Source organism: Ziziphus jujuba, chromosome 3, assembly GCF_031755915.1.
Source record: "Ziziphus jujuba cultivar Dongzao chromosome 3, ASM3175591v1".
Classification (NCBI taxonomy): Eukaryota; Viridiplantae; Streptophyta; class Magnoliopsida; order Rosales; family Rhamnaceae; genus Ziziphus; species Ziziphus jujuba.
This window is the reverse complement of record NC_083381.1, coordinates 14,926,566-15,070,744: the sequence shown is the minus strand read 5'-3', so window position 1 is coordinate 15,070,744 and position 144,179 is coordinate 14,926,566. Positions and strand designations below refer to the sequence as shown.

Here is a 144,179-nt window from a genome sequence, read left to right as displayed (position 1 = left end):
CAATAATCAAAAACCTTTGAATCTGAGAGACGCTTCATCTTGGACATTCAATGCTTTCAAGATCAAACCTAGACCCATGGCAAGCTTCTTAAATAGTGGTCCACATAGAGTTGTCGAGTGTCCTCATAGAATTTCCCTCAATGCTTTATAAGCTTTTATTCTCTCACATGATCTAGCAAAAGTGTGAGAGAAGACAATGCTCAAGTGGGGGCATTGAAATTTTTGAATGCCATTAAGAAGCAAACCAGTTAGACTAAGAAAACTGATGAGAAAGGTCTTATGTTCATGGATGTGGTGATTAATGGGAAGGCTACAAAAAGTGTAATGGTGTACATAGGTGCCATCCATATCTTTTGTTCGAAAAATGAACCAAGGAGATTAAGCTTAAGCCTACATAAAGATACAAGTCAAATGGAGGCTGTTAATTGCAAAGCTTTACCCACGGTGGGTTTACAAGATACGTGCCTATCAATTGGATCTTGGGAGGACCACGTGGATTTGATTATGGTTCTGATTTATGATTTTGATGTCATTTTGGGTAAGGATTTTCTAGTAGAGAAGAAAACAATCTCCATTCCTACTTCCAATGGCCTATTATGAGAGAGTGAACTAGAATGGTTCCAACGCAAAAAAAGAAACTGAGGACTCCAAATTCTTGTCGGCACTCCAATTTAAAAAAAGGTTGAGATGAAAAGAACTTTCTTATGTAGAACTAATAGTGGCAAAGGAATGTGAGAGCAATATACCAACCTCTCTTGTGGTAATAGAAGCTTTGAAATCTTTTGATGATGTAATACCAGCTAACTCATCAAGAAACATACCCCCTAAATGAGACATCGACTAGAAAATTAGATTGATGCCTAGAGTGAAACCTTCAGTAAAAGCACAATATTAAATGGCTCCTTTAGAGCTCGCGGCATTGTGGAAGCAACTGAAAAAACTTTTGGAAGTCAGGTTCCTTAGACCCTCAAAGTCACCATATGGCATGCCAATGCTATTTCAATTGAAGAAAGACAGAAGTCTATGCCTATGTGTGGACTACCAAGCATTAAGCAAGGTCACCCTACGAAACAAATACTTGATCCCCTTAATTACTGACTTGTTTAACCAACTTAATGGTGCTAAATACTTTACCAAACTAGACTTGGGGGCGAGATATTATCAAGTTAGAACCACTGAAGAGGATGAGGAAAACTACATGTGTTACACGATATGGGGCTTTCAAATTCTTGTGGTGCCATTTGGGTTGACACTAATGTACTAGTGACATTTCCCAGTCTCATGAGCCAAATATTTCAAATTCTTTGGGAAAATTAATTGTTTGTTACAAGGGATAAATGTGTTTTTGCCAAGAAACGAATCAAATTTATAGGGCACATTATTGAAGAGGTGAGGCTTCACATGGATATGGAAAAGGTGAGAGTCATCCTAGAATGGAAGACACCCACTAATGTCAAAGAACTTAGATCTTTTCTTAGATTAGTAAACTACTATTTTCGATTTGTCAAAAGATACTCCAAGAAGGCAATTCCCCTAAAAGAATTGCTAAAGAAGGATGTATTGTGGGACTGAAGCAATGAATGTTAGGGTGCATCTGATGATTTGAAGAAAGCTATCATTAGCAACCCCATTCGTGTGCTTTTGGATGTCACAAAACCATTCGAAGTAAAAATTGACACATCAAATTTTACTTTGAGTGGAGTCCTATTTTAAGACGGCCACCCCATTGCCTATAAAAGTAGGAAGCTATTAGGGAAAGAAAGGAATTATACTGCCTAAGGGAAAGAGATGCTTACCGTGATTGATCGTTTGAGAACATGGAGACACTACTTATTGGGGTTAATATTCATCGTAAAAACTGACAACTCGATTGTCAATCACTTCCTTACATAACCAAAACTAACTCCAAAGCATGCTTGTTGACAAGAATTTACTAAGGAATTTGACATCTACTTCAAACATAAGGCAAGGACTAATAATAAGGCTACTAATGCATTAAGTTGTAAGATGGAACTTGCATCATTAAAGGTACTAGCTAATGTGTCGGCAAGTACTATAACTACTTTGATACGAGAACTTATAAGGCAGCATTTAAAGGGAGATTTGTGAATGTAGAACATCATAACGTTGTCTAAAGAAGAGAAAACATGCCAATTCTGAGAAGATGGCCTACTTTTGGACAAGGGGGATAATTTATTTGCCCCAACATTGGGGGAGATAAGGAAGATGTTGTTGCGGTGGTGCTATGATATCCTATAGGCAGGACAACCAAGATGGCAGAGAAAATGCACATTGATTAAATAAGGGTACTATTGGCCATAAATGCACAATGATGTTATGGATTACACTTGAACTTGCCTTATGTGTCAAAAAAACAAAGTAGAGAGATAAAAGCCACCAGGATTGTTAGAGCCACTTCTTGTCCCTACCCATCAATGGAAAAGTGTGTAATTTAACATCATTACAAACCTTCCAAAGATTGGGGATCTTTTTAGTATTTTCATGTTTTTAGATAGATTCTCAAAATATGTAACTTTCATCCCAACTTAAAAGTGTTGCACAGCTGAGGAGATAGCTCGTCCATTTTTCAAGTTTGTAGTAAAGTATTGGGGAGTGCCCCAACATATTGTTAGCAATCGAGATGCCAAATTCATAAGGTCATTCTGGTCGAAAGTGCTCAAACTTCTCGGCTTCTAACTTAATATTTCCTTCAATTATCACCCACAAATAGATAGACAGATAGAAAAGTACAATGACACATTAAAGGAGTACTTGCAACACTTCGTTATTGCCAACTAGAAAAATTGGTCATAACTCCTCGATGTAGCCTAATTGTTCTTCAATGTATAAAACAACTTTTCCATGAGTAAATGCCCATTTGAAATAGTTAATAGTCAGAAGCCTTTGTTACCTCATATAGTAAGTGAATATTAGGGTAAGAACCCAAAGGCTTTCAACTTCACAAAAGAATGAAAGAGTAATATAGAGATAGCTAAAGTCTACTTGGAGAAAGAGGCCAGTCGGATTATAAAATAGGCAGATAAAGGGTAAAAGTATTTAGAATTCAATGTTGGAGATATGATGATGGTAAAGTTAGCACGAGAACAATTTTGCTGGTTGGGAAATAGAAACCCCAAATTAATGAGAAAGTATAAAGGGCCAATGTCAATCATCCCAAAGTAAGGAAAGCCTCGTATAAAGGGGTGACTCCATAATGGATAAGGTACACTCGACATTTCACGTCAGCAACCTCAAGCCATACCACCTAGATGATGAAAATTCAACGCACAACAATCCAGCCAGAGCCGACATCAACATTAAGTTATCGAAGATGGTGAAGGAATCAAAGAAGATCCTAGCCTACATAGTCATATATGTCCATTGACATGCAATACAAAAGTACTACGTCAAATGGAAAGGATTTGAGACAAAGAGATCAGGTAGGAGAAAAAAAACAACATAGTGAGTACGTCGATAGATTGAGTAGGAGGATGTGAGAGTCATATGTACCTTATATTTTGGCTATAGTCACCAAGTTAAAGCTTATCCAAGGTCATTAATCAAGCCCATAGTCATTTGCTTGGATTTATCTTTTGTGTTGTAAGAAATAGTGCCATTATTATTCATCTCATATTTTGATGTTTCTAGAGGGGGGTGGCTGGGCGACATGTTAGGCTAGACCACTAGTATAGGTGAGAACTTTTAATTCGTGCTTATAATCTCTCTGCTGTTCTCTCCATTGAGACCCAATAATCCTGTTGTTCCCTTGTGTGCTCATCCTTTCTTTTTACTATCAATTATTGTCATTTTCTTTATTACTTGCTTGGTGCTTGCATAATACTAGTATCATATGAGTTATTTGCTTACGAGAGATATCAACAGTTGGCTTACTACTTGCAAGGGACTAGTAAGCACCGTATGGTCCACTTTTGCTCATTCCAAAAACTGGGACCATGACACCTTGCATTGCATTTTTCCATTAGGGAATTGATAGAAAATAATAGAATTCCTTAAGTGCAACATATATACAAGTTGCAAGGGCTAAACATCAAGAAAAAAAAAATCAAAACCAAAATGCAATATTCGATAAAGTTCAAGGGCCATTTGCACCTATTACCCAATATTTTGAGTTGGTAATCTTTTAATATTTTATGCACTATTAACACATTTTGTTTTGTGAATAAGGATTGCTCCCAAGACTAGCAAAGCATATAGTCTTATGGAATTTGCAACAATAATAAATGGAAACAGAGCAGAGTAGACTGAGGAGCTGAACCTTGTCCTCCTTAAACTGCTAAAACAACAGTTATTTAGCAAAGAATTTTCAGCTGCAAAATATACATTGTATGTAGTTATTTTGTGACAAACAACTAAAAGTGCAGGATAGTATTCAAATATTAATGATTTAAATTCAAAGGCCAAAGTGCCACAAGAAGTATTCAAGGGACACACATGAAATTACCATAGAATGCTGTGTAAAAAAATAAATAAATAAATAAATAGCTAGCAACTAGTGTTTTGATGAATGATAGCCACAACCAACCACCAAAGCTTTTGGGAATTTGTAGTCTTTAAGTGTTTTGGCCACTTGGATTTAACATATACGAAGTGAGCTGCAAAATTAAGTCGAAAATGAAATATCATTAAGAAATAAGCCACTAGCATAAAACACTGAATAATTGTACAAATAACATTATAATAAAAAAACCAAATCAAATTAAAACTCATCAAGATGTGTCAAATTGGCACACAAAAATAATATTATAATATTATCCTTGTAACACCCCATCCCAAAGTACAATGGAAAATTTTCAACTTTGACTGAGGTTGACCGTTGAAGGTTGACTTTGATCGTTGACTGTTGACCGAATGGGTCAAAAGTTGACTTTTGACTCGGATGGAATTCTAGGTTGACTGAGGTACCGTTACGAAGTACACGTTGGCACAAATTCGTAGACTAGTAGCACGTTGAAAACGGAGCTATGGTTTGAAAGTTATGAGCAAAACAAGTTGAGGTCCAAACTGTCCAAGGGATGCCGGAGTTGACTTTTTATTCATGCAAAGTTGAGCTTTGACTCATGCATGGTTGTGAAGTACTTGTCGATACGAGTTCGTAGACTAGCGGCACGTCCGATTTGGACATGTGGTTTGAAAGTTATGAACCTGTAGAGTTTTTCAAATACTGTATTATTTTAATATTATTTTTAAACGTGTAACAGTGTGCCACGTGTGACTTAATAAATGTGACCATGTGTCACTACGATGAGATGCCACATGTCAACCATGCTTAATACCAAATTATTTTATTATTGTTATTTTATATAATAATAATATTTTTAATATTATTTAATTATTTTTTATTTATTTTCTTTTTATTTCTTTTCTTTTTTTTTTTTCCTTTTTCCCCCACGTGGAAAAAAAGGGCCACGGGCCCCTTCTTCTTCCTTCTTCTTCTTCCTCCTTCTTCTTCCTTTCCTTTCCTTCATCCTCTCGGGTTCTTGCTGTATTTTTTTTATTTCCAGCCACCACCTTGCTACACGCGCCGACCAGAGAGGAGTGAGGGACAGAGGCGAGCTCGGCTGCAAAATTTCACGGTCACCGGTCGCCGGACGCGCCCAGATCGGGCCGGAGAAGCCCGACGGCCGAAAATTTTCTCTCTCCTCTTTTCTTGTGTTTTCCGGCCAACCCAGCTTGATCCATACCTCTATCCCACCATTTTCGACCTCTCTGAGTCCATTTCTGGGGTTAGATTGCCCAAAATCCCCACCGTTTGAGAGATCGCTCAAGTTTAAACTCGGCCAAAGCTTTCCCGTCAAATTCCGGCCACCACCGGTTGAATTGAGCTCAATGGAGGTCAGTAATGTGATCCTCATCTCACAAGCTTTCCATAGACATATAATTTGTCAATTTTGGTTAACGTTTGTGTTAGACCCCCCAGGTACCGGGTATTATTTACCCAAATAAAATATTTAATTTACTTGACTGTGTGTGAATCGTTGTTCTAGGAGCACGTGTACATCGTGGAATTGATCCCATGGAGGATCTTAGGTTAATTGCGTGTTCCAGGTGAGTGACCCACCTTTAAAATTATTTTGGGGTGATTAATTATATTTATTTGGTGTTAAATTGGTATATGGAATTATGCTCATGTGATGGAATTTAAAAATAATCGGGGAAAAATATTATTTTATATATATATATATATACACCCATTGATGCTAAACGAAATTTTAGGTTATTAAGAAATTCCCGATTATTATTTTATTGTGATTTAATTGTATTTATTACACATGAGCAAAGTATTTTCATTAATTAAGTGTGTTTGGATTTTTATATTATTTTTTGGGCATAATTGGTTTAAATATTTTAAGGAAAATATTGGTTTAATTGGTGGTTTAAATTTGATAATTATTCCCGTGGAATATTATTTGTTGAACCTCGCGTTACTAGAAAAATTATTTGTATATTGTTACCGATGGTTTCGTACCAGAAATGTTAAAAGAAAAATGTGGGATGGTGAGTTTGAAAATTGGTATAATTCCCACGGTGATTTTTGGAAAATCGGTACGGTAATAATTAATTAAATAATTGATTTTAGACGCACTCATACAGTATTGGTGTTCTGGTTGTATATGTGGATTAGCGCGCAAGTTATTATGTCTCCCGTGAGTTGCCATTGGACCAAGGACAGGCAAGTCTTATATATTACGCATCAGCCACCCCCCTCCGTGGCCGGGATGACGGTTTCAGCAGCGGTGCTGTCGGGACGACGAAGCACCGTATGCAAATTTCTCTCTTTAACCTCCCCGTCGGTCGGTGCTTGGGACGCTGGGTATCGGAGGGCATTACTGGTCTATGGTGTGGTGCGTCAAGTATAAATTTTCGGATAGAAATTTCAAACCCCAAAGTGTTCAAAAATTATTTATTATAATTTATTACATTTTATTTATATTTGGGATATTTATCTATTATTTATTAAATTAATTGATCCCTTGGTTTTTGAAAAATATGAATATCGGGTTTTGTGAAAATGTTTTAAAAGGAAAACATTTCCAACGGAGTGAATAGTGAGAGTTTTGAATGAAATTATTACTTTCAATTGTTTATTATTATATATTTATTTAACTGTTTGGTATTGATTAATTAAATCCCTTTATTTGTTATATTATTAATATTAAAGGTGTTCGGTAGATAGGGCCACTCACTGAGATGATTAGCATCTCACGTTTTTAAATTTTGTTCCCCTAGGTCCAGGTTGGAAGACGTTGATCGTTCGGGGCGAGCCTGACGTCTCAGTTCATTGCCAAAAGTCCAAGAAGTATTTCTTCCCTTTTTCCTCTTCATCTTGTATTGCTTCCTTATCTGTCATTGTATTGATTCCACATATAATTATATAATGCTCTGTATACTATATTGGACATTTAGTTATTAATTACGCACTGATTTACTGTTATTCATTTTGAAGTGCTAAAAATTTGTGGAATCAAATTGTAGTAATGTAGAAGGAATAAGGGGATGTGTATAAAAGTGTGTTTTCAGTGCAGGAAATTTGTGGTAAGTCCAACCCTTAGGGAGGTTTTGCCGGATTTTCCATTGGAGGGTCCGGTAGGGTTTCCCTGGGATCAGGGCTTGTCTAGGGTTTCGGTGAGGAATTTTGGACGGATCCTAACAGTCCCTAATGCTCAAATTTAAAAGCTAACAATAGAAAGAAGAGATATTACATTTTTTTAGTTTATATTCTACAAATAGAGAGCCAATGCTAATAGAATACAAAAATTTGGGAGAAATTATTTCACTTACAGTATATGTTCTCCGGAAGAGAAGACTTCAAATTATAGCATATTAAAGAGAAGATTAAACTGCATGCAACATAAGAATAAGTGTTAATATGTTCTTGACAATAATGCATAGGAGGTTTAGATGCTACAGAAGGCTTAGTATATTGATATTTAGTTTTTGCATACTATTTAGTAAGTACATCACTCTTGTTGTTATTATTGTTATTATTATTATTATTATTATGGTAAAAAGGGGAGCTAAAGCCCTAAGGAAAAAAAAAAATTAATCAGTTCTTGTTTCTTTTTTTATTGGTTATATATATGCTGGTGGACTTTTTTATGGTTGATGTCTCTAACCTATAAAATTTGCAGACAAATTGATTTAGTTTTATGACCCAATAGAAGTGGAGCAGAATCAGCTCATTGAAGGTTCTGTAACACTATCATAAAGCAAAGAAAACGAATGATTCATGAACACTCACCTAGACTACTCGTGAATCATGACTACTTCTCAATGTGTTATAATATATAGTGCCTCGATGCCAAATTAATTAAAAGAATTATAATGTGAACAAGAGATCTTGCATTTCTTAGATATAAGTTTAAATCCAAAATGAAATTTTCAACAAATGTTTAGTTTACAAATAGAGAAGCACATTAATAGAATTCATCAATTTGTTAAAAGGGTGTTTCACTTATTATATATATGTACTGTGAAGCGAATTTCAAATTATAGGATTAATTTTGAGGATAACACACTATGACATGAAGCCAATCTGCCAACTTACTTAAGAACCCAAAGTATGCCCTTCTCCATGAAGTGTTTAATAACAAAGTCCCAACAGCACCCCAAAATGCAGAAATGAATCCAATTCCAATTCCAATATAAAACCACAACATGTCAAACCATAACTCACCATCATCATAATCATTTTGACCACCAGCTGAGAGTGAAGAAGGTTGCGATGTTTCATCTCCAGGGCATATACTTGTTAAAGGAGGCCCATATAGTCCTTTGTTTTCTTCATATGAAGAAGCATTAAAGCATTGGAGTGAAGTGCTTGAAGGTATTCTCCTTGATAACCAATTATTTGACAAGTCCAAAAAATCAAGAGAAGATATATTTGTCAAGCTTGAAGGAATTTCTTCAGAGAGCTGGTTGTGGGACAATTCCAAGAATTCTAGCCATCGTAGTTGCCTAATCTCCTTAGGGATTGTTCCATTCAAATTATTCCTTGACAAGTTCAGTTGAACCAACCCCATAAGATTTGTCAATCCTCCTGGAATGTTTCCTACCAATTCGTTGCTTGATGGATCTATCATTCTTAGATGCTCAGGAATTTTTACATATCGATACTGTTCCCTTCCACATTAGCATGGCCTTTTCTGTAGAACTTATTTCAAAATAGCTCTCATATCCAAAGCTAAAAATAATACTGACACCCATAACTTCATCTAGACCAGTTGGATGTAGTCATCCATTGGAAGCCATGGTGGTCAAATTTTGAATGCATGCGAGAATTTCTCCTGATAAATGATTCAGAAAGAGATCCAATATCTTCATATAAGGAAGAGTACATAGAACGGAAGGCATGCTCCCATTGAATTTGTTTGATTTTAGATGCAAAACATCTAGGTTTTTAAGGCTTTAAGCAATCCATGTGGGTATGTTTCCACTCAACTTGTTGTTGCCAAGATCTAAAAATTGCAAATTAGGACAATTGTACAACAATGGAAACATGCCAGAGAAGTGATTGTACCCCAAACGCAATATTTGCATGTCACCCAATGAAGACAACAAGCTAGATAGGTTTCCCACTTAGTTATTTCTTTCCAAATTTAGAAAGTAGATATCTATCCGGTGCATCCCACAATCAGGAAAACTTCCAGTTAACTTATTATAAGAGATGCCAAGAACATTTAACATTACTGTTAGCTTACAGAAGAACGCCTTGAATCTTGTAAATCTATTGTTGGAGAGATTTATATCTACTGCATTGGAAAGTGAAACTGGGATTGTACATTGTAATAGGTTGGAACTCAAATTGATTGTAGTGCTTGGATCATATGCGATTGGAAAATTTTACAGGGTGCCATTGTGAAGTCGCACATCGGTTGGAAAGGAGAACGAAGCATGGCTTATAAGCGTGTGAATAGCTTTCCCTTGTAGACGCATTTTAAACCCTTGAGGGCTGGGTTGTAAGAGGATTCTCCAAGCCCAAAGAGAACAATATCTGCATGCGGGTGGTCTGGGCTGGGCTGTTACAGATGGTATCAGAGTCAGTACCCGAATCAGTGTGCCAGCGAGGACGCTGGGTCCCAAGGGGGGAGGATTGTGAAGTCCCACATCGGTTGGAAAGGGGAATGAAGCATAGCTTATAAGCGTGTGGATACATTTCCCTTGTAGACGCGTTTTAAACCTTTGAGGGCTGGGCTGTAAGAGGATTCCCCAGGCCTAAAGAGGACAATATCTGCATGCGGGTGATCTGGGCTGAGCTGTTATAGCCATTGATATGGTTGAAAAACTTAATGTAGAAGTTATATGATAAAACCATTCAGGGATTGTATCATAAATACCGACATCGAAGATATCAAGGTAGCTCAAATTTGATTGTGTTTGAAGCCAGCTAGGAAACTGAGGGCCCACCTTGTATGAATTCAACTTTATGATCAATAATGTTCTAGGAAGAATTTGCATTGGGCTCAAAATTCAAGGTTAAAGAGTTAAAGGAGAAGTCCAATACCTACAGTTTGAAAAGTTTTTGCAGGTGGGATTTGGAGACTATCCTAGTAAAATAATTTGACGAAACATCCAAGACCTCCAAATTAGAGAGTTTACCAATACTTTTTGGTAGACTACCAATTACCTATTCTGATCCACCCTAAACTTTCTCAAGAAGGAAAGTTTGGAAAGATCAGGCAATGAACCATTAAGTTGGGGTGTAAATGCAGGACAACAAGCTTGTGGATTTGGCTTAAGCTAAATGGGAAAGGACCCATCAATTGATTTTCAGCCAAGTATAGTTCCTGCAGAGATGAGAATGTTTCTATGTGAGGAATTGAACCTCTAAGTTTATTCCCATTCAAGCCCAAAATCTTTAATGAATTTCTAGAGCAGCTAGGGGTGCCAATTCGTGTTGTCGTGTCATGTTAGTATTAACCCGTTTATTAATCGTGTCGAAATTGCTCAACCTGAACCCAACCTATTTATTAATCATGTCAGAAATCTTCAACCCGAACATGACCCGTTTAATAAATAGGTAACCTGATATGACCCGTGTAACCCGTTTATTAAATAGGTTAATTTGCATCAATACAACTTTTTTATGCGAAATTGACCCATTTACACGAAAATTGACCTATTTACATGAAATTAACCCGTTTATACGAAATTTATCTAATTAAATAAATTACCTTATTTAAATTAATTATTTCATATAAAATAAAAATAATTTAGTCATTAATTAATTCAAAATTAAAATATATATGTAAAACCATATAATTAAAGTTACAAATTTACAATAATATAATATAAGATATGATAATATAATTATCTCATATAATACTTAAATATAGATACATATATATACTTAATAAACCTAATACTACTTGTCTAAAAATAATATAAAAAAACTTTATTAATAATTATGTTTTACATTTTCTAAATCTCTAATACTCTTAGGCATACTAATTTTTATTTTTTCGTATTCATAAATCCATACATGTATTAAATATGTAATATTTAAGTAAATAAATATTATTTCAATAATTTTTATTTTTAATTAATAAAAGAAAATTAATAATATAACCTTAAATAACTTTCATATTTAGTAATAAAAAAGTATCAGTTAAAGTTTTATTAATAGTAAATTTTATATATTGAAGTTATAATTTAAACGGGTTATAATCGTGTCGGGCTTTAGGTTAAACAGGTTAATTCGAAATTGACACGTTTAATTAAATGGATCAATTTCGAGTTAAGTAGATCAATCCGAAACTGACACATTTATTAATCACGTTAAATGGGTTAACCTAAACCCATTTATAATAAACCAAAACCCATTAACTTCATGCGTTTTCGAATCGTGTCACCGTGTCATGACCTAAATTACCATCCTTAAATGCAGCCATTTAAGTTTCCAGAAAGATCATCAAGTGTTGCATTAAGCTTGTTTCTGTTCAACAACAACACTTTCAGGTTGCAAAGGATCCCCAAAGATTTTGGTAATCCACAACTACACTTTCAGGAGAGCTCATATTTGCAATTTAATTCAAACCCTCTTGTTTCATCAATGTTACTTAGGGTAAGATTAAGTAGGCCATTACCACTAATATTGAGCACACAAGGAATTGTTGTGGATGGATACCATGTCCTAACTGAAAGATCTCTTAGAGAATTTGAAGAATTTATGCAGGAAAGAACTGAAGTATCTATCCTTGGAAGTATACAATAAATCCAATCCATGGCTTTGGTGAAATCGGTATTCATAAATCTAATGACTCTAAAAGAAGAGAGATGAGGAAGCCAGTGAAGGCTATCTATCCTATAAATAGAATTCCCAAGATTGAGGAAATGCAAGTTAGTGAGATTCCCCATCTGGGAAGGAAATGAACCAACCATGAAACAATTTAATGAAAGGTTGAGATAGTTGAGGTTAGTAAAAGAACAAATGAAGTTGGGTATCCTAGTAAAGTTATTAGAACTAAGATCCAAATGCTTCAAATATTGCAATTCGAGTAATAAGGAGCCAATCTCACCTTTGATGTATTTACCTTGATAAAAGTGATCCTTATCTGAATGAAGATAGAGCATGATAATATGATCGGTTTGGTTATGACATCCAACGCCTCTCCATGAGCAGCAATCTCCGTTGAAGCTAGTCCAAGAGAATAGAACGTCACCTTTATCTTGAAGACCATGTTTAAATCTGAGAAGAGCTTGTCTCTCCCTCTCTGTACACCCTGCAGCTTCAGGACATCCAACAATGCTGCTGAATGTGATGAAAGCTAGCATGATTAGTGGAAGGTTTCCCATTCTTTCAAGGATGTCTAAGCATATTCAAGACAACCAAGAGCAGAATTGATGGTTATATTCTAAACATCTGCTTTTGTCATCAGTAGTCAAGTCTTTGTTGTATGGTCATCTGGATGCTTTTTGTTTCATATATAGATTTCGTGTCGGTCAATTTCCTTTGTGGGTAATAAAGACTCCAGGTCAATTTCTTTTCTTTGGGAACAAAGACTCCAAGTAGGAGTGGCAATTCATGTTTTTGAGTTTTGTTTGTGTCAACTTGTCTATTATTCCTATTGAATTGCTTAACCCGAACTCGATCTGTTTATTAATCGTGTCAGAAATTTTCAACTCAAACATGACCCGTTTAATAAACAAGTAACCTAAAATCACCTATATAACCCGTTTATTAAATGGGTCAATTTGGGTTGACACGACTCATTTAAACGAAATTAACCCGTTTACATGAAATTGATCCATTTATATGAAATTTATCTAATTAAATAAATTGTGTTATTTAAATTAATTATTTTATATAGAATAAAAATAATTTAATCATTAACTGATTCAAAATTAAATTATATATGTAAAACCATATAATTATAGCCACTTATAATAATATAATATATAATTTGATAATATAACAATCTTATATAATAGTTAAATTAATAAAGATACATATATATATATATAATAAATCTAATACTACTTCTCTAAAAATAACATAAAAAAACCTTTATTAATAATTGTGTTTTTAATTTTCTACATCTCTAATATTCTTAAGCATATTGATTTTTATTTTTTCGTATTCATAAATCCATACATGTATTAAGTATGTAATATTTAAGTAAATAAATATTATTTCAATAATTTTTATTTTTAATTAATGAAAGAAAATTAATGATATAACATTAAATAACTTTGACATTTAGTAATAGAAAAGTATTAGTTAAACTTTTATTTTATTTTTTATTAATAAAAGAAAATTAATAATATAACATTAAATAACTTTGATATTTAGTAATAAAAAAATATTAGTTAAAGTTTTATTAATAGTAAATTTGATATATTAAAGTTATAATTTAAACAGGTTATATCGTTTTAGGTTCAGGTTAAACGGATCAATCTAAAATTGACACATTTAATTAAACGGTCAATTTGGATCAATTGTGGGTTAAACAGGTCAACCTGAAATTGACATGTTTATTAATCGTGTTAAACGGGTTGATCCGAATTTAACCCAAACTCATTTATAATAAACTAAAACCCATTAACTTCGTGTCGTTTTCGAATCGTGTCATCATGTCATGACCTAAATTGTCATCCCTAAATGCAGCCATTCAAGTTTCCAAAAAGATCATCAAGTGTTGCATTAAGTTTGTTGTTGTTCAACAACAACACTTTTAGGTTGCAAATGTTCCCTCAATATTTTGGCAATCCACATTTGAGTGAATTCGATGACAAATCAAGATATTCAAGAGAGCTCATATTTGCAAATGAATTCAGAAAAAACCCTCCTATTTCATCAATGTTACTAAGGATAAGATTAACTAAGCCATTACCACTAATATTGAGTGGCCAAGAAATTGTTGTTGCAAGGATTCCCTGTCCTAATACAGAAAGATCTCTTAGAGAGTTTGAAGAATTTATGCGGGAAAGAACTGAAGTATCTATCTTGGGAAGTATACAATAACTCAACTGTAAGATTGATTGACAAGGAGGAGACCAATTTAATGGACTGAAGCCAATCTATGGCTTTGGTGAAATCGGTATTCATAATTCTAAGGACTCTTAAAGAAGAGAGATGAGGAAGCCAATGGTAGCTGCCTATCCTATAAATAGAATTCCCAAGATCGAGGAAATGCAAGTTTGTGAAATTCCCCATCTGGGATGGAAATGAACCAACCATGAAACAATAATACGAAAGGTTGAGATAGTTGAGGCTAGTAAAAGAACAAATGAAGTTGGGTATCCTAGTAAAGTTATTAGAACTAAGATTGAGATGCTTCAAATATCGCAATTCGAGTAATGAAGAGCCAATCTCACCTTTGATGAATTTACCTTGATAAAAGTGATCCTTATTCGAATGAAAATCGAGCAGGATAACATGACCAGTTTGGTTATGACACCCGATGCCGCTCCATGAACGGCAATCTATGTTGGAGCTAGTCCAGGAGAATTGAACGTCACCTTTATCTTAAAGACCATGTTTAAATCTGAGAAGAGCTTGTCTCTCCTTCTCTATACACTCTGTAGCTTTAGAACTTCCAACAATGTTGTTGAATATGATGAAAGCTAGCATGATTATTGGAAGGTTTCCCATTCTTTCGAGGATGTCTAAGCATATTCAAGACAGCCAAGATCGAAATTGGTGGTTGTATTCTAAACATCTACTTTTATCAACAGTAGTGGAGTCTTTACTATATGGTCATCTAGACTCTTTTTGTTTCATATATAGATTTCGGGTCGGTGAATTTCCTTTTTGGGTAATAAAGACTCTGGGTAAATTTCTTTTCTTTGGTAACAAAGTCTCCAAATAGGGGTGGCAATTCGTGTTGTTATGTCATGTTCGTGTCAACTCATCTATTAATCCTGTCGAAATTGCTCAACCTAAAGCCGACCTATTTATTAATTGTGTCAGAAATTTTTGACTCAAACACGACCCATTTAATAAACAAGTAACCTAAAAAGACCCATGTAACTTGTTTATTAATGGACCAATTTGGGTCAACACGACTCGTCTACATGAAATTGACCCATCTGCACGAAATTGACCAATTTATACGAAATTTATCTAATTAAATAAATTATTTTATTTAAATTAATTATTTTAAATAAAATAAAAATAATTTAATCATTAACTAATATATACGTAAAACCATATAATTATAGTCATGTACAATAATATAATATGTGATATGATAATATAACAATCTCATATAATAGTTAAATTAATATAGATGCATATATATATATATATATATATATGCATATAATAAATCTAATACTACTTCTCTAAAAGTAGTATAAAAAAAAAACTTTATTAATAATTATATTTTTAATTTTCTACATCTCCAATACTCTTAGGCAAAGTAATTTTTATTTTTTCAACGTCCATAAATCCATATATGTATTAAACATGTTATATTTAAGTAAATAAATATTATTTCAATAATTTTTATTTTTAATTAATAAAAAAAATTAATAAGATAACCTTAAATAAGTTTGATATTTAATAATAAAAATGTATTAATTAAAGCTTTATCAAAGGTAAATTTTATATATTAAAGTTATAATTTAAATGAGTCATAATCATATAGGATTCAAGTTAAACAGGTTAATCCGAAATTGATACGTTTAATTAGACGAGTTAATTTGAGTCAACTTCCGATTAAACAGGTCAATCCGAAACTGATACATTTATTAGTCGTGTTAAACGGTTTAACTCGAATTTGACCGGAATTCATTTATAATAAACCTACACTCGTTAACTTCATATTGTTTTCGAGTCGTATCATTGTATCATGATTTAAATTATCACCCCTAACTCCAAGGTTAATTCAACTGCCTTTTTTTGGGTACTAAAGACTCATGGTGTGGGTCAACTTCTTTTTTGGATACTAAGGGCTCCAGATCAAATTCTTTTTTTGGGTAATAAGGACTTCAAAGTTAATTCAATAGCTTTTTTGGGTAATAAAGACTCAAGGTCCGGGTCAATTTCTTTTTTGGGTAATAAAAATATTTATTAATAATGTTGTTTTTAATTTTCTACATCTCTAATACTTTAGGCATATTAATTTTTATTTTTTCGTATTCATAAATCCATACATGTATTAAATACCTAATATCTAAGTAAATAAATATTATTTCAATAATTATTTTTTTTAATTAGTAAAAGAAAATTAATAATATAACCTTAAATAACTCTGATATTTAATAATAGAAAAGTATTAGTTAAAGTTTTATTAATAGTAAATTTGATATATAAAAGTTCTAATTTAATCGGGTTATAATTATGTCGGGCTCGATCCGAAATTGACACGTTTAACAGGTCAATTTGGATTAATTTCAGGTTAATCAGGTCAACCCGAAACTGACACATTTATTAATCGTGTTAAACAGGTTGACACGAATTTGGTCCGAACCAATTTATAAAAAACCAAAACCCATTACCTTCATGTGGTTTTCGAGTTATGTCACCTTGTCATGACTTAAATTGCCACCCTTGCAGCCATTTAGGTTTCCAAAAAGATCATCAAGTGTTGCATTAAGTTTGTTGTTGCTCAACAGTAACACTTTCACATTGCAAATGTTCCCTTTTGGCAATCCACCTTCGAGTGAATTCGGTGACAAATCAAGATATTCAAGAGAGCTCATATTTGCAATTGAATTTAGAAAAAATCCTCTTGTTTCATCAATGTTACTTAGGGTAAGATTAAAAAGCCATTACCACCAATATTGAGCAGACAAGGAATTGTGGTGGGATGGATTCCCTGTTCTGATATAGAAAGATCTCTTAGAGAATTTGAAGAATTTATGTGCGAAAGAACTGAAGGATCTATCTTGGGAAGTATATAATAACTTAACTTTAAGCTTAACAAGGAGGAGACCAAAAGCAGATGAAAGGTTGAGATGGTCAAGGCTAGTAAAAGAACAAATGAAGTTGGGTATCCTAGTAAAGTTATTAGAACTAAGATCCAAATTCTTCAAATATCTCAATTCGAGTAATGAAGAGAAATATCAAAATTCAAGTAATGAAGAGTCAATCCCACCTTCGATGTATTTACCTTGATAAAAGTGATCCTTCTCCGAATGAAGATCAAGCATGATAACATGACCGTTTTGGTTATGACACCCGATGCCTCTCCATGAGTAGAAATTTGCTTTAGAGCTAGTCCAAGAGAATATAACATCACCTTTATCTTAAAGACCATGTTTAAATCTGAGAAGAGCTTGTCTCTCCCTCTCTATACACCCTACAGCTTCAAAACTTCCAACAATGCTATTGAATATGATCAAAGGCAGCATGATTAGTGGAAGGTTTCCCATTCTTTCGAGGATGTCTAAGCATATTCAGAACAACTGAGACCGAAATTGATGGTTGTATTCTGAACATCTGCTTTTATCAATAGTAGTTAAGTCTTTGTTGTATGGTCATCTGGACCCTTTTTGTTTCATATATAGACTCTAGGTCGGTCAATTCCTTTTTTGGGTAATAAAGACTCCGGTTCAATTTCTTTTCTTCGATAATAGAGACTCCAAGTAGGGATGACAATTTGTGTTACCATGTCGTGTTCGTATCAACCCATTTATTAATCCTGTTGAAATTGCTCAACCCAAACCCGACCCATTTATTAATGATGTCAGAAATCTTCAACTCGAACACGACTCATTTAACAAACAAGTAACCTTACACAACCCATGTAACCTGTTTATTAAATGGGTCAATTTGAGTCAATATGAGTCGATTATACAAAATTGATCCATTTATATGAAATTTATCTAATTAAATTAATTATTTTATATAATATAATATATGATATGATAATATAACAATCTCATATAATAGTTAAATTAATATAGATACTTATATATACATAATATATCTAATACTACTTCTCTAAAAATAATATAAAAATTTTTTATTAATAATTATGTTTTTAATTTTTTACATCTCCGATACTCGTAGGCAAAGTAATTTTTATTTTTTCAATTCCATAAATCCATAGATATATTAAACAGGTTATATTTAAGTAAATAAATATTATTTCAATAATTTTTATTTTTTATTTTTAATTAATAAATGAAAATTAATAATATAACCTTAAATAAATTTGATATTTAATAATAAAAATGTATTAGGTAAACCTTTATCAAAAGTAAATTTTATATATTAAGTTATAATTTAAATGAGTCATAATCGTATCAGACTCAAGATAAACAGTTTAATTAGAAATTGATACGTTTAATTAAACGAGTTAATTCGGATCAATTTCGGGTTAAACATGTGATGTGATTCCGCCCGAGCCCGCTCAACCGATAACCCGCTGGGGTGCTGACTCGACACGGATGAAAACTAGGCCAATCACAAGAGCTCAAATTAAGAGATTTAAGGACAACCTGGAAGTATTTATACAGGGGGTAATCAATCTCAACAGAGCTTGTCCATACTTGAAGATACAAAGCCTATTCTAAGCATCCAAGTGGTGGAAGCCGATACGGACCCGGGTGACGGTTTTGGTACATTTTTGGAGTCCAGGAAGCATGAAATGGTTCCAATGCTTTATGGGTTCAATACATATGCCTAAGAGGTCATGGAATCAAGTTAAAGCAGCCTCAAATGCAATCAAAAAGGGCTTGTACGGACAGCATCAACAATTTGGCCGAATTTGCTGTATTGCTTGCTGGCTTTACTGTATTTTACTGTATTAGCCTTTTCTTATTTTTCCAAGCATGGGCAATGTGTGGGACTTCATATTCAGCTTATTTGTCATCCTACAAAGCATCTAGAAGCTAATTTAAAGCTCAAAGAGGTCAAAGATTGATCAAAGTCAACTTGATCAAAAAGGCTAGCATTTTTAGTTTCCTAATTTGTTTTTACCTTTTGTTTTAGGAAACTACCATTACTTTTTGGCTTTTATTTATTTATTTTCTGGAAAAATAACTTTAGGAAGGTTTTTATTTTATTATTTCCATTGTAAATTAATTAATTCCTAATTTAATATAAAGGAATTAATTAATCAAACTTAGATTAGGAAAGGAAGTATAGTTTCAGCCAACTAGGTTTCTTTATGTGTGGTGGCTGGTTTTCTTTATGTTCTAGGGTTTTATTTCGTGGCTTTGTAACCTATTTAAAGGCTTAGTTATCAATAAGAAAAAAAACTTTGATTTGATTAAGAAAATACTTGTGAGATTAATTATCTCTTTGTTCTTTGAGAACACCTAAAACACCATTAGAGAATTGGTTGTTTTGGCTTGACTTATCAATAGGTTTTCCATCCCCTATTGTGGCATCTACATTATACCAAGGTTTCTAACCACAGGTTGGTTAGGGGTTGAGGTCCATTCCATTAAAACTTGAACTTAATTAAAGATCCGGGCTAATATAATACGGGTTTAGGAGCGGGTCGTCCTAGGTTCGTATCATTTGGTATCAGAGCTAAATTTTGTTCAGGTTTGATCTATCTTTATTTGCTTTATTTGTTTTTGTGTTATTCTGCAATTTTAGCATTAGGTTAAGGTTGCATCCATCCTATACACGTTCAGCATCTTAAAAAAAAAAAAAAAATTATTTCCTAGTTGATTTAGGATTTCCTAGTTTTATCGTATTTTTGTTTCCTAGTTTGTTGGTTGTCTTTTATCATTGTTGTTGTTAATTTGGCTTTTGTTGATTTTTCTTTGCTGTTTTAGTCTTAAATATTTGCATTCATATATTCAAAAAAAAAAAAAAAAAAAAAACAAGAAAAAAAAAAAGTTTGCGGCAACATTTAAAAAAAAAAAAAAAAACTGCACATTTTGTTTATTTGGAGGTCACGAGTTTGGTGTTTGTTTTGGATTTGAAATTGCAATTTTGGTACTTACTCTTGCTACTGCAGTGTTTATGTTCTGTGAGTGAAAAAAAAAAGAAAAAATAAAGAAGAGGTAAAGCTGAATATAAAAAAAAAAAAAAAAAAAAATATTTCGGTTTGTTGGAGTTTGATTTGGTTCCTGGAAATTTGTTGAAGCTGCTGGGTTTTTCTGATTATTTATTTGAGCTGCTGGGGAATTATTTTTGCTACTGGATAATTGGATTTTGGGTGCTTAAATTATTTGGATTAAAATCAGTTAAAGGATTTGATACAAAACTTGAATTACAAAGAACAACAACCAACAACTATTCTATATTTTTGTTCTCTTTGATTCTTGTTCATATTTGAATTTCTTTTTCTGGAATTTTATTCTTGGACTCATAAACTACTACCATCTGGTGCAGTTTTCAAAAATTCCAACGTTTTCCCATTATTTTGTGTTTTCTTGTCTAGAAAGCCGAAAAATTAGGATTTGTTGGATTCTTTCGGTATTGCCTACTTTTTGCTACTGTTTTGTTGATAAGTTTAATTAAAACATACTAGTGATCTAATTGCTGTTTTGTGGGTGTTTTAATTAGAACTTTGAGATAATTCATTAAGTGGAAAAAGGCAAGAGTGTGTGAGCTTAAAAGAGGGTAAAAGCCAAAACTAGTGTGCAAACACGAGTGTCGAGACCTTGTTTGAGTGAAACACGTGAGGGAGTGAATATTGTGAGGATTCATTTTATTTTTGCAGTATTTTACTAACATGGCAGATTCTAGAATAAAAAGAGGAGATCCACCCTTGAGGATCAATGAGGAGGAGTCCGTAGCATTCCATGGCGATGCCCGAGCTACCGGGAGTGGAAACCAAGTAGACATGAGAGCTGTTTTGGAGTCAATACAGTGGGTTAGTTCTCATGTTGAGCATGTGAATCAAAGGATGGGAAGGCTAGAAGTTTCCCAAGGAATTCCAAACACAAGAAATAGGCAAGAATTCCATGGAGGATGAGGAGGTCACGAGAGACCGAGAGAAGAATTTGATAAGGAGCCATTCGGTGGAGACTTTGGGAAAGGCATGGACAAAACCTTTGCTGTCCAAGAGAAAGCTCGCCGTGGAAGGTATAGGAGGGAAGGAACAGATGACAATCTTAGCAATATCAAGATCAACATCCCACCATTCATGGGAAAAAGTGACCCCGAAGCATATTTGGAGTAGGAAGAAAAGATGGAGATGATATTTGATCGCCATAACTATTCAGAAGCTAAGAAGGTGAAATTGGCAGCAATGGAGTTTGGCCATTATGCACTCCAATGGTGGACCAATGAGCAAAACACCCGAAGGAGAGTTGGTGATGACTTGATTACTACATGGCAACAAATGAAAGGAGCCATGTGGAAGCGATTCGTACCATCACACTATCATAGGTTGCTGCATCAAAGACTTCAATCTTTATCTCAAGGACATGGATCTGTGGAGGATTATTACAAGGAGATGGAGATGCTTATGATGAGATTGAACTTGAATGAAGATAGGGAAGCAACCATGGCAAGGTTTCTTGGTGGTTTGAATCGTGAAATAGCCAATCAACTAGAATTGCAACAATATGTGGAATTGGAGGAGATGTTGCATGTGGCTATTAAATTAGAGCATCAATTCAAGAGGAGGGGTGTAAGATCATGGTTTGGAGGTGTTTCCAACAGTGGAAGGTCCAATTCAAGTGGCTGGAGGAACAATCCCATCTATGAAAGCAAGCTAAAGCCGAAAGTCAAAGAAGAAAGTTCAAATTGGCCAAGGAAGGAGACTAGAACCGAATCTATCCAAGCACCAAAGAATGAGGTAAAATTAGATCCTAAACCTTCTAGAACTCATGATGTTGTGTGTTTTAAGTGCCAGGGAGGAGGACACATCGCTAGCCAATGCCCGAATAGAAGAATTATGGTGTTAAGGGGCAATGACGAGCTAGAATCGGAAAGTGAAGAAAGTGAGGATGAAGCCAAGCAAGAGGAGGAGGACTTAGAGGATGAACCCGAAACCTTGCAAGCATCCAATGCTGAATTAAACTTGCTTTCTAGGAGAGTACTTGCTGCATACAAAGATGAGGATGAAATTCAAAAAGAGAACATCTTCCACACCCGATGTGAAATTCAAGGTAAGATTTGTAGTATGATTATTGACAGTGGAAGTTGTACAAATGTAATTAGTAACATTGTGGTCGATAAATTAGGCTTAACAACTATTAAACATCCAGAACCTTATAGATTACAATGCCTTAATGATAATGGTGAGATGAAAGTAAACAAACAAGCTAAAGTAAAATTTAGTATAGGTAAATATGAGGATGTAGTTTTATGTGATATTGTACCCATGATTGCTGGACATATACTATTAGGTAGGCCATGGCAATTTGATAAAGATGCTACTCATTTTGGTCGAGAAAATAGTATTGTTTTTAGGTTTAAAGGGAAGAAGGTCAAGCTGGAACCATTATCTCCTAAAGAGGTTTACAAAGACCAATTACAAATGCAACAAAGGAGAGAAGCCGAAAAGCTCAAGGAAAAAGCAAGTATGGCACCAACGGCTTCACCATCCTTTCAAGAAGGTGAGATTGAGGTTGCTGATCAAGGTAAGCTTTCTAAAACCCAAATTGAGTTGAAGAACCAAGAAAAGCTGAGAGAGGGGTGAGAAAAGAGAGCAAACCCGAGAGCACAAAAAATCTGGAAATTTCCGCCAATGAGAGCCAAACCGAGGAAAGAAAAAGAAAAGAAAGAAAAGAGAAGAAAAACCAGAATTTTTATTTAAGTTTTAGGAATATTAATAAGGCTATTGAATGTACAAAACCCTTGTTGGTCATGATTTATAAATAAAATTATTTTAATGATCAAACTAACTTTGAAGAACTTGAATTGCCAAGTTCAATGATTTCTCTTTTGAAGGAATTTGGAGATGTCTTCCCAAATAAAATTCCAATTGGACTACCATCCAATCAAGAGGGAAAAGGTGAGCTTGCTGTCCAAGGTAAGCCTTCTAATACTCAGGTTGTGTGGAAAAATTTTATTAAAACCAAGAGTGAGAAATTTGGTGCAAAAGCCGAGAGTGAGGAAGGTGAGATGGCCGTGAGTGGGAAAGGAAAAGGAAGACAAGAAAGGAAAAATATAAATTTTTATCTTAGCTTTGGTAATGTTAATAAAGTAATTATGAATAAGAAATCATTGCTGGCCATGAATTTTAAAGATACTTATTTAAAGATGTCTTTATTGCATAGAACTTTATCTGCATTGTTGAGAGCTTTACTTAGTGGTAATTTGAAAATTTGGGAAATATTGTTTTCTAACTTTAAAAAGTGTAATTTTTACCATAATAAGCATGTATTTCTAGATTTTGTTGTAATAGTGTTTGACCCAGGAGAATTGGTTTGGTTGCACTTACGAAAGGAAGGGTTTCCTAAACAAAGAAAGTCAAAGCTCATGCTGCCTATGGATGGACTTTTTCAAGTTTTTGAGCCGAATAACAAGAATGCCTACAAACTTGATTTACCGGGTGAGTATAACATGAGTGCTGCATTTAATGTTGCTGATTTAACTCCTTTTGCTGCAGGTGATGATCTTGATTTGAGGACAAATCCTTTTCAAGAGGAGGGGAATGATGTGATTCCGCCCGAGCCCGCTCAACCGATAACCCGCTGGGGTGCTGACTCAACACGGATGAAGACTAGGCCAATCACAAGAGCTCAAATTAAGAGATTTAAGGACAACCTGGAAGTATTTATACAGGGGGTAATCAATCTCAACAGAGCTTGTCCATACTTGAAGATACAAAGCCTATTCTAAGCATCCAAGTGGTGGAAGCCGATACGGACCCGGGGACGGTTTTGGTACATTTTTGGAGTCCAGGAAGCATGAAATGGTTCCAATGCTTTATGGGTTCAATACATATGCCTAAGAGGTCATGGAATCAAGTTAAAGCAGCCTCAAATGCAATCAAAAAGGGCTTGTACGGACAGCATCAACAATTTGGCCGAATTTGCTGTATTGCTTGCTGGCTTTACTGTATTTTACTGTATTAGCCTTTTCTTATTTTTCCAAGCATGGGCAACGTGTGGGACTTCATATTCAGCTTATTTGTCATCCTACAAAGCATCTAGAAGCTTATTTAAAGCTCAAAGAGGTCAAAGATTGATCAAAGTCAACTTGATCAAAAAGGCTAGCATTTTTAGTTTCCTAATTTGTTTTTACTTTTTGTTTTAGGAAACTACCATTACTTTTTGGCTTTTATTTATTTATTTTCTGGAAAAATAACTTTAGGAAGGTTTTTATTTTATTATTTCCATTGTAAATTAATTAATTTCTAATTTAATATAAAGGAATTAATTAATCAAACTTAGATTAGGAAAGGAAGTATAGTTTCAGCCAACTAGGTTTCTTTATGTGTGGTGGCTGGTTTTCTTTATGTTCTAGGGTTTTATTTCGTGGCTTTGTAACCTATTTAAAGGCTTAGTTATCAATAAGAAAAAAACTTTGATTTGATTAAGAAAATACTTGTGAGATTAATTATCTATTTGTTCTTTGAGAACACCTAAAACACCATTAGAGAATTGGTTGTTTTGGCTTGACTTATCAATAGGTTTTCCATTCCCTATTGTGGCGTCTACATTATACCAAGGTTTCTAACCACAGGTTGGTTAGGGGTTGAGGTCCATTCCATTAAAACTTGAACTTAATTAAAGATCCGGGCTAATATAATATGGGTTTAGGAGCAGGTCATCCTAGGTTCGTATCAACATGTCAATTCGAAACTGACATGTTTATTAATCGTGTTAAACAGGTTGATCCGAAACAATTTATAATAAATCCAAACTTATTAATTTTATATCGTTTTCAAATCGTATTATTATATCATGATCTAATTTGTCATCTCTAATTATCTCTAACTTCAAGATAACTCAATTGCCTTTTTGGGTAATAAAAACCCAGGTTCTGGGTCATTCGTGGGTAAGAAAAACTCCGGTCAATTTTTTTTTTGGTAATAAAGACTCCAAACTTAATTCAATTGCTTTTGTGGATAACAAAGACTCAAGGTCGGGGTCGATTTCTTTTTTGGGTAATAAAGAGTCCCTTTCAATTGGAACACAAAGACTCAAGGTCGGGGTCAATTTCTTTTTTGGGTAATAAAGAGTCCCTTTCAATTGGAAGGTTGGTATCTAGCAAAAGAGCATTAAAGGCCCAATGCACGACATTTTCTTTCATGCTAAGTTACTCGGATAAAAAAATTAAGCCTGAAATGTATTTTAATATCTGCTACTTTCACAAATTTACATTTTATAAATGTAAAAAAAAAAAAAATTAACATTTAATACTTTTTACTAATTAATTAAATATTAATATTTTCCGTTAAAATTTTGTGAGGTGTTAAATAAATCGATTTTTTTTATAACTTTTTTGTAATTTCTGAAAATGTTTTTGAGGAATAAAATAATTGTAAAATGTAAATAACCGTTTAACAACAAACGATGCCGAGAATTCGAAGCCAAAGATTGAAATTCAAAAGTCGCTGATATCAGAAAATGGTCTGAAAAATACGCATAGCCGTACCATTAAGGATTTCTCCGGCGGCGAGGAGACCTCGAGCAGGCGATGAAGACGTGGCCGGTGGGACCCATAGCCAGAATCTGATAACCAGAGCAGTGACTATGGCAGTTGCGTCAGTGATGCCGGTAGTGGCCAGTGAAAGAGTAAGTCTCAGTGGGCCGATGATGATTTGAAGCCGGTGATTCAAGTGCCTGATTTCATGGGAGGTATTGAATTGGATCCTGAAATTCAATCTTTGAATGGTAGGCTTCTTGAAATTAGTTGAATTTTGATTCAATCTTAGAATAGTAGGCTTCTTGAAATTAGTCTAATTTTATCTTTGGGATTGCCTTTGGATGATCGCACTGAAGGGCTAGGTCACCTTCCCCTGAACCCATTTATGATAATATAGGAATTAAGATTGTTAGCCATATATATCTCATGATTCTAGGAGTTGATTATGTTCATAATATTAGGAGTTAATTGTGTTCATGATTCTAGGCATTAATTTGTAATTGACTTCTTGTATATTTTCCTAATGGGGTTAGATTTCATTTGTATATAAGCCCTTTTTGTATAATTCACATAACACAATTGAACATATACTATTATTCATATCTTTGGTCTCTTGTTACATGGTACCAAAGCAAGGATAGGCTTCAACATTTTTTTTTTTTTTTTGGGTTTCTAAATTTTCAGATATATATATATATATATATATATATACGGAAATTCTATGGTGAGGACGGTCCGCATGAGAACATCAATATTAGTGATGGTTTTTCATAGTATTAACGATGATTTTTTAGAAAATCGTCATCAATACTATAAAAAACCATCATCAATACTGTAGTCCACATAAGAACCGTCTGCACCATAAACGGACTGTATATATTTATATTTTATATTTTTTAGAATTTTTTTTTATTTTTATATTTTTTTTAAATTTTTTCTCTCACAGCGAGCAAAACTTCCCAGCAAAACTTCCCAGCATCTCCATTCTGCGTTGTCCATAGTCACTGCTGGCATCTTTCAGTTTAGATAGCGATGAGTTTTGTATATTTACATTTTATGATTATTTTTTTCCCTCAAAAAATTTCTCGAAATTACAAAAAATTATAAGACAAAAATCAATTTTTTTGGCACGTGCTACTCAATGGACGAAATTTTAACAAAAAGTGTTAACATTTAACAGCTTGGTTAGCAGGAATATTAGATGTCAAAAAAATTTTTTAAAGCCTTTAAATGCAAATTTATGAAAATAAAAAGTATTAAAATATATTTTAGCCAAAAATAAAAAATAAAAAATAAATAATAGTGCACTGAATTTAATTCAGCTAATAGTAATATTTTATTTATTTATTCTTTTTTTTTTTTTTTGGGCTAATGATTTATTTATTCATTTTTGTGATAAAAGAAAGAGAAATCTCAATCGCTCTTTTAGTTTTTTGATTTATAGCCCCTCCGTGAGAAAAAAACTTATTTACCACCATTATAGGATTATATCCACATATTTTATTGTCATGTTCATCTGTTGACGGTTGGATTTTTGTTGTATTTGATTATAATATTTTTTATGGGTGATGTAGGATAATCATTTTGTGTACTATAAGTTTTTCCACTATAATATTGATGCCAAGAGCCATGTTAACTTTATTTGCTCATTTACCAAATTCAAATGTTTTTCTATATGAGGAATTGATTTCTTTTTTCGTTATAGGCGTGAGAAAAATATTCATTCAGATTTTGATATGAAAGAAGTGGATGAAAATCAAACTAACATTAATGCATTATTTTGTGCCTAGTTTTTGACATTTCAAAACTACAAAGATTGTAATCTATTTTTCTGTATTTGTTAAAAGTAATATCTAAATGAGATAATCAACTTGATACAAAAATCATGATCCCATAAATACGGGTTTTGATTTTTGTACACATGAGGTCCATAAGATTTTATGCATATAAAAATCAAAACTGTATCTATGGGGTCAGAACTTTTGTATCAAATTGATTATTTCTTTCATAAATTACTTTTAACAAATACAGATAAACAAACTACAATCAGTGGTTAATTTTGTGCAGTGTGTGTGTCGATAACTTGATATTTGAGGGTCGGAAAAAAAAAAGCTATAATTCACCCAAAAAAAAAAAGAAAAGCTATAAAGCTACAATAAAAACATGTAATGTTGGGCCCGCAATAAAGAACGGCTAACTAATAGTGCTAAAGGGGCGTGTGATGTTGTGGCCTAAAAGCGAATGAAAATCAAATTAACATCAATGCACGTAGTTTTGACATTTCAAAGCTACAAAATTAACCATCGGTTACAGTCCATGACTCCATGGATAGGGACATTGATTTTTATACAATAAGGTCCGTAAGTCAATTTTTTTTTTTTTTTGTTTTTTTTCCACATGTGATAAATTGGAAAGGGAAACTTTTCAGCTTCATAAGTTTCCAAAGTGACTATCTCAAAAGATTTTTATTAAAAATAAAAATAAAAAATGTTGGAGCAAAACTATATTACTTTTAATGTGCTACTTTCACAATTCAGAAGTTGTGCGTTGGATTGTTATAATTAAAAGTGCATTCACTTTCTAGTAATATAACAAAGAAGCTGAACTAGTGGAAAACCCTTATACAGATTTTGCCCTCCATTTAGATTTTGCCCTTCTTATTTATCACAAAGATATAGATAATGTTGCAAAACGCTTCCATTTCTATAAATTATAAACTAGTGGAAAAATTTTACCACCTTCAGTTTTTCACTCTTCCAATTTGTATAAAAATACAATGCATAAAAATATTCTATAAAATAGTGGAAAAGGGTTTAGATATTGTCCTCTTGGAACAGCTTACAACTCTGATAAAATTTGCAGTTACAGATGCGAAGAAATAAAAAAAGATTAAAGTGAAACATCATGAAAAATTAAAGATGCACCGGTGCATCAAAAACAAATATTCTTTTTGCAATTTAGCAGCCTCAATGCAAACAGTCAACAAATCAACATTTCATAAGAACATCCAATATAGTATAATCATTTGAGAAAATAATTAAATTTCTTCAATATTTTATTTTGTTATTATTATTTTTTGTGAAAGGTCCTTGAATATTCTATATGCCGCCAAATCAAAAAGGTTTTAGGGCAAAATGCAAAAGGCGTGAGATTGGAGGGCAACCATGCCAAAAACCCTTTTTCATTCATCTTAAAGCTCAATTCAAGAAAGGAAAATATATGAAAGAACCAAATGAATATTTTCCAAAAGCCTACTTTGTTTTGTTTTTTTGTTTGTTGTCTTGTTTTTGTTTTTGTTTTTGTTTTTTTTTTTTTTTTTTTTTTGGAAAAATGAAAATATGAATCAACTGTACATACAACTCTATCTCTTCACCCTTCTTACCCAAAAACAAAACCAAAAAAACAAAAAAGGCAACAACTCTATCACTTCACCATCTTGATGGTCCAGTCATGAATATAGTTGTTTGGCTAATAATTTCCATTACCATTGACATGGTAAATATGCCCTAAAACCAATGAAAATGAAAGAAAAGGAAACATTTACAAGACAAAACTTGAGCATCGATGACCCAGTACAACTTCTACAAACTTCTCCAAATTCATCACGCTCACATCACCACCATTTCTGAAAGCAACCAACACAGCTGTTGCAACCCCGGTAACAACTCCTGATGGATAAGTTGGACAAATAAATCAAAGATGCACAAGAGTAACAAAGAAGATAAAGAGTAACAAGTACATCAACTTTATGTTAACATGGAAGGTAGAAAGGGCGATGATCAGATTCTGATTATGGAATTCATTTTCTTTGGTTTCCTTTCTTTTCCTTTCCCTTTTATTTTTCTTTATGTGGATGAACCATTATGGATTATGTGACCCACCATAAGTGGCAGCATATAGATATTAGGATAACCAACCCTCATATATTAGGATCAAAACCAGTATAAGCAAATGAATGACCATCCACTGCACTAACAAAATTTTAATTTCATACTGGTTTTTGCCAATAAAAAATTGAAGTCAAATTATTCCAGCTTTCAAGGGCCATATTGACATTTTCCATACCATGAAAGAAGATGAGAATGAATTTGCGAACCATAAGCCACAAGATTGCAGGGTTCAAACTGTACAAGAGGCACCCAACAGATTCAGGGATTAACTGGTATGGGAAAAGAAAGACCCAAGCATAACACATCTTCGTCTTTCTTGGTACAAGAAGTATAAGGCTAACCAGAGTTAAAGAATCACACGAATTATGAAAAAAACACATCAGACAAACATAATGATCAAATAATACACATTATTCAAACAGCTGGTGATCGGAATTCCATGCTTGGTTAGGCCACCCTGAAAAGCCTGTGGGAGACAGAGGTACAGGGACAGTAAACATTGTTCTAGCTTTAGCTCTCACAAAAGACAGAGATGGCATATCTATAGAGGCTTTCCAGGTTCAGGGATTTATTCAGAGATAGGAGCAAGCAAAAAAAACATAAGAAAAGTTGCCACTGCACATTTTCTAAATATAATGGCATGTGACTCTTAATTCAACATGATGTATTATTGGATGCTTGACCTGAAGAATTGCATAAAGGAAAGACAGGAAAGCAAGTTATGTTCTTACCGTTATCAACCACACCAGGTATCACATTGATGTTTTTCTCAAGCTCAGCTGGGTTCTGTATTCCATTGGGAAAGCTGATAAGAAAGATCAAAATTAACAACATGTAAAACGTTTCAAGCCACAAGAATATCTTAGAAAATATTGAAGAAATTAAGATTAGAAATCAATTGCACAGGGTTTAACTCCACAATCCATAGGGTTTCCATGAACCTTATTCTATTTAGTTCTGGATCTAACTTCCACCCAGAGCAAACTAAGAGGTATAGAGGCCATAGAAGCATACCCCACGTCTACGATCATATTACCAAGGTCAGTGATCACTGGACCATCCTTCCTCAAGGCAGACCGAATCTCAGGAACTGAGAAATTGACCACAAAATGCAGTTATGAGATAAAGTCGAAAAGAAAAGAATGAAAAAAACTTTATCATTGTCTTTAAGTTTTTTATAACAGCTTTCATCATGATATGCTGCAAAAGCTCTGTAAAAATCCTCTATGACACAGTACAAAGGAAAATGCATAATGAAAATTCTTGTTAATCAATTTTATCCCAAATAAATTGCTAATGGCATCCACATAAACAACTAGAATGAAAAGTTCTAAAACAAAATTCCAAAAGACACTATAGTACAGAAACATATGGTACAGATATGGTCTCAAGTAGGATTGATGCAGTGACTAACCTCCTCCAAGAGCAACAAGACGCCTTAGAACAGGTGTGACAGCAATAGGAAGAACTTCAACCTAAAATAAATCAGATCAAAATTCTGAAAATGGTAGCTTGGATTCCACATTTTCTGTCACCCCAAACACACACTTTCCCTGATTTTGTCTCATATTGCTAGTTAAAGCTGAATATTTCTAGAAAGTTCAATTCTACATTACAGGCTCATTAAAAGCAGTTATATTATTATGAAAAATGAATTCTTAATCTCCTGAAAAAAAAAAAAAAAAATATCGGTTTGCAAGAAATTTACGGACTAACCGCGACTGGATTTTTGCTACCAAGGCGATGAACAACCTTTGCATGCTCTGCCAATATAACACACATATCTGCCATGGAATAAACCACCTGGTTCAGGACAAAAGGAAACAACAATAAAGGATCCGAAGTTTGGGTTGTTTACACAACTCAACAGTTTAAGAAAACTAGTTATGTAGGAAAATCCAATTTACCTGTCCTAAATCTTACAATCATATTAAAGACAATTAATCAACAAACTAAATGTGCCAAGTGGATAACTGCAATCACCAAATAAGGGATTTACAAACCCTGTACTACATAAGTTTGAAGCTTCATATTGGAACTTTCTCAATCAACTTTGATAGAGTTGAAGGTATATTGACCTCTGAAGTCTCAAGTGTCTCAAACCTTATCATGTTCGCCTAGAACCAGATCATAAGCAACTAGCTTGAATTGTAATCAAGGTAATTCAAAAGAAACCGCTCATATTAGGAATTAGAAGCAGCTGGCATCTAAAAAACGAGCAGAATGCATATTAATATGCAAAGACCTAAAATTCAAGCATAATCACATTACAAGAATTAAAAAATGTATTCTATAAGCCACAAGATCATGTCATCAAGACTCAACACAAATGCAGCAGTTTCAGACTAAAAATAACAAAACTAACACAAAAAGCAACTAATAAAATAAAGAGAATCCAACCCACCTTCTGCACAGTATGAGTAGCTCCACTGCCCTGAAAAGCATAAAATTTCAGTTTAGTTGCCCTAAGAATATTACAATATCAGATAACAACTCTCAAAGAGATAAACACAAGAAGCATGAGAATTTCAACCTTTAACATATTCTTATTGAAGTCCACTTCATCCACAACATCAAAGGCAATGTCAATGTTGTGAACATCATTCAAATCAACCTGCAGTGAGGGAATAAATGAATATATTTTTTAGATCAAACAAAACCAATTTTTAATTTTCTGTTTCAAAGATAAAATTCTGGTAATCCTACACTTGTTACAGCATTACTTAAGAGAACCTTACAGTTGTTACACCAAACTGTCTAGCTACACTTCTTGATTGGTAGTTTGTTCCCACTACAACAATGCCTTTCAACTGAGAATATTAGAGAAAGTAAAACTTGATAAGTTTGAATTGTTAGTTGTCCAAAATTATAGTCCTCATAGGAACAAAAATGTCAAACATAATAAAAAGATGGAAACTACAACTACCCTATTATTTGTCAATAAAAGTTGTCAAAATCTCAGTAACACTGCTCAACTTTTTGTCAACCTAACGCACTAAAGCGAGTTCATCAACCTACGGAGTGCCACTCAAAAGATTAGCTGTTACGAAAACTACAGCAACACTACCATCTATTACTCATTCTCAACATGTATGTAAGCTTCACAAGCTTAATAATGTTACAGTAACTTCTAACAGGAACTGTAATTTAGATGTAATAAGCTTCCAAACCAATGATACCTCAAATCTTTTACCACCCCCAAAAATATGATACTATTTCTGTTGAGAAGATCATGATCTTTCTAAAGAAAATTATGACCATGTTAGCATCCAATTTTTATGTATACCTTAAGTAATTGACATATTTAAATATTCTAATTTTTTGTTGTCAAACAAGCTAATAATTTTATACATCTTGTAATAATAAAAATTCATACAGTTAATACTGTACTTCAAATTTTATGTAACTTTCTTGTTTTGATAATAAATGAAGGCTAGCCATGCATTACACCATAAAGCTATAATGCTGAATAAACAGATATGGGTGTTTGAGGATTTAATAAATAATTAAAAATCACTCATTAACATTCTTATTCTTTTTCATTGTCTCTCTTTTTTTTTTTTTTTTTTTTTAATAATATTCTTTTTCATTAATCTAACAGAGTAGTTCACTTACAATTCCAAAATGTTAACCTTGAGGCATGCATAAATTTGATAGCCTTTTGAAATCCAATAAAATTTATCATTTGGGTTTCTGACATAATACAGAAAGCTAACAGTTCTTCCGAGTGCATTGCCAACTTGAATCCATTGTCCTATATTTATTTCACACGTGGGTGTGAGTAGAATACAAAGCTCCTAGGAACTATAATCCTGTACAGAATTGTAGTCTGCAACATATCATATATTTCTTTATAGGACGAAATTAAGACACACAAAAAAAAAAAAAAAAAGAATCTGGAAGCAACATACATACACACGTTCATTAGGCATTCATGTTCAAAGAATGCTCATTTTACTATCAAAATATCACTTTTGAAAGAAAGCAATGTGCTATATTAAAAATAGTCAGGTTTATTAACATACCATCTGCAATACTAGCAAAGTGCATACAGTTGTCTTCAAAAATATGGTGCAGTGATCACCCATCTAAAAAAGTGGGAAAAAGAAGAAATTCTCACCATAGAAAGGAGTTTCTGCTTTTAATTGATTAGTTTTTTATTTACTTTTTTCCTAAAGGACTGAATACTTTGCTTCACAAGTTTCGTCAAAAGGTGTAAAAGACTTTCACAACCTCTTCCACACAAAAGCAATCAGCAGATCTCATATTAAACTTATATTTTGTCGTGAACATCCAAGCAAAGGTGTACTCCTTAAACAAAAAATATCCTTCAGACTATGTCCAGCAAGATTTGGACCTCAATGAATTTTCCTCAAACCTAACTAAGAGAAAGGTTAACAACTGCATATGATATAAAGACAAGAAAAAAACTATGTGAAGATCATTAGGGGATTCACACCTTCCCTTCTCTAATTAGTGTTCCAAGCTCCTCTACAATAAGAGATAAAGTCCTTCCTGCTCCCAGCCCAATCACCATTCCAGATTTCACAAGTCCAACAGCCCTCTTTACAAGGGCAGACTTTAAAGCTTCTTGGACTGCATTGGTTATTACTGAAGATAATGTAAATGTCATTTGAACATCTCTTAAGTATTTTTCTCAGAGAAAGCAAAAGAGTAAACCAACTACTCACCACATAGATATTGATAAAAGAGTCTGAAAAAATAAATATACTTACATACATATATATATATATACATACAGAGTCCGATGCAGGTGAAATCGCTAACTTCTCAGGTGAGAATGCTAATTTGAGGACATTGTGAGGAGAGCAAAGTCATCACACAAGATGTTGTAGGATGTGTATCTTCACAATATCCTCAATTTAGTGTCCTCATCTGAACCTGGTTGTATACATATATAATCCACAAAAGAGAAGAATGTAGAAAATTATAATGGCTCAAAATCATAACTGGTCACTATTTAATCTTAAAAAGTGCAATTACATCAGGTAAACAACATATAAATGTCTCTAGGAATACATACATGTCAAAAGAAAAATGTACAACTATATAAAAACTACAAGTAGCCATGAATATGCACATGACCATGAATGACAGCACGCACAAGTGGATGAGAGCACACGTCTCAGATTCGTTTGGATCATAAGTTTTTTATAGTCCTTAGTCCATCAATTCAGATTTAGAACTATGTTATTAGTGCTTTGCCGACGAATTGTAAAGTACACTGGTCAATGAATTCTCCATAAGCTCAACTACAGACATTCAAAAATAAATAAATAAATAAATAAATAAATAAACCATAAAAGTCTATACTCAAATATATTATCTTATTACCATACCAGAGAAAATTGACTTAAGAGCATGACACAGATAATGTCAGTTACTGGTATTTAAATATAATATGAGAAAGCAAAATACAAATGCAGGGCTGGGTTACTGTTCCGGAAAAAGTTTTCTGACCTCAAAATGGTAGGAAACAGAACACATTGCTAAAACACCCTACCAACAACACAAGCCCTTGGTATTCAAATTGAATGCTTCCAAAAACCAAAACAAGACAAATATACCAATAGAAGATTTAATTCTTAGCTTACAATTTTGAGAAATTCCAGACACCGGACTTTTGCTGAGATGAGGGAACACATTTTCACCTGAAGAATGGCCAACATCATGGAATAGAATATGACAGTCACCATTGCTTAGTTGATCAGAACAAGAGCCTCCTTCCCCTGCAAAATCTGTTGTGATCACAAACCCATCGAACAAACCAGAAAAGGACACTTTTGAAGCCTCCAATTTAATTTACACTAATTGGATATCTTGATTATTGATGCTAGCATCATAAAAGGACCCTAACAATCACAAAAACGAAATTTCCACCTGACATTAAATTTTCACACCCCAGCTTTTTTCCAGCGGTTGGATGCAAGAGCTCGAGTATTGTAGATCCTACCTGCTCTTTCCCTTCACGTCTTTTATGCACTCGACGAATCCCACTTTTCTTGCATATATTTCGATGTACCTTTCCTGGACTTAGTTCATGATTATGTTCAAGGACGACATGACAAACATAGACCCGTGTATGAGACTCTACTGCAACATTAATCTTAGCTTTGCAGTTTGTTTTAGGTGACTGTCTCCAAGGAAACCTATTATTTCCATTGCTTCCACGAACTTTACCGGCTTTAGCACAAGCAAGTGTAAAGTATTTGACTTTTCCATCATCCCCGCACCTTGAGCTTCTCCGATAAACACCAAAGCCTTCATGTTGAGCATATTTCGAATAATAATTCCGTACTTCATCTTCAGAGGAAAACACCATTCCAACAGCCGGAGGTTCTACTTCTTCATCTCCCAACCCTGGTACACTCCGTTCACCTACTCTGTCATCATCAACTCCCTCATTACGAGTTGACACTTCAACTTCTTTCTTTATGTTCATATCAGAATCATCTTCCATCCTTCTTTATGTAGAGGCCAGAAGTTTCTCGTGGCTATTTTGGCTCCAGAAATTAACCACTGAACACAGGTCATTGATTTCAATCCAACTTTATGTCTTCACTCGGAAGCCATCTAATTTTTTGCAAAAAATAAATAAATAAAATAAAATGGAGTTCTGAACACATAAGAAAAAAGAACCAAAATGGGTCTAATAGAGCTAGAGACTTGCGTCATTTTTTCAATTATTAAAAAAATAAATAAATAAAAAAAGGATCTAGTTTGGATTGTCATTTTTGTTTTTCCATTTCAATATGCAGTATGAATTTTAACCAGCCTGAAAATAAATGAAAAACAAGAAAGCATCTCTTATATTTTCCCAAACTTTCTCGCCAACCAGGCATAACCACACACACACACACACTAATGAAGCACCAATTTTAGTATAGTGATTCCAATTTATGAACAAAAAGTAATAAAAGCAGAGTTCAGGAATATGAATGATAGAGGAAGCAAAGAGTGGAGAACGAACCTGTGGACCAGAAGTTTGATGCTTAGAGCACCAAAAAGAACATCTCAATCCAACTGGGCATTAATATTCAACTACGAATATTAAGCTCTTAGAATATACTTTTCATCAAAAGCTCTCAGAATATTCTTCAACCTCCAACCTCATAATCTCGCTTCTCCTCAATCAGAGCCCCAAAACTACTCCATATTAGCTTGATATACAGACAGAAGAATCGCAGTGCCAAAAAAAAAAGAAGGAAGTTCAAGTATTAAATGTAATTTTCCCAGCTCTTAAACCCTAATGACTTCCATTAAAGCATTTACAATGTTGATTTTTCCATCATACTCGACCTCATAAAACATAAAATAAATAAATAAAATTCTTTTTTTTGTCTTGGAAAAACAAGAGGTAGAAAAGAAAAATGGTGCTTCGGCTATAGGAAAATTACATTACATTTCCCGCAAAATTTTCGTTGGAAACAAACACACTCGCAAGCACTAATGGTGGTGTTCTTTCGGGTGAGCTCTTTGGTTGATACAAAATCCTGGTTAAGCCGCTCCACGTGTCAAACATCTACCGATGGAAACATACTGGCTCATTTTTCTTTCTTTTATTTATTTATTTATTATTATTATTTTTTTTTATGAATTACCTGTGTTATGTATTTTTGGGAAGATTATGTATATATATAATTTACTTGTTATTTAACATTATTAGATTTAAATTTTTTTTATAACAATTTGAATATCCGCCTTCCAAAAAAGGGCCAAAAAAAAAAAAAAAAAGAAAGCAATATTGAGTATCCATCTCTTACTCAGATTAGTACATTTTAATTAATCAATTCTTTTTTTTCCTGCTAAAAAAGTATTATAAATAACGAAATAAATTTTAATTTTTGAAAATGAAAAATAGTTATCATTAAAAAATAAAAATCAAACTCTTAATATAAAAAATAAAAAGTACACTACTTTTTTATCTTACATTGGACGAACCGAAAATGTAGATTCGGATATAATTCATGAGGTATTTATGGTTTTTTTTTTTTTTTTTTTTTTTTTTAGAAAATATGGGATTTACAGAAACCAAAAGAAACGAGAGGCTTTCTAGGGGTGGGCAAAATCCAATCCAACCCATTCAATCCGCCCAATCCAATCCATTTTTAACGATTTGGATTGGATTTTTACATCAATTGGATTGGATTGGGTTCAAAATATTATATTTTGTATGGATTGGATTGGTTATGGATTGGAAATATAAATCCAATCCAATCCAATCCAATCCAAATAATATATTATATAACTAAAAAATTATATATTTTTTATTTTTTCATTTTTATATATTAATTTTAGTATATTTTTTTCATTTTTATATATTAATTTTTAAATTTTTTTTCCATTTTTATATATTGATTTTTAATATATATATATTTTTTTTCTTTTACATCTCCATATACCAAATCCCAAATTAAATTGTAAGTTCTAACCATAAACTAAATTTTTACCTTTGTTGTCACCCACCACCAGTCCATCACCATCACCATAATATATATTTTTTTTTTACATCCTCATCATATATATATATATATCTACATATATTGTATCCAATTGTTATATATATATATATATATATAAATATTTAAATATAATTTATTGCTAATTTTATTGTTTTGATCTTTGTAGAGCTTACAGAATTAACTAAAATTAGTAAACTTGTCAACGTTGATTAACTTATGATTTACCAAAGTTTTAAGGTTAAACAAAAAAATTATGCATTGATTCTTGAGTAAATGAATTTTAACGAATGTATTATTTTACGTTATTTATTCTAACAATTTTAATTTGATTTTATAGGAGTGAGATGATGACATTAATGTTTGCCATTTAATAAGTGCATGATGTGTATCATTTGCTACATTTTCTTCTTTATTTTCTATTGTAGACTATGTTGTATTATTCTAATTATATTTTATATTTGAATAATTATAATTTATTATTTATATTTTATATTTGGAAAATTTTATATTTGTATTATATATTTATAAATTAGTAAGTTTCAAACTGATCAACCAATCCAAACCAAACCGATCATAAATGGTTTGGTTTGGTTTGGATTTAATGTTTTAATGGTTTGGTTTGTATTGTAAATTAAAAAAACCGATATGTATGGATTGGGTTGTATTTCGGTCCAAAACCGAACCAACCCAATCCATGCCCACCCCTAAGGCTTTCTATGGTATATTCTTCCAAGTCAATCAAAATGAAAAAATAACAGAAGTCAATGTGGGTCTATAGATCCATATATCTCTTGGTCTGCTGCCCATTAACAAATTAGATGGACTAAATTATTTATACATTTAGGGGTCCAAATAAAAAAACAGTCACCAAAATTAGAAATGTTATCCAAGAGGTATTCATGTTATAAACTTGATTATAAATTCATGTTATAATTTACGTGTTATTTAGCATTATTAGATGTAAAAACCTTTATCGGAAAAAGAAAAAAAAAAAGCAATATTGAATATCCATCTCTTACTCATATTAGCACATTTATATTAATCAATTCCTTTTTATCTGCTAAAAGACGTATTATAAATAACGAAATAAAATTTATTTTTTGAAAATTAAAAATAGTTCTCATTAAAAATAAATAAATAAATCAAACTCTTACAATAAAAAATAAAAAAAGTACACAACTCTTTTAATCTTACATTGGACAAACCGAAAATGCAGATTCGAATACAATTCATGAGGTATTCATGTTATAAACTTGATTATAAAGTGTCACAATTAGAAAAAATTAACATGGAAGTTTCAAATTGGACTGAACCATTATAAACATTAGTCCCATCAATTTCATTTAATCCAATTTACAAAATGAACAGACCTTTTGAATTATTATTATTATTATTATCACTCCAACTCATTCGAGTTAAAAAATTCTTATCATTTCAACTAGAAGTAAATTAATCTTTAAAATTTTTGAGCTGATGAAAATAAATAAATCCAATTCAATAGATAATTATTACTATAATTTTCATAATCATATGTGTATCAGCCAAGTTCAAAATATTATAAATTTTCTCAAAATTTTTATTTTTTTAAAAGATCGAAATAAAATTTAGGATTCAAAGAAACGATAAAATTTTCATAATATTTATTGAAAATTTTGAAATTTCATCAAAATTTTTATGGAAATTTCCATAAAAATATTAACATCAAATCTTTAACAATTTTGTTAAAAAATCCATAAAATCCATTGAAATTTTAGAAATTTTAATGTGAATTTTCAAAAAATTTCATGAAAATTTTAAAAATATTTATAATTTTTTAAATTTTTATAAAAAAATTAAAAAATATTATTGACATTTAGTAAATTATTTTACCAAATTAAATTTAGTGATAGTGTTTTATTTTTACTTTTTAATTTTTTTTAAGTATTTAATAATATAAATAAAACGAAGTGAATTGAATTCAATAATTAAGTTTTATTCATTGACAAAATATATATATTTTGCTATATATTTTGTATAAAATAAATTCATTAGAATCTTATATTTATAAATTAATAATTGATTATATAAGAATAAAAAATAATAACATAAAATAATAATATAAAAATACAATATTATATAGAATTAATATTAATAACATTTAAATTAATAACATTAAGTAAATAAAAATAAAAAAATAAAAAAATATATTATATTAAATATCAATAATAGTTATATTTAATACAAAATTTGTATGGTTGACATAATTACATGAAAAATTATTAAAAAAATATATATTTTAATAATTACTTTTCACATTTTATATTTTAAAATAAAAACGAGATAGATATTAATAATTTTCAATCATCTAAAAGTTCTATAAATATTGAAATGATATTTATGAAATAAAATATAATTGTAATGATTATTTTATCTTAATTAATAAATAATTTATCAAATATATATTTTTTTTATGTATATTTTAAACAATGATAGTTTATTTATAATCATTATCATTAATTATAAATTAAAGAATAAAATATAATATCTATTCAATATTTTTATATTTTTTATAATTAATTTGATAATAAATTACTAAAATAAACCAATACTAAAATTTCAACTAAAATTTTTATTTTTTAAAATAAATCTCCATCATCAATCCTTTCTGATATTTCCTTATAAATTTTTATATTTTGAACATTTTATATTTTAAATCTTCGTTATTTCTGAAATTTTGGATCTCGTTTTGCGCACAAACCTCATAATTATCATTTTTAAACAAGGCTCATGGTTCTCATTTATGGTTGCGTTGTCCAACAGCATGAGACCACCTCACACTTGATTGAGTAATAATCACTTAATTTCAAGATAACGCTTCAACTGACTAAAATTTTATCAATCCCTATTTGGAGTTCAATCATCAAGATAATCCTTTTAAGCCAAAACAAATAAATAAATAAATAATAAAATAACTAAAATAAATAATAATAATAAAATAAAATTAAAAACAAAAAACAAAACAAAACAAAACCAACTAATTGAGTCCTATTCTTCTATAGATCTTTTTGCCAAATATAGTTTCTGCTTTTGAGCCATAAAATCCGTTGATTATTGTCTCTTAAATTGGTATTGTGTAAAAGATCACTCAATTTATAAGGAAGCACAATGACAAATAGCCAATCAAAATCTGGGAATTTTTACTTTTTCTTTTCTTACTTTCTAATGGATGAAGAAACTTGTCTACCTAATCGAACCATCGCGAATCGTTGAAACCGTGCAAACACCAGCTGATGTAGTGAAAGGAAGATCTTTGTAACAGGCAACCAGATCTGCGTTGGTGTGTAAATCCACTTGCAAAGTTTCCCAGACCTTCTTCTTAGGGTTTAGAACATTATCAGGCTCCCCTTCAAACCCAGCAAATGTAACTCTCTCTCCAACATTAGCAGATTTTGGTGGTTCAACCAATTCAACCTGAAAGTAAAACCAATATGGTAAGAAAATTTGATTCCGCAAACTATAATTAGTCCCTCCTAGGGCCAGCCATTTATTTTCACCTGGTTCAACTGTGTAATTTTATGTTTGCAAATATTTTGTAGCCAAGTTACAGCTGTTTTGATAAAGCTCAAAATTTTCAGAATAACATCTTCATCTATTTCACTATTTATTTCTTGACTCTGCAATTTGTTTCTAGAGGTATTCTTGCCTATCTAGGGAAAAAAAAAAGAGTGCAAGTAGAACCATGGGGCTTAAAAAGGTGTGTGATAAAAGAAAAGTGGTGAATGATAATTAAGTTACAAACACACGGCAAGTAATAAAGCATATAAACACATCATACCAATGCATGAGCAACAAGACAACCACCAGAAAAACGATAATGTGGAAAGCTTACCAATGTGTGATCAGTGTTGGAAGCAGCAAGAACCATTGCCTGTGATTTAATACCCTTCAAGGCTGCAGGTTTCAAGTTGCAGAGGACGCAAACCTTCCGATTCTGCCAGACAAAAATTTAGGTGAACACAATATATATGACAACTGTTTTCTAGAATTTAAAATAAAGATAATCATAACATTATTGGTGAAAGATTAAGAGTGAAAATATACCTGCATTTCTTCCAGAGGTATATACTTGACAAGTCCACTAACAACAGTTCTGGGCTGTCCTTCGCCCACATCAATCTCTTCTACATACAATGAATCAGCATCAGGATGCTTCTGAGCTTTGGTAATCAGCCCAACACGAATATCAAGTCTAGAGATGGTAATCTCTGCTTCACTTGCAGATTTTGTAGGCTTTTTCTTTCCACTGTTGTCTGCTTCAAACGGTAGACAGTAAAAAGTTAATACACAAATCTACAGAGCAACTACCATGACATGTTAATGCAGTACCCCATAATTGGTGCACAAACTGAATGGCAAGTAAATATCAGCACAAGTTCTGGATCAAGGTAAATCGGTAATAACAAACTATTCAACCAATATGTGAAAATGAAAGAAACCAGATCTAACTCTTAAAACAGTGCAGGGTGCAATTTAACAGAGAAGACCACTAAAGGAAATGATGATTAGGCTTTGTATAGTGTTCAAATATTGTCATCACATCAACATGACTTTTCTAATATGGGATGCATCAACAACTGCATAACTTGCTTAAATAATAGATTAAGGAGGAGAAGGGTTAAAATTGTAACCTGAAACTTTCGTTTTCTTCAGTTGTGCAGCTATCTTCTCTGCTTCAGCTTCTGCCCTCTCAATTCTATCAGCTTGACTTCCAGCAAACCTCTGCCTGAAAGCTTCTACTTCTTCATCTTTCTGTACAACGCACTTTCACAAAATGAGAAACTAAAAACCAGATACTAATATATGATGCATTTTCCAAACTAACAACCAGATATAGGATGTGTTTCAGCAGCCTCAGTTACATCATTTGTGACAGTAAGCCTTTATGAGGAAAAATTAAATAAAAAAGAACACTCTTGGACAGTATTTAGCTTGTTCCCAAGCAACCAGCTTAGTTTTCATTCAGCCTAACCTGATGGGCTTAGCTATAAGTATTCACTTTCAAGTTGATAAGGAGCTTCTAGGTTTTTATAGACAAGGAACCAGATAAATCTTAAATCTGACAGAAGTTGTTCAGTATGCTACTGCTACACCTAATGGAGTCTAGCTGGAAACATCTGTGATGGGCCAGAGCAGGCAGCAGCCATTCTGCAACTCATTCTACACAACTAACTTTAAAGTTGCCTGGAGGCACACATTCGGGTATACAGAGACAAATTGTGAAGCAATGAGAGTTAATTATTCTTAAGGTAGAAGATGTTCGAAATTAATAACCATTCCTATTCTTCAGTTTGCTTGCAACAACAAGCATTAGCTGTACTTCAACTCCCACCAAAAAAATTTTAAAAATAAAATAACATAAAAATTATCAGCACTTCACCAAGCCAGTTTATTTTTTTGTCAGAAACATTGGCAACTGCTATCTTCTTTACAATTCTTGAGCTGAACCCTAACCAAGATCAGGTTGTTTCATCCACACTCAACAACCTAAATGCATCTATCTCAGACCAAAACCCTTTCCCTGCCAAATTGTCATAAATTTCAGCGAAACAATCCTTATTCTAATCTCAAGTCTTGCATGTGTTCATAAGAGCTAGATTTTCCAATGCAAGACATACCAATTCCTTGAACAATGGCTCTGGTTTCCCAATTTTGTGACCAGAAGGTATAATGTCCCAAGGTCTCCTTGCCCTATCGATATCTCCTTTTTCATCAGAAAGTGAAAGTTGCGCTTCAGGAGACAAATTCAGCTGCTTGAATACCTTAAATGCCAAAATGACAGTAAAAATGGCTGAGCATGGAAGACATATTACAGCAAAAGGAAATTGAGAGTGGAGATTTATTACCTCAAGAGAAAATGATGGCATAAATGGTTCTAATAAACATGCAAGAATATGTACTAAACCCACTGAAGTTCTCACAACTATAGAACAGCGTGGTTGATCCTCCTTGTATAGCTTCCAGAATTGGCTTTCCTGCATTCAATTGACATCAACTGTTGCTAAGCAGCAGGGATAACATTGATATTTCAGCACAGTCAAACGGATAAATCTGTAAATGAACTTATCAACTAAACAAGTCTCTCTCCGTATGAGCTATTAGAAATGTCCAAAGCTTACTTGCAAATAAGCATTCCCTTCACTTGAAATGTTCATAGCGGTTTTCAGTCCCTGTTTTAGTTTAACCTACACAATACAAAGAACCAAGATTCCATGCCAATGCATAAGAAACAAAAATAAATGGAAGGAAAAAGAAGCTTTGACATGTAGTGAAACATCATACAAAGCTCAACTACCTTTTCCATGGCTTCTACATACTGCTCCACATATTTACCAACTTTTTCAGCTAACTTCTCGGTTAAGGAGTCTGATTCTCCAGGTGGAGCATCAGGTATAATGGAACCATATCCTTGACCTGTAAATGGAAAGTTTTAAGTTCATATGCTACGAAATGCCACAGTTAAAATTTTCTTTTGTCAAGCAGCAAACATCATATGAAGAATAAGAACAAAATATTAGCAGTAAATCATTCAAAACTCAAAACTGACCTGAAGGTTTAGCTATAAAGCTCAATACTCGATTTATAAAGTTGCCCAAATTATTCAATAATTCACTATTCAATTTTGCTTGCAAGTCTGCCCATGTAAATAAGGTATCTGACACCTAGTATGCAAAAGCCAATTCAAATTAGTAGCCACGTCCAAAGAAGAAACAAGCTTAAATCTAATTGATAACAGAATCAAAAGTGAAGACAATCTTCTCACCTCTGGTCTATTGGTAAGCAAGTAATATCTCCATACTTCCACAGGAATGTTCGTATCTTTTGCATCATTACCAAATACTCCTACACCTTTACTCTTAGAGAACTTTCCTGTAAATTTTGTTTGATCAGATTCAACTTATTCTAGTTCTAGAAGTTAAAAGACGAATGTTATGATTGCATGTAAGATATCCATCCACATGCATGATAAATTAACACTAACGGCAGATGACGGTCTAACCTGCTTCATAATTCAAGTATTCAGTAACACTGATAGTCTTCATCAATGTCCAATTCTCACCAGTTCCAATAAGTGTAGATGGAAACATCACCTGAAGTAGAAAATTAACAGCTTTTAAAAACCAAATAGTAAAATCCTTTTGATTAAGATGCCACTATAGGAAATAGCACTGCCTTAGCTCCACATCCCCAAGCTCTTTTATTGATAGTAGGGTCGCAGATATGCACGTATCTGCAGCATTGAGAGGCATATAAAGTAGTAGATATTCAAATATACAAGCATCGTCTTTTAGAACTTTAGATGACTGAAGAGTGGGTTCTAAAAGGTTCTCCAAGGAATCAAAATTCGAACATAAAGGATGGGGACATATTTCTAAGTTCTTACAACAAAATTTTCAAATGTCTAATATTCAGTAACTGTAGAATTGATATGACAATGAATTACATGATCACTGATAATCCAACAAGAATGAGTGAGACCTCGTTATCAACCCAAGTTAGCAAGACCATTCATTTATCTAATCCAAAGTTATTATGCAGAAGTGTCAACAAAAGAGAAACACCTTTAAAATGTCTGAGTACAAATAAAATGTGAGAATAAGAGCAACATAAACACTGATATTGCTACACATAAATGTCAAAACATTCTAAAACATTTCCTTAGCCGACCAATAAAAAGTGATATATCATATAGAAGATTACATCAAAACATGAATAGCATAATTTAAGCAACAGATCATCTCTCTCTTACAAAACTCAAAAAGGAAATTCTAAAGCATATGACACTTACAGTGTGGAATGGCACATTATCCTTGCCCATGAACTGAAACAATTCTACATTTTCAGGATTCTTCCACCATTTCTCCCAGTCAGGTGTATAGCATGAAGTAATAGAAACATATCCAATAGGTGCATCAAACCAGACATAGAAAACCTGCCCATCAACATGATTGGAAACAATCTAAATAAATATTGAAAAGGTATTAAGAAATAAAAAAACACAAACAAAGATGCCCAAATTCAGCATAATCTGTAAACAAAGTTAATAACCTTGTCCTGGAATTTATCATGTGGAACTGGAACCCCCCACTTCAGATCCCTAGTAATACACCGTTGTTTAAGCCCTTCTTTAAGCCATGCGTTTGTTGCTTGAATAGCATTCTGGCTCCAAGACCCAGCCACTGATGTTTTATTGATATATTCTTCCAATTTATCCCTCAGCAAAGGGAGTTCAAGAAACAGGTGGTTTGTATCACGAATATGTGGAGTTGTTCCACAGACCTGCTTGCAAGTAGCAGAAAATGAGAACAGAATGGCATAAACTATCACATTTCCAAATAATTAATGCTCCACACGAATTCAGGGGGAAACAACGTACTTTAAAAAAAAAAAAAAAAAAAAAAGTTTCCTAGTAATGCATCTTGCTGAAAATAGAAACATCTATATAAGAACAATAGCAATGACAGAGACTGTGAACTAGGCTTTCTACAAATAAAAAAAATATCTATAATAATAATAATAATAATAATAATAAAAAGTCAATTGATAAGAACCTAAATTTCATACCTTGCACTTAGGATCTTTCAATTCTGTTGGATTCAAGAGCTTTCCACACTTTTCACACTGATCACCCCTGGCAGAATCGTAATCACACCCTGGAGTTGGACAGGTACCCTCCACAAGGCGGTCAGCCAAGAACCTTTTGCATGTATCGCAGTAAAGCTGGATTATAACACGAATTAAAGTTAAAAATAATGTGATAGTAAATGCATTTCCACATATATTTATTGAAAAAATATGCACACCACCATAGTGTAACGGATACTGATAAAATAAACAAAGAAACGCTACAACTAATCTCCCCACAAAACAATTACTTACCTTACAGGCTCTTAGACATACTCATAATATCCCAAGTAAAAGTTGCATCAGAAAAAAGTTCCATACCTGCTGCATTGTGTTCTCTGTAAGCCAATTGTTATCCAACAGTCTCTTGAAAATTGCTTGGCAAACTTCAGTCTGCTGGGGTGTAGACGTACGACCAAATTCATCAAAACTAATATTGAACCATTTATAAACCTCTTTATGAATCGCATAGTACCTAAAATAAAACCACAATAAAAAAATTTAAAAAAAAAATAAAAAAAAAAATAAAACAAAAAGCTTTATAAACCAAATAACATTTTATATAATCTTGCACCATTAAATTTCAATTTCACTAAGTTCATAAACTTCCAGCTCAGAGAAATATTACTTGTCACAAATCTCTTTGGGGCTACATCTTTCTTCCAAGGCTTTCGTTTCAGTGGCAGTACCATACTCATCGGTCCCACAAATGTAAATAGCATTATAATCCCTTAGACGGCAATAACGAGCGAAAACATCAGCACTCAGTACACCTGTCCCAAAAACCCCATAAACACCCAACAGCTGAAAATCAACAAAAAGGAACAAAATATACGAAACCCAAGTCTATGAGGCAAATTCACAAACACTTAAAACGCATTGTATTAGGGTGATGTGATTACAGCCAATGATGTTGCCGAGGTGAGGGACGTTGTTGACATACGGCAAGGCGCTTGTGATGAGTATGTTCCGGCGGCTGGGGATCGGTAGCTTCGGGACCTTACGGTCCTCTGAATTTTTCTGATCGCCCATGTGGTTCTTAGGGCTCGAGCTCGAAAGCTCCTGAACAAGAAGAAAATGAAGAGAAGAGAGAGAGAGAGAGAGAGAGAGTGGCGGCGTTGGAGGAAAGCTAGTAGGGCAGAGTTGCAGAGAAAAAAATGACCTTGTAAAAGTTCTAAATTACCAAATTACATCAGGCCGTTGTAAGTTGTTCTAAATTACCAAATTACCAATTAAATTACCAAACTTTTTATTTTATTTTATTTCAAATTCTAGAATTTTTCTTTGACCAATTAAATTTGAGAAAAATTCAAAGTTGACAACGTTCACGCGCTTTGCTGTTAGAGAAAGAGAGAGTGGCACAAAAATGTCAGTGTAATTTATGTAGTTGTCACTGATTACTATTTTCAGCACCATCAGAAAAATATGGTAATTAATTGGGCTTTTGAAACTTGTAGGGGTCCATGATTGGAAGTTGGGAAAAAAGAGGGGCCCAGAACGACCAAATTCTGGTGCTTAAAAGTGCCCGAAAGCCGGATTTCATACGCGTGCAACGATTGGGAGGAGTCATATTCATTGACTTAAGACTGCCACGTTGACTATATAATGCCAGAGAATATTTGCTCCTCAAATAAATTTAACCCTTTGGCCACGTCTTAAAAGTTTGATAAGTCCTTGAAATTGTACTTTTCAAAAAAAAAAAAAAAAAAAAAAGTCCTTGAAATTGTGAAGTGTTTAGCTCCTCTCATCATTTTTAGTTAAAATAAAATCAAACATTTTTTATAGTGAAAAATTATTTGATTACAAAAACTATGAAATTGTTTATTTATGTTTGTTTTTAATTTTGTTGTATATTTTTGATTTATTTAAATAGGTATTATTAATATTGATTACCTATTGTAAGGATAAAGGATAAATTTATACCATATATCTAAATTAAAAACTATTTTAAATGTTACTAGAGTAAAATGGTTAGTAGAAATAAAATCAAACATTTTTTATAGTGTAAAATTATTTGATTAAAAGACTATAGCATTGTTTATTTATTTTTGTTTTTAATTTTTTTGTATTTATTTATTTATTTAATTACGTATTATTAATATTTATTATCTATTACAAGGATAAAGGATAAATTTATACCATATATCTAAAATTAAAAACTATTTTAAATGTTACTAGAGTAGCCTTTCAAAAAAAAAAATGTTACTAGAGTAAAATGGTGAGTAGAATACAATGGTGATTATGTGGGTAATTTGTATCAAATTACCAAGTTTTTAACTTTATATAGAGTACTCTTTAATTTATAAAAATAAAACATATATATGTATATATAGAGAGAGAAATGCCAAAATGATTGAAGTTTTACATTGAAAATTTATCTATTATATATATATATATATTAGAGAAAATTTGTTTTTCTTTCACCCTTACAGCTTTTTCTTTTTCAACTTCAAAAAATTTAAAAGTAATTCAATTTGATTGTCTTTATAAATATTTTAAAATATATTTTTTTTTACCATTACAAACATATTATGCTTTTTATTTTTCTTTTTTTAACTTGAAAAATATTTAAAAATGAGTTACAAATTTGATTGTTTTTATAAATATTTAAAAGTAATTTTCTTTTTCTGTTTCTTCACTATTATTGTCTGCAATGGTTGGTGCTATAAAACATGATTATGACATCCATAACATCGATGTTATATGCATATATAAATTTTCTTAAACAAAATATTCAATATTTTTAAAAAATTATATATTGTGTACAATTAAAAATTATATGAACTTTTTTTAAAATATATATATATATATATATATATATATATATAAACGTGTAATAGGAGTATTATATGCAAAGCATACACTGTTTTTAAAAAATAGCCTTTATATATAATTAAACCATTGGATTAGTTTTTGGTTATATCTCCTTCTCTCTTTCTAATTCATGTTTAGATTGATTAATAAATATTTATTAAACGGTCATTAAATATTTGTTAAATTTTTAGATATAAATTTAATCATGTTTAGATTTAATTAATAAATGTTTATTAAAAATGTATTCAATAAGAATGATGGTTTTTTTGGGGCGTAATTTCTTCTACTCAAGTCACCATTGCCCCATTTGAAAACCTCATTAGTAGCACAATCAAATTAAAGTTATTCATCTTTAGATATATAGTACTCATTTTCAGTTGGCATATTCTTTTTATTTACCTCATTTGAGAATATTTGAAAACTAATAATTTACTAGATTATGTCCATCACATCACCATCACACCTATGTGATAGATATATTTCCACAGGTTATTAATTTTATGGATTCTCAATAAAAGCCCCTATATCTTATATGGATATGGATTCTTTGTTTTATTTTCTTAATCATTTACTTCTTAACTTATTTAATCCAATAGACAATATTTATTCGCACATCATGTCACTAATATTCAAGTGCTGCAACTTAGTTAGTTTTTGCATGCTGGTTGGTAAACGGGTAAGCTTGGTAAGACTTTCTACAAGATTTGAATAATAAGGTATGCAAATCAAGCAAATTACACAGTATCTCTCAAAGCTCTTCAACTTCATAAATACAAGTACCTTAGTTGCTTCAAATTGCTAATTGAATCAGGCAACAATTTAAAATTTACACAATGATGTAATAATAACATCTGCAATTTGTACATGCTACAAATTTTATCAAGTACTTCATTAGTTTCAGTTAAAGATAAATCCTAATATCTTAGAAGCTTCAATTTGCCAATTGAATCAAGCAACGTCATCACAACATCAGCTCGATACAAAGAAAGCACTCTTAAGCATTGAAAATTTTGCAGTTTTTAAGGATGTATCAAGAATTTTTTCTTTACTTCATCCCATTTATCAAGTGGCAGCAAAATGTGCAATATTTTATTTGTAGATAAATCCGTTAATTTATTGTTATCAAGGGTTTTATGTATAGTCTATCACAGATGATAAATATTCATGAAAAGACATTCGAAAAATTAGCATCCAACCGCAAATAAAATTCTCCTGCTACAAATTTAGCCAAATCATTCACAAGGTCATATTTCTGCTATCCATAACAAAATTAATTTTACTTTCTCAAATTCATGATCCTTTGGAAAATTAAATAGTAAACAAAGTATCGTTTTAGATGCGAAGGCAAATAATAATAGCTTAACCACGAGGAATTATACACTTTTCTGGAGGTGAATTCCATATCTCATCCTATAGTACATTGCCCCATTTTTTGGAATTTAGTTCCGTAGCAAAAAACCAGCAAGTGATGTTATTGCTAAAGGAAGACCTTTGTATTTTTTAACACATATAAATTACTCATTAATTTATAAAAATAAAACATATATATATACAAATAACAAAAAGATTGAAGTTTGCTTACTGAATTATCTATAAGTTAATTCAAAAAATGTAAAGAAAATTTGTTTTTCTTAACCGTTACATGGATATTATGCTTTCTTCTTTTCCATTTTCAAATTGAAAAATATTTAAACGTGAGTGACAAATTGAAAACTTAAACCTTGCTTTTATATAAGTTTCGGTTGTCTTTCGTATATAGAGTATCAACCTTCCTATATGGAAGTTCTTAATCTTCAGGTTTTTTTTTTTTTTTTTTTTTTTTTTTTTTTTTAAATTTAAAAGGAGACAGCTATTAATCAAGGTTTAGAAACATTATAAAAAAAAAAAAACTAAAAACATGTCATAATTATATATATATATATAGATATATAATTAGACAATTAAAAAAAAAAGTTGTTTATATATATGCTATCACCAAAGCTTAGGAACAATCCACAAAGTGTAAAATTAGCCTTTAAATTATTACAAGGGCATCACATTTTTTTTTACTATATTTTTACTCCTCCCAATGCTGGAAAACCCAGAGTCACACAAGAAATATCTAGAATTTTCTTTATATTCTGAAGAACTTTTAGCACATGCCAATTTTTGTTTCCAAATTTACACTTAAAAGAACAAAACTTCAAATTTTCAACCTTTTCCCATATTTTGCCCGGAGTCAAGCTTATAGATTGTCCCATATTGTTTTCCCATATTGTTTGAAGTGCAAGTTTTCGACTTTGAATGGTGCATTATAAATCATCCTAGTCACAATTAACAAAACCTCACCCAATGATTCCACCAAGCCACAAGGATAAAAAGCATATCAAATGTTTCCAATATATTCACTTTTGTTACGAGGACAATGGATCGTCATAACTTTCTCTGGAGAACTAGTATAATTTGGAAAGTCCCAAACTTCAACAAACCCTTTGAAATACAATGCATAAAGCATATTATTGTGGCATATTATATCCTGTACGATGGTAATTTGTCGTCGCCAAATTCCGTCCATTTACTACTATTGCCGTGTACGTTGCAAGCCATCTTAATGAAAGAAAGGTTGAAACTACGATTCTAAAGCTTTTTGTAAGAGACGGCTCGGACACGAGGATGGCTTTAGAAATAGTAAATGTATTACTCCCATAGCCAGGAATAGCACTAGGAATGTTTCATGCATGGAGTTCAATTTTTTTATGAGGTCCTGAAAAAGGATTGAAGAGTGTTAGTTTCTTACCACTATGATTGGAAATTACAAACAACCCGTATGATGTTCCTAGCACATAGTCGGTTTTGTTTGACAACACGTTCTTGATATTGTATGCCTTTTTCTCTGTGAGATTGCAGACGCTGCTAACCGTCTTTTTCTCTGCGAGATTGACGAAGCGCCAACATAAAGCAGTTTTGTCATTGTCGCTCTCGCCGGGATACACAATCCATGGAGTTTGAGAAAAGGGAGAGTAGAAAGTAGAAGTTACAAAGGATTTTAAAGCAACATGCCATGAAGAACAAACTGCTTTGAACAGGAGGATTGCCACATCATCACGAATCTTTTCAAGGATTGATTGCAGGAGTTCGTTCATTTTGGTTTTACAGAAATGTTGGTACTCTTTAGGGTTGAGAAATGTCGGCCTTCTTAGGGTGTTTTTTTTTTTTTTTTTTTTAAATCCCTTTTTTGAGATATAATGTGCGGTAATAATACAGGGGTTGAGTTATAAATTGCATTTCTTCCTTTCTTTTTCGCAAGGCAATTAGGATGCTCTCCTTATTTTTTTTCATCTTTGATTGTGATTGTTTTTTAATTCTCAACCGTTAACCTCCAATCTAATAAATAAAGGGAAAGGAAGAGAATGCAATTTTATTTCCTTTTTTTTTTTTCATTTGTTTTTTTTTTTTTTTTTACTTGTGGGATATAATATATGATCGGTAATTAAATTTACTTATTTTTTCAATAAATATCATTAAGAGAAAATTTCATTTATCCTAATTACATTTAGACCTCATGTTTAGTTTGTTATTAGTTAATTTTTAACATTTAAATTCCATAATTGTATTTTTACAATATTATTTAATTATAAAATATAAATATTCAACATTTCTTTGATTTTAAATGGATAAATTTAACTCGTAAAATGTTGATTTGATAGATCTATGATCTTTTTTGTTTCCAGATAATATTAATACTGATGATATGCAAACCAGTTTTTAAAAAATATAAAACTTGAATCAATTGAAAGCATGGTATACAATAAAACTACATACGTGAATCAGCAAAGTCTAATGCAATGTCAGAACTTTGTAAATCTGCAAAGTGCGAATAAAATGAATAATTAATAGTTGATATTATTAAAAAAATAGAATGAGGCAAAAATAAATAAACTAACAGTAATATACTTGAGTACATGATAAAACCTTAACTTATTGTTTTTCCCCAAATGGATGTTATGCCTCAAAGATCACAAGGAATTTTATGATCAAAATTTATACATGTTTTATTTGTTTCACATAAAAATATATTTATACAAATATATTATATAAATATAATGTTTCTAAACCATATATGATTAATATCATAAAAAATGTATAAACATATATATATTTGAATATACGAAAAAAATTATATACTTAAATAAATATGTATATGTATATGTATATATAATTTTAAATATGTATATATATAAACGGGGCTGCAAGTACAGTCCTGTGCATTGGGTGTACAAACAACTTCTCACAGCCGCTAATTGAAAGTGCTTTCAAATTTGAAAGCCATCCCTCCTCTGAAAATCACTTGAGGTTTTTGCATTCAAAGATTTCAACTGTATGTAACATATATGCCACTTAGGAGTGAAGCCACCACCTGTTGTTGGCATTTCAAGTCTAACGAAGTGCCTAGGCTGGAAGAGAATCATGGAAGCAAGCCCTGTTTAACGCCAATGATGGACATTAATTCCATTAAATGAAGTTCCTTGAGCTGAGAAAACTTCACCTTCAACCAATGACCACTCCTTCCATCGAGACTTAGACTTAAAAATCAGTTTTTTTAAAGACTGGACTGGTTTTTAGTCACCGTAGACGACCCAGTACTGATATAAAATCCATCAACAATTCTCTCTAGCATATCAAATCCATCAATGTGAAGTGATTTAAGAAGGACACTGTCCAAGCGGTGTCAAACTCTAGCAATGTTTTACATTTACTCCATCTTTGGATTTATATTCCTAAAATCTTCATCCTTATATGCTTATTTTTATATTCCTCAAGCCACTGGTGGGCTTACATGTTTCAAAAAATTGGATTGTTTTAACTTTTATGTTTTCACAAGAGCATTTCCTTTTTCATTTTCTCTATATAATCTTTCTTATAAATATTGATGAGCATTTTTCTAGTTGTTTAGATTAAAAATTTTTACGTTTTTTTTTTTTTTTTTTTTTTTTTTTTTGTGTTTGTGTTTAATCTTTTATTCCTTATCTTCCTCGAACAATAGGACATTAGTCAGTCCATTTCTAAGGAAGTTTTTGACTTGATGACCGACTCTGTTTTTCTAGGATGCATGTAGTCTAGCAGACTTGAGGATTTGTTGATTAGACTAAACTTAAAAATGATCGGAAAATTACTAAAATTTGAAACTGGTCTCGTCCAAATACAACTAAGTCATGCCATTAGTTTTTTTTTTTAAAAAAAGGGTCAGTGTTTTGGGAAACTGGTCTAGGAACAAGGTTTTATTTATTTATTTATTTATTTTTTATAAAAAGGAACTGCTCTAGGAACTGCAAATCATAACCAAATTTCATAACTTTAAAAAAAAAAAAAAAAAAAAAGGTCAGTGTTTTAAGAAATTGAGTATGAAATGTAAGTTGTACTCATACATGAGAAGAGGTTTCGTGGGTGTCTAAATTTTTGGGTGAGAAAATTGGGAAATTGAAGCAGAGGAGCTTGTCAGTAAAAGAAGATATATAGTCAATTCACATATAGAAAGCAATGTTTCTCTATATAATTAAAATAGGAAAAACATAGCATTAATCAAAGTACTCTAGTATCTTCGAACAACATAAGCACACGCACACAACCAACCAAAAAAAAAACAAAAACAAAAAGCAAAAACAAAAACAAAAACAAAAACAAAAACAAAGAAAAAACGAAAAAAAAAAAGTGTTTGAAAACTGAGGACTTGACAATAAGTAACAGAAATCCTAAATGAACTACTCTTCACCATCTTCTATCTGGTAACTTTTATCAACAAAAGAACCGGGTAATAAAATACATAACGTAGGATCCGATGGGGCAAAGAGCTTGGGAGAAAAAGTGGAGTAAACAGCACCAACATAGTGAGGATTCCAATTGATGCAAACACCAATACAAAAATGGAAAGCATAGCATTTTCTCTCACTATCAGAAAAACACCTGCCGTGAAAGCTATCGACATCATGGCAAGAGCTAATCCCAATACTGGCACTGCAAATTGAAGGGAAGCACGGAGTAGGTGAAAATCACTCAACTGCGACCAAATGAGAGCAACCACAACAATAATGGAGGAGTACATAGCTATGGTGTTAGTAATAACGAATACATGGAACATGGCGTTGTGAACTAGAGAAGACGTCATGTTGTTTGGCGCTGTGACACCAGCAGCAAAGGCTACTGTTGCAACTAATATGGCTACCAATATGAAAGTATTGATTCTGTTGTCATAAGGTCCAAGGTCTGGATAGTTTCGGGAGTGTCTTTTCATTATACTTGCATTCTTGCCTTGTGGTGCACCAGCATACCTCAAGATTAGCCATGTCAGTCGCTGCAAAACCACATATTTTCATCATCAAGATTATGTAAGTGAACTACGAGTATAAAAAACAACAACTAAACAAAAGGAAAGAAATTGTTATAAACAATACGAGTGGATCTAATAGCTAATTTTACAATTTAATTTGTAGAATGTTTTGTTTTTTTAGCAAAAATGACTAATATATATATATATATCGTAATAATTAAAATTTAGATGTATTATCCACATGATAACTTTTTTTTTTTTTTTTTCCCTGAAAAAGGAACAAATATGGAAATCAGCCAGCTTATCATTTATAGAAAAACGATCACATGAAAATCCATAAATGTAACATACATACCTTCCGATATGAGGGATAAACCGAATTGTTAACAACATCTAGAGCTGTACTTCCTTTTATATTCAAAACTTGTAAGTTAACTCTTGAATCCCATATCAAATCGCTCACAACTTCCGGATGCCCCTTTTCACTAGCCAAGTGTAAGGGAGTGTTTCCTTTGTAATCTTTTTTATTAATTAGCATTTCAAACTCTGGATTCTTGAGCATGTAGCGTACTGTTTTGGATTTTCCATACTTAGCGGCCACATGGAGAATATTTTGCTTTTTACTGTTGAGCAATTCTATTGAATCGGGACAATGCTTGAGAAGCTCCTGGATTATCTGGATGTGACCTTTTTTGGATGCTTGATGAATGGTAAAGAACCCATTTTCATGACGTAAATATGCGAGGTGTCTAGATTTTTCTAATATTTTCTGAACCCCCTCAAGATATCCTGTGAATGCTGCAAGCGAAAGAGGATTGATTTGACAGCTGTTGTCTGGTGTTACAAGAGATGGCCATTTCTCCAATATGACATCCAATACGCCTGGTGTATATATATATATATATACATATATATATATATATATATATATATATATAATTGTTAGATTAAAAAAAATTAAACGAAGGTGAGAGGAAGAAAAAAAGAAAGCAGAGAAAAGCTATTACTATTATTTTTCATTACAAATGGGGAGAGGGGTTTTCACCGAAATAATCTTTAAATCTAGAGGTGTAAAAAAAAAAATAAAATTATTAACTAATTACATATTTTATGATTTTTTTTTATTTCTTTGAAATAATTGATTTTTTTAAAGAAAATTTACATTCATGTGTAGTAGAGCATTTAGATGTAGGTATTTTTTATGATAATGTTCATACCATGTTAATTTACATTTATTATACATATTACTATTGAAGAGGGATTTTTTAAAACAATATCTATATTTGCTTATATGCCATGTTTATTTTCACAGCCTACATTTGTATTTGAGATGCTCTAATTCTCAATGTGTTCATAGTTTTCAATTTTAAAAAATCTAAGGAACCCTTCTTGGTGGTTAAATTTCCTCAATTGAAAAAAATATAGCTAAAAAAATTCCCCAATTCAAAATTTGTAGCTAGCTAGTAAGATTGGGTTGTCTTTGTTACCTCCATTCTTTCCATGGATCGCAGCCATAATGATTCTTTGTTTCGACTCTTCATCTGGTACATCATGACTTCCAGCTGATATCTCCATCATGCGCTTAAAAAGCTCAGCATATCCAGCCTCAGCTGCAATATGGAGAGGAGACTTAAAAAACCCATTCATATAATGTGTTACTTCCTGATCTGCCTCAAACAAGTAAAAAGCAACCTCTTCGTAGCGATTTTGCAAAGCCAAGTGCAAAGCAGTGTCATGATTACTGTCCTTCTCCCTTAGCGATACAGATTGTTGTTGGTCAGCTGAGACCAAAATCTCTACTGTGGAAAGATTACCAGCAGCGGCAGCTATATGAAGAGGGAGATTGCCGTTGGTGTTTTTACTCTTAATGAGATCTGGGCAGAGTTGGAGGATGCACTTCACAAGTGGATCATTCCCGGAATGTGCAGCAATATGAAGCACTGTATTTCCTTGAGGGACTTGTTGTTCTAAATCAGCACAATCCATGTCTTCTAAATGTAGTCGACGGAACAATTCAATGTCTCCACTTCTGACGGCCCTATAGAGTTTGGGGTTCATGGACAACATGACACTACTTCCATTATCAACAATGTGGTTGGAGATCCCTTCTTCCTTTTCCCGGAATCTGTCATAATAGAACATGTCTATGTCACCAGATGCACTACAAGCAACGAAACGAGTTGATGATGGTTGGGAATCCATGCTGTCTTTAGCAATTAGCAGTGGCTAGCTGTTGCTGCTGTAGATATATAAGGAGAAGAAAACGGCTGATTTTCAATGTTCACGAAGAAAGTGTTTTGATGTAGATCTAGCTAATATATTTAAATGGTATCTTTCAGCTGAAGATTTCTAGGAGCAATAAGAATAAGAAGAGCGAGCTGAGACAGCTTTAAAAAGATAATTAACTAAAGTCGTTGATATCAATGTTATCGGAGGATACATATATATATATATATATATATATGAGGAACGTATTTGGAATTAATGTACCTATACATCTGTTGTCAACAGAAAAAGGATATGAAATTCTACAAGCGTGGAGTCTTTGTCAGAAAAGGCACTGAGAAATGAAGAAGAAAGTGGCATGGTGGCAACTTCATCAAGAAGAAAGTTTTTTATTGGCTACTTTTATGTCGAAGGAAGTTTCTTGTTGGCTGCATTAGTTGTTCTTCCTGTAGTACGTGGCTTCTTGCTGCACAAGTAAATTTTTGTAATTGGCAAATCCTTGCCGATATTCACGCATGAGTCAAGGTTACATGATGTAGGACAAGGACAAGCAATCATGAGTGCTTGTTTGGAGCGCCTTCCTTTGAATTTCGGTCGGTCTTGCGAGTGTACTCCCTAGGCAGAGTGTTTCACGTGTTAGTTGGGCTCAAGCCACTGGTGGGCTTACATCGTTTAGGACACACGGACTACCAGAGTATCTACTTCCGTTCTCTCCCCATGCTTCCAGAGATCTGCCTTTGCTTTTAATGTTCTTCGTAGATCTCTGTATTTCACCCCTACACACGATGTTCAACTCTCCTTTGTCTCACTCAAGTGAATTGGTTTATAGTCCTGCTTTACTACCATTGTATTTAGGTTGTATTGAATTATCCAAGTGCAATAGAAATTAACCAATATATCAACTGCATTGTTTCCTTTGCCTCCGTAATTTTTTATTTCCTAAAAACCAAATTGCTTGCTTAACTTATACTTTGCCCACTCTTTATTTCAATAAATTTTAATATAAGCCCGACAAAAACCCTCTTAATAATTTTTGCCTGTCTTACTCCTACTGCTTTGAAACCTATATATGAATGTGTATGCACATAATATAAATCTAACTTTTTCTATAAGGGATCACCCAGTTTACTAGGTGCCTAAAATCATATTAGCGGTATAAGCGCCCACTTAAACTGACAATATAACTCCTGTATATATTATATATTTAATTATATGGTCTAGTTGATATCTTCGGAAGCTTAAGTTTTCTTCAATACTGAGGTGGCAGTTGTCACCAGTAAAGGCTACGAACTTTCCTTTGTATATTACGCAAAAATTTCTAATACTAGTTCTGTGAATTGACACCTATTTCACTTTATATTTATACTAAAATTTTATAAAAACAATAAAATCCAAGATACCATTATAATCTAATAACTCAATACTCCTTCCATTTTCGAACTGATTTTATTGTTCTATTTATGTTATCTTTTTTTTTTTTTTTTGGGGGGGGGGGGGGGGGGGGAATTTTCTCCATGTTTTTATATAAATCATCTTTCAAATATTATATATTGGCATGAGAATTTATATTACATTGAATTAAATTAATATAATATTTGAGAATCAAAACCACTTTCTGCATTGAAAAATCAATATAAAAAGCTAATTGAAACTTTTTTTCATAAAGATTAACTTTTTAAAATAAAGAGTATCAAATAAATAGAAAATCTTTTAAAATGCTCTAAATGAACTTATAAATAAATTAATAAAATTCAATAATAAATTAATTAAAAAAATCATATTATTTACCATGCCATTTTGAATCTAGCACCAATTTAAAAGAACATAGAGAAAATGCAAAATCCTGATGGTTTAGGAGTAACAGTGCAATGGACCTATTAATTAATGGTATGTGAATCTATTTTCATTTTTTTAATAAAAAAACTGAATATAACAACTGATAATGATGTGTTTACCTATTTTTTTGTTTTTTGAAAAATTATATTTTTAATATGAATTATTTTGGCAACTTACACTTTCTTTTTTTTTTTCTACCAAATAACGTGCTTTTATTTTATTTTATTTTTTTTACACATTGTCAGAGGAAATTTTTTTTTTCTATGAAAAGGAAAAAAATAAATAAACATATTGAATAATTGGATTTACAGACATAAAATTTTTAAAGTGAATGTTTATAAAGTAAACCATTATCCGGAATTCCATGAGAAAATATTTTATGTAACGGGTATATATGTTTGATATATATATATATATATATATATATAAAGTTCGGCTATCATCCGGATCGTCTGGATGATAGAATCATCCTGTAATTAGTTCTTCTATGATTGGTTCTAAGTGTAAACATGGGGTTTCCTTTGCTTGCTGGCAATTAAATACCTCAAAGGCAAAACACTTACATGTCAAGACCCGTCCAAAAATTCTCACCGGAACCCTAGACAAGTCCTAATCCCAGGAAAATCCTACCAGACCCTCCAATGGAAAATCCGGCAAAACCTCCCCTAAGGGTTGGACTTACCACAACTTCCTGCACTGAAAACACACTTCTATATACACCACCTTATTCCTCCCCGTTTTACTACAATTTATTTCCATAAGTTTGCAGGACTCCAAATAAATAACAGTGAATCAGTTAATTTTCTCCATGTTTTTATATAAATCATCTTTCAAATATTATATATTGGCATGAGAATTTATATTACATTGAATTAAATTAATATAATATTTGAGAATCAAAACCACTTTCTGCATTGAAAAATCAATATAAAAAGCTAATTGAAACTTTTTTTCATAAAGATTAACTTTTTAAAATAAAGAGTATCAAATAAATAGAAAATCTTTTAAAATGCTCTAAATGGACTTATAAATAAATTAATAAAATTCAATAATAAATTAATTTAAAAAATCATATTATTTACCATGCCATTTTGAATCTAGCACCAATTTAAAAGAACATAGAGAAAATGCAAAATCCTGATGGTTTAGGAGTAATAGTGCAATGGGCCTATTAATTAGTGGTATGTGAATCTATTTTCTTTTTTTTAATAAAAAAACTGAATATAACAATTGATAATGATGTGTTTACCTATTTTTTTGTTTTTTGAAAAATTATATTTTTAATATGAATTATTTTGGCAACTTACACTTTTTTTTTTCTACCAAATAACATGCTTTTATTTTATTTTATTTTTTTTACACATTGTCAGAGGAAATTTTTTTTTTCTATGAAAAGGAAAAAAATAAATAAACATATTGAATAATTGGATTTACAGACATAAAATTTTTAAAGTGAATGTTTATAAAGTAAACATTATCCGAAATTCCATGAGAAAATATTTTATGTAACGGGTATATATGTTTGATATATATAAAGTTCGGCTATCATCCGGATGATAGAATCATCCTGTAATTAGTTCTTCTATGATTGGTTCTAAGTGTAAACATGGGGTGTCCTTTGCTTGCTGGTAGTTAAATACCTCAAAGGCAAAACGCTTACATGTCAAGACCCATCTAAAATTTCTCACCGGAACCCTAGACAAGTCCTAATCCCAGGAAAATCCTACCAAACCCTCCAATGGAAAATCTGGCAGAACCTTCCCTAAGGGTTGGACTTACCACAACTTCCTGCACTGAAAACACACTTCTATATACACCAGCTAATTCCTCCCGTTTTACTACAATTTATTTCCATAAGTTTGCAGGACTCCAAATAAATAACAGTGAATCAGTGCATAATTAATTAAGTAATACATCCAATGTAGTATACAGAGCATTAATAAAATTGTAAGTGTGATAGTTATTACAAACAGAATAGAAAGAAATATTATATAATAAGGAATGGAGAAAAGAAGACTTCTCGGATTTCCAGGAACGATCAACTGTCGAGCTCATCCTGATCGAACAATGTCTACCACCTGAGCCTAAGGGAATGAAATTTAAAAATATAAGATGCTAATCATCTCAGTGAGCAATCCAGTCTACTAACTACGAATATTTAAGTAATGTAGTAATAAGTAAATAAATAAATAATAATTAAATAAATAAATACATAAATGATTTAGTAATAATAATAATTGAAAATAATTTTTTCTCTCAAAACCCTCATAGTCACTCAATTGAAAATGTTTCCTTTTTAAAACATTTTTGCAAAACCCAATATTTTATGGCCTCAAGATTCGGAAAATAATTAGTCAAATAATTTACAAATAAAACACAACAAATTAAGAATCTAAAATCAGAATGGAAATAATAATTGAAATGAAAATAAACTTTTATAACAATTACTAAAAGATTAACAACATATCATAAGCAAATAATACAAAAATATCAATGAAATGCATATTAAGACAATTCAGAAAGTAATTAATTAATTAGAATAAATAAATTATAATTAAGTAAAGAAATAATTAAATCAAAATAAAACACCCATTTAAAAATAAATGGTAAGAATAAAATAAAATGAAAGAAAACATAATATATTAGAATTGATTTCAAAATACCAAAACAATTTGAATAATAAATTCGTAAAAATATTTTCATAAAAATTGTGTAAACTTTAAATTTAAATAAATAAATAATAAAAAACTGCTAAATACATTTTATTAAAAATAAGATTTTAAAATATTTCATATTTGAAAATCATGTCGTGAAAATCATTTGATGCACCCACTATATAATAGTGGCGTCAAGAGTACCTAACGTCCTGATCACTGCCAGACAAGAGGTTAAAGAGAGAAATCGGCATACCGTCGCATGGCATCCCACCGCGCCATTGCAAACAGGCGTCCTGGCCATGGAAGGGGGTGGCTACGATCGATATCAACTTGCCGACCCTCTATCCGATGGCAACCACAGGACAATCTATAAATCACCTGTGTGCTACTCACACCCACCTGCACGCTAATCATATCCACATATACAGAACACCAGTATATGTGTGGTGCATCTAAAAACTCGTAAATCATAAAATCAATATTTGTATAAAATACCACAGGGTTTATTTTATCCATTTAAACCCATAAATTTTTCACCTTTCAAATCTGTTGGTTCACATCACTTTTAAACCCAGAATATTTTCATATTCCTTTTTAAGATCATCATCATAAATCTATCGCTTTAAAATCCACAAATTTCAAATCCATCAACTCTCAATTCCATCAATTCAAATATACGAATTTTCCAATGGCATAAAGTCAAATCTTTAATATTCCAATGTATAAATATTTTTGAAACATAAAAATTTAAACCCATATTTTTCTCAAATTCTGAAAAATTAATTTAAATCAACATATCCTCAAAACCACCTAAACTTCATATATAATTAAAATCAGACAATTATGCATAATAAATCTAATAATAAACATAACAATAATTAAAAATAATTAAAACCACAATTTCTTTAGATTCCCAAATATATTTTTGGCACCAAACATATATTAAAATTATCACAAATTGGCAATATAAAATTAAATAGTAATTTTATTAAATCTCCAACACATAAAACATAAATTTCCAAATAATCAATTAACACAAAATATATAGTTAATCACCCAAAAAAATTTTGAAGGTGAATCACTTACCTTGGGCACGCGTATCAATCAAGATCCTCCACAGGATTCGTCTCACGACCCACATGTGCACCTAAAATATCAACATTACACAAAATCAAATATATTAATATTTTAATTGGATAATTCACAAACGGATACCCGGGAAGCGAACACAAACGATAACCAAAATTTACAAATGATATACCGAATCGAAGATTGTGAAGCGAGGATTACGGGCCTCGTCTTACTTTCTGAAGATCGGACCTGTGGTGGTCGGAATCTCACCGGAAAGCTATCGAACTTTAAACCCCCGATTCTCACAATCCATTCGGAATTGAGGAAAATGGATACCGGATTTTGGGTTCAGGGGGTTAGAATTAGTGGGAAGAAGTGGGCGGTGTGACTAGGAACTCGCTGGAAATCAGTGCCGTCGTGGTCATCGGAAACCGTCACTGCCGGCGGTGCATCCGATGGCCACTGGCTATGATTTTTGGAGGAAATGTAGATCGGGGGATGGGTAAACAGATGGGACCAGCGGTGAGGCAAATGGATGCTGGAATAGGAAGAAATCTCGGTTTGAAGCAATCGGCGATGCCGTCGGAAATAGACTCGATCCAAACGTGTCGGCGGTCGGCTATCCAGAAATGAGGAGGCAGTGGTGGTGGGTGGCGCATGTAAGGAAATGGTGGCCGGAATGGAAGAAACGACAGTGGTCGGTTGGTGGTGGCTCTCCCTCTCTCTCCTCCACTCTTTCTCTCTCTCTCTTCCCCCCGGCTCACACACGGTCTGGCCAATAAGAAACCATCCCGTGGGTGCCACTGTGCATTCATAGGAGTGGCTAAGATTTTGACACGTGGCACATGCTGTGCACATGTTTTACACAAGCATAAAATAATATAAAATATTACAATTTTAGAAAAACTTTGCAGGTCCATAACTTTTCAATGAAATATCCAAATTAAGCGTGCCACTAGTCTATGAACCCGTATTGACAAGTACTTGACAAGCATGCATGAGTTAAAGCTCAATTTTGCATGAACAAAAAGTCAACTACAACACCTCTTGGACAGTTCGAACCTAAACTTGTTTTGCCCATAACTTTCAAACTGTAGATTCGATTTCGACGTGCTACTAGTCTATGAACTCGAGGTGACACATACTTTGCAACAGTACCTTGGTCAATTTAAAATTCCACCTGAAACAAAAAGTCAAAATTTGATCCCTCTCGGTCAACGGCGGTCAAACCCAGTCAATCTCGGTCAACTTGAAATATTTTCAGTGTACTTTGAGATGGGGTGTTATATTACATCTGATCAGTATGATTTGTATCAAATGTCTCTAATTTCAAGAGATCAAAAAATAATCAAACGCTAATCAAAATTGCTTAATTTCTATAGATTGACCACTCTTATCATTGGTCATATGCACGAAAATCAAAGGATAGCACTGTTTATTTAGAAACCAAAATGCAAAATTAGGTGTTGTTAACATGTCTACTTTTTTATTATTATTAATTTTGACTAAATTGTTTATAGTTTGATTATTTTAATTGTTTGTTGGTGTTAATTGTAGTTAGAATTAACTATAAATATGAAAGAAAAAAATAAAAAATAAAAATAGAACAATTTTATACTGTATTTTCATTTGGTTTTTTATTTTTTTATTTTTTTAAGTTTGTAGTTAACTGAGATGCTTTACTATTAATTAATACTAATCAACAGTTGAAAAGCAAGTAAATTTCACTTGATTTAATAGAAAAAACAAAAATAGAAAATTTGAACAAACAATGCAAAAAGATAAAAAATAAAAATAAAAATGGAAAAAGAAAAGCATAAAATACTGATTTTAATCTTTTAAGAATAAATATAGTTAAATATAATCTGACGTGGTTTTAATCCATAAAAGTATAAATATTAGGCCTGGCAACCTGTCGTGTTAAATCATATTCCTGTCTTGTTATGTTGTATTCGTGTATAATTAAGTTAGCCCAAACACGACTCGTTAAGTTTTCGTATGAAAATAAATAAACTCAAACTCATTCAATAAATTATCGTTGCAACCCGTCAGTAACCCGTTAACCCATTTATGATAAATACAAATTTGAAAATTTAAATTTCAATTAGCTTTGAAATAATAAACTAATAATTTTTTTAAAAAATTACAAGAATTCTTGTTTATTTTTAGATTTTTTAAAAACTAAACTAAAAAAGAACAAATTGATACATGTTTAACAATAAATAAAGTAATTTAATATTATAAAATATATATAATTATCAAAATATCCCTCTTTAATGGGTTTAATAGGTTTATCGCGTTTCACCTGTTAAAATCAGTTAATTTATTGGGTTTTATTAGATGACATTGATACGAACTCAACACGATATCGTCAATCCAAACCCATAAATTATCGTATGAGTTCGTATCGTGTTATTGTGTCGTATGAAATTTATCAGGTTTAATAAATATAGTTGACTATAAATTAAGTAAATAGTGATATATATATAAATATATATTTATAAATTTTTTTGCAAAAAGTAAATATTGATACTTCATCACTTAATAAGTATTTTGGTAGTTATTTTTTATACGTGTCAAACATTATTCTCACTAAATATATTGTCTATATATATATATATATATAAAGTAATTTAATATTATAAAATATATATAATTATCAAAATATCTTTTTTTAATGGGTTTAATAGGTTTATGGTGTTTCACCTGTTAAAATCACTTAATTTATTGGGTTTCATTAAATGACACTGATATGAACTTAACACAATATCGTCAATCCAAACCTATAAATTATCATAAATTATCGTATGGGTTCGTATCGTATTATTATATCACATGAAATTTTATCAGGTTTAATAAATATAGTTAACTATAAATTAAGTAAATAGTGATATATATATATATATATATATATTTATAAATTTTTGCAAAAGGTAAATATTGATACTTTATCACTTAATAAGTATTTTGGTAGTTATTTTTTATACGTGTCAAACATTATTCTCACTAAATATATTGTCCATATATATATATATATATAAAGTAATTTAATATTATAAAATATATATAATTATTGAAATATCCCTCTTTAATGGGTTTAATAGATTTATGGTGTTTCACCTGTTAAAATCACTTAATTTATTGGGTTTTATTAGATGATACTGATACGGACTCAACACGATATCGTCAATCCAAACTCATAAATTATCATAAATTTTCGTATGGGTCGTATCGTGTTATTATACCGTATGAAATTTTATCAGGTTTAACAAATATAGTTAACTATAAATTAAGTAAATAGTGATATATATATTTATAAATTTTTGTAAAAAGTAAATATTGATACTTTATCACTTATATATATATATATATAAAAAGTAATTTAATATTATAAAATATATATAATTATCAAAATATCCCTCTTTAATAGGTTTAATAGGTTTATTATGTTTCACCTATTAAAATTAGTTAATTTATTGGGTTTTATTAGATGACACTGGTACGAACTCAACACGATATTGTCAATCCAAACTCATAAATTATCATAAATTATCGTATGAGTTTATATCGTATTATTATATTGTATGAAATTTTATCAGATTTGATAAATATAGTTAACTATAAATTAAGTAAATAGTGATATATATTTATAAATTTTTTGCAAAAAGTAAATATTGATACTTTATCACTTGATATATATATTTATAAATTTTTTGCAAAAAGTAAATATTGATACTTTATCACTTAATAAGTACTTTGGTAGTTATTTTTTATACGTGTCAAACATCATTCTCACTAAATATATTGTCTATATATATATATATATATATTAATTTTTGAGTTATAAATTCTGTCTATAATTTTTAATCATATAAAAAATTTTATTTTTAAGACTAGTGGTCGTTTTTTTTTTCTTTCTTGGGTAATAAAGATCAGTGATAATTTGTCTCGACGTGTTTACGTGTTTATCTCACTTTGTCTCTTGAGGCACTTTATAAAACCGCCACGTCTTGTCTTATTTGTCAATTATTGTTCCAAACGTTTTTTATTCAACATGACATTAGTGCTCCAAAGTGTTAGTAGTCCCATGTTTCGCGGGATACAGATCTTCTGTCTCCAAAATTCTGTCCCTAATTATGTCCCACTAATAAAAAATTGACACCTCATTTATAATACTATCATATATTTTCTTTTGTTTTCACGTTATTCACCGTTAAGTTATACTAACAGAAGCTTTCTTGTGGCTGCAAAACTCCAATTGGGTCCACTTTATTAAAATTTAAAAATAAAGTCCTCTACCATTCTTTTTCTCTTCGTTTCTGTTCTTTTTTTTTTTTTATTGTGCCATTCTTGCCGTTCTTCTCCCCTTCAACTATAACTTGTATATTTTTTTAATTATTATTATACCAATCGAATCCCACTCATTAAAGTTTCAAAAAAGCCCTAAATCATTCTTCTTTTTTTCTGATTTTTTATTTTTAATTTTATTTTTCGTGCAATCCCCTGCCAGTCTTCACTCTAACTATTATACTTTTTTTAATTTTTTTTTTCTACCGTGCAGCAGCAGCAGCCATTAAGGCTTCTTTCTCTATTTTTCTTTCTACCAGGCACTGCAGCAATTTCTTTCTGTTATGGTATATATGAAAAAACATCAATTTACAATTTTAACAAAACACATCTATCATCGAATATAAAAGAATACTTTATTCATCAAAATATATATATATATATATATAAAAGAATATTATTTTTAACTCTAAGGAAATGTAATAAATGTTTCTAAATTGCTTTAAATAGTAAAAACAAATGATATAAAACTTATTCTCAGTAGTAAAAACGAATAATATAAAACTTATTTTCAATGTTTCTATATCCCTGTGTCAAACTTCTATATATTCTTGTTATTATCAATGATATAATTGTCATTGAATCTGAAACATTGGTGTTCTTGGGGGATTGCATGCACCTACAAAAAGACACACAAATACATGTCATTTCCTATAAAAATAATGCAAACTTTAAAATAAAAAATAAAAATTTATATATATATTTGATAATCTTTTGAAATACCTGTTATAATAAATTCAACATACTTGTATTCTGAATCAAATTTGTTGAAGCAACATGACTACGAACCTAGTATATATAATATTTTAATATATATAAAAAACAAGAAAATAAAATAATATTAATAATTTTTACCATAAAAAAATAAAGCATGAACCACAAAGATGAAATGTAATTAAATATATAGTATTACTTGATCACCATAGTATCCAGGCACAATGTTGAATGGCAAGTTTAATAGATCTTGACTATTAAAATTAGAAGAAACCTGCAAGTGAAAATATATGCAAATATATTAAATATTAATATAAATAACGCAGAAAAAATTTTGGTTAATAATAATTATAACTGCATTGAATGGAATATTGAAATAACTAAGTTTGTTGAATTGAACGTGAATTCTTACATCATTATGTGCTATTTCACTAGCATGTGACTGTTGCTGAGATGGTTCTCCAAGTGCAACATTTTTCTTCTTTCGCACCCTTTCAAGAGCATTTCTTGGCCTTGTAGATTTTCCATGTACTCTTTTCTTATTTTTAATTCCTTTAATCTTCTCACTAGCACTTGGTACGGTTGTAGTCTCTACGATTTTAGAAATGGATTTTACAATATTATTGTCTTTTAAATATGCATCCACATCTTCTAAAATCTTAGCAAGAGCAGTTCTTGCAATTTTATATGTTTCTTCTGTTTTTGTTGCCTTCGTTGCCACCTGAGTTTGCAATCTACACAAATCCTTATAACGTCTTGCCAAACTTACTTTAGGGTCTTCATTTATTGTATTTGCAAATACAAATTCAGAATTTCCTAACTTTGCAGATTTTGTCCATCGTTTCAATATATATTGTATAGGAATTTTCTTTATATCCTTTGAAGAAAGAACGTTAAGAGCATGGGAGCACAAAATTCCTGTAAACTCAAACTTTCTACAACTGCAAATCACTGTGTTATTAGAAAAATCATATCTAACAGTATGCTGAAATTGTTTTTTATGATTGGTAAGTTTGTACTCTGTCAATGTCCCAATATGATCAAATATTTGCATAGCATAATCATAAGCCTTACATAACTCATCTTGGAACACCTTGAATATTGTTGGGGTGTAAATACTTGCTGCATCTTTTAGAATTTCAACTGGAAATGATAACGATGGAGTACTTTGAGTCGCTTTGAAATCAGCCTTTAGTTCTTCATAACGACGATCTTCGATTAACCTCTAAAAATGCTCAAAGAACCTCAATAAATTATGTTGATAGCTGACATAATTTTTAATCACATTATTCATACTCTCACTTCGTTGAGTAGTAGTCATATCTGCACAAAAAGTCTCTCTGCCATAAACCAATGCCCATTTCTTTCTCAAATGAAACATTCATATAAGCCAATCATTATCTTTAAGATCATATTTCTCAAGCATTGCATTCCAAGCTAGAAAAAATTCTTGTTCTTCTTCATAATCATATATGCAGCTACTAAAATCTTTGGCAAACTCTCAAAATTTGGCAAAAACTCCACTAAGATGTTTTGCTGCATTTTGATACAAGTGCCATATACACAACCGATGACATGTTTCTGGCCATTGAGAAGTTAATGCTTTTTCCATTGCTGGATCTTGGTCAGTAAGAATAGTTTTTGATTTTTTACCTGACGTTGCTTTTACAAAAGTATCAAACAACCAGATAAATGTTTCAGCACTTTCATCATATAATAATGCAGCTCCAAATATAGTAGTTTGCTTATGGTGATTCACCCCTAGAAACATAGCAAAAGGTCGACCACTTTGATTTTTCCTATAAGTTGTATCAAAGCTAACTACATCACCAAAATGAGAGTACGCAATCATCATTTTTGCATCTGCCCAAAAAATATTACTTATCAAATCATCTTGATCCACTTGTATTGCATAAAAAAAAAAGTAAGGATCTTCCAATTGCATAGATTGTAAGTATTCCAAAACACCACCTATCTCTCCTACCTTCATTTGAATTATTCTTTTCATTTTCAAGTAATTCTTGTAATCATCACGAATAAATCCAAGATTTTCATATCCACCTACTCGCTTAGCCATTAACTCCAAACTTGCTTTAGGAGCAATTCCTGAACTATTAGCTATATCTATTTCAGCTGCTTGGACAAAAGTTAACTTCCTCTGAGACCTATGCAAATAACTTTTATTGGGAGTTGATGTCACATGTGTATATTGGGCAATGAAATCAGTAATACGATATTTACCAGTCTGATCCAAATTTATTTTCATTCTAGCTAAACAACCAAATCTTGTTTCAGCACGATGAGATTTAACATTAATATTTCGTTTATCCTTTTCCCGAAAGCCTTCACAACAACAACAAAAAGTTCTATTTTTCATCTTTCCACTTTGATCTTTATGTCCCTTACTCCTTTGAATGCCAAAACCAACCTTGTAAGCATAAGCATTATAAAAGTTATAAGCTTCATCTTCACTTTTAAATTCTATTCCAACTTTTGGTATCATTTCATCCAAAATTTTAGAATGAATCGCTTCTATTTTTTCTTGACCAGTTATGTTTCCTTCATCTTTTTTATCTTCATCTTCCAATGATATATTAATATCTTTACTCACATAACTATCATTATCCATGATTTTCAGCACTATAATTAAATATCATAAAGAAAAAAATTAGAATCATAAAAATTAAAAATAACGGTATAAATAGAGATATATATATATATATATATAACAAGCTTAATCATATTAAAAGAAAATATAATATCAAAGCAAAATAAAAAAAGAATAATATTTTAAAGCCTAGAATATTTTAATTTATTATAAAATATTAGAATATAGCAAGAATGCAATATCATATTTTAAACCCTCTTATGGATGCATTACCATAAGAAACACATAAATGAAAAAGATATATGATTAAATTTTATATGTTTTTTCTATTGTTTAGATTAAATATTATATAAATAAAATTGAAATCAATATTGAATATAATAATTACATAAATTTACTCAAGCAAATAATCAAGAATGTTGATATAGAAAGTAATAATCACTTATCGAAAACTACCGATGAAGTTTCTAATTTATAATAAAGAAGGTACCTGTTTTTTTTTATTTTCGAGAATGATAGGTACGATTTGATGGTTGCTGCAGTGCCTCACGACAGAAAAAACTAGAGAAAGAAGCCTCAATGGCTGCTGCTGTCGCACGGTAGAAAAAAATAATAGTAATTAAAAAAAGTATAACAGTTACGGGATCAAAGAATGAAAATTGGCAGGGGATTACACAAGAAATAAAAATAATAATAAAAAAAATAATTTAGAATTTTTTTAAAACTTTAATAAATGGGACCTGATTAGTATAATAATAATTAAAAAATATACAAGTTACATTGAAGGGGAGAAAAACGGCAAGAATGGCACAAGAAACCAAAAAAAAAAAAAAAAATCATAAAGGATTTTGTTTTTAAATTTTAATAAAGTGGATCCAGTTGGAATTTTACAGCTATAAAAAAGTTTCCGTTAATATAATTTAACGGTGAATAATGTAAAAACAGAAAAAAAATATATGATGATATTTTGAATAAGATATCAATTTTTTATTAATTGGATAGAATTGGAACAGAATTTTAAAAACAGAAAATCCGTATCCATGTTTCGCGTGGTGTTGTTTTCCGACTTTGCATATATAATGAATCAGGAAAGTGGTTTCTTCTCCACCCTCTGATTCATTGTCAACATACTTGAATGTATGTTGACTCTTTTGATTAATATAACTCCCCTTTTACATAAAAAAAGAAAACCTAGTCGAAAGTTCAATCATGCCAGCTCATTGTTCTTCAAAGCTAGGCGCAGTAGAGAATTACCTGGAAACTGACCACGCCGAGTGAAAAATATCTAATACGTCTCGAATTGACACCTGTTTCACTTTTCCATCTCTGAAACGGCTTCTTCACTTCTCCGTTTCGTTTGCTCCATTTTTCTCGTCACTGTTCAAGAACTTGGCACTTCTCTTCTCCTTCCGCTCCGTTCTTCTCATTCAACTTGTCAAGAACTTGACTAAAACTGTTTATTTTTCATACTCATCAAGGAAACATAAGCTATTGGAATTGCGGAGATCGGATTTGGGGAACGATTTGACCTGCACAAGAGAATCTTGATCGGTGCTTATTAATCTTTTTGTAATTTGTCTGGCATTTTATTTCTTCCTTTTAAATATGCAGGTGCATATTTGTTTGCATTTTTCGTTTTTTCCTTTATTTGAAGTCCAAATTTGTTTTCCCTTTACAGGTTAGGAAAAAAAAGAACGAGAGACAAAAATATGCTCAAAGTGAATTTTGCTAGTTTGGCCTACTACAAAGAGCCATATCACCCATAAATTAGAGCTTCCCCAGTTTTGGACCAAAGAATCCTTTTATTAAAAAATAATTATTATTATAATAATAAAAATTCCAAAATTATTCAACCATTTTTTTGCAGATACCCAAAAAAAAAAAAAAAAAAAAAAAAAAAAAGGCCTTCAGATAACTCAAAATAGATTCAGTGTTTTCTTTTCCCACTTTTGAATTCCAAACTTTTACTTCGAGGTGAAGCCCTTGCATCTAAGCAAAGCCTTCTCTTATTATCTCTAATATTTCTGTTTGAAAGACCTCTCTCTGGCTCAGCCCTTCTCCTACCTCCAATTGCACTACAACCTTCCTACATAGCTCGCAAAATGGGTCGCTACAGAGCCGTGCCGATTTCTTGAGAAGCGATGAGAAAAATGGAGCAAACAGAGAAATGACGGAGCCGTCTCGGAAGTTAAAAAAAATGGTAAGACATGTGTCAATTGGTGAATAACAGGAGTACTGGTCAGTTTTCCGGGAGTATTAGAAAATTTTCCGTATATTTAACATACATAACACATAAAAATAAATAAACAAAAAAATAAAGAACTCACATACACAACACATAAAATAAGTAAATAAATATATAAAGAACTCATGTGATTTACTCATCAATTATATGATGATTTTTTTTTTTTTTTGGGCCTTTGGTGAATATCATAAAGAATTGTTTTTTTATTTATTTGTTTACTTTTTCCATATGCATGCAACAATCGTTATTCGATGTTTTTTAACAAATCTTTCATATTTGATGAGTTGATATTATTTCATTAGTTTTGCCTTCATAATTATAAAGTATTATTAATTTATAAATTATTAATAAAATATCACATCAGTACAAAATATGTGGTTAGGAAATTTGATTCTTTTTAACAGAATACATTTTGTTTTCTTGGCATTGCCTTTTTTTTTTTTTTTTCTTTTTTTGTGCTTATTTGGTGTCTTTTAAGAGTTTTTTCTTTCTTTCTTTCTTTTATTTAAGAAGTGTTTTGAAAGAGTTATTAGTTGGGTTATTGACTATATATCTAACACAATGCATACGTTTGGTTTTTTCTTTTCTTTCTTTTTTTGTTTTTTGTTTTTTTTGTTTTTTTGGGTGCATACGTTAGGTGAATATTATCTATAATCTATAAATGAGGATCCAAAACGAATTCAAAGTTTGACGAAGTGACGCAAAATTATCAGTATTTTATTGGCTTAAGATTTTTGCGAATCATTTATTATATTAAAAAAAAAAAGTGTAAAAGTAAACGATATTGTTTAATACAAAAGCACGAAGAAACAAAATTGATAATTAAAGGTTCTATTTTTGATAAATTATCTCTACATTAAATTAATTAATTGTAATAAAAAAAGTTAAGAATAAATTTCATTCTACTCCTTTAAATTTTGTTGCAATTATATATAGTATAACATGTATTTTAATATCATCGATTTTATTATATATTTTATTAAAAGTAATAAAAAAATTTTGATAATTACTTCCCCTGGATAGTGAAAGCATACATTATCGCCAATGTTTTTGCATAGATCCTCTACGAGTCAATTGAAATTCAAATGCATGTCTAAATACAGTGAATAGCTAACTAAATTACATAAATTTTTTTTTTGCTTTAGATGCAGATGATGGTGATACTGACTGCTGACATATGCTTTCAATGGATAAATATGGGTCTTTAATCATTTCTCAAATGTGCAAGACCAAACACTTTCAATTTTCCAAATTTAACCACTTCTAACAACGTTCCAAAATCAAATAAAAACAAAAACTGAAAACAATTGACTAACAGACCTTTACTGCTGAGCAACCACAATTCGATGGAAATTATCACGCAGATCAAGAAAACTCTGCTGAATCAGCAAAGCGCTTTGCATTGACTCCTCGAACTCTTTCACCATTCCCATCGGCAAAAACCCTCCGGCAATACCTCATTCAATTCCTCCATCCTTAGAAACAACAATTAGAAAGAAAAATTTTTTGAATTCATTTTCCATGAGAGGCTCCATGGCTGAGCCGATTTTAGGGCAGTCGGTGGGTTTGAGATATCGTTGAAGACATTGAAATCTTACTCAAGGGATAGCACGATTTTGATGAAAGAACTCATCTGATAAGGTGACAGGTGGAATTTGTCTTTTTTTTTCTCTCAAAAAATTTTTTTTCAGAAAAATTAAAAAAAAGAAAAGATAAAAATAAAAAAGTAATAATGTGAGTTGTACATGATATGATTTGGACGTTTTGTGTATGGTTCCCATGGAGTTGAAAATAAAAGGTAGCAATTTGTAAAATATTTATTACAGTCTCTAACTGCAAATACGGTAAAAGTACTAAAGTGTTTTTTGATTTTATATATGGATCCTGTTGATGAATATACCTTATAGAGTATGAAAATGTATTAGTATGCAGTTAGTTCTGTAATAGTGACGTGTCATTGTTAGTTAGTATGCTGTTAGTCTGTTTTAACAGTTGTAATAGTTGTTCATCTAGGTCAACAAGTTTTGCTGTTAGAAAAGTCTTCTTCTTGTATAAATAATATTTTCGTGTAAAAGAAATCGATGATTGAATATAATACTAAAAACTTCATAAATTTGTTTCTACTTTTCTCTCTGCCTCTCTCTCTCTCTTTTCTCTTTCCTCTTTATTTTCCTTCATTTTCTTTCTGTCTAAACACAATTTTATCATGGTATCAAAGCGATATTGATGATCCCATAGATTGGAAATGGAAAATCCAGGAGTTTCGAACATGATGAATTCGTTTGCAAGTTTAATTTCAGAAACGAATGAAGTCTCATTGGTCACTGTCTCTCCGTTCTCGAGTAGCATCTTGAAGCTTAATAATGAAAATTTCTTGGTGTGGAAGTCTCAAATTCTTCCCATATTACAAGGTCACAAACTTGACAAGTTTGTGCTATTTGATGAGCCACAGTTCATGTGAGATTTTGTATACAGTGATATAGAGGTAAATGAATCCAATCTGTCTAGGTTTTCTCTTGAGCAGCAAATGTGAATTTTGCAAGATCAACTTCTATTAGGCTGGTTAACTACTATAATTGAAGTTGAAGAGCTTGTAGATCTTGTTGGATCGATGACTTCAAGGAGATTATGGTCATCGATGGAAGAAACTTATTCCTATCATTCTGAGGTTTTCATGCTGCAACTTAGGAATGAATTACAGACAATAATGAAAAGTTCAATGAAGATTCTTGACTACTGCAAAAAGATGAAGAAAATTGCTGACAAGATGTGTTCTAGTGGTTTTTCTGTTTCAGAGAAAGAGCTTGTTATGTGTCTTTTGAATGGTCTAGGACCTGAATATGAAACAATGCATGTTAACTACACAAGCAGACCTCCTTTACCCAGCCTTCAAGAGGTAAAGAATTATCTTTCTCATTATGAAACAACTCTGGATCAGAATAATACTGTGGCCATGTTTCATTCTGCAAATCTTGTGTCTGCTTTCAATAGTCAGTTATCTCTAGGCTCTAACAATGCGTTTCCCTCATCATCTCCTACCATTAATTCTATTAATTATACTAGTTCATATTCTAATATTTCTAATAATAGAGAATATGGTCCTGGAAAGTCTGATTTTTATGCAAGGAGAGGTTTTGATGATTTTCGTGGTAGAAGTTATTGTAGAAGAAATAGAGGCAGTGGTCGAAGTAATAGAAAATGGAAGCCTCAATGTCAAATTTATGGGACTGTTGGTCACCTGGCTAGTGTTTGCTACTATAGAGATTCCAATTCTGGCAATTCTGTCTTTCAAGGGATTCATGGACATACCTCTACTCCTAATTCTCTTGGTTTTAATGCTCAATTCTCTCAATTGAGTAATCTTGCACTACTCAATTCTTCTATTTTTAGTGGTTCTCCTCAAATACCATTAAATGGTGTACACACTGATTTTGTGTCTCGACCTGTAGTTCCCACATCACATTTTGGTCATTTTGGTGGAAGTATGCCTATGAATGCTGCTGGTTTTAATCCATTGGTTCCTTATCAGCAAGTGAATCATGGAGGGTTACACAGTGGAAATGGTCTACTTGTTACCTCTCAAACTTGTCATAATTTAGATGCTAAGTTAGTTGGTGGAGGATACTCAGGACAAGCATCTGCTAATGTTGCCACCACACCAGTTTTGATGGGTGATCCAAACTGATATTTGGATAGTAGTGCAACTAATCATGTTTGGGGACCTGCAGCAACAGCTTCTAAAGAGGGCTATCAGTATTATATTCATTTCATTGATGATTATTCTAGGTTCACCTGGATCTATCCTATGATAGTGAAGTCTGAAGCCTTACCTATTTTTAAACAATTTCATGTAATGGTTGAAAGGCTATTTGATACCAAGATTAAGATCCTACAGTCTGATTAGGGAGGAGAATATAGATGTTTCCTTCCTTACTTGAAACAAGCTGGTATTAGTTTTCGACACTCCCGTCCTTACATGCATCAGCAAAATGGACGAGCTGAGAGAAAACACAGGCATATTGTTGAAGTAGGCCTGTGTTTTCTTTCTCAAGCTCACATGCCATTACTTTACTGGTGAGAAGCTTTCAGTCCAGCTGATTATATGATTAACAGATTACCAACAGTTGTTCTTGATTCTAAAAGTCCTTATCAATTAGTATTCAAGAAGATACCTGATTATGATTATTTAAAGGTCATTGGGAGTGCTTGTTATCCTTTTTTAAGGCCATATTAGTCTCATAAGTTTCAGTTTCATACTGAGAAATATGTATTTGTTGGTTATAGTGCAGACCACAAGGGTTACAAATACCTTGCTAAAACAGGAAAGGTTTATATTGCTCAAAGTGTGAATTTTAATGAAAGGGATTTTCCTTTCTCCTCTGGTTTCTTGGAGTCTAATTCTACAGCAAAATCTATAGTTCAAAATTCCAAGTTTTCTACAGCTCCATTGGTTCTTCTTAAGTCCTTGCCTTACCATATTAGTTCACACTCAACATTATCTAATGATAATTCAAGACATAGCTCTTCTAATACTTCTAATACTTTGCATACATAGAATCATGTTGCTACTACTGATATTTTTTCCTCAGCTGACTTAAATTTTCTTCCTGAGCAAAGTTCACCTATTCTATCTCACATACCTGTGGAATCTAATTTACCTATGGAATCAAATTTGCCTATGGTTTCTACTGCCTCCAGTTCTATCTTATCTAAGCGGGACAATGTTTCTAACAAACAGTATGTTTCAGTTCATCCTATGCAGACACGATCAAAGAGTGGCATTTTCAAACCTAAAGTTTTTACACTTACTCAACTGGTTGCCAATCAAGGTGATTTCAAACAAGCTAATGTTCAAGATGCTTTGAAACATCCCAAATGGAAGGCTACTATGGATCAAGAATATGAAGCACTAGTTAAAAACAAAACCTGGTCTTTGGTACCTTATACTCTTGGCATGAATCTAGTTAGACACAAGTGGATTTTTTGGATTAAAAAAAGTGCTGATGGAGCTGTTCAACGGTTCAAAGCAAGACTAGTTGCAAAGGTTTTCATCAACAACCAGGTTTTGATTTTAATGAAACTTTCAGTCCTGTTATCAAGCCTACAACTATTAGATTGGTTCTTAGTCTTGCTGTCTCATAAGGATGGGCTGTGAAACAACTAGATTTTAATAATGCTTTTTTTAATGGAGATTTATATGAAACAGTTTATCTTTCTCAACCTCAAGGATATGAAGATAAACAGTTCCAACACATGTTTGTAAGCTTCATAAGGCATTGTATGGTATTAAACAAGCTCCACGACCTTGGTATGACAAATTGAAAGGAGCTCTACTCAGTAAAGGGTTTATCAACATAATCTCTGACTCTTCCTTGTTTGTCTTAAAGACCATGTCTGCATATGCCTTAGTTTTGGTTTATGTAGATGATTTTATTGTTACTGGTTCTAATGGTGATGTGATTAAGAAGTTAATTTCCGATCTGAATTCTCAATTTTCAATAAACGACTTGGGAGATTTGAGTTTCTTTCTTGGCATTGAAGCAAAAAGAAATAGCAATGGAATGCAGCTAACACAGACCAAGTACATACTTGATTTGCTCAAGAAAACCAACATGGATGGAGCTCTAGCATCACTATCACCTAGGGTTTTGAGTAAACCTCTATCCTTGAATGATGGTGATATTTTGTCAAATCCTGAATTGTATCGAAGCACCATTGGTGATCTTCAATATCTTACATTAACGAGACCTGATATTAGCTTACAGTCAATAAACTAAGTCAGTTTGTGAAAGCTCCAACTTCTATTCATTGGGAAGCATGTAAACATTTGTTAAGGTTCTTAAAAGGAACAGCAACACATGGCTTGTATATTAAGTCAACTATGAAACTTGCACTTCATGGATTTTCAGACTTAGATTGGACTAGTGATCGAACGGACAGAAGGTTAATAAGTGGTTATGGAATTTTTCTTCATGGAGGTCCAAAAATCATGCTGTTGTAGCTCGTTCAAATACAGAGGCAGAGTACAGGGCTTTAGCTCACATTACCTCTGAACTGCGTTGGTTACAAAATCTGATCAAAGAACTTCATATCCATCTACCTAAACCGTTTGATTTTGTTAAGGAGGCAAAAAGGGCAAACGTGCAGCAGCGAATCATATTTCACTGGAGTGCACGAAACGAATCGTATCGATGCACCACTACCCAGACACGCAAAAAGAAAAAAATAAAATAAAATAATAGTTCGAGGCAGTCTTTCATTTTTATTTTATTTTATTTTATTTTGTATTATTATTTTTTACATTATCCTCTGTTTCCCTCCTTTTTTTTCTTTTTTTTTTTTTTTGTTAATTGGAAAGTTCAGCAACTTTTGTTTTGATGCTGTTCAAGGGGGATTTTGTCTTCTGTTCTTGATTCTATTAAAGGGGGAATTTTTATTCCTGTTCTTGTTGGAGGATCAGAGGACCTATTTCTGATGCTTTCTTCTTTTATTTATTTTTCACTATATCTTCTTTCTGCTTCTGTTTTGCTCCTAACTTGGCTACTAATGCTTTGTACGTGAGAAGCTGTCCAGTTCTGGTACATTCGAGCTATCTAGGCTGCTGTCATGCTAAGGTTGCTGTAGTGCTGAGTTCAAACTCATTTTGTTCACCATTCTTAACAAAATAAGAGTTTGAGGGGGAATGTTGATGAATATACCCTTATAGAGTATGAAAATGTATTAGTGTGCAGTTAGTTTTGTAATAGTGACGTGGCATTGTTAGTTAGTATGCTGTTAGTCTGTTTTAACAGTTGTAATAGTTAGTCCAGGTCAGCAAGTCTTGCTGTTAGAAAAGTCTTCTTCTTGTATAAATAATATTTTCGTGTAAAAGAAATCGATGATTGAATATAATACTAAAAACTTCAGAAATTTGTTTCTACTTTTCTCTCTGCCTCTCTCTCTCTCTCTTTTCTCTTTCCTCTTTATTTTCCTTCATTTTCTTTCTGTCCAAACACAATTTTATCAGACCCCAACAAAATTGTTTTTCATCATTTACATCCTCTGCTTTTGTTCCCGTTATTCAAAAGTGATAGTCAAATGGCCTAATAGACATTTTGCTTTTCTTTTTTTTTTCTCTCTCTCTCTCTCTCTCTCTCTCTCTCTATCTAAAGAAAGAGAAAAAATATATTGGTACACATGCATGGTTTCCAAAATTACAGTGCTAGAGTTTGAGAATATTCACTGGATATTTATTTAAACTAATTAATAAAAATGTATAACTAAATTCAAACTCCAAGAACAGAAAAAAAAAATATTACCTAATAATCAGAAGCGAATGTGACTGCGACCAAGTCATAATTAGATCATGAAGCACAAGTTTCACAGGTAACAAACAGTTCCTAAGTTGAGCTAAGATCCAAATAACAAGTATACCACATAGTGCCTGCATTTGGAGAGGCAAGGAGAAGAATAGCTTTCATTCTAGTTGAGCTCTTGAAATACATTGGATGGGAATGTAGCCTTCGATCGCTTAGCGTCTGCCTCAAGTCATCTACTTCTTTGCCTACAAAAGCAAACCACCTTTAATATAACTTTAAAAAATAAAACCAAACTTTCGCCATTGTCAACACTGACATTGTTCTAGCTTGTTGAAATCCTTCATTGAATATGAGACAAATTTTCAGCTTAAATATTCCTCAATGGGGATGACTAACCGATCATGCTCCGTTATGAATTAACGTCCTGATAAATTCCTGCATAAAAATCTACTGTTATGTTGAAATTAATAAACACAATATCTTTTCATGAATATTGGTAAATGTGTGGCTTTTCTTACCAGAATTAATTAAGCCCCATTGTTGGAGACCTAAACTTCTGAGAATTAATCCGTCATGCAGGGGATGTTGACTGTGATAGACCAGAGACACTGATTAAATAGCTTTGAGCAATGGGGAGCCCACCTTCCAGTAATTATGCGCTGCAAATAGAAGAAGTTAGGTCAGTTTCCTGGAAAAAAAAAAAAAAAAAGAAAAAAAAAATCCCAGAAGAACTCTGAAGTACTCAAAAAGTCCACGGTAGTGGGCAATATTTCCTTGGACAACAAGATAGATGATCGAGGAATACACAAGCCAATGAATTTGAGACACAAAAGCTTGGATTAATTATAGACACAAGTGCAGTTGAGAGCAATTGGAACTGAGATCTAACCCTGAGTAAACTAACATGCCAACCACTATTTTTTTTTTTTTTTTTTGGGTGAATAAATGGACTGTGTTAAAATGTATATTGAATAACACGTCAATTAAAGGTTTTAAATGAAAACAATAGGATAAAAAAGCTGCTTCTGTGTAATAAAAAGACAAGAAAATAATACTGGATGGCTTTTTTTCTTTTTTCTTTTTTTTTTTTTTTTTAAATCATAAAATGTGAGTCACCTACAATGAAAATCAGAGCAGATATAAAACAAAACCTTTCTTACTAAAAGAATACACTGTATGATGAGACAGTGGCAATTACAACAGCATGTACAGAACATATATGACACGTTAAAAAGAAAGAGTCTCCAATTGAACATATTTTGGACTGAAAAATGTAAATTCAGGATCTTTAGTAAAAAAGAGTACAGTGCATGACAAGCACGGACACATATGCATGATGATGATCATATGAATCTAGAAACAGGCTGTATTAACAGACATTCTTAGCTAGATGATCAAATAAGAAAGAGAAGTGGAAAGACCTTCTGGCAAGCACTGCAACCGATAGCATGAAGAAATACTCAACCATCCCAAACATCATTTATGCTATCGATATATAAGAATGCAGGAGACTTGAGTGCTTTTAGATTCCAGTGCACAAAAAATGTAAGAAGAGCTCTTTGCTCCTGAAATAGTATGTAATTTTTGAGTTGAATGCAATCCATCATTTGTGGAAATCACATAAGTCTCATGACTCCACATAAAAAAATCTGAAATTGGAACATATAAAAACAACATTTATTCTTGTAAGAGACTAAAGAATCCACTCCAGAAAATAAATAAATAAGTAAAATTAAAATTGTGAATCACCTCTTCCAACAATTAGAAGCATATAAACACAAGTTGAAAAACTGAAAATTAGCAGTCTGAGATTGAAAAATACTAACTGAGGATATAAACAACCCTTTACAGACAGGTCATACATCAATTTGTGTAATTTTACAGGAACATTTTTTCTTATGGGAAAAAAAAAAAAAAAAAAAAAAGAAGGAAAAATTGCAGAGTGTTTGACACAAATGAATAGCAGAATGGAGAAAGAAAAATAAAAATGCTTTTATATAGACAAAAATAACTAAATAAATAAATAAATACCTTAAAAATTGTAGAGAAGCAAGGTAGCTGTCTGTACTCTGTACATTATCGATCAAATATAATCATTATCTATGCGTATGCGAGAGATGTGCTCAATCTTGTGCCAATCTCCCCCTATCTCTCTTTGGCACCGTTCATTTAGTGAACCGCAGCAAAAGATATCCAATAGGTAGAGAGAAGAGGGCAGCCCTTCTTCTGGCAAGCAATTGAGCTGATCACAGTCATACAGACTCAGTACTTCTAGAGAGGTAAGGTTTTTAAAGGCCTTGCCATTCAGGGATTTAAGGTTATTAAGACCAGTTAACTTGAGTGAAGTTAGAGAGGTAGGAAGCTGCTCCTCCTCCGGAAATGAGTCCACCTCTTCATCTATGTAGCTGAAGTGTAGAGATGCAAGAGAGGTGAGTGTTTTCAGATTCCACTGCATTGGGTGCACGAATAACTTCTCACAGCTGCTAATTGAAAGTGATTTCAAATTTGAAGGCCATCCCTCTTCCGAAAATGCCTTGAGGTTTTCGCATTCACTGATTTCAACTGTATGTATGTTAGTAGACAATCTCCTCTCTGGAAATGACTCCAATTCTGGATAATAACATATGTACAAGGAGCTGAGTGATGGAAGATGACCACTTAGGAGTGAAGCCACCAACTGCTGTTGGCATTTAGATATGTAAAGAACTGTCAAGGATGGAAGAGAATCAGGGAAGCAAGCCCAGTTTATTGTCAATGATGGACAATCCATTAAATGAAGCTCCTTGAGCTGTGAGAAAACTTTGCCTTCAACCAAGGACCACTCCTTCCATCGAGGCATAGACTTAAAAATCAGTTTTTCTAAAGACTTGAATGGTTTAGTCACCGTAGACGAACCAGTACTGATACAAAGTTCATCACCTATTCTCTCCATCATATCAAATCCATCAATGTTGAGGGATTTCAAGGAAGGTAGCTGTCCAAGAAGAGGCAAACTGTGACATCTTTTACATTTACTCAGCCATATGTATACCATATGGGAAAATGAATGGTCCCCTATCCAATCCGAGAAGGCTATACCACCATAGTTTATAATAGATAGTTGCTCGAGAGATGTGTGTGGTTGAAGTCTGTTAAGCACCTCCTCTGCCTTTTGTGAATCATCAGTATCACCTTTCCATTCCAGACTTAGACCAGTAATATACTTCTTAGCTTTCAAATTGGCCTCCGAAACATCATCAATATTTAATACATTTTCAAGGCTTCTAATACTAAGATTACTGTGCAGATTTTGAAGCCTACCCAAAACTTTGATATTTGATTCACTGTTTGTGCCTACAACAAAATCACTTAACATTTCCAAATGTCTCAAGTTGGATATCTGTGGTGGCATCTCTCTTATGGATGTGTCGCTAATGTCCAGCTGGCGCAGCTTAATCAGTCTTGCCATATTGTTTGGTAAACAAGTAAGCTGTCTGCAAGATCCCAATAATAGAGTATGCAAATTGAGCAGATTACATACTGTGTCAGGAATCTTTTCAATTTGAGTGTTAGATAAATCCAAGTATCTTAGATGCTTCAAATTGCCAATTGAATCAGGCAACCGACTAAGATTACTACAGTAATATAGCAATAATGTCTGCAAATTGTATATACTACAAATTGTATCAGGTATTTCTCTAATATCAGTCCAAGATAAGTCCAAATACCTTAGAAGCCTCAATTTGCCTATTGAATCAAGCAACTTCATGACAGTATCAACTCGACACAAAGAAAGCACTCTTAAGCATTGAAGATTTTGCAATTTCTTAGGATGTATCAAGAATTCTTTATTCACTTCATTCAATCTATCAAGGTGTAACAGAGTGCGCAATACCCTGTTTTTGGATAAATCATTCTGTTTATTGATATCACAGGACTTGTATGTTGTCCACGACAAATGACGAATCTTCTTTAGAAGGACTGTTGAGTGATTAGCATCCAACCTCAAACAAGATTCTCCTGCTACAAATTTAGCCAAATCATTTACAAGGTCATGCATGGTAAAACCAAGAAATTTGTTTTTGTGAAATAATGACCTTGATGCTAGATCATCAAAGTACTCCTCTCCAACATCTTCTAGCATCTTGTTATTTTTGGGTAGCAAAAGGTCTTCTGCCATCCATAACAGAATTAACTTCTCCTTTTGAAATTCATAATCTTTGGGGAAGATTGAACAATAAGCAAAGCATCTTTTTAAATGCGGAGGCAAATAGTAGTAGCTTAACCATAAAGCAGGAAGAATTTTGCACTTTTCTTGTGGTAAATCCCATATCTCATCTTTTAGTACATTGTCCCATTTCTTAGGATTTAGTTCAGTATGCAAGAGACCAGCAAGTGATGTTACTGCTAAAGGAAGACCTTTGCATTTTCTAACAATCTGTTTACCAATTTCTTCCAACTTCGGATGAGCATTTGGCAGTACATTATTGAAGGCGCGTTTTGAAAACAACAGCCAACAATCTTCCTCTGATATTAACTCCAGTGAATGATTTGGGACACTACCCATCTTTGATGCAATATTCTCGTCCCGTGTTGTCACAATAATCTTACTTCCACAAGCTGCAGCTTCAAGCGGACTCTTTAAGTCACGCCATATTTCAGAATTCAAGTTCCAAACGTTATCAAGAACAAAGAAAAATTTTTTATCTTCCAAACACTTCTTCAGTTCAAGTTGAAGTTGAAATGTTTCCTCGATATGGCAATTTTTTGAATTAGTCACTCTCTCATAGATTGCTTTCGTCAACCTAAAAACATCATATTCATGTGACACAGTAATCCATGCCTTAATATCAAAACATTGTTTCCCCATTTTGTCAACATCCATGTAAACAAGCTGAGCAAGAGTGGTCTTGCCTATCCCACCCATGCCCACAATTGGAATTACAACTACTTTACTGCCACCTTCTTCTCCAGACAGCAACAACTTAACAATGGCTTCCCTATCAGCATCCCTCCCATAGACATCAGATTCTTCCACCAAACTAGTTTCAGATGATCCAAAAGAAGGTCTAGTATCAACTGTCAAACCAAGTAGATCTTTTTTTGCCACAATATAGTCTAGCAGATCAAGAATTTCCTGTATCCTTTTTTCCACCTTCTTAAAAGTGAATTTAGATGGTAAAAAATTGCGTACCTTGGAAAATATTCGGGTTCTAGATTGACCTTCAAGCCCAGATTGCAAAGCTTCATTGTTGTTGATCTGGTCCACCAAGTCCTCTGCATTGTAGATTGCATCTTTGAGATTGAAAAGCCATTGCCTTACATTTTTGTCTGTGATTTGTTTGGTTTCTGCGGCGTTCAAAACTCCATTAACTATGGATAACATGATCTCCAACTTGTTGACCAATCCATGATTGACATCATTTCTACTAAACAAGTCAACAATCCAACGGATATTACGACACAGCTCCTGAAGGGAAACTGAGAGGAAAGCTCCTCCGATCACTTCGGCAGCCATGGTTAAGTTTTAGAAAGATGAAAGAAAACTGTAGATGAAGGGACACAAACTGGGTATAATCGTTGCAAGGAAGTCAACGGCTCTACGTTTGGATGTGAATCTTTGTCTACTCCTGGTTTGGATTCCTACATCTTCCTAACATCTTCATCTTTATGTTTATTTTATGCTCCTTAGAGTATCAGTGGGCTCACATGATTGACAATTTTAATGATTTATGTTTTTGCACAAACATTTCATGTTTTCTTTTTGGCAAAAAAAAATAAATAAATAAATAATCTAAATCTTTTCATCATGTCATCTTCATCAATCAACTCAGTCCATTTCAGCTGAGTTCTTGACTATGTTGGCTCCAAAAAAATGGATTTAAGGCCTTTGTAGAGCATTTTAGCCGAGAAGATTTGTGTTGATTAAATATTCTCATCAAATATTTGTTGGATTTAAAACCGTTAGACTAGATTTATGTACATTTTATCATATGTGTGTCCACTTCGGCCGCCGGAGATGAACTTATTATTGAATATCAAAAGTATACTACGCCCTGGTTGGACAAACTTAACTAAAAGATTGTGTTGCACGAGCCAAAAAATTCAAAATTTTCATGTTCAGCATATATCTACTTAACAAATTTTGAATATACAGTTGATATGCATTAAATTTTCTTGCTATTGTTTATATGGACGCTACAAAATATTCAAACAACCTTCAGTTTTCATCTGTCAAACAATATAAGAATGTAGCATTCACAAGGGAGGAACGTCATTGGTCCTCTTAAGGGCTTTGGACGAAGGCTTGCCAAGTCTGTAAACATAATGAAGAAAAGGTAAATTTTAAAATAAAAAATAAATAAAAAGGAAAGAAAGAAAGAAAAAAGGAAATTTAAACAAATAAAAGGGAGAGAAAATAAGCATAAAGGTTTTGGAAACTTTCTGTACAAACATGCTAATTTTTTATTTATTTATTTATTTATTTATTTCTATTTTTTTCCAAAAGTCAAATGTGCATGATTGAGAGAAAGATGACAATTCTCATATAATTGCATAATCACGCAAAGGGTCCATGAACCCAAGATATTTATCCAAAATTTACAACTAATAAAATGATTTTTTTAGACTATCTAATAAATTATGTATCCAGTCTCTTAAATTGAAAAATTGCCCACCAAATCGCACAACTAATTAGTATTACAACTAATTGATTTTGGGGACCAAAAGCATAGACAAGCTTCAGCTTTATTTTAAAAGGCTTGGGAATGGACCAGGTATTTTGAGGGCAATCCAAAGTATAACCAGATGAGAGAAAATAAATATCCAAACAAGTCTCCTCTACCATTGTGTTTGATGATCTTTCAGTCTCATTGTTTTGCCTTTGCCATCAACAAAGACACTTGATTAACTCTTCAAATTGGAGATATCTGATATAAATTCTGACTCATGCATTTTTTTTGCTATCAAGGCGTTGAACTCCCTGAAACAAGTTTTATTCATGTACTTCCAAAAAGTTTAGAAGTGAAAATTCTGTTTTTGAAAACATATAGACCAGGAGCAACAACCAAAATTGTTCCAAGGAAAAAAAAAAAAAAAAAAGGCAACACCGCAAGATTATCACATGGCATGGCATATTTTGCAGTCAAAAGAGAGTAAATATAAGAAAGGAAGCTTGGTCCAACCTACAGAGAAGTACATCTTACAAATGTATACCTGTGGATCAATTAACACCCATAGTATCACACAGTGATATAATGATTTAAACATCCAGTAAATTCCTGCAGAAGATTTACGCTTTCTTAGATTGAAGCTGAAATAGATTACCGGGAAAAAAAAAATAGTGAAGCTGATATAATTACAAAATATCTTTCCATTAATGTGAAAAATATGGTTTTTGTTGCCCTAATGACTTAAATACCGTCTTTGAAAACTTCAACATCTAAGATACATCCATTGCGCTGATCAGATAGCAGCAAGCAACATGGAGCCCACTACCCACGATCACATGCTGCAATTGGAAGAAATGGAGTTTTACAGCATTCTTGGATGACTCAAAATCCAAGAACTATGAAGTAATCAAAGGAGTCTTCAGTAGTACGCATTATTTACCTGAACATTGAGGGTAGCAAAGAAGTGCTAGAACTGATGAATTTGAGAGACAAAAGCTTGGGCAACCAGCCATTACGAATGACAAAATTTTGCTTCCAACATTATATCTGCAGTTAAGAAAAATTGGTAGTGAAATCTCACCGTAAGTTATTTACATTAGTGAGGAAAAATGGTTTATACAACATCAACAACGTAAGAAGAAATGGACTGCTTTAAAATGGATATTGGATATCCCATCAATTAATTTAACAAAGGGTTGAAATGAAACAATAAGATAGTGCAGCTACTTTCATTTAGGCAGAAAGAGAAGAGAATCTTACTGGGCTTCTTCTATCCAAAAAAAGTTGAGCTGCCTACAATGAAAGCAAAAGCACATATCACATATGGATGACACTTCAAAAAAGGAAAGTCTCAAATTGAAAATAGCACAGACTGCCAAATGTAAGTGAGGACCTTTACTTCTGAAAGAAAACATTGTATGACAAGTGCAGACACATCAGCTATGCAAGATGCCGATCACATGAGTTCTGAATCAAGCCATGTTAGAGGAAACCTGTAGTTAGATAGTCAAATAAAATAAGAAGCAGAAGTGGAAAGCCCATTTTTTGGCAAGCATTAAAACTGATAGTAGGAAATTCTCAACCTTCTAGGTGGACCCCTCCCTCCAGAAATGAATTTAGAACTTCAACTATGCATCTGAAAGTAAAAAAATATTAATGTGGTGAGCATTGCGGATCCTACAGTATGCAAATATGCAAAGAGATTTTCGAATCTAGAAATGATATGTGCTTTTCAATTCAAAGGCAATCCAAGTTCTGAAAATAACTCCAGTTTGCCCAGTGTGGAAATCACAATACCACCATCAATGCACATTAAATGTATGTGAATCCGATTAGATGTAACTGCATTTCTTCTGGAAAAAATTTAGAGATCCACTTTATCAATAAAGGCATATATGAACCACATCTGGCAAAAATAGGAGTAAAAAAATAAGTCTGAATTGGAAAATCCCTATTTGAGAATACCCAGAATCTCTTCCAGATAGGTCAGACATTAATATATATTCAATATAGTAAATAAAAGGCAGAGTATTTGATACAAATGAATAGTAGAACAGAGAAGGAAGAAATTTTAGAATGAGTGATGATATTGAATTCATCTGAAAATAAAGAATTAAAAATATAATGGCAAAGATTGTCGAAGTAATACCAGAAAATGTATTACAATATGCATCACATCAACTTCGGATTTATGCGTATGCAAGGGATGTGAGCAATCATGGGCCAATCGTCTCCTATCTCTCTTTGGCACCGTGGATTTAGAAAACGACACCACTCGATAGTCAATTGAGAAAGAGAAGCAGGCAACCTTTGTTCTGGCATGCATGGCAACTGTGGGCAGTATGAAATTGACAATTTTTCAAGGGAGGAAAGCTGCACTAGAGCCTTGCCATTTAGTGATTTAAGATTATCAAGACAACTCAGATGAAGCGAAGTCAGAGTACGAGGCAACCCTTCTTTTGGCATGCATTTCAACTGCTTGCAGTATGAAATTGACAACTCTTCAAGGGACGTGAGCTGTTGAAAGGCCTTGCCATTTAGGGATTTAAGGTTGTGTAGATGACATAATGTGAGAGAAGTCAAAGTGGTGGGAAGTTGCCCTTCCTCTGGAAATGAATCCACCAATTCATCCATGCAGCTGAAGTGTAAGGAAGTAAGAGAGGTGAGTGTTTGAAGATTCCACTGCATGTGGGGTACAAATAGCTTCCCACAACCACCAACTGAAAGTGATTTTAAATTTGAAGGCCATCCCTCTTCCAAAAACAACTCGAGGTTTTGACATCCAAAAATTTCAATTTTATGTATATTGATGGGCAGTCTCCTCTCTGGAAATGACTCCAATTCAGGACAATAACCTATGTACAAGGAACCAAGCAATGGAAGTTGACCACTTAGGAGTGAAGCCACCACCTGGTGCTGGCATTTCGAAATGTAAAGACATGTCAAAGATGGAAGAGAATCAGGGAAGCAGGCCTTGTTTAATGTCAGAGATGGACAATCCATTAAATGAAGTTCCTTGAGTTGTGAGAAAACTTCACCATCTACAAATGACCACTCTTTCCACCGAGGCATAAATTTGAAACTCAATTTTTCCAAAGACTTGAAGGGTTTAGTCACAGTTGATGAACCACATGTATAGAATTCATCACCTATTCTCTCCACCATATCAAATCCATCAATGCTGAGTGATTTCAAGGAAGGTAGCTGTCCAAGTGGTGGTAAATGACAGCATTTTCTACATTTACTTAGTGACATGTATACAAGTCGGGAAAATGAATGGTCACCAACCCAATCTGAAAAGCTTATGCCTCCATAATTTATAATAGATATTTGCTCAAGATTAATGTGAGGTTGAAGTCCATTAAGTACTTCCCATGATTTTTGTGAATCATCAGTATTACCTTTCCATTCCAAACTCAGATCCGTAATACACTTCTCATCTTTCAAATTTGCCTCCAAAACATCATCAACATTTAACACCTTTTCAAGGCTTTTAATGCTAAGATTACCACACATATTTTGAAGCTCACCCAACATTTTAATACCAGATTCACTGCTTGTGCCCACAACAAAATCACTTGATATTTTCAAATACCTCAAGTTCGATAGTTGTGGTGGAATCTCTCTTATAGATGTGGCTCTAATGTCCAAGTGTCGCAAGTTGATTAGTTCTTCCATACAGGTTGGTAAACAAGAAATTAATCTGCAAGATCCCAATAACAGAGTATGCAAATCATGCAAATTACACACTGCATCAGGAATCTCTTCAACTTGAGTGTTGGATAAATCCAAGTACCTTAGATGCTTCAACTTGCCAATTGAACCAGGCAACATGCTAAGATTACTACAATAATGCAATAATAGCGTCTGCAAATTGTATAGACTACAAATTGTATTAGGTATATCTTTAATTTCAGTCCAAGATAAATCCAAATACCTTAGAAGCTTTAATTTGCCAATGAAATCAAGCAAACCAGTGACAGCATCAACTCGATACAAAGAAAGCACTCTTAAGCATTGGAAATTTTGCAGTGAGTTAGGATGCATTAAGAACTTGTTGTTTAGTCCAAACTGTCCATCTATTCGCAGTAGAGTGCGCAAACTGTTATTGTAAGGTACATCCTCTAATTTCTTGGACTTATGTGCCTCATTTGTCATCCATGACAAATGACGAGTCTTCTTTAGATAGATTTTTAAGCATTCATCATACAACCTCAAACAATATTCTGTTGATAAATCCTCCAATTTCTTGATATGTGTCTCCCTTGTCCTCAATGTCAAAGGAGGAGTTGTCTTTCGATGGATTTTTGAGTAATCTTCTCCTAATACATCCTTTAATTTCTTGTTAATATGTGCCTCCTTTATTGTCCACGAAAAATGATGCGTCTTCTTTGGAAGAATTTTTAAGTAATTGTCATCCAACCTCAAACAATATTCTCCTGATACAAATTGAGCAAGATCACTCACAAGCTCATGCATGGTAAAACCATAAAATTTACTTTTATGAAAGAATGACCTTGATGTTAGATCGTGAAAGTACTCTTCTCCAACTTCTTCTAGCGTCTTATTATTTTGCGGCACCAAAAGGTCTTCCGCCATCCATAACAAAATTAATTTATGTTTTTGAAATTTATAACCCTTAGGAAAAATTGAACAGTAAGCAAAGCATCGTTTTAGATGCGGAGGCAAATAGTGGTAGCTCAACCATAAAGCTGGAAAATGTACATGTTGAGGTAAATCCCAAATCTCACTCTTCAATACATCTTTCCATTTCCTGGGATCTAGTTCGGTACGCAAAAGACCAGCAAGTGAGGTTACTTCTAATGGAAAACCTCGACATTTTTTAACAATTTGTTCACCAATTTCTTCCAAATTTTTATATGCACTTGGCTTTACATTATTAAAGGCCCTTTTCAAAAATAACTGCCATGAATCTTCCTCAGACAATGTTTCTAAGTAATAATTTGGAACAGTACCAGTTCTAGATCCAACTGTTACATATTCTGTTGTTATGATAATCTTACTTCCATGCGAAGCAGACTCAAATAGACTCTTCAGTGCATACCATCTTTCAGGATTCTCATTCCAAACATCATCAATAACAAATAAAATCCTTTTGCCTTCCAAACACTTTTTCAATTTAAGTTGAAGCTTGTCAAATGTTTCACCAACACAGCAATCCAGCGAATTAGTGACTTTCTCATAAATTTTTTTTGCTGATCTAAAAACATCCAACTCATCTGACAACGTGATCCATGCTTTGATATCGAAAGGTTTCCTAACCTTTTTATCAATATCCATATAAACAAGCTGAGCAAGGGTGGTCTTGCCAATCCCAGCCATGCCGACAATGACAACAACAGATATTCTATGACCACCTTCTTCATCACTCAACAACAAGTTAACAATGGCTTCCCTATCAGCATCCCTCCCAAAAACATAAAATTCTTCATCCACCAAACCCGTTTTCGACAATCTTCGAAAAGGGCTGGCTTTAACACCTTTGATCAAACCAACTACATCGTTTTTTCCAACAAGAAATTCTAGCATGTCAAGGTTGTTCTTTAAACTCAAACGCAGTTTAACAACAACATCAGGTAGTAATTCAGATGTAGATGAGAAGAATCCCTGTACCTGAGAAACTATGCCGCCAGTTCCGCTTCCAGATTCAGCTTGACCCATCATTTCGCATTGCAAAGCTTCACTGTGAAGCTCATACACCACGTCTTCTGTTTGATAAATTGCGTCTTTGAGCTCGTCAAGCCAAAGCCGCACAGATTGACTTCCGAACTGTGTCCTCTCAGCATCGTTCAGCAGTTCACTGGCTGATAACAACACCATCTTCAATTTGTTGAGAAGATTGTCGAGTTTCGATCGGCGAACGAAGTCAACGAACTCCCGAGAAGCCATCCTGTGAAACAGCAGTTGAAGAGAAGCGGAGAGGAAACCTATACCTACGTCCACCATTTCGTCTGCAATGGTTTTTTTCCTCTTTCCCTTTCGCAGAAAAGTTTCAAAGACCAAAGGGAAGCTCAGAATTGGAAACAGAGAGAGTCTGGGTTTCCTTGTTTGGTAGTCAAATAGCTCTACACTGTTTCTTTTTGGCCTTTTCATCTCTGCCTTTCTTATTTATTTTTCCCATTATTATTATTATTATTTTGAAATGGTTTTCCTATTATTTTCTATTATTTTAGTAACTTTTAGCTCTATGCTCCGACTAGACCTGGCAATTTGGATCATGATACGGCGACACGACTCGAAAACAACACGGAATAAATGGGTTTGGGTTTATTATAAATGGGTTCGGGTCATAATCGGATCAACACGTTTAACACGATTATTAATCGTGTCATTTTCGGGTTGACCTGTTTAACTCGAAATTGACCCATTACGACCCATTTATTAAACGTGTCAGTTTCAACCCGACACGATTATATACCTATTACAACCCATTTAAATTTAATTTTAAATTAATATTTTATCACTAATATAATATTTAATAACTAAAAAATATTATAAATTAAAAATTTTATAAAAATAATTTTCTATTACTAATTTTTTAAAAACAAAAAATATATCTTTAATAAAACAAAAACATAAAAATAAAAATAAAATAAAAAAAATTTCGGGTTAATAGGTTAATTTTCGGGTTAACTGGTTAATAGGTTAGTTTTCGGGTTAATAGGTCAATTTCAGGTTAACGGGTTAATAGGTCAACACGATCCATTAAAATAATCGTGTTAAACAGGTCGTGTCGTGTTGACCTGTTTATAAACAGGTCGGGTTAGTGTTTTAGGTACCTGACACGATTAATAAATGGGTCGTGTTTGGGTTAGGGATTTTTGACACGATTATTAAACGGGTTGACACGAACACGACCCACCAACCCGAATTGCCAGGTATAGCTCCGACCATACACATTATTTATCCCCTTTTAGCTATTATATATATATATATATATTATTGACAATATAATGGAAGGATGGGTCATAATCAACATTAGAAATCTCTGATAGTGCAGATTAATTTTAGAATTCCACTCACAAAAGAAGATCACAAAAATTACTATTTACAATAACTATTTATGAACAGTAAAAGACATCGAAAAGTAAAATACAGTTCAAAAATACTGTTTATCGACACAATCATGAGATTAACAGGAACCCTACTTATTCAACCAAATCCTTCTTTGTCTATTTAAAAGAGCCTCACCATCACATTTTGAAAAGTTGAATCAAGAGTTGAGATTAGAGTTGTTTTCTTGGCAGATTTCCTTATTTTCTTCTTCTTTTCATAATCATTTGTAATCAAATATTTGAATATTAAATCTTAAATGCTCTGTAATCAACTAAGATATCAATTTGTGATACTCTTCTTAATCAAGTAAGCAATTACATTTAATTATTTTTAATTATTTATTTTAAATTATATTATTTGACCAATTCTATCATCTTCAATATATTTTATAATTTTATATTTATTTAATTAATTATTTTTCACCGCCTCATCTATGTACTTTCAGTTACTTCCATTCATAATTCAATCAAAATTTCTCTAATTATTATTAATTTGCTTTTTATTTATTTATTTTTATTGCTATTGGCGAAATTGTTTCATTTTTTATTTAGTTTTTAGTTCAACGACAGAGACATTATTTTACTTACTGCCATGATTTAACTTGTCTGTACGTCAATGTCAAAATGAATCGAATGGCTGCTACAATATATTTTGTTGAGTATCCTATTATTAATGGTCGGTTATGCCATAACATCCATACAAAAGTTGTATACAATTTAAAGAGATTTGGACAAGTAATACATTTTTATTTATTTAGTTATTTATTTATTTATTTTTATGAATATGGACCAGTAATGCAGGGCCAAACGAATTTGGGCATATTCATCCCAAGAAAAAAATAAGAAATAAAAAAAAGGCATGTTTGGAAGTTCTTTTCTTTTGGCATTATTCAAGTCAAATGGCAGTCTTTTTCTTATTTTATTTTTTGGTAAATCAAATGGCAATCCTGTTTTTTTTTTTTTTTTTAATTTTATTTTATTATTATTATTATTTTTTATGTAAATCAAATGGCGCTCGGTTGAGAAAATCGAATCTAATTAAAAAAGTTCGTTAATCAATGACAAAAGATGTAAAGAAAGAGATTATTTATTTATTTATAAGATGCAGGCAATATATCAACTATCAATCAAATAAAAACATATCTATGGACTTTCAAACATTACAAGTGACGACATTGGCGGATTCAAAATTTTTTTTCAGAGGTATCACTATATGATAAAATTTAAATTTTTTTAGTTATGGTCTAAACTCTAAAGAAAAATAAATTTATAGAAGTATACAATATATATATATATATATATATATATATATTTGGTCATATTGCAAGTCAAACTAATTAGAATACCATTCCCAAAAAAAAAAAAAGAAAAAAAGAAAAAATACTGCTTGAGGCAAAAGTAAAGGAGTAAAATTTTGATTTTGTAATTTTTTTTAAAAAAATTCATTCTAAATAAGTGCAGTTAAAAATAGGAAAAATAATTGCAGCTTAACTTCTCTTTCATTAAAACAAAAATCAATATAAATAAGTAATTTTCATTTTAATTATATTTAATTTTGTTATTAAATAATTATAGTTTGCTTATAAATGTTATATTAAAGAAATTAAATAAATAAAAGTTATATTGCTAAAATATTCTAGATAAATATTAATAATAATAATAAATTTGATTATAAATAAGTGATAAATATATAAATAAAATATTTAGATAAATGGGAATATGAAGGGGTCGCCAATATACTTTCGGGGATAAACTTGTAAATTGAAAAAGAGATTACTAAAAATGTAAAAAAAAAAAGGGGGAAAAAAACAATTGAGGGGCGTACGCAGCACGTGCCCCTGGGCACCATGTGGGACCGCCTACGATGATGTGAATTTGATTGACAATATTTTATCTAGATCTCCTCTAATGTTTATATTACATTCAATTTAGTATTTTAGATTTTAAAAATTATAATTAAATTTTTTTATAGAAATATAAATAAAACTTTTTGAAGAAGTGTGAAAGAAATAATAGAAAAGAAAAATAAAAATTGTTTGAAATTTGAAGAAAGATAAATGATACTTTTAAAATCATAAAAATTAACTTGTACTTAAATCAAATTTTAAAATAGATAAATGAAATTAATTCTAAAAGTTGTCAGTTGGAAAATATTAGAACTCCGGTTGGCATATGTTAGAACTCTAACAAAGATCTAGTGTATTATTAAAATAGTTAAGCCCAATTTTCAAATTACCTTCTTATTTCTTAGGAAAATTTTTATCCACCACACTCACGAAAGTTTAAAAAATTCATCACTTATGTCTTTGAAGTTTTGATAATATATAATTTATTTAAATTAATTTTTTACTATTTATTGTTATCGGTGAAAATTATTAACTTATATAGTAAATTTTAATTGTAATATTTAATTCTATTATTATTTATACTAAAATTTTAAAAGTAAATTTTTTAATTATAATTATTTAAATACAAATTAACTAGCCACTATTCATCAATAATGGTAAATATCATTTTTCTTAAATTATGGTAGCTTAGAGTGTGAACTCTATATTTGTTTTATGCTTATATTTAAAATAATTTATCATGTTAATCTCATTAGAAGCAAAATTATTATGTTTCATCAGAATAGTACTCTATGTTTGGCTGCATCTACTAATATTCAAAATAATTTACCATGTAATTCTCGTCAGAAGATGGCCCGGCAAAGGATATTAAGAAACGACTAATATATAAAAAGTGAGTAATTCTACCGGGGTATTTTGAATTCTCAATTGACGCACCTGTCAATTATCAATATTTGAACAACAAAATAATAATAATTTAGTTAATTACAAAATAATTATATTTAGGATCCCTTTGATATAATTTAAGTAAGAAGAGCTTTTAGCTATAAAGTTTCTTCCAATAAAACTTATATAAAAAGGATTTTTTTTTAAAAATTAATAAGCATTTAATTATTAATTTTAAAAATAGTTTTACTGTTTATTTAATACTTTTTTAAATTTTCCATTTAAGTTTAAAGTATGGGTGATTCTTTTCACAATTCCGTTTGAAATCTTTACACTCACATAAATTTTAAATACTAAAAATATTTTTTTTTAATTTTGCCCTTTCAAAGTAGATATTCTTTATAGTTTATTTTTTGGGTTAATTGCGCTTTCTGTGTTGCCCTGATGGTTTGATCTGGTATTTGTTGATCCTGTAACCAGAAGGAAATATTCTTTATAGTTCAAAAAAAAAAAAAAAAAAAAAAAAGAAAGAACTAAATATTTTTTAAAAAATTTTCTGCCATTAAACCAAAGAGACTGTTAGCACCGCTTATGGCATGACGCAATGGGTATCATTTCCGGCTACCATCCCTTCGTGCTTTTTTATTTTATTTTATTTTATTTTATTTAAATATTAAAGTATTCTTTTATTTTCTTTTATGAAAACAAAAGAAAAAAATCACCGGCAAAAGCTTTCCAATCGGCTTCCAGTTTTTCAGTACTATCAGTAACCCTCTTCAAACGGTAGATGGTATTTGTAGTACAAAATAATATATAAATCAATTAAGAGAAAAAAAAAATGATTTACTTATTTATTTTTTGTAGTGCGAGAGGTTTGGTAACTCCCTTAGCAGTTGTAGGCGGTGACTGTTTCCGGTGTAAGACGCATAAATTCAAAAAATATAATATAAAAAAATTTAATAATTAAGATTTAAAAAAAAATAAAAAAAGTATTTTAGTACATTTAATAAATTTGAGATTGTATAAAGTTGTTTTAGTATTGCAACTAAAAATTCCCTTAAAGTATTGCTTTTTTTAAGGAACCTTGTTTGGACTCTCAGATATATATATATATATATATTTTTAGCATTTGGTATTTTTTGAGGCTGTCAAAATTTTTTTTATTATCTTGTATTTTTATTGTGTTTTCACAAATTTTTTACCATATAATTTTTTGAGCTTTTAGATTTTTTGAATATCTAGTAATTTTTTTTTTTAATAAATGTGAGAAAATTGATTTTGGAAACGCAAAACTAAATTCAATAATTTTAAAGGGTATAAAGTGTTTTTTTTCTTTTACTCCTACAAAATAAACAAATAAAATTTTAAAAAAATAAAATCAAAAATGATTTTTGGGGGTCACGTGAAACGCATGTGATCTCAATTTGATGGAACATATTAAAATTAATGAAATTGAATCACATTGAAATGATTTTGAAAACATAAAATATGAATATGTTAAAATTGATTTTAGAAGATCCAATTGAAACTTTTGTGGTTATACAAGGTACTGAAGAATATTTATCTCTAAAAAAGACCTTTGAAAGTTCTCTCCAAATCTTTAAAATCTGTGTTCTTCATGATACAAAATTGCAAGTCTAACATCTATTTATAGGCTTATAAAATTATCATTTTTACAAACTAATTTGGTTATTAAGTATAGAGAATAAGTTAAATACCTTAATAGACTGAGCTTTAGGAGGAGGCTAAACAAAATTCTAGAGGATGTATATATCATATTTGGGCATGATTAGTCTTCCATCATGGTTGAGGAAGATTTTAACTCAAGAAATGCACCTTGATCAAGGTGGTTTGCTTTTGTAGCCAAGGAAACTGAAGTCGATACTTGAGGTAGAAGCTAATATATTTCTCTATAACTGTTTATCTTTCTATTTACATATATTTCCAATTTGTTTTTAAAATAGGTACAAAAGTTTATGTTACATTAATTTAAATCAATGTTTTATTAAAATAAAGAATGAATTTGACTTTCTATATTTAAAAAATTAAAAGTATTTTTTTATTAAAAAGTCAATCTAATGAGTTTGTATATTAGAGTACCTTTTAAAAGTTATCTATTTAAAATAGAGAGTATAGAACCAGTGGAGAATCCTTTGGAATGCTGTTATACACTAAATACAAAATTATCATGAGTGGCATGTAGGGCAGAAAATGAGAGTTTAAAGTGCAATTTTGTATAATTTAGAATGTAAAGTGTAAAAATTTCTAAATAAACATTTAATTGTTTAACTTCGTTATTAATTGTTTAACTTGCTCTACTATATACAGTAGATTAATGAATGTTTAATAAAGAGATAAATGCACTTTAGTATCTTCTATAATCAAGAAAATTTTAATTAGGCCTTCTAAAATTAGTTTTGACACATTTATACCTTCTAAATAAAAATTTATTTAAATATGATCCAATTGCATTTAAGTTAACGGACTCTGTCAAATTTGGGTTGCTTCGTATGACCCCCAAAACATTTTTTTTCCCAAATTTTCATCTCTCTAAAAAAAAGAAAAATTATTATAATTTAAAAAAAAAAAAAAAAAAAACCAAAATGTCCATGACGCACCGTTTTGTACACCAAGGAAGAAGATTAACAAGACAGTGTTTGAAGCTGCAGCATCAGGAGATGAAAGCCTTATTCAAGGACTGGAACTGGAAGAACATGACATTGATCCTCACCAAGTCACAACCCAGGTCATGAACACCATTCTTCACATTTCTGTGAGTTTCGATCGAATGGGAGTTTCAAGAGGAGTTCTTCGCGTCCATTTCTCCTTTACCAAGAAAATTCTAATGGCGACACTCCTTTGCATATAGCAGCAAAAATTGGGAGCCTAGAAATGGTTGAACTTCTTCTCATAGGAGTTTCCAATAAAGACATTGAAAGCCAAGTACAGACTGATCTTTTAAGGAAGAAGAACTTGAGCTAGAGAGACACCGCTTTACATATTGCCGTGAAAAACGGCCACTTTGCTGTTGCAAAGCTGCTGATAGAAAAAGATGCAGGGCTGCTGGGTTTGGTGAATGAAGCTAATTAATCTCCACTTTTTCTTGCTGTTGAAGGGGCTTTTCTAGATATTGCACAACACATTTTACAACATTTTCCTTTAGCTCCTTGCGGTGGCTCCAATGGAATGAATGCTTCGCATGCTGCAGTGATTCGTACCCATCATGGTGACCATATTATACACCATTAATTTGTTACATGGATGTTGAGTTCATAACTAATCTCACTTCCTCTGAAATGTTGTAGGTCAAGTGTTTGAATATCGAGCTCCTGATTTATCTCTGAAGAAACTCCGGCGGCAGCTAAGTGGCTTTCTTTTGCATGCAGGAGATCAATGCATTAACAGAGGATACAAGGCCTACGTCCAGCCAACACAAATGGGTAAATTAATTGTCTGAAGTACTAAATAAATGGTGCGTCATGGATATTTTGTTTTTTTTATTTTTATTTTTTAAATAATAATAATTTTTTTTTTCCAGAGAGAAGAAAATTCGGGAAAAAAGAAAATAATGTTTTGAGGGTCTAAGATGCACATGATCAAAATTTGATTGAGTCCGTTAATTGAAACGCAATTGGAGCATATTGAAATAAATTTTCATTTAAAAGATATAAATGTATCAAAATTAATTCTAGAAGGTATAATTGAAACTTTTTGAATTGTAAAGAATACTGAAATGTATTTATCCTTTTAATAAATGAATGATCTCGCAAATAAATAAAATTGTATATTCCTAATTTGGGTTGACGTACTAAATAAATAAATTCATTAAATGCATACGGTAATAATTTTTTAAAAAATCATTTAAAGCCCATTAAATATATAAATTAATAATTGACTAAATCTAGTAATAAATAAATAATATATATAAAACAGAATAAGAAAATTTTACTTAATATTTTTTTTTTCTAAAATATCCATCTAAAGTTTTTTTTTTCTTTTTTCAAAATATACAATAAAATGAAATAAGATTTGAATAATAATTAATCAACTGATCCAATTGCAACAATAGTTTTCATTGCTTTTATCAATGGGATACCTCCTATTCGTAGACTTCTCTATTTAGTGAAATTTTCTATTGATTTTTTTATTATTTGTTCATTAAGTGGTGATCAATCCTATGATCGTAGATTTTGTTGAGCCTGATTGATTTTTTCTTTTCTAATATATATTATATAGTTAATAAAGTTATTTTTAAAAATATTATAATATTCTTTTTAAATTAATAAATGTTTATTTATCCATAAATTATAAATTATTTATTTATCAATAAATAATCTTTCATAGTCCCATGAATATTTTATTGTGGTTTTACCGTATATGTTTCTCCATTTTCTATATTCATACCCTATAAACTTAATTTCCTACCTGAATAGCTAATAATATTTTTGGTTACGAACGAAAGATAATTTTCTGTTTTGGAATCAACATAATATTATTTGTAAACCTAAAAAACTGTTTTCAGTACAGAATTTAGCCAAATATCAGGCCAAATTTCCATTGTCAGAAGAGATCGAAACTGGAGATGCTTGGCCAAAGGAGCAAAACAATAGGCTTTTAACGATTAAATTAAATTTTAATTATTTTTTAAATGATCATTCACATAATTCAAATGTCTATTTCAGCAGGGATAAATCGGTAATATATATTTATATATAATATTATGAATTTTATCAAAGAAGTTCGATTATAGTTTCATTGATTATTTTAACTAAAACAAAACAATAAAGATGAAAAATTATCATCTTTTCTCCTTAATCAAAACTATGGGGAAAAAAAAAAAAAAAGAGCAATGTAACACCTCACCGCGAAGTACGTTGGAAATTTCTCAAGTTGATCGGGTTTGACTGTCATTGCCGAGAAATGTCAAACTTTGACTTTTTGACTCAATAAGAATTTTAGGTTGAACGAGGCACCATTGCAAAGTATTGATCGAACCGAGTCTGTAAACTAGTAGCACGTCGAAAACAGAGCTACGATTTGAAAGTTATGAGCAAAACAAGTTGAGATTCGAACTGTCCAAAGGTGCCAGAGTTGACTTTTTATTCTTGTGAAATTGAGCTTTGACTCATGTATGGTTGTGAAGTACTCATCGATATGAGTTCATAGACTAATAGAACGTCCAATTTAAATATTTCATTGAAACGTTATGGACCTGCAAAGTTTTTTTAATTATCATAGTATTTTAATATTATTTCTAAATGTGGGAACAGTGATGTCATATGTCAATTTCTTGGCCAATCCAGTGAGTGCATAGTGGCATCCATGGGAGGCATTTTGATTAGGCAAATTGCTATGTGGGGCATGTGAGGAGTGAGGTGGAGGAGAGAGAAAGAGGAGGGGGAGAGAGAGTTAAGGGAGAGTCATTACCAGCCACCACCAATTCACCCTTTTCCGGCCACCCAACCCATACACATGCATAACCACCGTGGCCCACTCCTCAAAACCATTTGGCCAGCCAAAAATCATGGCCTGATCGCCAGCGACTCGCCCAGATCAGGACTTTTTCCGTCAGTAGTGTCGTTTGGTTCCATTGCCGATTTCTTCCAAACAAGATCTCCGTTTGCCTCATATTGGTTCCATTGATTTACCTATTTTCTGATCTACCTCCCCACAAATTTTCAAGGCCATTGGCCATCGGATGGGCCACCGGCGACGAGTTTCTCTGGTGGGCACTACGGCTCATCATGAAACACCATTTCGGTGAGTTCCTGGTGATCCCACCTATCTTTCCCCACTAATTCAACCTCCTTAAACCCAAATCTAAGGTTGGTTTCCTCCAATTTATGACGGTTTGTGAGAATCAAGGACATTAAGTCTGAGAGCTTTTCGACGAAATTCTGGCCACCACGGGTCCGATCCCCAGAAGGTGAGACTCAATTCTTAATCTCCACATCATAAGTTTCGATTCGGTATATCATTTGTGAATTTTGGTTAACGTTTGTGTTAAATCCTCCGGATAATCGTATATAATTTACCTGATTAAAATGTTAATTTAATCGATTTTGTGTATTGTTGATATTTTAGGAGCATTTGTGAATTGTGGCATCGATCCTATGGAGGATCTTGATTGAATTGTGTGCTCAAGGTGAGTGATCCACATTCAAATTTATTTTCGAGTGTTAAAATATATACATTTTGTACAATTGAATATTTAGAAATTTAATATTTCATGTGTTAAATATTTAGTGAATTTATATTTGGAATTTTGATGTCAAAATTGAATGAATTAGAAATATTTAAGCATTAAGAAATATTTTGATTTTAAGAATTTTATGGATTTGGAATTTTGTTAATAATTGTTAAATTTTTATTGTGGGAATATTGCATAATTAAATATTTGAAAAATATGTTTTATGAATTTGATATTTAAGAGAATTTTCCATCTAAAATTATATTGCCAATTTATGATAATTTTTAATATATGTTTGGTGCCAAAAATATATTTGGGAATTTAAAGGAATTGTGGTTTTAAATTCTTTTAATCATTGTTATGTTATTATTCAATTTATTGTGCATAATTGTATGAATTTAATTATATATGGATTTATGTGGTTCTAATATTATTTTGGACATTGGTTGGATTTATGGATTTGAAGGAAAAATAAATAAACAAATTTATTATGCATTGAGATGAATTTCATAAATTATTTTATGGTATTGGAAAATTTTGGACATATATATATACCATTGGATTTTGAGATGGTGGATTAATTGATGAATTGGTATTGATCGGTGTTAGCCCTTGTTTTATGAAAATTGGAAATAATGTATATATATATATATATGATTTTATTGATTTTGAATGCATCCATACAATACCAGTGTTCTGTATATATATAGATATGATTAGCGGGCATGTTATAAGGTTATCCTATGGATGCCATTCGACCTAAGGGCTAGCAGGGTATACTGCATAATGAGCATCAGTCGTTTTTCTCCATGGTCAGGACGATTGTTGATAGCATCGGTCCGGTGGGATGCTATGGTGACAGGATATAGGTTCACTTCTTAACCTCCCTGTCATGTGGTGCTTTGGGACGTTGGGCACCGTCGGACATCACTGATATATAGTATGGTGCTTCAGGATATTCTTGATATGATTTTCAAAACAAATATTTTAAAATCATATTTAAAAATGTGCTAAATGGTGTTTTTATAATTTATTTCAGTTGATGGTTTAAAAATGAATTTTTACCTTGATTTTACTATTTAAATTGATTTAAATATTTCTTTGATTATTTTGGTAAATTTTATAATTTATATATTAAGTTTATTTTTGTTTTTATGCCAAATTTCTTTAATACAAGTTTATTTATGATTTCATTTTATTTTATCTAATGATATCTTATTTTAATTTAAATAATGGATTTTTAAAGTGTTCCAATGTAAACCTTGAGTTCTAAATTATCAATTGTATTATTTGTGCATTTTAATTTATTGTATTTTATTTATTTAATATTTCCTTGATTACTTCTAATGTAAATCCCAATGTGACTTTGTTTTATTTTGTCTTATGATATTGAATTTAATTATTATTTAGTAATTGTTACAAAAATTATTTTTATTTGTATTTCTGTTTTTATTTTCCTTATATATTATAGATCTTTAATTTATTGTATTTTATTTGTAATTTGTTTAATTAATTATTTCTTAATTTTCGGGGTATATGGATATTGAGTTTTGTGAAATTTTTTAAAAGGGCGGCATTTTCAACTAAGTGAACTGTAAGGGTTTTGAGAGAAAATATTATTTCAAATGCTTAGTTTTTACTTATTTACTTATCTATTATTAATTGGTTAAATTTATTTTATTATTATGTTATTATTAGTACTGCATAATATATTGGGTCACTCATTGAGATGATTAGCATCTCACGTTTTAAAATTCGTTTTCCTAGATCCAGGTTAGTAGATATTGATTGTCCGGAAACAAGCTCGATGTCTTTGTTTTTTGTTGAAAGTCCAAGAAGTTTTCCCTTTCTCTCCCTCTCTATCTTGTATCTTTTCTTTTATCTTTTGTTGTTGTTGTATTAAATTCCATACTTAGTTGTATCTTTATAAATCTTTGTATAATGTTTGGATGTTTATTTATATAATATTGCATTGGTTCCTTGTTAAATTTTGAAGTATTGCAACTTTGTGGAAAAATAAGTTGTAGTAAGGTGGGAGGAATAAGGGGATTGTGCTAGAAATGTATTTTCTATATAGGGAATTTGTGGTAAGTCCTACCTTTAAAGAAAATGCTGTCGGATTTTTCATTGGAAGATTCGGTGGTGTTTCCTTAGGATCAAAATTTGTCTAGGGTTCCGATGAGAAATTTTGAATGGGTCTTGACAAGCAAAGTCTTTAAGTTTGAAGATCATAATTTTGAAGGTGATCCCTCCTGCGAATTATATATATGCAAAAGCGAAAATAAAATGAAGAATTATTAGCTATTTTTAGAAAAATAGTATAAAGTCAAGAATAAATAGATCAATTAGCTACTTTAGTAGATGACAAAACCTTGTCTGTTCTCCCAGCTCGATAATATACCTCAAAGATCACCCCATTGCAAGCAAGAAAGTTTATGATCAAACTTTAAACTAAGCACAAAGTTCTCTCAAGGAGTTATTTTCTGCTAGTTTCCACTGATTCAGGGGAAATTATTGATCCATATCTTTTCAAATATGCGACATAATTATAAAGATGATATATATTTATAAATTCAATACGAATTTAATACAACATTCTGTTTACCAATAGCTCATAATATTTTCTAATGTAATAAAACCACATTATTAGATCGTACCATGTTTTTGTTCAAAACAGCATTTTTAATACAACCAGGGGTACAATTTTTTATATAATAAATATTCAATATTACCTGTTAATATGTATTATAATTGAATGTGATATTCGTCTAATGCATCTATATATATAGAAAAAATGATTCAATAGATCAGGCTGCTGTAAACCTTTCTTACAAACGCAGGTAGAATCCTTATAGATTCTATATATCTGTGAGGATAAGACCTACATATACAGGCTACGCTACTAAATATTTTATCCTTAATGTAAGCATGTACCTCTAGCCCTCGAAAAACTTTCGAGTATTTTTCTCTCACAAACACATAACGGGAGAAATATGCTTGTGGGTATGGAAAACAATGAAACTCACACCCATAATTTTTAGAAAACTACTATTTGGCATCATTGGTTAAGGATTACTAATAGTATTTACATGTTATATTACAATTTAAATGGTTACTATATATCAAAGGGTTTATTTTTAAGATTTTAAAATAATAAAATAATAAAATTAAATATCTCAATTAAAATTTTTATATAAGCTGATCATTGTTACTTAGTAACAAATAACAAAACTCTATTTTTTATTAGCAAAAAGTACAAAAAGATCTATAGACCTTGCAATGCCTTACTAGAAATTGAATGCATTAGATAGTTTAAAATATAGTGCTATATTATGCAAGAGTATAAGTTGATTTTCACCACCAATTTTACCAACGTAATTACCAACTTAATTGCATTCTGTTCCTTTAAAAAAAAAAAAAAAACAATCAAGTTAATTGCATTCTGGTCTTTTGGGTCTTTAATTAATACCCCATTTATTTTATGTAACAATTTTTTCCTTTTATTTTTTCCTTTTTGATAGATTTTATGTGCCAAATTTTTTACATTGGTGATTAAATTTTAGAATTATTGTCCAAGAAAATAGTGGTTTTGCCACTGATTTAGAAAATTAAACCATGAAAAGTTAGGTAGACAAAATCCAATCAAGGTTGAAATTCTGTTTGAACATGAATGTGATATTTATCTGTAGGCACTGAGGGCCATCTCTTCTTCATGCAAAATTCTTTGAGTTTTTCTTGGTTTTCATTGTAGTCCAGAAAACACTGCTTTCCATTGCTATATTCATATATATAAGCAGGTTTAAAGGAAAATTAAAAGTGCTTAAAAATATAAATAAATTAGGCTCTTTTTATTTTTATTTTTTTGAGTTAAATGCACTCAAATTGGCAGATATTCTGTTCCATATAATTTCTTGCTAGAAAAAGGGACTGCCTAATAGGTTTCTGAGGGTTTAATTTGCAGAGGCATTTAACAAGACTAGGAGGATTTTTTTTGAATGGAGACCGTGAAAATTAATATCAAGCATACTCATAGTTAGGAGTTGGATTTACCTTTTCTGAAACACATACAATTGATTTCAACATGTTATGAAATTCATTGTTTTAGAAATATGTGATTGAATGGTAATCTGTCTTAACTTGCACTCTTATTTAACTTGGCATATATTTCTTAAATAATAAAACTTAATCTTGTTACTATATATTAGCAGTTGTACCTATTTTTCTCATATATAGGGTAGAAACCTTGTTATATATATGGAAGCCCCTAATCTTCATTTTTTTTTTCTTTTTAAATTAAAAAGGAGGCAGCTATTAATCAAAGTTTGAAATTTTTTTTTTTTAAAAAAAACTTCTTAAAAAAAATAAAAACATGCCATAATTAATAAATATAAAAAAAATAAAAATAGATACAATGAAAAAAATATTGTTCATATATATAATGTCACCAAAGTTTCGGAACAATCCACAAGGGTGTAAAATGTCCTTTTTAGTATTAAAGTGTTTAAAGGGTTTCATAATCTTCTCTTCTAGCTTATATATTCCATATTCTAATATATATATATATATTTTTTTTACTAATGTCGTCGTAGGTGAAAAACCCAGAATTCCTCATGAAATATGTTGAATTTTCTTCACGTTCAGAAGAACTTTTAGCAGATATGCCAGTCCTTGTTTCCGAATTTCCACTTAAAAACAAAACTCTATCCCTCAAACTTTCAACCTTTTTCCCATCTTTTGCCAGAACAATCAAGCTTATAGACATGAAAGTGCACGTTTTGATTTTGAACTTTGGTGTGTTACACCTTACCCCACTTAGCCGAATCTCACCTAATGATTCCACCAAACCACAAGATAAACATTATTTTGGAAAGTATCCAACATATGGCAAGACATAAGGGAAATCAACCTTCATAACTTTCTCGGGAAAACTAGTATAATTTGGAAAGTTCCAAACTTCAAGAAAGCCGTTCAAATACAATGCAATAGTCTGTGACCGAATTCAATCCATTTGCTACTACTACAAGTGTTTCCATGCATGTACCGTGCAAGTCTTCTTGATTTGGATACGAAGTTGAAACTACAATTCTAAAGCTTTTTATAAGAGACGGCTCGGACATGAGGCTGGCTTTAAAAGGAGTTGAATTTTTTTATTAGGTCTTGAAAAGGGATTAAGAGGGTTAGTTTACCGACCACCATAGGATGTTCCTACCACATAATCAGTTTCGTCTTTCAACACGTTCTTGATCCTGTGTGTCGTTTTCTCTGCGACATTGAAGAAGCGATAAAAGGGAGAGTAGAAAAAAGAAGAAGTTAAGTAGGTATTTGAAGTAATTTTCCATGAACAACAAACTGCTTTGAACCATAGGATTATACGATATCATTAAGCTTTTCTAGGATTGATGGCAGGAGTTCGCTTGGAAGCTCGGACCAGTTTGGTTTTGCTGAGATGTCAGCCATTCATAGGGTTCTAATTTGCTGCATGGTTGAGAAAAAAGGAAGGAAGAATGCAATTTTTTTTTTTTTTTTTTTTTTGTGCGGTATATATACAGGTTTAAATAGGGTTAAGTTTCTACTTCGCGGTTGAAAAAAATATAGGAAGGGAATGCTTTTTTTTTTTTTTTTTTTCTTTTTTTTAAATTTTTTTTTTTTTATATAGTAAGGAATTTATAAAGAGCAATTAGTTATTTCGATCTAATAAGTATAAATGCTTTTTTATAAATTTTTTTCATAAATCACTTACTATATTAATCATATATATATATATAAAATAAAGTTTATATCAGATTAATTTAATGATGGGTTCACTTTTCTAAATTATATAACTTTATTAAATCCATATTACATGTTACTTTTCCTATATATGGCGGACAATACTTGCTTCTATTCTATTAACATAAGATCATAATTAAAAAAAAACACACACACACACCCACATAATTTTCCTAGTTATCCAATAATTTATGATATGAAAACATATTTTAATTTTCTTTTATTTGTCCAAGTCTTATACATATAAAAAGTAAAATTTAGAGTAAGAGATTATACATATAAAAAGTAAAATTTAGAGTAAGAGATTATAACATACATAACTGAATATAAATAATAAACCAATCAAAAATTTTTTTATACGAATAATCTATTATTGCAATTGTTTTAATAATAATTAATAAATAATTACAAACTTTAATATTTAGTTGATAATAACAGACATTGATAAAATATGGAAGGCCAAATATATCAAATACAAAATACGAACCTAAAACATATAAGAGTTTAGGTATGACAAAAGTAAATAAATATAAAGAATTTAAAAAAAAAAATGGAAGAGGAAGAAAAAACAAAAATGGCAGAGGGCCATGCCGCCTCAGGCCCAACTGTAGTCCGCCCCTGATGGAATGCGATAGTAGATTGGACTCGACAAACTATTTATTTGGGAGGCCGGATTAGACACAAACAGAAAAGGTTTTGGAATCATCCAAGACCAACTGCCCTGTTGCATATAATTTCTTGCAAGGCACAAGACTCCTAATGGCTTACTGAGGCGTTTTTATTTTTATTTTTATTAATTTTTTTTTTTTTTTTTTGGTAAATACTTGCTGAGGCATTTGGAGATATTGTATGACCAAGAAGAAAATCAACATTCAAATAATAGTGTGTTCGAGAGCAGTTGTCTATTACTGTATTTATCTATAGCTCTGCAGCTTGATAGCTAGGTAAAACTGAAAACTCTTAAAAAACATATTTACAGATAGGTACTTGATTATTTTTGTGCTGGTTTAGTAACATTTATGTCTTTGATTTTTTTATTTTCATTTTTCTAAAGGTTTTATTATTATTATTATTTTTTCTTGGAGAGTTTTAAAGGTTTTACTTAATTGTGTATAATTGGTTTAAAGTTTAAATTATATATATCATCTAAGTACAAGTTTAAAGAAATTAGCTACTTACAAGATTTAAAAATACAAAAATAAAATTGATAACCATTAATTCAAAGCGTTTATAAAATTAATGAGGTTCATTTTTATAAATATTCTTTTCACATTTTATTTTATTTTATTTTATTTATTTATTTATTTATTTTTTGGTGTCATAGCAGTCATTTACCATTCAAATATGTCATTCAAGACCTCTCAACCATAAAGGAAAAATTATTGTAAAGCAAATACTTGATTCTACATGTCTTAAAGTTCATTGTTATGGAATATGCGATTAAATTGGTAATCTGCCTTAACTGGCACTCAGATTTAGTTTGTTATTTCTTCAATTTCTTGATCCGTTTGAACTTCTCTATAAAAAATTGTCCTCGTCTTTATGCTTGAGTTTAGCAATTTTATGGATGAAAGATTACAAAATCCTTTTCTTTTCTTTTTTTCCTCTCAAATTTTTAGTTGTTTAAAATATTTAAGGAATATATGTTTGCAGTGGGTCCTCAAGGCACACATTGGCTATGCTGGTGAACCTACATATGCTATTTTTGTAACTAGAGAGATGAAGATAGATTGCAAAATGAGTGTGGATTGCCAATTACAACAACCAAGAAGAAATGATTTCCAAAAGGCTTTGTATTTGGCCCCAGAATATAATTTGGATGTGAACTTGGATCTACTTTATTGATGGCACGTTTTGAAAATAACTTCCAACAATCTTCCTCTGATAGTAATTGGAGGAAATGGTTTGGGACACTCCCCATCCCGGATGCAATATTCTCGTTGCGTGTAGTCACAAGAATCTTACTCCCATTCGCTGCAGATTCAAATGGACTCTTTAACTCATGCCAACTTTGAGAATTCAAGCTCCAAACGTTATCAAGAACAATGAGAAACTTTTTGTTTTCCAAAAACTTGCTCAATTCGAGTTGAAGTTGGAATGTCTCTTCTACAGGGCAATTCTTCGAATTGGTGACTTTCTCATAAATATTTTTTGTTAATGCAAACACATCAGATTCATCCGAAACCATAATCCATGCTTTGATATCGAAACTTTTTTCCATGATAACATTGTCAATATCATTGTAAACAAGCTGAACAAGGGTGGTCTTTCCAATCCCACCCATGCCCACGATGGGAATCACAGATATTTTACTTTCACCTCCTCCTTCACCATCAGATAACAACAACTTAATAATAGCTTCCTTATCAGAATCCCTTCCATAGATATCGGTTTCTTTTACTCAAATAGTTTCAGATGATGATGATCCATGGAAAGGTCCGGCGTCAGCCGTCAAACCAAGTAGATCTTTTTTTGCCACAATAATTTCTAACTGGTCAAGGATCTCCAGTGAGGCTCTGCAACTGCAATCTGGGCTTGAGGGTCAGTAATTTGTTTGGACTCAGCAGCATTCAGCACTCCACTTACTGAGGATAACATGATCTCCAACTTGTTCACCAGCCCGTCGTTGACTTCTTTTCGACTAAGCAAGTGTGCCATCCAATGGATACCACGACACAGCTCTTTAAGGGAAACGGAGAGGAAAGCTCCACCCACCATTTCGTCTGCCATTGTTGCTGAGTTGAAAGATGAAAACAAAGCTAGGTTTTGGAATTTGCTCTTTGAGTTTCCTTTAAAGTGGGTCGGTGGATCTGTGTTGGATATTTTTATTTTTGGTCGATCGGGTTATCAAAAAGTGGAGCATCTATTCCAACTGTGGAGCATCTATTCCACTAAAAAAAGTAACTTGGGATTCCCGTTCATAAACTCTATTATTATTATTTTATTTTAAAAAAATTGACACTGGTTTTTATTGTTTTGGTAATAAATGGCTGTGGTTGATTGTTGCGTTGAATTAAGGGAAAAGAAATTTTAAATTAAATTAAATGTAGGCCAATGAACAATTGTTATATTGGCACCTGGAAATGCATTTTTAGTAGGCTTTCTAAAGGCTTTCTCTACTTCATTTTAAAAAATCACACTTATTTTCCCATAACATTTATGACTTTTTTAAATTAAAAAATAAAAATAAAAAACGGAACTTAGGTTCTTTAATCAAAGAGAGTCAAAATTACTCTTTATATCACCGTTGATTATTATACAATTCTATACAAACTTACAATTAATCATGTTTCAATTTTTTAAAATACTACTTTGGCTTTAATAGGAGTAAAAAAGAAGTGAAAATGAGAATGATAATTGTTTATGAGAAAATACAAAATACAAAATAATTATAGATAGTGTGGCATAGTGCTATTGGAGTTGGATAAAAGATCCCTCCTTATTTTTCAAAGTTATTTAAGATGCTATATATTTTAAAATTTATATTTTTTAAAATAAAAAGTATGTTGAAGATGCTTTAATAACATTAATTTTTTTTTATTTGTTCCATATTTTTTTATTTTAAAGAATTAATTTTTAAAAAATGGCTTAAATTGATCTTTTATGTTGACTTCTTAATGTAAAGATTAACTTTCCCAATGTACAAAGCCAAATTCATATTTTATTTTAATATTATATTATTTTAATTTAATGCATTACAAAATTCCTTGTCACTGTATAATATTCAAAGAGAGTTCAGTATTAAAAAAATAATAATAATAAAATAAAACAATAAACATTTATAGATAAAAGAAAATAGAAAGTGTTCATGGAGGACCTTTAAAATTTCACTCTCCATTTGAAAAGATAGAATGCTCTAAGACACTTTCATTGAACAATGATGCAAAGTTGAACTCCCCACATACCCTGGATAGCGGTGATGGGTGAAAGACAACGAACTTAGCTGAGAAATCCTTTTTATCGTTTCTATAGAATCTCAGTTTTATATAAAAATCCATTTTCCTTGTAGGCTAAAAGAGAACCGGTTACAACTTTTGTTCTTTATTTTCAAAGACAACCCTTTTACTTAAGTTAGGATTCTTGTGCGTCATTTGCATGGCATCTACAGAGACCGCAGCTTATTTGTTTTTTTAACCACACACAAATGAAAGGAAGGTTTTCAATATCAGTATCAATGATAATGGTACACATTGAATTTCCGATGCGCACAAAGACTAGCACTTAGAATTGTCAATATATTTCTGGAAATGTCCTCTTTTACGTCCCAAGTTTATGGTTTGAAATTAAGCACTGTTGTTGTGATTTGATAATTTTTTAGACTAATGTCATTTTGCCTTTCCAGTTAGTTAATAACACAGACACTTCATTAACTCTTGACAAATAGAGATGTTTCATAGAAGGTGTTCAGTTCTTTCTATGAAGGCCATTAAACTAGCAAAGCAACGAAAACAGCAAGTCTACAGCTACAACTGAATATACAAGTAGAGGACATCAACAATAAAAAGTGAGATGCAAAAAAAATTTACAAAAAAAGGAGTTTGACAGTTTGTTGAATACATATGTATTCAATCGGATCAAAGATGAAACCCTGTAAGAGTTCATTAAGGCAATGAGAAACAATGTAGGATTATCATATGGCATACTCTAACAAAGAACCTGTAAATTATTAATTCACAAGCAGATGCTCGTTGCAGTCGAAAGAATAATAAAAGAAACAAAGCCTCGTGCAACCTACAGGGAAGTTCATTTACAAAATACCTGCAGATAAATTACCAGCGGCATTATTGTACTCTGATATGATTTAAACATAAGGTAAACTTCTGCAGAAAAATCCACCGCCCTTGGATTTAAGCTGGCCCACCAAAAAATAAATAAAAAAAAAGGAAGAAAACGTCTTTCAAGTAACAGGTAAAATGTGGCTTTTATTACCTGATTTAATTAAGAAAATCCCACTTTTGATAACTTAAACATCTGAAATAAATCCATTATGCTGGAATGCTGACTGCAATAGGCCAAAGACACTGATTAGTAGCACATTAGGGGCCTATACCCCGGCAATCATGTGCTGCAACTAAAAGATATGAAGTTCTATATTTTTCTTGGATAAGGATTCAAATCTCAGAAGAACTTTAAAGCAATCAAAAAGTCTGAAGTTTCAAGAATAGGCAGTATTTACTTGAAAATTGAGAAGTGCTAGAGATGATGACTTTGAAGCTTGGGCAGTACTGAATCGGCCATTCGGAATAACAAACTTTTGCTTCCAACATTATAACTGCAATTAATAAAACTTTGAAGTGAAATCTTACCTCATGTTACTTATTAGCGAGGTAAAAAGTTTATAAGATGAGAACCATGTAAGAAAAAATGGATGGCGATAAATTACAGATTGAATGTCACATCAATTAATTTCATAAGGGTTTTAAATGAACTGCACTTCTTAGTGCTTGAGTCTTACTTGCTGATTTTTTATCTGAAAAAATATGACCTACCTATAATGAAAATGGGAGGTTATGTTATCTATGTATAAACTTAAAAACAATAACAGGCTAAAATTGAAAATATCAAGGACTGGTGAAATTGTTAATTGAGGAACTTTATTTCTAAAATAATACATTGCACAAGTTTACAACAAGCAGGGATACCTCATTATGTGCCGATCCCATGAATTCCAACCTGCGCTGTAGTAGAGGATATTTGTAGCTAGATAGTCAAACAAGAAACTGAAGTGGAAATCCCTTGTTTTAATGAGCACTCCAATTCAACTGATAGCTGGAAGAAATTCCCAGCCAGCAAGGCAGGCCCTGCCTCCGCAAAATGAATCTAAACAATATCCATGCATCTGATAGTGATATTTAAGAATGAAGATGAGGTCAGCATTTGCAGATTCCACAATATGAAAATGAAGAACTTATTATATCAATTCTTAGAGTGGTAAGTTATAAGTAGGTGAAATTAAAATTTACAATCAAAAGACTCACAAAGAAAGCAATCAAGGAAAGAAGCAAAATTTGGGGAGGCAAAAAATGGTATAATGAAGCCAAAATCTATTGACATTTTACACAATTTAATGTAAGGTTCAAACCACGTAGTTTTGTCACAGGAGACAAAAATAAAAAGCAGAGTTTTGATACTAATGAGTAACAAGATGGATAAAAAAGAAGTTTTCAAATGAGCCGTGATACTGAATTCATATGAAAATAAAGAATTAAAATTATAAAGGGTGAAAGAAATACCTGAAAAATTCTAGAAGAGATGGATAGATCGGTACAGTACTTATCACATCAATCTGGATATAAGCATATGCAAGGGATGTGAGCAATCTTTGGCCAATCTTCCCCTGTCTCTCTTTGGCACCGTGGATTTAGAAAACAACACCACTCGATTATCAGTTGAGAAAGAGAACCAGGCAACCCTCCTTCTGGCATGCATGGCAACTGTGGGCAATATGAAATTGACAATTTTACAAGGAAGGCAAGCCGTACAAAGGCCTTGCTATCTATGGATTTAAGATTATCAAGACAACTCAGATGAAGAGAAGTCGGGGTAGGAGGCAGCCCTTCTTTTGGCATGCATTGCAACTGTTTGCAGTATGAAATTGACAATTCTTTAAGGGAGGTGAGCTGCTGAAAGGCCTTGCCATTTAGAGATTTAAGGTTATGAAGACGGCATAAAGTTAGAGAAGTCAGAGTTTTGGGAAGCTTCCCTTCTTCTGGAAATGAATCCACCACGTCATCTATGCAGCTCAAGTCTAAAGATGTAAGAGAGGTGAGTGTTTGCAGATTCCACTGCATGCAAGGTGCAAATAGCTTCCCACAACTGCCAATTGAAAGTGATTTTAAATTTGAAGGCCATCTCTCTTTCGGAAAATGACTCAAGGTTTTCACATCCACAAATTTCAATGGTTTGTATATTAGTGGGCAATCTCCTCTCTGGAAATGTCTTCAATTCAGGGCAATAACCTATGTACAAGGAACTGAGCAATGGAAGTTGACATTTAGGAGTGAGACTACCACCTGTTCTTGGCATTTTGAAATGTAAATATGTATCAAGGATGGAAGAGAATCAGGGATGGAAGCCCCATTTAACATCAAGGATGGACAATCTATTAAATGAAGTTCCTTAAGTTTTGACAAAACTTCACCTTCCACCAATGATCACTTTTTCCACTGTGGCATAAATGTAAGACTTAATTTTTCTAAGGACTTGAATGGCTTATTCACAATAGACGAACTACTGCCATAGAATTCATCACCTATGCTTTTCACCCTATCAAACCCATCAATGCTAAGTGATTTCAGGGAAGGTAACTGTCCAAGTGGTGGCAAATAGAAACAGTTTTTACATTTACTTAGCCACATGTATACTAACCGGGAAAATGAACAGCCACTTATCCAATCTGAAAAGATTAGACCTCCATAATTTATAATAGATATTTGCACAAGATCAACGTGTGGTTGAAGTTTGTTAAGCACTTCTCGTGCTTTCTGTGAATCAACAGTATCACCTTCCCATTCCAAACTCAGATCAGTTATACCTTTCTCATCTTTCAAATTGACCTTTGCAAGATCATCAACATTTACTACCTCTGCAAGGCTTCCAATTCTGAGATTTCCATGCATATCTTGAACCAAACTCAGATCAGTAATACACTTCTCATCTGTAATACACTTCTCATCTTTCAAATTGACCTATACAACATCATCAACATTTACTTCCTCTTCAAGGCTTCCAATTCTGAGATTTCGATGCATATCTTGAACCAAACTCAGATCAGTAATACACTTCTCATCTTTCAAATTGACCTCTACAACATCATCAACATTTACTACCTCTTCAAGGCTTCTAATTCTAAGATTTCCATGCATATCTTGAACCTCATCTAACACTTTGATACTGGTTCCAGTGCTTGTGCCTACAGAAAAATCACTTAATATTTCCAAATGTCGCAAGTTTGTTAGTTGCGGTGGAATTTCTCTTAAAGATGTAGCAGTAATGTCCAAGTGGTGTAAATTGATCAGTCTTTCCATATACCTTGGTAGACGAGTAAGCTTTCTGCATGATCCCAATAACAGAGTATGCAAATCGTGCAAATTACAAAGTGCATCAGGAATCCTTTCGACTTGAGTGTTAGATAAATCCAAGTACCTTAGATGCTTCAATTTGCCAATTGAATCAGGCAACCTACTAAGATTACCACAATAATGTAATAATAGTGTCTGCAAATTGTACAGACTACAAATTGTATTAGGTATTTCTTTAATTTCAGTCCAAGATAAATCCAAATACTTTAGAAGCCTTAATTTGCCAATTGGATCAAGCGACCTTTCGATATTATCAACTCCACACAAGGAAAGCACTCTTAAGCATTTGAAGTGTTGCAGTCCTGCAGGGAGTCTCGGGAACTTGCTATTCAATCCAAACCATCCATTCATTTGTAGTAGACTGCACAACACATTATGTTCAAGTTGATACACTAAGGTTGTGGTATTGAATATCTCATTTCCCATCCACGATAAATGACGAATCTTCCTTGGATGGAATGCTAAGTAATTGTCATTCAACCTCAAAACAAAAATTTCTTGATTCTTGTAAAATCACAAAATACGCTTTTTTGAAAGAACGACCTTGATTCTAGATCATTAAAGTACTCTTCTCCCACTTCTTCTAGCATCTTATTATTCTGGGGCAGCAAAAGGTCTTGAGCCATCCATAATAAAATTAATTTTTCCTTTTGGAATCCATAACCTCGAGGGAAAATTGAACAGTAAGCAAAGCATTGTTTTAGATGGTTAGGCAAATGACGGTGGCTCAAGCTTAGAGCTGGAAAATCTGTGGGTCCATGTGAACGCCAAATCTCATTATTCAATACATTTTTCCATTTCACGGTATTTAGATTGGTACACAGAAGACCAGCAAGTAATATCACTGCTAAAGGAGCACCTCTGCATTTCTTAACAATTTGTCTACCAATTTCTTCCAAATCTCGATATGCCCTTGGATCTACATTATTGAAGACACGTTTTGAAAATAACTGCCAACAATCTTTGTGTGATAATAATCCTAGCTTACAAATGGGAACAGTAGCCCGCCCTGATCCAACAGCTATAAACCTTGTTGTTACGAGAATCTTACTTCCATGTGATGCAAATGAGAACATTCTCTTTATTGCGCACCATTCGCCAAAATTCGGAGTCCGAACATCATCAAGAACAAATAGAAACCCTTTTCCCTCTAAAGACTTGTTCAACTCAAGTTGAAGTTCATAAGGATTCCCAATATGGCAATTTGGTGAATCAGTAACTGCCTGGCGGTAAATTCCTTTTACTATCGTGAAAACATCAAATTTATCGCCTACGGTAATCCATGCTTTGACATCGAAAGGTTTGTTGGAGTTGTTGTGAATATCCATGTAAACAAGCTGAGTCAGGGTGGCTTTGCCGATCCCAACCTCACCGACAATGGGAATAACGGATATCTTATGCCAGTCTTTATCAGGTAACAACAAGTCAATGATGGCTTTCCTCTCAGCATCCCTCCCACAAATATAGGCCAAATTACTAGTTTCAGATGATGATGATGATCTTTGGAAACTGTCAATTTCAACACCTTCTATCAAACCAACTTTGGACACTTTTTCCACAATAAATTTGATCGATTCAATGATCTTATGGAGTTGAAAATTGCTTACCTGCTTAGATATGCTGCTGCTACTGCTTGCAGATTCTTCTTCAGCTTCGGTGTAGATTCTATAAACCAAGTCCTCTGCCTCGTAGATGTAGTTTTCGAGGAAATCAAACCAAACCCTCACATCTACATTACTGAATCGTTTGATCTCGGCATCATTCAGCACTTTACTAACCGACACTAAAACCTTCTTCAAGTCGTCGAGCACTTCATCGAATTTGTTTCGTCGAACGAAGTCGACGAACTCCTGAGAAGCATTCCTACGAAATGACACTTGAAGGGAAGCGGAGAGGACGGATTCACCCACCACTTTGTCAGCCATGGTTTTTTATCCTTCCACAAACAAACAGCTGGAAGATGAATGAACCTTCAATGGCTTCAGGATTGGAAACCAGATACGACTTCAAATATGCCTAAATGGGTTTCTTTCTCTCTTTCTTTCTTTCTTTCTCTCTTTGTTTTGCATGTCAACAACAACCAACAAACAGCTCTTCTACATCTTTGATTATTGTTTCTTTAATTTGTGTCTAGACAAGCCTGTCAGACCCACACAGATCCATAAAGATTAATCCCACATGCTTTGTCTTTTGAGATGCTTTGTCTTTTGGCAGTATCAAATTCCTGCAATAATTCCAAAGCCTTGATCGGGCTTTTCCTTTGGGAAAAAAAATAATAATAATGAAATAAAATAAAAAATCTCACCACTTATTTTTTAAAATAATATCATTTATAATTAAATATATATATATATATATATTATATGACGTAGATAATACGCATCTTATAGTACGGACCATGTTAAATATCACATTTTTTTAAATTATTATTAATATTTATTTTGATACGATAGTATCGATAATGATCCAAAAATTATTATCTTTATAAATATTTATATAATAAAAAATGTGTGATATTCGTATCATAAATGTACCAATATAAAAAGAATTTACAATATAAATCGTTCCAAAAGTAATAATGTTTTAAAAAAATATTATCAATATTTATTTTTATGTGATAATATTAACAATATTTATTCAAAAATTATTATTTTTATAGATATCAGCATTATAAAATATATAAACGAATTATATGTATAGTAATTATTTAATAATAATTTATAGAACTTGAAGGGAGATTGTTTAATTTTTAAAATATATTAATATTTATTTAGAGAAGAGAGAGAAGTTAAAAGAAACTTTTCTATACCTAAACGTGATTGAGAAAGATATGGCGAGTCTCGTATTTATGAAATCCCTTTATATTAATTTTATTTTTAAAAAATTATGATTTTAGACATTCTGTATATTATTCATACTAATATATTATTTATTACAACTTTAATTCGGTCAATTTTAACAATTTTATTCACATACAAACTTTAAAATAATTGGCACATTGTAACTAAAAACTACAACATAACAGCATATGTTCAGTTATTGATATCACTGTCTGTCTACAAGCTGAAACTTTTCTTTATATTTTTTTTAATACTAATATTCTTATCAGGAGAAATTTGCAATTTTATACAAGCAAATATATTGTTGACCTCCCTCAATGTCTGGCATAATTACAAGATGTCACTACTGGTTTGAAAATTCATTATCCAGAGCTCTCCTCCAAAAACTTAGCCGCTGCAGCTTTCATGGTTGTGGTCTTATGATTACCGAAAGCCACATCTCCACGTAGTCCATGTCTTCAGCTTTCGTATTTTTTTTAACTAAAATATGCTATAATATATGAATGATTAAATTCGAGAAAAAAATATATACATCTTTTTTTTTTTTTTTGGTGGCAAAAAAAGACAAAAAAAATCTAAACAAAATTGACGGCCCCAGCTTTAATGCTTTTATACATCTAAGAGTATTGCAACCCATTGCAACCAAATGATGCAAAAATCGAATCAAATATTAATTTCTCTCTTATCCGTTGCACAATCTTTAACATTTAAAAATATATATTTTTCTTTTATTCCTTTTTATCTATATTTTATATATTTTTTTTCTAATTCTCAACTTCATATTTATTTCATCAATTGCCGCACGTACAATTTTTTTTTCATATTAATCCAATAATATGTTTTATTATTTAAGAAAATTGTAGAAACTAATATATTAATATTAAAAATTTTAGTATTACTGTTTTTATATTATAATTAACATTTTGTTTCATTTACAAATTAAATTTACTCCATATAAAATTAAAAATATAGAACAAATGGAAGAATTTTTTTTTTTTTTTTTTACCAAAAAGCAATTGATTTTGCTCAAAATATACTTTTTGATAAAAATTATAAAATTACTATAATATTGAAAATCGTTTTGTAAATTTTAAAAATTTAAATAAAAAATGACATTAAGATGAAAAAAACAATAATGTTCAAAATATGGTGCAAAATTATTTATTACGCCAAAATGATGCAGCTTTTGCTGCAAAGTTGGAGCAACTTCCACAAGTTGCGCCAAATTTTATGTTTTTGTGCTATAGTAGTGCATGGTGGTAGATGCTCTAAGATGTTGTTGTTATTATTATTATTCTTGGGTTTGGGGATTAAATCATTGATCGAGAAAATAAAGGCTTTGGACCAAGGCATAAATTTTTGACAAATCATTTTAGTTTTCATAAAGGGTACATCTAAAAAAAAAAAAAAAAGAAGAAAAGAGGAAAAAATATTTTGCATAAGCAATAAAAAAATTATAGATAGTTAAAATTATCATTTATACGCAGTTTGATGTACTTATCCAGCAATCAAAATGGCGTTTGTCATGTATTTTGATAAATAGAAATATTAACTATTATTTGTTCTTAATTTTTTTATATTTATTTTTTAATACAGAGTGTATATTTCTCTTTAAAAGATAAACTTTAAAAAGTTTTAGTAAAGAAAAATGGTGGATTATACAACTACTTTGGTTGTCACATGGAAATGGACATGGATGAGGTTTCCCTGTGTAACAATGAGAATGAACTAAATTTTTTTTTTTTTTCCATACATATCTAATTTTTTATGGAAAGAATTTGCGGAACATAGAGATTAAAAGAATTTATGACAGCATAAAAAGTGTCTTTCTAACTTTACGAATAAGGAATAAATAAATAAATAAATAAATAAAAATAAAGAAGTATACCTACTAAAAGCAATTATTTTTCAATAGGGAAAAAATAATAAATAAATAAATAGAGCAGGAGCAATTAATCCACTCCAAAATCAACTCCAACCTACTCTTTACATGTTCCAGGCCCAAAATATATAATACCTTATTTTAAAAAAAACAAAACATAAACTCGCAGGTGGCAGACATATAAGCATATAAGCATGCTTGTTTCCTCCTATAATCTAAAAATATCTAATGTCCAACATACTCAGTAGCAGGATATATAAGCCTCAAGGAAGCACAACACAAACCAAGGAAATAATCTAAAGTGGTGGGTGAATCCGTCCACTTTCTTTCCCTCGAGCGAGTTCATTGGGTTTGATTTAGTGGCAAGGATTTTATTCCTTTGAATTGGGACCCTGTGTCTAGTCCAAATATGCGTTCTCTGTTACTTTTGGATTGTTCTTTTGAATATAGTGTTTTCTTTTAATTAAAAAAAAAAAAAAAGGTGTGATTATTATTACTATCGATCCTTGGGAATGGGGATTAAAAATAGAAAACGAAGGCTTTGGACCAAGGTATAAATTTTTGACAAATCACTTTATTTTTCAAATAGGTATATAGAAAGAAAAAAAAAAAAAAAAAAACCAAAGGTACATAAGCAATGAAAAATTATAGATAATTAAAATTATCATTTATACACAGTTTGATGTATTTAATAAAAGATGATGTTTGTCAAATATTTTGATAAATAGAAATATTAACTATTATTTGTTCTTAATTTTCTTTTCTATATATATATATATATATATATACATACCGTATATTTCTCTTTAAAAGATACTTTAAGAACTTTTAGGAAAGAAGAATGGTGGATTATACAACTACTTCTGGGTGTCACATGCAAACGGACATGGACGTGGTTTCCCTATGTAACAATGAGAATGAACTAAAATTTTATGTTTCATTCGTGTCTAATTTTTTATTGAAAGAATTTGTGGAACACAGAGATAAAGATCTATCACAGCATAAAAAGTTCTAAATTTTTTAACATTGTAAACGTAACAAGTTATATTCACCCAAGAACGAAAAAAAAGTAGTAACATAATTACGTTTAGATTGATATCAATATCGGTTAAAATATGATCAATATATAAATGCATATCTCTGTTATAAAAAAAAAAAAGAATGGAAGAAAGAATAACAAAGAGACTTGAATGTGATTTGGCTTATTCCAAATAGTAAAAAATAAAAAAAAGGGGGTCAAATATTGACCCACATCCACAAAACCCAAGACCTATCTTTTCATCGAACTTCATTGCTTATAACTCATGAACAAACACCTTTAGTTATAGATGTAGAGAATATGTAATAAAATAAATCATTAATCCGATTTAATTTGATAAATTAAGAAAATAATAAAGTTAATCCATCACAAACACAACTGATTATGTTGACTTTTAAATTTGTAATCTCCAATATTGCAATTGCAAATCTATAGTCTACATAGGGAAAACTTATTTTGACCACCCCCCACCCCCTTTAACGATAACGATTACGGTCTTGTGATTCCCAAATTATCATTTCCTTTTCAACAGACAAATATTGAGTACCTAAAAATCAGAAGCAAAAATGTCCAGACCAGATCATAATCGGATCATGGTGCACAATTTCCACACATTTAGCATTGTGTCTGCACTTGGGAGGCAAGGAGACGAATAGCTTTCATTCTTGTTGAGCTCTTGCTTTTGCAATGCATTGCATGGAAAAGACGCCCTCAAATCCTTTACCTTCTGCCTCAACTCATCCATTTTCCTTGCCTACAAAAGCAAACCACCTTGAATAGACTTCAAAATAAAACAAATATTACCACACTAGTCAAATAACATTCACATACCTTTATGGTTGATATGAGACACAATGTGCATTGCTCATGCTCAAATCTTCCTCATTATGGATGGAAAGACCAATCATGCTCCAGTGCAATTTAAACATCCTGTTCCTGCAGAAAATTTCAGCGTCTTATACTCAAGACAATGTAAAACACAATGTCTTTTCATTAATGGGTAATATGTGGCTTTTATTACCAGATATAATTAAAGAAGGAAACTTAAAACACTGCTGACTTTGATAGCTAGACCAGAGATGATTGAATAGCTGTGAGAGAAGCGGACAGCCCATCTTCCAGTACTCATGTGCTGCAATTGGAAGAATTGAAGTTTAGTAGTTTCTTGGATAGGGATTCAAATCCAAGATCTTTGAAGAAATCAAAGAGTCTGAGGTATCAAGCAGTATTTACTTGAACAAGGAGCTGGTCTAGAAGTGCTCAAACATGCTAACCATACAAGAAGAAATGGACCGTGTTAATATGGATGCTGAATATCATGTCAAATAATTCATTTCTTAAATGGTTTAAATGAAATAATAAGCTAGTACAACTGCGTTCATTTAAGCAAAGAGAAGAGAAACTTAACTCTTTGATCAATAAATGTGAGCTACCTACAATGAAAATTAGAGTATGCTAATAACACAATCTTTCTTACAAAACCAATACATTGTATGACAAGACGATGACAAAGAGAACATATATAATAACAGATATGACACTTTGGAAAGTAAAAAACACCAATTTGTAAATATTTTGGACTGGAAAATGTAAAATTAGAATCTTTTTTAGTAAAAGAGTGTATTGCATGACAAGCAGTGACACTTCTGCATGATGCTGATCATATAAAACTCGACCAAAGCCATAGTAATGGACATTTTTAGCCAGATAGTCGAATAAGAAAAGTAGAAAGACCTTTTGTGGAAGCACTGCAAATGATAGCAGGAATAAATACTCACAATCTTAAATTCCATTTATGCATATGATATTTAAGAATGCTGGAGAGTTGAGTACTTGCAGATTCCCATTGCACACAAATGTAAGAACTCCTTTCCCTGGAAATGTTATGCAATTTTAAATTGAAGGTAATCCATCTTCTGGAAATAACAGCATGTTTTTGTTTACTGTCAGAATCACAAAAGTATCATGAGTCCACATAATATCTAAAATTTGATTAAATACAAACGGCATTTAATCTTGCAAGAGACTAGAGAATCCACTCCAGCAACAAGAAAAAATGTGAACCACCTCTAGCAACCATTAGCACATGGATACAGTATGAAACGCTCAAACCATAAAACTCTGAAATTGAAAAATACTAATTGAGGATACCAATAACCCTTTACAGATAATAGGTTAGACATCAATCACATATATTCAAAGCAACTACACAAAGAAATAAATTGCAGAGTATTTGATACAAATGCATAGCGGTATGGGGACAGAAAAATAATAGTAGCTTTAAATAGACTAAAGAATAAAAAAATACCTGAAAATTTGTAGACAGAGGGACACATGTATGTGTTCAGTTCAGTGTAGATCATATGTACTCATTATTTATGCGTATGCGAGAGATACGAGCAATCTTGGACCAATCTTGCCCTGTATCTCTTTGGCACCGTTCATTTAGCAAACGGCAAGAAAGGATATCCAACTGAGAGAGAGAAGCAGGAAATCCTTCTTCTGGTAAGCAACTGAGCTGATCACAATAGTAAATACTCAAGTCTCTTAGGGAGGTGAGTTGTCTAAAGGCCATGCCATTTAGGGATCTAAGTTTATTAAGTTTAGACAGCTTGAGAGAAGTCAGTGTCAACGGAATTTGCCCTTCCTCTGGAAATGAATTCATCACTTCATCTATGCAGTTGAAGTCTAAAGATGTAAGAGATGTAAGTCTTTGCAGATTCCACTGCATGCGAACCATGAAGAGCTTCCCACAACCACCAATTGAAAGTGATTTCAAATTTGAAGGCCATCCCTCATCCAAAAAAGATTCCAGGTTTGTGCATCCAAAGAGTTGAATCGTATGTATCCTAGTAGGCATTCTTCTCTCTGGAAATGACACCAATTCTGGATAATCACGTATGCGCAAGGAACAAAGTGATGGAAGTTGTTTACTTAGAAGTGCAGCCACCACTTGTTGTTGACATTTCATGATGCAAAGACATGTCAAGGATCGCAGAGTATCAGGGAAGTAGACCTCATTTAAAGTCAAGGATGGACAATCCATTAAATTAAGTTCCTTGAGCTGTGCAAAAACTTCACCTTCCGGACATGACCACTCCTTCCACTGAGGCATACATTTGAAACTCAATGTTTCTAAAGACTTAAATGGTCTAGCCACTGGAGACAAACCGCTGGTATAGAATTCATCACCTATTTTCTCCACCATATCAAATCCATCAACGGTAAGGTATTTCAAGGATGGTATCTGTCCAAGTGGTGGTAAATTGTGACATTTTTTACATTTACTTAGCCACATGAATTCTATACGGGAAAATGAAGGGTCTCCTATCCAATCTGAGAAGTTAATACCTCCATAATTTATAATAGATAGTCGCTCAAGATCTGTTTGTGGTTGAAGTCTGTTAAGTACCTCTCGGGCTTTCTGTGAGTCATTATTATCACCCCATTCCAAACTCAGATCAGTAATACATTTATTATCTTTCAAATTAGCTTCCAAAACATCATCAACATTTTCTACCTTTTCAAGGCTTCTAATACTAAGATTACCACGCAGATCTTGAAGCTCACCCAACATTTTAATACTAGATCCACTGTTCGTGCCTACAACAAAATCACTTAATATTTCCAAATTTCTCAAGCTGGATATTTGCAGTGGTGTCTCTCTTAAAGATGTATCACTAATATCCAAGCGACGCAAGTTAATCAACTTTTCAATATTGGTTGGTAAATGAGTAAGCTTTCTGCAAGATCCCAATAACAGAGTATGCAAACTGTGCAAATTACAAACTGTATCGGGAATCTCTCCAACTTCTGTGTTAGATAAGTCCAAGTGTCTTAGATGCTTCAAATTGGCAATTGAATCAGGCAATCGACTAAGATTACTACATTTATATAATAATAAGGTTTGCAAATTGTACAAACTACAAATTGTACATGGTATTTCTTTAATTTCAGTCCAAGATAAATCCAAATACCTTAGAAGCTTCATTTTGCCAATTGAATCAAGCAACTTCATGTCAGCAACAACTCGATGCAAAGAAAGCACTCTTAAGCATTGAAATTTTTCCAACCTTTTATGATGTATCAAGAATCTTTCATTCACTTCATTCCCTTTATCCAGATGCAGCAGAGTACGAAGTACTTTATTTTCAGATAAATCCTTTAATTTCCTCATATCACGAATCTTATACGCCTTCCATGACAAATGACGAATCTTGTTTAAAGGGACTTTTGAGTAATTATCATTAAACCTCAAACAAGATTCACCTGCTACAAATGTAGCCAAATCATTCAAAAGATCATGCATGGTAAAACCACAAGTACTAATTTTCTGAAATAATGACCTTGATGCTAGATCATCAAAGTACTCCTCTCCAACTTCTTCTAGCGTCTTATTATTTTGGGGTAGTAAAAGGTCTTCTGCCATCCATAAAAAAACCAATATCTCTTTTTGAAATTCATATCCTTTGGGAAAAATTGAACAGTAAGCAAAACACTGTTTTAAATGTGGAGGTAAATAATAGTAACTCAGCCAAAGAGCTGGAAGAATTTTGCACTCTTCTTGAGGTAAATCCCATATCTCATTCTGCAATACATTTTTCCATTTCCTGGGATTTAGTTCGGTATTTAGAAGACCAGCAAGTGATTTTACTGCCAATGGAAGACCTTTACATTTCTTAACAATTTGTATACCAATTTCGTTCAACTTTGGATATGCACTTGGCTCCACATTATTGAAGGCCTGTTTTGAAAATAACTGCCAACAATCTTCTTCTGATAATAATTGTAGGGAATGATTTGGGACGGTACCCATCTTTGCTGCAATGCTTTTATTGCGTGTCGTCACAACAATCTTGCTTCCAGATGCTGCAGATTCCAATGGACTCTTTAACTCACCCCAGTTTTTAGAATTCAAATTCCAGACATCATCCAGAACAAGAAGAACTCTTTTTCTTTCCAAAAACTTCTTCAGTTCAAGTTGAAGTTCAAAAGTTTCCTCAATATAACAATTTTTCGAGCCGGTGACTCTCTCATAAATCGTTTTCGTCAATGTGAAAACATTAGATTCATCAGACACTGTAATCCATGCTTTGATATCAAAAGGTTTTTCAATCAAGCTGTCAATTTCCAGACTTGAGCAAGACAAGTCTTGCCAATCCCACCCATGCCCACAATGGGAATTACACATAGTTTATCACCACTTTCTACAACATCAGACACCAACAAGTTAAAAATGGCCAACTTATCATCATCCCTTCCATAAATATTACGTCCTTCAACCAGTATAGTTTCACATGATCTGCGGAAATTCCTGGTTTCAACACCTTCTCTCAAACCAAGAATATCTTTCTGTCCAACAGTATATTCTAGCATCTCAAGGATTTCCCTTATCCTTTCTTCTAATTTCTTACAAGTGATTCTAGATGGGAAAAAGTTGCGTACCTTGAACACTATGCTGCTTCTAGACTGATCTTGACCTTGACCTTGAAATGCGTCAGGCTTAATCTCAAACACCAAGTCCTCTGCATCGTAGATTGTGTCTTTGAGCTTATCAAGCCACTGTCTCACATTTGGGTTTTTGATCTGTTTAGCCTCTGCATCATTCAGTACTCCATTAACTGACCATAACATCGTCTCCAACTTCTTGACCAGCCCATCGTTGACTTTGTTTCTATGGACGAAGTCGATGAAGAATGGCATCCTGCGACACAGCTCCTGAAGGGAAACGGAGAGGTAAGCTCCACCCACCACTTCAGCAGCCATAAATTTTTGGTTTTTTGAAAAAGATGAAGCTCAGAATTGGAAACTGAGAGTTGGGTTTCGTTTGTGAATGATCTCAAAAGCTTTTCCTTCTTTGTCTGCTCGATTTTCTTTTGTATTTTCGGTGCTCTTTTTATCCAGCTGGGTTCAAGGGTTTTTTTTTTAATTATTATTATTATTATTATTATTTTTAATGAACGCTGCGTTCCAGTATTTGAGAAGTATGCATACTTCCTGTTTCACAACTAACTACTGCTTTCTTCCTAAGCAAAAAAAAAAAAACTAACTACAACTTTCTCTTACCTCTTTCTACTCTTTTTTACCAAAATTAAACAAATAAATAAATAAAATAACTCCTAGTCTACTACTGATTATGGGCTCAAAAACTATGCCAATAGCCCCAGGTTACAAAGTAATACAGTAATAGTAAGAAAAACAATTGTGAAAAGGGAACAATATTTTAGGCTTTAATAGAAATAAATGCCGTATGGAGGGTTTCAAATGAGGTAGTGTAATTCGTATATTTTTAACAAAACACAATCTACAATTACCCGCAAAAACAAAAAAACTAAAAAAGGAAAAGAAGACACCCACACGCAGAATCCGGTGACATCAGAATTCATCGAAACAGAGTTTGGCACACTTTTGCATAATAATTAGGTTTCTTACCTGTTACAAGCTCAATAAAAGATTATAAAATAGAAAAAAAATAAAAAATGAAGTTCATTTTGACAAATATTTTTTCTTCATTATATATGTTATCAAACGAAACCTAAATTGTATTTGATCAATTTTAAGTCTCTTAATATTTTGCCTTTAAATTAATAGGCACTTGGTTAATTCTTGAAATTTGAAATATATAACATTACGTATCATACTCAGATCTCCCTGGCAAAGCAAAAGAAACCGCAAGTTTAAAACTACAACTGAACTGCACCATCTTTTGCTTCACATGCAATGTAATTATATCAACATTCATAGGAGAAAGAAATTACAAAAAATGAAACTTTTACAGTGTTGAATACATATTTAAATTCTATTTGCTATTCAATAAGCGTGCTACACCTTTATATTGAGATCCTCATCTAATAGATAGAAAACACAACTGTTTCCAACTGCATAGATAACTCCCAGTTGAGGTGTGATGATTTGACACTGATTCTCTTTTTTTTTTTTGGGTAATGGATTTGGCACTGAATTTGTTGCTCAAAAGCTGGAGCAATTATGTTATAAGTTGCTGCCTCCCAGACAGCTATGCAGCTGATGTGATATAACAGATAGCCAACTTAATCCTGATCCTAACACGAGAGAACTGGAACCTCAAACCCTGTAAAGAGTTCATTAAAGTTGATGAGAAACAATGTAAAAAGAACCTTTTATACGTATATGCAATATATCAGTTCAGACAGATATAAGTTTATCAAAGCAGTTGCAAAGGTTACAAGTGAAAATTCTGACATTGAAAACATAAAGAACAGAGCAACAACCAGAATTGTTAAATGAAAGGAGGCACTACAGCAACAAATATACGGCATACTAAAATTTTAACAAAGAAATTATGGTTGGCAGTACCATGCTGTGATATGCTTTAACCATCCGTAAACTCCTGCAGAAGAAGTCCAAGTTCTTAGATTGAAGCTGTCATAAAGTACACAATATCATTTCATTAGTGGATGGATTAAAAAAGCCCAAAATTTAAACACACGAAATAAATACATTTGGCAGAAGATCCTCACTGCCATAGGCCAGAGACATTGATTATATAACAGTGACAAGGTTGGGAGCTAATCCCTCAGCAATCATGTGCAGCAATTCAAAGAAATGAAGTTTTATAGTGATCTTGGATATAGATTAAAATTCCAAACGGAATTTGAAGGAATCAAAGAGTCTGCTACACTACAATGGTCAAGTAAGTGCAAGAACTAATCAATGTGAGGCATGAAAGCTTGACAGTATTGAATCAGCCATTGTGTTAATAATATATTTTGGATTCAAACATTATCACAAGTTTAAGAAAACTTGGAACTGAAATCTTATCACAAGTTTAATTAAAATACCAAGGAACAGAAGTTTATAATACGCAAACCACAAAAGAAGAAATGGACTGCATGAAAATGAATATTGAATATCCTATTAATTCACTTCACGAAGGGTTTAAATGAAACAATAAGCTAGTACAGCTACTTTTATTTAAGCAAAAGTGTAGAGAATCTTACTTGGTGGTTTTTCTATATGTGAGCCACCTCCAATGAGAATGAGAGCATAGCGTATGACGCTTCAAGAATAAAAGCATTGAACTGAAATTTTTTTTGGACTGGAAAACATAAATGGGGACCTTTCTTTCAAAGATAATGCATTAAGCAGGGACGCATCAGTTTGATGCTGATCGCATCAGTTTCGAATTGAGCCATAGTAGAGGACATTTATAGCTAGATAGTCAAATGAGAAAGAGAAGTGGAAAACCCTTATCCCGACAAGCACTGGTATGGATAAAAGAAAGAAATTCTCAACTGTCTAGGTAGCCTCACCTGCCGCAAGGAAATGAAAGTAACTTAATTTATGCATCTGATACTTAAGAATACAGATAAGATGAGAAATCCTACTGTATATGAATGTGCCAAGAGGTTTCTGAATCTAGAAATGGTATGCAATTGGGAATTTGAAGGCAAATTCCATAGTGGGAATCACAGAAGTATCATGAATGCACATGAAAATGTATGTGACTCTGAATGGTTGCAACTGATTTCTTCTAGCAAAAATTCAGAGATCCACTTGAGTAATAAGAAAAACTATGAACCATCTCCAGCAACCACTTGAAGTAAAAAATTAAGGTTTGAATTTAAAATTACTACTAAGGATACCCCAATTCTTTTCAGATAGATCAGTCATCAACCATATATCTTCACAGGAATATATTCATTAAAAACACACACACACACACACACACTCACACACCCCGAAATGCAGAGTATTTGAAACAAGTGAATAAGAAATGAAGGAAGAAATTCTAGAATGAATGACAATATTGAATTCATCTAAGAAAAAAATTTTAATTATAAAATCAAAGATTGTTGAGGAACTACCAGAAAAATTCTAGAAAAGGACATGCTTGTACACACTGCATCATATCAATTTTGGATTTATGCGTATGAGAGGGATGTGAGCAATCCTGGGCCAATCCTCCCCTATCTCTCTTTGGCACCTTGGATTTAGAAAACGACACCAGTCAATAGTCAATTGAGAAAGAGAAGCAGGCAGCCCTTCTTCAGGCATGCATGGCAACTGCGGGCAGTATGAAATTGACAATTTTTTAAGGGAGTCAAGCTGTCCAAAGGCCTTGCCACTTATGGATTGAAGATTATCAAGACAATTCAGATGAAGAGAACTCAGAGTGGCAGGCAACCCTTCTTCTGGCATGCATCGCAACTGCTGGCAATATGAAATTGACAACTCTTCAAGGGAGGTAAGCTGTTGAAGGGCTTTGCCATTCAGGGATTTAAGGTTATGAAGACGGCATAAGGTGAGAGAAGTCAGAGTGTCGGGAAGTTGGCCTAGCTCTGGAAATGAATCCACCACTTCATCTATGCAGCTGATGTCTAAAGATGTAAGAGAGGTGAGTGTTTGCAGGTTCGACTGCATGTTGGATGCAAACAGCTTTCCACAACTGCCAATTGAAAGTGATTTTAAATTTGGAGGCCATCCCTCTTTTGAAAATGACTTGAGATTTTCGCACCCACAAATTTCAATAATATGTATATTAGTGGGTAATCTCCTCTCTGGAAATGACTCCAACTCAGGACAATAACCTATGTACAAGGACCTGAGTGATGGAAGTTGAACACTTAGGAATGAAGCCACCACCTGTAGTTGGCATTTTGAGATGCAAAGATACGTCAAGGATGGAAGGGAATCAGGGAAGCAGGTAGCATTTAACATCAAGGATGGGCAATCCATTAAATGGAGCTCCGTAAGCTGTGAGAAAACTTCACCTTCCAGACATAACCACTCCTTCCACCACGGCATAAATTTGAAACTCAATTTTTCTAAAGACTTGAATGGTTTAGCCACTGTAGATGAACCACTGATACAAAATTCCTTACCAATACTCTCCACCATATCAAATCCATCAATGCTAAGGGATTTCAAAGATGGTAGCTGTCCAAGTGGTGGCAAATTGTAACATTTTCTACAATTACTTAGCCACAAGTATACTAAACAGGAAAATGAATGTTCTCCCACCCAATCTGAGAAGCTTATACCACCATAATTTATAATAGATAGTTGCTCAAGATCTACGAGTGTTTTAAGTCTATTAAGAACCTCCAGTGCTTTCTGTGAATCGCTGGTATCATCCTCCCATTCCAAACTCAGATCAGTAATACACATCTTGTATTTTAGAACGCCCTGTGAAACATCATCAACATTTGCTACCTTTTCAAGGCTTCTAATACTAAGATTATCACACATATCTCGGAGCTCATCCAACGCTTCAATACCAGACCCACTGTTATTGGCTACAACAAAATCACCTATTATCTTCAGATATCTCAAGTTGTATATCTGCAGTGGCATCTGTCTTAAAGAAGTGTCACGAATATCCAAGTGGTGCAAGTTGATCAGTCTTTCCATATTGCTTGGTAAACATGTAAGCTTTCTACAGGATCCCAATAACAGAGTGTGCAAATTGTGCAAATTACACATTTCATCCGGAATCTCTTCGACTTGAGTGTTACACAAATCCAAGTGCCTTAGATGCTTCATATTGCCAATTGAATCTGGCAAGTGATTAAGATTACTGCAATACTGTAATAATAGTGTCTGCAAATTGTACAAACAACAAATTGTATTAGGTATTTCATTAATTTCAGTCCAAGATAAATCCAAATACCTTAGAAGCTTCAATTTGCCAATTGAATCAAGCAACTTTGTAACCCCATCAACTCGATGCAAAGAAAGCACTCTTAAGTACTGGAAATTTTGCAATCCTTTAGGCATCAAGAACTTCTTGTTCAATCCATATGATCCATCCACTTGCACTAGACTGCGCAATATATTAGTTTTAGATACATCCTTTAACTTCAAGATACTATTTGGCTCATCTCCTGTCCATGATAAATGATGAATCTCCCTTAAGAGGATTCCCGAGTAATTGTCTTCCAACCTTGAACAATATTCTCTTGATACAAGTTGAGCCAAATCATGCACAAGGTCATGCATAGTAAAACCATAAAATTTACTTTTGTGAAAGAATGACCTTGATGTTAGATCAACAAAGTACTCCTCTCCAATTTCTTCTAGCATCTTACCGTTTTGTGGAAGCAAAAGACCTTCTGCCATCCATAATAAAATTAATTTTTCTTTTTGAAATTCATAACCTTTGGGAAAAATTGAACAGTAAGCAAAGCACCTTTTGAGATGTGGAGGCAAATAACAGTAGCTCAGCCATAGAGCCCCAAGAACATTACAATGTTCACGAGATAAACCCCATGCCTCGTTCTTCAGTACATTATTCCAACTAGTGGTATTCATTTCAGTACGCAGAAGACCAGCAAGCAATTTTATTGCTAAAGGAAGACCATTGCACTTTTTAACTATCTGCCTACCAATTTTATCCAGACCATGTGGCTTTACCTTATTATTATTGAAAACATGTCTTGAAAATAACCGCCAACTATCTTTCTCGGATAATAGTTGAAGGCAATGAGTTGGGGCACTAGTACCAAAATTTGATGCAATATATTTATCTTGTGTCGTCACAACAATCTTACTTCCAGATACTACAGATTCAAATGACCTCTTAAACAAATACCAGACTGGAAATGTCATGTCCCAAACATTGTCAAGAACAAGAAGAATCTTTTTCCCTCGAAAAAACTCCTCCAACTTAAGTTGAAATTCAACTATATTCTGGATACGGCAATTTTTCAAACCAGTGACCGTCTCATAAATTGCTTTTAACAAGGTGAAAAGATTGTAGTCATTGGACACAGTTATCCATGCTTTGATATCAAAACGTTTGATAGTGTCAATATCTCCGTAGACAAGCTGAGCAAGAGTGGTCTTACCAATTCCACTCACGCCCTCAATGGAAATTACACATACCTTATCGCCACCTTCTTCTCCATCATCAGATGACAACGCCTTAATGACGGCTCTCCTATCAGCATCCCTTCCATAAATACAATAAGATTCTTCCCCTTCCTCCTCCACCTCCATTGTAGCAGCAGTAGCAGTGTTAGTAGTTTCCGATGACGTGGTTGTTGTTGTTGTTCCAACTTCAACATCTTCTCTCAAACCAAGCACATCTTTTTGTCTGACACTAAATTCTAGCCTGTTAAGAATCTGCAGTATCCTCTGGTGGTGGTGTTCTTGTTTTTTCTCACCACTGGAACCGGATCTAGATTCGCTTTTAATCCGCAATATTTCCTGAATTCTTCTGTTGTATATTGTTGCTAGTCCTCTTTTAGGAGGATGTCTACTAGTAATCTTGAGAATTCTGCTGGTTCCAGCTCCGATGGTCCTTCCACGGTGTTCGGATTCACCTAATGCTTCGGTGTGGATTTCATAGACCAACCCTTTTGCATCGTTGACAGCGTCGTTGACGTCTTGAAGCCATTGTTTTACGGCCTTGTCTGTCATTTGCTTCTTCTCGGCATCATACGCAATTCTACCAACTGATGATAATGTAATCTCCAACTTGTTAATTTCACTTTCTAGTTTCTTTTCACGAACGAATTCAACCACCTCCCCACAAGCAATCCAGTCAAATAGCTGTTCAAGGGATGAAATAAGCGAGAGGAAAGGTCCACCCAACAGTTTGGCAGCCATGGCTGTTAGAAAGATGAAAGAGGTAAGACTAGTATGTCAGACTCGGATCAGAACATTAGAAACAGAGAAAGAGATAAATCTGATCCTGGGTTTCGGTTCTTGGAAAGTCAATAGCCCTAAAGCCGTTTCTTCACCTACTCTACCTTTCTAGTTTATAGGCAAATTTCATTTAAACGTCAATGAAACAGACCTTTTTTTTTTTTTTTTTTGTGTGTGAAATTATCCATTCATTTTAACCAGTATTTTATGATTTATTATTAGTGTGAAAATATAATTCTTATTTATTTTTTATTTTTATATTGGAGGTGGGGACTAGAAAGCCGTGGTTATTATTATTGATCCTGATCTTTAATTGTAAAACTCAAATTAACCAATAATAAATGACAATTGAAAATTTTGAAAAATTATATCTAATAATAATTAAAATAAAACTGAAATGGTTTAAATGGAATATTCTTTTAATTTATGCGTTACATTGCATCTTAATAGCAAAACAACACATGGTCATCTTAAGTGTATGTTTAATATGGTAGGAAAATATAAAGATAGAAAGAAATGGATGGAAAAACTAAGCGAATTTTGAATGGAATATCTATTAGTTCTATTCATTTAAAAAAAAAATTTACTACATTTAATGGATAAACATCTTTTCAAAAAAAAATCTTTTTCAAAAATGTTGTTCAAGAGATTTATTAAAATAAAATAACAGTGAAAAAAAATTATAAAAGCTTTTTAAAAGCATTTTTGATGATTGTGTTTGTTAAAATCTATATAATACAAAAATTAAAAAATATTATAATTAATATGGTGCGAAATCTATTTAATAGACAATTTTATTGAAAATTATTCTTAAATGATTCTGTTTTAAAGTAAAATCGGGGATGATGTATAATATTATAAATTGTTTGTTTTATTTTATTACTTATTTTATGGAATTTTTAGGTTGTCGTCGTTGGAATGTAACCACCATCATCGTCAATCATAAATTCCGGTTACCCTTGCACTTCAACATTATAATACTACTCGGTTAGACTTGAAATTCAACGACCTACTTGTTGGAATCATACATACAGCGAAAATCTGATCGAGATTGAAGAAACCATGTGATAAATTAATGTCATTATCCATTAATTTTTACTAACCTTTTATGCATAACCTTCTAAGCTATTCTAATTACGATAAATTTGTATGTGAGTACACTTAATTACTAGAAACAAAAAATCTCAAAGGTTTTATTTTTCTATTTTGGTTTACCATTGAGATTTTTAGTATCTGAAAACTAAAACCGCATAAACCCTCTGTGGAAGATCTTTAAAAAGCAATCTATTTATAGACTCCAAACCTTAGTCTTAAGGTTTTCTAATTGCCTTAGACCCAACAAATGGGCTACACTTGTCTTTAAACAATTCATTAATAGGCTCTATCATTTTATTAGCTAGTTTGGGAATCCAACGGCCATCATTAATTAAGGTTCTTGATCATTAATTTAGATTGCTTCTGGAGTGTAAATCTAATACTACTCGGTTGTTCCATTCTACCAGCTCTTCTTTTCCTGCTTCTTATCCATGCGCTGCCTAAAAATCCTCACTATCTTTGTTTTCAAGTCAACAGGATTCAGATCCACCTACACCATTGTATCCTGCTCTGAATTCTCCTTTTTGCTTCCTTCTAATATCGACAATATCGACAAGTTTTCTCATCAAAGGATTCTGAATAGATGAATTTATTATCATGTATCTTTTATATTTCAATATATTGCTCATTTTTCTCCTATCATCGGTAGCCATGATTATACTATGGATTTGTCGAATTACTGCACTGTCTATTTGATTGATTATGATTTATGCACTTATTATTATGTCCCTTTCTAGTATCAATGAGGCTTTATTTTTTCTATTTATGTGTAGAAAATTTTTATTTATTTATTTATTTCTCTTTTATGTCCCCTAGGCCCTCCATCCAACGACTCGAACGCAAGTTCCCTCGGCATGGGTGGTTATCAACGGAGCTAGGCCACTTCATCATTCTTATTTTTCTTTTTGTATATTGTTTGTTCTTTTATTATTAATTTTTGTGTATTAATTGTTTAATATATATATATATATTTAACTAAATGCGAAAAGCTTAAATCCGCAGTTGAATTCCCAATTGATAAACATAGAAATAGTATTAAAAAAAAAAAATTCAGTGTTTGCGTTATGTTATTTTTCTTTCGCTGGCTATGGTTTTGAATGTTGATGGTATTTTTATAGACAAAGAAAGTTGGTGTTTTGGAAGGGAAGAAGAAGAGAGAAGCTAATTGCTGGGTTAGCATGTTTAATAAACTCTTCACTTTGACAACCTCTAATTTCTTTTTTTTTTTCTGCCACACCAATTTGACAAACTTATTTTAAAGAATCATTGAAAGAATTTTTTTCGACCGGCTGTCTATTTTATCCAATATGGTAACTTTTTTTAGCAATAAACAGAGCAACAAAAAGGCTATTGAAGATGCTCTCTTCAATGAATAAATGTCTATTAAAACTTATGTGGTAAGGGATTTGAAAGTTGTTGAAGCTTAGGTGGTATAGTATCTATTAATGAACAATGTCTATTTAAATTTCTTCTTGAATGGATTATGTTTAAAATTTTAAATGAAATAAGTTAACATCTTGGAAGAGAAGATGAGAGGAGAGAGTAGAAGAGATGAGAGAGAAAATGTTAAATATATTATTCATGTTAACTAATAGATTTTTGAAAATTTTTTTTTTTTACCACTTCACTTTAATAGATCTTTTATACAGTACCACTAGAGAATGTTTTTACAAAAAGTTGTCAATCCATTTGATGTGGCAAATGTATTTTTAGATGGAAAGAATTAATCGACATTCCATTGAAAATATTCTAACAAACAATCTATTTGTAAAAGATCTATTAGATGGTATAATTTATAAATTTAATTTTTCTCTCTCCTCTTTCCTAATCAATTTATGCTCTCTTCTCTTTTCTCTCCTAATATTTTAACTCATTTAATTTAAAATTCTAAACATAACCCGTTAAAAGAAGAAGTTTAAATATATAACCCATTAAAGAAGAAGTTTATATATATATATATATATATTATCTATAAATAGGTACTGTATCCCTCAAACTTTAACATCTTCCAAATTCTTATCATATAAGTTTCAATAGACAAAAGTATTTAAAATGCTTTAGGAAGAGAACACAGTGAAATTATTTACTTTAGAGGGAAAAGGGATAGCAAAGAAAGTTAAAAAAAAAGTTTTTCATCGAAACCAATCCCTTTAAATTGAAAGGATTAAAGGAAGGAAAGTTTCCCTCATTTTTCCCATACTGTTATATTATACATTTTCATTTTTCATTTTGTTTTCTTTACTTCTATCTTTTATTTATTTTTTATTTTTTTCATTTTATTTTATATTTTTATATACTCATAAATTTTTTTTCTTTCCATTTTTTTGTATTTTTAAACCAATTTTTTGTTTCCATTTATATCTATCATATTTTCTTCATTTTCCTTATTCATTCATTTTCAGTTTTTTAGCAAGTCCTTAAAAAAAACTTAAGAGTTTTTTTAAGATCTTTCTTATGTAATTCTTTTTATTTTCCTGACATTTTATATTTTTGTGCATATTCATCTAAATCTTCTTTCTTTTTTTATTCATTTCCCGATTTTTTAACCTTTTGTTTTTTTTTTTTTTGAAGTATCCTGATTTTTAACTTAAATATTTTTTTATTTACTCGTGCATTTTTATTTTTCTAGCAAGTATTTTCATTTTAATTTTCTTTCTTTTTATTTTTTTTTTTTTTAAAATTCAAGTCCATTTTTGTTTTCTTTTCATTTTTTATTATCCTAAATTTTGTATATCCAAGTGATCGGACGAATAAAATTAAGAATATTTTATTTATAAAATTATAAATTGAAGGGATATGTTTTATAAAAATATAAAAATCCAATTGATAAAAAAAATTGAATAAAATTAAGAGTTGTCCGATTTATAAATATATATATATATATATTAGTTTTTTTTTTAAAAAAAAAAAAACTTGTGCAAGAAAAATAATTAAATTGATTTAACAATTAAAGTTTCCTTTTTTCCATTTTTCCCATCTACTTCAAACAAGGTGTGGATATGAACTTTACATTCCTTCATTTTTCCATCACTCCTCGTTCATCCTTTCTATTTTCCATCCCTTCTACCAAATGGATGCTAAAAGTTTCAAATGACCTTTGACATATTTTCCAATCTTAAATTGTAATAATAAAACTTTAGTGTAATCATAAATTTTTTTTTATTTTTTTAATCCAAACTGGTCATATTATCTTTATTTACGATGTATAAAAATTAAATTAAATTAAATAGAATAAAATATTCATAAATAAAGTTATATGCGTAAGTTGCATACTAAAGTGGGAAAAAGAAATTGAAAGGAAATCTGAAAAAAAAAATGATATTTAGCCGAAATAATAAGACTATCTATAAAAAAAAAAATGTATTAATCGTAGTTTTTTTTTTTTTTTTTTGAAATAGAATTAATCGTAGAATTTGAAGACAGCTTTTAAAATATATTAAATATACTGTATATTTTCAGAAGAGAAATGAAGAGCTTGACAGAAAGTAGGTAGAGAGATAAATACAATTAGAAGAAAAGGATGGTGAGTCTCACTATTTCTTTAATCAACAAATTATCCTACTTATTTTTTTATTAAACCAAAAAAATCGCGTTTTAGAAAAATAGTAACTATTTTAATATTAATCTGTTTAATTTTATCATATTCTTACCTAAAATCTTGTATAAGATCTCATGAACGTAAAATGTGGCTAAGGGAATTGCTTTGAAAAAAGAAAAAGAAAAAAAAAACAATTTACTATGTAAAATGAGATTAAGATGAAAAAAGTATTTTGTGATACGGTTACTCGATATCATAATTGCTATAAAAGGAGATAGGGAAAAAAAAAAAAAAAAGATATTAAATGAAGTCGATTAATGATTCTTTTCCTATCTATCTTCATTCTTTAGACGCATCAGTAAATTATGACAAGTGTAACTTGAGATCCCTGGCTTCTATAATTGATTGTTTCCCCAAAAAAATAAAATAAAATAAAATAAATAAAGGCTTCTATAGACTATAATTGATATCTCAGTTCAAACAACTTGCAACATATCTAGTACCTGCAAAGATTGCAAGTGAAATTTCTGAGTTTGAAACATCAAGAGCAGGGGCAACAACCAGAATTGTTTAAGAAAAAAGAGATAGACATCAAAACAGAATTATCACATGGCATTGGCAAAACAATTTAATTTGATTAGCTAGTTCAATATAATTTTATACTTTTTTACTACATATTATTTATTCTATTTATTAAAAATTATTTATTATATATTAAGCTGTATTTGTTTATTATTTTTCGTATGTTATATTTTGTAAATATGATAAGATAAATCAATAATTTTAATTTTATTATTAAAGATATTAGAAGCATAATACAATAAGTATTTTGAATAAAAATTTGTGGGCCTAAATTTTAAACCCAAACTCTCAGTCTTAGACTCCCCAAGGTTAGCTTGATACTTATACAATCAACTCAGGATTTAGAATATTAGCCCATTCAATCCAATATAAAATTCTCTGCGGCCTATAGAGGCCCAACTTAAATCAGCCCAAGCCCGAGTTTTAGGCTTCCGCTGGACCAGGCTGCCCCCCAAAGTGCTTAGCATAACATTGTAACGTACACAGTTTTAATTGGCTTCCTTCACTGTCTTAACTTTACATAGTTTTTTTTGTGTTTTTTTTTTTTTTTGCTTCTTTTTACCTTCCGCCCCCCCCCCCAAAATGGATATGGTATATTTCCCTTTGAAAGACATAGTTTCAAAGTGTAAGTAAAGAAGAGTAGTAGTGGATTATACAACGTGAAAAATATAGAATCAGTCATTGTGAAAAATAAAATTTTGAATCCAATGTTCAGTTGAGAGAACTTGGAACTGAGGTCTTACCATGACTTAACTGACATGCCAACCACATCAGAAGAAATGGTTGAATGGATATCGAATAACCCATCAATGAATTTCATAAAGGGTTTAAATGAAATAACAAGCTAGTAAAGCTGCTTCTATTGAAGAAAAATAGAAGAAAATGTTACTCACAGGCATTTTATATGAAAATTGAAACTATCTATGAAAAGAGAGCATATAAGTAAAACCCTTCTTACTATTACATTGTATGACAAGACAATTAAATATATTTTCTCCACTTGAAAATATTTCGGACTGAAAAATGTAAGTTAAGGATCTTTAATTGAAAAGAGTAGCAAGGAATATATCTGCATGATGCTGATCAAGAATCGCACTGTAGCAACGGACATACTTAGCTACATGGTGAAATATGAAAGAAAAGTTGAAAGACCTAGCTTCTTCCGGCAAGACTGCTGCTGATAGCATGAAGAAATACTACACTAGCTTAAACTCCATTTAAGCATCTAATATCTAAAATGCAGGACAAAAGTCGAGCGCTTGCAGATTGACAATGCACATTAATATAAAAAGAGATCTTTGCGCTGGAAATGGTATGTAATTTTGAATTGAAGGCAATCCATCATCTGGAAACATCAGCAGTTATTTCCCCGCTGTTGGACTCAAAAAACTGTCATGTCTCCACATTAAAACATCTGAAATTTGATTGGATTACAAACTGCATTTATTCTTGCAAGAGATTAAAGAATCCACTACAGCAAAAAATAAATGTGAAGCACCTTTAGCAACAGCTAGGAGCACATAAGTACAGTAAGAAACACCCTAAAATAGATTAAGTATACCAACTACCCTTTACAGATAGGTTATACATCAATCTTATTAGTTTACAGAAACATTTTTTTTAGGAAAAGAAGTTAATTTGTGTAGTTTCTGGTACAAATGAAGAGCAGAATGGAGAAAGAACAATAATGAATGCTTGTAGATAGACAAAAAACCTGAAAATTGTAGAGAAGCAGGCTGTGTACATGTCTATACATGTTGATCATATGTCATCAGTATCTATGATATGCGAGAGATGTGCTCAATCTTGTGTCAATCTCCCCCTTTCCCTCTTTGGCAACTTTTATTTAGCAAACCACAGCAAAAGATATCCAATAGAGAGATAGAAGCAGGCGGCCATTCTTCTGGCAAGCAATTGAGCTGGTCTCTTTTAGAAATATTTGGTACTTCTAGGGAGGTAAGGTATTTAAAGGCCCTACCATTCAGGGATTTAAAGTTAGTAAGACTAAATAGCTTGAGTGAAGTTTGAGAGCTTGGAAGCTGGCCCTCCTCCGGAAATGAATCCACCTCTTCATCGATGCGGCTGAAGTGTAGATTGGAAAGAGGGGTAAGTGATTTCAGATTCCACTTCAATGGGGTGCACAAAAAAAAAAAACTTCCCACAACTGCCAGTTGAAAGTAACTTTAAATCTGAAGGTCATCCCTTTTCTGACAATGCCTTGAGGTTTTCGCATTCACAAATTTCAACTGTAAATGACTCCAATTCTGGATTATAAAATATGTGCAACGCTCCGAGTGATGGAAGTTGACCACTTAGGAGAAGTCACCACCTTCTGTTGACGTTTTGAGAAGTAAAGAAGTATCAAGGATGGAAGAGAACCAGAGAAGCGGGCCCTGTTTAATTTCAAAGATGGAAATTCCATCAAATGAAGCTCCTTGAGTTGTGAGAAAACTTCACCTTCCACCAATGACCAATGCTTATATTAGTAATGGTACTAGTTTCAGATGATATTTGGAAAGTTCTGATTTCAACATTTTCTACGAAATCAGAACATCATTTTTGGATTTTTTTTTTTTTTCCCCCAATTAATTCTAGAATTTGAACTATGCTTTTTGTCTTCGAATTCGAATGCAATTTGGATGGAGATGAGAAGCATTTGATATCTGCTTAAGCGTGTTGCTCATTTCCCATCGCAAAGCTTTATTGCAGATTTCATACACCAAGTCCACCGCATTTAGATTTCGTTTTTAAGCTCAACAAGCCACTGCCTGACAGATTCATTTCTCAATTTATTCGTCTCAGCACTCTGCTAACAGACCATAACACCATCTTCAACTTTCGAGCTCTTTATCGAGTTTCTTTCCACGAACAAAGTCAACCAACTCCCTAGAAGCCATCCTATGGAATTACAGTTGAACAGAAGCGGATGGGAAAAATTCACCCACCACTTTGTCAGCCATGATTTCTTCTTTCAAAAGAGTTGAAAGATGAAGCTTCAAGTTC

At 32.0% G+C, this 144,179-nt stretch overlaps 12 protein-coding genes and 1 long non-coding RNA gene across 42 annotated transcripts; 1 reads left to right on the top strand and 12 right to left on the bottom strand.

Annotated features, from left to right (window-relative positions):
- Window positions 1-29,317: 29,317 nt before the first annotated feature.
- Window positions 29,318-37,325, bottom strand: LOC107422427 (uncharacterized). 11 transcript variants are annotated; one of them, XR_009638291.1, is made up of 13 exons: window positions 36,800-37,325; window positions 35,710-36,402; window positions 35,424-35,558; window positions 34,268-34,419; window positions 32,547-32,618; window positions 32,342-32,422; window positions 32,213-32,242; window positions 31,525-31,611; window positions 31,223-31,283; window positions 30,750-30,898; window positions 30,540-30,613; window positions 29,984-30,042; window positions 29,448-29,586 (listed from the first exon to the last, which is right to left on the bottom strand). XR_009638291.1 is itself a non-coding variant. In XM_048477321.2 (12 exons), exons 2-12 carry the CDS (start codon window positions 36,287-36,289, stop codon window positions 29,459-29,461), a joined length of 1,419 nt encoding a protein of 472 aa, XP_048333278.1. In that variant the 5' UTR covers window positions 36,290-36,402; window positions 36,800-37,321; the 3' UTR covers window positions 29,318-29,458. The 11 variants fall into 11 exon arrangements, 7 of the variants coding, with proteins under 7 accessions (XP_048333278.1, XP_048333279.1, XP_048333276.1 ...); XR_007242055.2 differs by having other exon boundaries at window positions 30,823-30,898; window positions 36,800-37,322; XM_048477321.2 differs by lacking the exon at window positions 29,984-30,042 and having other exon boundaries at window positions 29,318-29,586; window positions 30,823-30,898; window positions 35,481-35,558; window positions 36,800-37,321.
- Window positions 37,326-41,219: 3,894 nt separating this feature from the next.
- LOC107422448 (probable methionine--tRNA ligase) lies at window positions 41,220-48,095 on the bottom strand. Of its 2 annotated transcripts, none has more exons than XM_048477637.2 (17): window positions 47,855-48,095; window positions 47,581-47,725; window positions 47,274-47,427; window positions 46,893-47,048; window positions 46,377-46,607; window positions 46,117-46,260; window positions 45,328-45,418; window positions 45,091-45,197; window positions 44,875-44,989; window positions 44,623-44,741; window positions 44,447-44,512; window positions 44,174-44,302; window positions 43,946-44,089; window positions 42,959-43,079; window positions 42,372-42,583; window positions 42,160-42,261; window positions 41,220-41,741 (listed from the first exon to the last, which is right to left on the bottom strand). In XM_048477637.2, the coding sequence occupies exons 1-17, from the start codon at window positions 47,982-47,984 to the stop codon at window positions 41,511-41,513; spliced, it is 2,397 nt and encodes a 798-aa protein (XP_048333594.1). In that variant the 5' UTR covers window positions 47,985-48,095; the 3' UTR covers window positions 41,220-41,510. The 2 variants fall into 2 exon arrangements, with proteins under 2 accessions (XP_048333594.1, XP_048333595.1); XM_048477638.2 differs by having other exon boundaries at window positions 42,372-42,580; window positions 47,855-48,094.
- Window positions 48,096-55,295: 7,200 nt separating this feature from the next.
- On the bottom strand, window positions 55,296-58,749 carry LOC107422426 (protein ACCELERATED CELL DEATH 6). Its single transcript, XM_016031864.4, has 3 exons — window positions 57,558-58,749; window positions 56,426-56,952; window positions 55,296-56,094 (listed from the first exon to the last, which is right to left on the bottom strand). Exons 1-3 carry the CDS (start codon window positions 58,270-58,272, stop codon window positions 55,522-55,524), a joined length of 1,815 nt encoding a protein of 604 aa, XP_015887350.3. The 5' UTR covers window positions 58,273-58,749; the 3' UTR covers window positions 55,296-55,521.
- A 9,999-nt stretch (window positions 58,750-68,748) lies between these two features.
- LOC125423195 (protein FAR-RED IMPAIRED RESPONSE 1-like) lies at window positions 68,749-71,485 on the bottom strand. The gene is made up of 3 exons (XM_048476825.2): window positions 69,334-71,485; window positions 69,121-69,195; window positions 68,749-68,826 (listed from the first exon to the last, which is right to left on the bottom strand). The coding sequence occupies exons 1-3, from the start codon at window positions 69,973-69,975 to the stop codon at window positions 68,749-68,751; spliced, it is 795 nt and encodes a 264-aa protein (XP_048332782.1). The 5' UTR covers window positions 69,976-71,485.
- Window positions 70,423-71,550, bottom strand: LOC125423194 (protein FAR1-RELATED SEQUENCE 5-like). The gene has a single exon (XM_048476824.1). It carries the CDS (start codon window positions 71,548-71,550, stop codon window positions 70,423-70,425), a length of 1,128 nt encoding a protein of 375 aa, XP_048332781.1.
- Window positions 71,551-72,520: 970 nt separating this feature from the next.
- On the top strand, window positions 72,521-79,684 carry LOC125423147 (uncharacterized). Of its 2 annotated transcripts, none has more exons than XM_048476730.2 (3): window positions 72,521-73,080; window positions 73,208-73,729; window positions 74,920-79,684. In XM_048476730.2, the coding sequence occupies exon 3, from the start codon at window positions 76,386-76,388 to the stop codon at window positions 77,457-77,459; it is 1,074 nt and encodes a 357-aa protein (XP_048332687.1). In that variant the 5' UTR covers window positions 72,521-73,080; window positions 73,208-73,729; window positions 74,920-76,385; the 3' UTR covers window positions 77,460-79,684. The 2 variants fall into 2 exon arrangements, 1 of the variants encoding a protein (XP_048332687.1); XR_009638186.1 differs by having other exon boundaries at window positions 72,522-73,729; window positions 74,920-76,670; window positions 78,523-79,684.
- A 1,316-nt stretch (window positions 79,685-81,000) lies between these two features.
- On the bottom strand, window positions 81,001-86,380 carry LOC132799276 (putative disease resistance RPP13-like protein 1). The gene is made up of 5 exons (XM_060815786.1): window positions 86,246-86,380; window positions 83,104-86,093; window positions 82,494-82,721; window positions 81,591-81,731; window positions 81,001-81,507 (listed from the first exon to the last, which is right to left on the bottom strand). Exons 1-2 carry the CDS (start codon window positions 86,344-86,346, stop codon window positions 83,156-83,158), a joined length of 3,039 nt encoding a protein of 1,012 aa, XP_060671769.1. The 5' UTR covers window positions 86,347-86,380; the 3' UTR covers window positions 81,001-81,507; window positions 81,591-81,731; window positions 82,494-82,721; window positions 83,104-83,155.
- A 731-nt stretch (window positions 86,381-87,111) lies between these two features.
- On the bottom strand, window positions 87,112-93,850 carry LOC107422384 (putative disease resistance protein At3g14460). 15 transcript variants are annotated; one of them, XM_025075850.3, is made up of 8 exons: window positions 89,872-93,850; window positions 89,306-89,358; window positions 89,116-89,215; window positions 88,983-89,015; window positions 88,663-88,769; window positions 88,472-88,561; window positions 87,896-88,331; window positions 87,112-87,367 (listed from the first exon to the last, which is right to left on the bottom strand). In XM_025075850.3, exon 1 carries the CDS (start codon window positions 93,834-93,836, stop codon window positions 89,895-89,897), a length of 3,942 nt encoding a protein of 1,313 aa, XP_024931618.2. In that variant the 5' UTR covers window positions 93,837-93,850; the 3' UTR covers window positions 87,112-87,367; window positions 87,896-88,331; window positions 88,472-88,561; window positions 88,663-88,769; window positions 88,983-89,015; window positions 89,116-89,215; window positions 89,306-89,358; window positions 89,872-89,894. The 15 variants fall into 15 exon arrangements, with proteins under 15 accessions (XP_024931618.2, XP_060671768.1, XP_024931616.2 ...); XM_060815785.1 differs by having other exon boundaries at window positions 88,236-88,331; XM_025075848.3 differs by having other exon boundaries at window positions 88,267-88,331.
- Window positions 93,851-111,200: 17,350 nt separating this feature from the next.
- On the bottom strand, window positions 111,201-112,219 carry LOC107422397 (putative disease resistance RPP13-like protein 1). The gene is made up of 2 exons (XM_060815355.1): window positions 111,982-112,219; window positions 111,201-111,883 (listed from the first exon to the last, which is right to left on the bottom strand). The coding sequence occupies exons 1-2, from the start codon at window positions 112,217-112,219 to the stop codon at window positions 111,201-111,203; spliced, it is 921 nt and encodes a 306-aa protein (XP_060671338.1).
- Window positions 112,220-114,065: 1,846 nt separating this feature from the next.
- Window positions 114,066-119,865, bottom strand: LOC107422435 (putative disease resistance RPP13-like protein 1). 3 transcript variants are annotated; one of them, XR_009638487.1, is made up of 6 exons: window positions 119,178-119,865; window positions 115,723-119,079; window positions 115,132-115,328; window positions 114,666-114,761; window positions 114,419-114,491; window positions 114,066-114,247 (listed from the first exon to the last, which is right to left on the bottom strand). XR_009638487.1 is itself a non-coding variant. In XM_048478258.2 (5 exons), the coding sequence occupies exon 1, from the start codon at window positions 119,493-119,495 to the stop codon at window positions 118,053-118,055; it is 1,443 nt and encodes a 480-aa protein (XP_048334215.2). In that variant the 5' UTR covers window positions 119,496-119,865; the 3' UTR covers window positions 114,066-114,341; window positions 114,419-114,491; window positions 114,666-114,761; window positions 115,132-115,328; window positions 115,723-118,052. The 3 variants fall into 3 exon arrangements, 2 of the variants coding, with proteins under 2 accessions (XP_048334215.2, XP_060672031.1); XM_048478258.2 differs by having other exon boundaries at window positions 114,066-114,341; window positions 115,723-119,865; XM_060816048.1 differs by having other exon boundaries at window positions 115,723-119,865.
- Window positions 119,866-123,637: 3,772 nt separating this feature from the next.
- On the bottom strand, window positions 123,638-125,624 carry LOC107422430 (uncharacterized). Its single transcript, XR_009638343.1, has 4 exons — window positions 124,565-125,624; window positions 124,353-124,463; window positions 124,163-124,267; window positions 123,638-124,085 (listed from the first exon to the last, which is right to left on the bottom strand). It is a non-coding gene; the product is annotated as an uncharacterized LOC107422430 (long non-coding RNA).
- Window positions 125,625-125,690: 66 nt separating this feature from the next.
- Window positions 125,691-129,097, bottom strand: LOC132799288 (putative disease resistance protein At3g14460). Its single transcript, XM_060815354.1, has 3 exons — window positions 128,497-129,097; window positions 127,309-128,410; window positions 125,691-127,215 (listed from the first exon to the last, which is right to left on the bottom strand). Exons 1-3 carry the CDS (start codon window positions 129,095-129,097, stop codon window positions 125,691-125,693), a joined length of 3,228 nt encoding a protein of 1,075 aa, XP_060671337.1.
- Window positions 129,098-130,253: 1,156 nt separating this feature from the next.
- LOC107422419 (putative disease resistance RPP13-like protein 1) lies at window positions 130,254-136,082 on the bottom strand. 2 transcript variants are annotated; one of them, XM_048477577.2, is made up of 4 exons: window positions 132,178-136,081; window positions 131,311-131,622; window positions 130,667-130,732; window positions 130,254-130,421 (listed from the first exon to the last, which is right to left on the bottom strand). In XM_048477577.2, the coding sequence occupies exon 1, from the start codon at window positions 135,920-135,922 to the stop codon at window positions 132,218-132,220; it is 3,705 nt and encodes a 1,234-aa protein (XP_048333534.2). In that variant the 5' UTR covers window positions 135,923-136,081; the 3' UTR covers window positions 130,254-130,421; window positions 130,667-130,732; window positions 131,311-131,622; window positions 132,178-132,217. The 2 variants fall into 2 exon arrangements, with proteins under 2 accessions (XP_048333534.2, XP_048333535.2); XM_048477578.2 differs by lacking the exon at window positions 131,311-131,622 and having other exon boundaries at window positions 132,178-136,082.
- Window positions 136,083-144,179: the final 8,097 nt, after the last annotated feature.

Coding starts and splice junctions, on each gene's coding strand:
- LOC107422419 (XM_048477578.2), bottom strand. CDS start 135,922: ATGGCTGCCAAACTGTTGGGTGGACCTTTCCTCTCGCTTATTTCATCC.
- LOC107422426 (XM_016031864.4), bottom strand. CDS start 58,272: ATGGATTCCCAACCATCATCAACTCGTTTCGTTGCTTGTAGTGCATCT. Junction 56,953..57,557: donor GATCCATGGAAAGAATGGAG/GTAACAAAGACA, acceptor TATATACACCAG/GCGTATTGGATGTCATATTG. Junction 56,095..56,425: donor TTTATCCCTCATATCGGAAG/GTATGTATGTTA, acceptor GTGGTTTTGCAG/CGACTGACATGGCTAATCTT.
- LOC125423147 (XM_048476730.2), top strand. CDS start 76,386: ATGACTTCAAGGAGATTATGGTCATCGATGGAAGAAACTTATTCCTAT.
- LOC107422435 (XM_048478258.2), bottom strand. CDS start 119,495: ATGGCTGACAAAGTGGTGGGTGAATCCGTCCTCTCCGCTTCCCTTCAA.
- LOC132799288 (XM_060815354.1), bottom strand. CDS start 129,097: ATGGCTGCTGAAGTGGTGGGTGGAGCTTACCTCTCCGTTTCCCTTCAG. Junction 128,411..128,496: donor AATTCCCATTGTGGGCATGG/GTGGGATTGGCA, acceptor CATGGATTACAG/TGTCTGATGAATCTAATGTT. Junction 127,216..127,308: donor GGCAAAATGAAGCTTCTAAG/GTATTTGGATTT, acceptor ATATAAATGTAG/TAATCTTAGTCGATTGCCTG.
- LOC107422384 (XM_048477581.2), bottom strand. CDS start 93,836: ATGAAAAGGCCAAAAAGAAACAGTGTAGAGCTATTTGACTACCAAACA.
- LOC132799276 (XM_060815786.1), bottom strand. CDS start 86,346: ATGCAATCTACAATGCAGAGGACTTGGTGGACCAGATCAACAACAATG. Junction 86,094..86,245: donor GAACCCGAATATTTTCCAAG/GTACGCAATTTT, acceptor ATCTGAAACTAG/TTTGGTGGAAGAATCTGATG.
- LOC107422448 (XM_048477637.2), bottom strand. CDS start 47,984: ATGGGCGATCAGAAAAATTCAGAGGACCGTAAGGTCCCGAAGCTACCG. Junction 47,428..47,580: donor CCCAAAGAGATTTGTGACAA/GTAATATTTCTC, acceptor GTTTTATTTTAG/GTACTATGCGATTCATAAAG. Junction 45,198..45,327: donor ATACTTGAATTATGAAGCAG/GTTAGACCGTCA, acceptor CAAAATTTACAG/GAAAGTTCTCTAAGAGTAAA.
- LOC107422397 (XM_060815355.1), bottom strand. CDS start 112,219: ATGGCAGACGAAATGGTGGGTGGAGCTTTCCTCTCCGTTTCCCTTAAA. Junction 111,884..111,981: donor TCACTGGAGATCCTTGACCA/GTTAGAAATTAT, acceptor TTTGAGTAAAAG/AAACCGATATCTATGGAAGG.
- LOC125423194 (XM_048476824.1), bottom strand. CDS start 71,550: ATGGATAATGATAGTTATGTGAGTAAAGATATTAATATATCATTGGAA.
- LOC125423195 (XM_048476825.2), bottom strand. CDS start 69,975: ATGCAAATATTTGATCATATTGGGACATTGACAGAGTACAAACTTACC. Junction 69,196..69,333: donor GTGAAATAGCACATAATGAT/GTAAGAATTCAC, acceptor TTTCACTTGCAG/GTTTCTTCTAATTTTAATAG. Junction 68,827..69,120: donor CTGGATACTATGGTGATCAA/GTAATACTATAT, acceptor GTCTTTTTGTAG/GTGCATGCAATCCCCCAAGA.
- LOC107422427 (XM_048477319.2), bottom strand. CDS start 36,289: ATGGAAGATGATTCTGATATGAACATAAAGAAAGAAGTTGAAGTGTCA. Junction 30,614..30,822: donor AATATGATCGTAGACGTGGG/GTATGCTTCTAT, acceptor CTTTCTTATCAG/CTTTCCCAATGGAATACAGA. Junction 29,587..30,539: donor ACCTGGTGTGGTTGATAACG/GTAAGAACATAA, acceptor CTTATCCATCAG/GAGTTGTTACCGGGGTTGCA.